The 144,179-nt window shown below is 38.8% G+C and overlaps 2 protein-coding genes and 2 non-coding genes across 8 annotated transcripts in view; all 4 read left to right on the top strand.

The window, feature by feature from the left end:
- The window catches only part of ERCC8 (ERCC excision repair 8, CSA ubiquitin ligase complex subunit), a 59,872-nt gene extending 26,138 nt beyond the window's left edge, over positions 1-33,734 (top strand). For 2 of the 3 annotated variants that reach the window (XM_029218207.1, XM_029218209.1), the window contains 8 exons: positions 6,751-6,832; positions 8,280-8,348; positions 9,537-9,603; positions 12,927-13,027; positions 14,470-14,594; positions 22,518-22,715; positions 26,661-26,741; positions 31,422-33,734. In XM_029218207.1, coding sequence (XP_029074040.1) covers positions 6,751-6,832; positions 8,280-8,348; positions 9,537-9,603; positions 12,927-13,027; positions 14,470-14,594; positions 22,518-22,715; positions 26,661-26,741; positions 31,422-31,490 — 792 coding nt within the window. In that variant the 3' untranslated portion in view covers positions 31,491-33,734. The remainder of the gene's footprint in view (positions 1-6,750; positions 6,833-8,279; positions 8,349-9,536; positions 9,604-12,926; positions 13,028-14,469; positions 14,595-22,517; positions 22,716-26,660; positions 26,742-31,421) is intronic. The other variant, XM_029218208.1, reaches the window with a different exon arrangement.
- Positions 33,735-45,664: 11,930 nt separating this feature from the next.
- Positions 45,665-45,774, top strand: LOC114893491. The gene has a single exon (XR_003792912.1). It is a non-coding gene; the product is annotated as a U6 spliceosomal RNA (small nuclear RNA).
- A 19,168-nt stretch (positions 45,775-64,942) lies between these two features.
- On the top strand, positions 64,943-136,576 carry ELOVL7 (ELOVL fatty acid elongase 7). Of its 3 annotated transcripts, XM_029216416.1 has the most exons (9): positions 65,051-65,154; positions 65,783-65,921; positions 112,453-112,550; positions 119,701-119,891; positions 123,352-123,432; positions 124,329-124,385; positions 126,644-126,749; positions 131,691-131,827; positions 133,860-136,576. In XM_029216416.1, exons 3-9 carry the CDS (start codon positions 112,487-112,489, stop codon positions 134,067-134,069), a joined length of 846 nt encoding a protein of 281 aa, XP_029072249.1. In that variant the 5' UTR covers positions 65,051-65,154; positions 65,783-65,921; positions 112,453-112,486; the 3' UTR covers positions 134,070-136,576. The 3 variants fall into 3 exon arrangements, with proteins under 3 accessions (XP_029072248.1, XP_029072249.1, XP_029072250.1); XM_029216415.1 differs by lacking the exon at positions 65,783-65,921 and having other exon boundaries at positions 64,943-65,154; XM_029216417.1 differs by lacking the exons at positions 65,051-65,154; positions 65,783-65,921 and having other exon boundaries at positions 112,452-112,550; positions 119,701-119,845.
- On the top strand, positions 98,964-99,071 carry LOC114893547. Its single transcript, XR_003792964.1, has one exon. It is a non-coding gene; the product is annotated as a U6 spliceosomal RNA (small nuclear RNA).
- Positions 136,577-144,179: the final 7,603 nt, after the last annotated feature.

Below are 144,179 nucleotides of genomic sequence, written 5' to 3'. Positions count from 1 at the left end.
TATGGCCTTTATTATGTTGAGGTACGTTCTCTCTATACCCATTTTATTGAGGAAAATATTTAATACTTCTTAATATAAGTCAATACCCATTCGTGATTTTTTTAAAATTCCTAACATAGTAGGAATAAACGGGAAATTCCTTAAACTGGCATTTACAGATTACATGATTACAAACATGGAAAATCCAAAGGAAACTTTAGCCAAATTATAATATAAGAAAATTCAGCAAAATTGCTGAATATAAGGTCAGTTGTATCTGCATTCCAGGCACAAAGAATTATAAAATGAAATTTCAAGAGTAATATAGTTTATAATTGCAGCACAAGTCATCATATACCTAGTAAGAAATTGAAAAGTGTACAGGACCACTCAACACTACACAGAAAACTATAGAATATTATTGAGAGAAATTAAGACCTAAATAAATGGTGGGATATGTCACATTCACACTCTCTCCACTTTTATTCAACATAGTTTTGGAAGTCCTAGGCATGGCAATCAGAGAAGAAAAAGAAATAGAAGGAATCCAAATTGGAAAAGAAGAAGTAAAACTGTCACTGTTTGCAGATGACACGATACTATACATTAGAAAATCCTAAAGACACCACCAGAAAACTACTAGAGCTCATCAGTGAATTCCAGTAAAGTTGCCAGAAACAAAATTAATATACAGAAACCTGTTGCATTTCTGTACACTAACAATGAATTTTCGGAAAGAGTAATTAAGGAACAATTCCATTTATAATCCCATCAAAAATTAAAATACCTGGGAATAAACCTACTTAAGTTAAAGAACTGTACTCAGAAAACTATAAGACACTGATGAAAGAAATTGGAGAACACACAAACAGATGGAAATATATACCGTGTATATGGATTGGAAGAATTAACATTGTTAAAATGAACATACAACCAAAAGCAATCTACAGATTCATTGCAATCCCTGTCAAAATACCGAGGGCATTTTTCACAGAACTAGAACAAATAATTTTAAAATTTGTATGGAAACGTGAAAGACCCTGAATAGCCAAAACAATCTTCAGAAAGAACAGAATTAGACGAATCACGCTCGCTGACTTCAGAATATACTACAAAGCTACAGTAATCAAAACAGTATGGTACTGGCATAAAAACAGATACATAGATCAGTGAAACAGAATGGAGAGCCCAGAAATAAACCCATGCACTTATGGTCAATTAATCTACGACAAAGGAGGCAAGAGTATACAATGCAGGAAAGACAGTATTGGCAATTCCCTGGTGATCCAGTGATTAGGACTCTGCACTCTCACTGCCGAGGGCCCAGGTTCAATTCCTGCTCGGGAAACTAAGATCACACAAGCCCTGTGGCATGGCCAAATAACGGAAAAGAAAGGAGAGTCTCTTCAATAGCTGGTGCTGGGAAAACTGTACAGCCACATGTAAAGGAATGAAATTAAAACATTCTCTAACACCATATACAAAAAAAAACTCAAAATGGATCAAAGACCTTAACGTAAGGCTGGAAACCATTAAACTAAAAGAAAGCAGAACATTCAGCACATTCTTGATATAAATCATACTAAATTTTTTTTTGCATCTATCTCCTAAAGCAAAGCAATAAGAGCAAATATAAACAAATGGGACTTAATTAAACTTAAAGCTTTTGCACAGCAAAGAAAGCCATAAACAAAACAAAAAGGAAAACTACAGAATGGGAGAAAATGTTTGCAAATGATATAACTGATAAGGGGTTAATATTCGCATATATAGACAATTCATACACCTGAACATCAAAAAAACAAGCCTAATTAAAAGATGGTTAGAAGACCTGAATAGACATTTTTCCAAAGAAGACATACATCTGGCCAACAGGCACATGAAAAGATGCTCAACATCATTAATCATCAGAGAAATGCAAATTAAAACCACAATGAGATATCACCTCACACCTGTCAGAATGGTTATCATCAAAAAGACCACAAATAACAAATGTTGGTGAGGATGTGGAGAAAAGAGAACCCTTGGGTGCTGTTGGTGGGAAGGTAAATTGGTACAACTACTGAGGAAAACATTATGGAGGTTTCTCAAAAAACTGAAAATAGAACTACCATATGACCCAGCATTTCCACTCGTGGGTATTTATCTGAAAAAAACAAAAGCACTAATTCAGAATGATACTTGTATCCCAGTGTTCATAGCAGCATTATTTATAATTGCCAAGATATGGAAGCAACCCAACTGCCCATCAACAGATGAATGGATAATGGAGATGCGGTGTATACAATGGAATACTACCCAGTCATAAAAAAGAATGAAATGTTGCCATTTGCATCAAATGCATGGACATGGAGGGTATTATACTAAGTGAAATGTCATACAGAGAAGACAAACACTGTATGATATCGCTTATATGTGGAATCTAAAAAGTACAACAAGCTAGTGAATATAACAAAAAAGAAACAGACTCACAGTTATAGAGAACAAACTAATGGTTACCACAGTGAGGAGAGGGAAAGAGGGAGGGGCAAGATAGGCATAGGGGATTAAGAGGTACAAACTACTATGTATAAAATAAGAAAGGTACAAGAATATATATTACAACACAGGAAATATGACAAATATTTTATAATAACTATAAATGGAATGTAGCCTTTAAAAACTGTGGATCACTTTGTTATTGTATCAACTATACCTCAATTCTAAAAAGAAGAAGAAAGAAAAGAATTAGAAGGCTTAATATTATAAAGATAATGATTTTACCCAGTATGATCTATAGAATCAATGCATTTCTGATCAAAATCTTTGCAGAATTCTTTTGTGGAAATTGGCTAGGTAATTCTAATGTATAATACATATGGAAATGCAGAGGGACAAGGCGCTCTTGAAGAAGAATGAAGCTTGAGGACTTCACTACCTGTAACCAAGACTTTACCATAAATTAATTATACTAATCAAGGCAGTGTGATATTGGTACAAGTGAAAACAAACACACACAGGGGAACAGGATAGAGAATCATGAAACACACCCATAGCTGTATAATGATGTGGTTTATGATAAAAATAACACTGCAGTGAATTGGGGAAAAGATAACCTTTTCCATAAATGGTCCTGGATGAACTAGGTATCCATATTTAAAAACTAGTTTTGACCCTTACCTCACACCAGACACAAAAGTCAATTTCAGGTGGATTACAAGTATAAATGTGAAAGATAAAATGATACAGCTTAAAGATGAAAAAAGAAAATGTGTTTGTGGCTTATGGCAGTTAAAGACACAAAAACTACAAACCAAAAAGGCAGAGATAGATAAATTGAGCTACATTAGAATTAGGAATCTCTAGTCATCAAAAAACACTATTACAAAAGTGTAAAGGTAAGCCATGGAATGGGATGATATATCTGACATATGCATATGTTTGAAAAAGGACTGATGTACAGATTATATAGTCAACAAAAATTAAAACAGTCCTATAGAAAAATAGGCAAAACACTTGAATAGGCACTTCAAGAAAGAGGATATCCAAATAGCCAATAAATAAAAGTGTTCAACTTTATTAATTGTGCACCTGGATGTGTTATTTAAATACATAATGAGATACCTCTCTGTACCCTCCAGAATGGCCAAACTTAAAAGAGGTTGATGACAACATCATCACACATTACATATGTTGCTGATGAGATCACAAATTGGTACAGATATTTGGTATTGACTGAAGCCAAATATGTGCATATCCTCTGACCCAGCAGTTACACTTTTGGGTATATAAATGCATGCATATGTGTACTAAAGGATATTTGTAAGAATGTTCATAGCAGCACTGTTGATGATAACCAAAAACTGGAAACAACTCAAATGTCCATTAGCAGCCAAATGAAATCTGGCAAATTTTACATCGGAGTACTCTCCTACAATGACAAGGGAACACTTCTGTATTAACAAAATGTATGAATCTTATATAATATTAGATAAAATAACCAAAGACTAGAGTGCTTAATATATAATTCCCCATATAGGAGGTTCAAAAATAGACAAAACTAATCTAATGATGATAGAGGCCTGTATGATGGTTATCTTTCTTGGTGAGATTTGTAAGGGGGGGTTCTAAGGAGCCTTCTGGGGTATTTGTAATGTTTGTAATGTTCTATTTTTCAATAAAGGTGGCCATTACTTTGTGAAAATTCACTTTGTGAAAATTAATTGAGCTGTACACTTATGATTTTTGTGTACTTTTCTGTATGTTACACTTCATTTAAAAGTATGGCTTTTAATTAAAATTTTTTAATTTAATTAATTAAAAATTAATAAGCCATACATTTACATTTTCTTTCCTTAACATTGACTTCTATTAAAACTCTGACATCTTGGATTTAAATTTTCTTTAAAACATAAATGTTTTGCTAACTTAAAACAGTATTCCATGAGTTCATAATTCTGTTTGAAATAAAGGTATGACAGTATTTTATTTATTTTATTTACTTATTTATTTATTTATTTTTGCGGTACGCGGGCCTCTCACTGTTGTGGCCTCTCCCGTTGCGGAGCACAGGCTCCGGACGCTCAGGCTCAGCGGCCATGGCTCACGGGCCCAGCCGCTCCACGGTATGTGGGATCCTCCCGGACTGGGGCACGAACTCGTGTCCCCTGCATCGGCAGGCAGACTCTCAACCACTGTGCCACCAGGGAAGCCTGACAGTATTTTATTAATAATAAATTTGAAAGCATTCAGTAAGAAACAATTGTGCCTCTGCTATGTATAAAGAAAAATAAGGAAGGCAAGATACTGTCCTTTTCTCCATTCTCCACTCCCATCATTAGTTTTTCCTATTAATGTATGTATTAGGTACTTTTCATACCTTCATCTCAGTTTTCCATGAGCATGTTTTAATAGCTTGAGCATATGATGTGGCTTAGAGGAATGTCTTCTCTAGAGTCTTCTCTATTTAACTTTAAGGTGTAGAGCCAAGTGGAGATAATCCAGGAATTGAGCTATACCTAGGTGGAATTTGGGAGCGTGGTCTAAACTGAAAATATAGATTTGTGAGTCACTAGGATATAGGTGGCAGTTGAAGAGAGGGGTCTAAACCTTGAGGAGGATTATAAGGACAGGAGAAGGAACAACAAAGCCTGCAGAAGACAATGAAAAGGCCTAGCCAGAGAGAATAAGAGGGAAATCAGGAGTATGTGATATAATGGAAGCCAGTGGAAGAGATTGTCTTAACGAAGGTAGAATAGTCAGCTGTGTTGAATGCTACTGACCGATTAGGTAAGATAAAGACTACATTTGGTGATAGAAGGTTATCAGTGGTATTAGCAGGGTGGTGAGAGCGGGAGTAGTGGAGATAAAAAATAAGTTTGCAGTGAGTTGAGAAATATATAAGAGATAAGAAATTAGAGACAGCCAAAATTTGGATTTAAAGGGGGAGGAAGATTAATTAGGAGGAATTTGGGTGAAAAGGATTTTGTTTTTTTGTCTTGGGGAGGGGAGTGCTGTTACAATGAAAGAGACTTGAACATGTTTTAGTGCTGATGGGAACGAGCCAGTAGGGAGAGAGCAGTTATACATACTCGGGAGATAGAGGCAATAATGTATAGGGTGAGATTTCTGACAGCACTGAAAGTGATCTGAACATAGGTGGGGAAATTAAATAAGAGGAAGGATCATTTTTTTCATGATAACAGGAATGAAGAAGGAAAAAAGATAAGCGGAAGCAAATGTGTTTATAAGTTTGTTGTTAAGACAATAAGGAAATTCTCATTGAATGGCTCCTATTTTCTCTCTGGAATGAAAGATCAGATCACCTGTAGTGATGAAGTGGCGATTTTTGTGGAGAGTGGCGAAGCTTTGAAGTAGCTGCAAATATTGTAGACAATGCTATTGAAATTGTAGGACCGGCAGTCAGAACTAAAGCCCAGTTGAGATGAATGATCTTTTATGGTGATACTAGTCTTCTCTATTATAAGATTTTCTTCACCTGGATAGGGCAGAGGTCAACTAACTGCGGCCCATAGGCCAAGTCTAGGCTCTGGGCCAAGGCTTCTCATGGACTCTTTTTGTAAAAAAAAAAAAAAAGTGTTACTATAACACAGACATGCTCATTTATTGTCTATGGCCACTTTGACACTACAGTGACAGAAATGAGTAGTTGGTTCTCAGAGCCTGCAATCTGACCCTTTACAGAAGAAATTTGCTGACCTCTGGTGTAGTTAAACCTGGATATAGGTACACGGAAGGCAGACATTTGGAGTCAGGTTGAGGTCTTGACAAATGCAATGATAACATCAAAGATATTGGCAGTTGAAGCATTGAAACTTGGAATCCAAGCTGAAGAAGGAAAAGAAGTGAAGAAAGGAACTGATAGGACTTCTGGGCTTTATTGGGGTGTCTTGTAGGTAGCTGGGCGGGGGGGACCTGGAATGATATAAAATTTGGTCATATATAACTGAAATAGGTGATTTCAAAGGAGAAGCAGTTCTAGGTGATGAGAATGTTCTGGGTGTGGTAGCTGAGGTTGTATGGCACTGAGAGGCAGAGTACTGGCTAGATCACCTGTGTAGATGCTGAAGTCCCTCAGAATGGAGCAGAAGGGAAGATGGTGAACCAAGTGGTTGTCTTGTTTTGATCTCTGTGATTTATTAAAGAAAAATAAATAAATTGCTAACAGTCAATTAAAAATTGCTAACTGTGAAAATAAGTAAATAGAAAATTTGTTGCTTTTGTGATTGTAATTAGAACTTACACTTATTTTAAATGTCTTTTGATTATCAGATTGCAGATGTATTTAATTTTGAAGAAACAGTTTATAGTCATCATATGTCTCCAGTTGCCACCAAGCACTGTTTGGTAGCAGGTTTGTACATATGTTGTTTTTAACATATTGAAAACTTTCTCCCTTTTAATATCTAGTTAGTTTTGATATAAACATTTTAACCCTGATGAAGATCACAATTCTTTAAAAAAAAAAAGTGTGTATTACTCTTTGTATTCAGTTTAATGGATATTGTACAAGTTGGGCACTGTGCTAGGTTTCAAAGTGGCTAGGATTCAAAGATTAAGAAAGCACATTTCTGTTCCCTTAAGAGTTACTTTTTTTTTTATTTTTAACATCTTTATTGGAGTATAATTGCTTTACAATGGTGTGTTAGTTTCTGCTTTATAACAAAGTGAATCAGCTATACATATATCCCAATATCCCCTCCCTCTTGCGTCTCCCTCCCACCCTCCCTATCCCACCTCTCTAGGTGGTCACAAAGCACGGAGCTGATCTCCCTGTGCTATGTGGCTGCTTCCCACTAGCTATCTATTTTACATTTGGTAGTGTATATAAGTCCACGCCACTCTCTAACTTCATCCCAGCTTACCCTTCCCATCCCCATGTCCTCAAGTCCATTCTCTACATCTGTGTCTTTATTCCTGTCCTCCCCTTACGTTCTTCAGAACCTTTTTTTTTCTTTTTTTAGATTACATATATATGTGTTAACATACGGTATTTGTTTCTCTCTTTCTGACTTACTTCACTCTGTATGACAGACTCTAGGTCCATCCACCTCACTACAAATAACTCAATTTCGTTTCTTTTTATGGCTGAGTGATATTCCATTGTATATATGTGCCACATCTTCTTTATCCATTCATCTGTCGATGGACACTTAGATTGCTTTCATGTCCTGACTATTGTAAATAGAGCTGCAATGAACATTGTGGTACATGAAAGAGTTACTTTTAAATCACCAAAGTTTCAAAGATTTTACGTGAACAAAATTTGGCAGCTTTTTCATTTTGACACAGTAAAACAAGGAAATGATTTCCTTTTCTCTAGAATGTGTGATTCAAATTAAACATCCATTTTTATGAAAGCACCTGCAACAAAAATTTTCATGTGTGAAGAAGAAAAAATGTTTTTCTGGTATCAGGTATCAGGTCCCTGTGATATTATTTCTGTGGCACTTCATGAATCTCTTCACCTCCAGACATCAGTCAGCTGCTTCATCTTTAAAGAGTTTGGGCACTAACTTGTCTTTGAGGTCCACTCAGTCTGTGTCCAGAGTTTCTGTGAATCTGTTACTAGTGATTAGAAGTATATCATTACCATGGAAAAGCTAAGCTATTAAAATAAAATGAATTTTTCTAGTTATAAACATTAATAACTATTTAAAGTATATTATTAGCATACATTTTTATATTTCTGCATGGATACAGTGAGTATGTCATGACTCATAGGGTAGTTTCTTGTTTCCTTTTGGTGATGATTTATAGTAAAATTATCTTAAACTATTTTTTTTGTTTTGTTTTTACAGTTGGTACTAGAGGGCCCAAAGTACAACTTTGTGACTTAAAGTCTGGATCCTGTTCCCACATTCTACAGGGTATTTGAAACAACAACTACTTTGAGTAAACCATTCAACAAAGTGAAACATTATTAACAATGTATTCTTTATAAGTGACATGACTGATGTATTTTGTGCTAGTTGTTAGAAGTCAGCAGGGAATTAAAGATCCTTTTGTGCATTATTGTTATAAAACTAAACTATTGAGGAGACATTTTTATGTACAGTAGCCAAGGGGAAGCTCAAAGAATATAGAAAGTCTAACTCAAAAACCGTGTGTTATTTCTACATTGAAAAAAATGAACTACTTATGAAACTTACATCAGTACATTTGTCTCCATGAGCATGTTTTAATATTGTTCTGGCTGAGTAAACATTCTTAATATTTAGGTGCTTCTTTTCTCAATAAAAATATTTTAGAAAAAGGTATTGAAATAATACTTCGGTAAAGTTTTAAAAGCTTAAATTATTTTTGCTACTTTTTTATTAGTATTAGATCATCTAATTCTAAACAGTGAAAAAATAGGATGTAATTCAGATATACTATTTTTATTCATCTCTGAGAAACACATAATAAATATATCAGGAAAACTTGGTGAGATGGATAACATTTGTTTTACATTATCATGAATTTCTATGAATATAAGCTAGGTAGATGAAAATATATGATTTGAATAGTTTAGTTAGGTAGAAGTGAATTAAAATGCTGAAATCACTTATCCTATGAACTTATCACTTGTGCTTTCTAGATAAAAATTTTTATATAAATGCCTTTTACAATCATGATTTAAAATAATTTTTTTCTGTTATAACTTTCTGAAAACTTAGAGAACATTTTTATTCTTTAGAATGTTTATCTTGTATGGTGGTTTGTTGCAGGGATTTTGTTGTAGATATAAGTAAGTAAGCTTGAGCTATATCACTTATTAATGGAGAGACTTGCTAGGCTAACACCTGTATTTAAAAAGACAGACTCACTTGCTCTGAATGTTTTTTGCAAAGCAAACCCAGACCTTTTATAATAAAATAGCATTGTGAGAAATGCCCCATAGACTTCACATTAATATTTAAATATAGATTATTATAAATGTGAAAAAATCATGATTGTATCAATTTATTTTTAAGATTTAGTCTATGCTTTCTTCATAATCTGACAAAATTAATTGTACTGTATCTTTTGATTTTTTTCAAATATTTTGCAAGTCATTTTATACAGTTGTTTTGCAGGTCACAGACAAGAAATATTGGCGGTTTCCTGGTCACCGCGTTATGAGTATATCTTGGCAACTGCAAGGTAAAATGCAAATTATTTGGTTTTGAAGTTAATAATTGATGATAAGCATTTTGGAAAGACTGTTTTTATGTTAGACGCATATTTAGTTGCTAAGTAGGTCCTGGAAAATAAGATAATTGAGTTACAGATTTTAATTCATATCACCAAAAGAAATCTTCCTTTGCATCATAATCTTAATCCTGACTATCTATCTTTTTTTTTTTTTTTTTCTGACTATCTATCTTGAAGGTGCTCACTTTGTAAAACAGAGCAAACAACAGAATCTATGTAGCAATGCAAATCTACTAGTACTACCCATGAAACAACTGTGTTGTGTCATTTTTGCTTACAAAAGTGTAACACTGTCAACTTAAGAATAGTAGCATTTTAATTCATTTTCTTTAACCCAAAATTATTTTGAATCTGATTCAGCACATTCATCCACTCATTGATTCAGTTTACTAACATTTAATGACTCCTATCATGTGCCATGCATTGTGCTAGGGACACAGAGGTAACACAGGCGTAGTCCTTTCAAGAAGGTAATAGTGTAATGAGGGGGTATAGTCAGAAAAATCAGTGATTTCAGAACATCCTGAAAAATGCTTTAATAGAGATATGTCTCTGGTAGGTATAATATGGGAAAAAAGAACAAGAGCACTTAACTCTTTTTCTTTTCTTTTTTTTTTTTTTAATTGGGGTATAGTTGTTTTCCAGTGTTGTGTTAAAAGCACTTAACTCTTGAGGATCAAGGGGGTTGGGGGTTTTGTTTGCTGAAAGGAAGAGTCTTACATATTTAAATGCTGACAGAAAAGTATCGCTGCAGAGAAATTAGTGAAGATAAGAAATGAAGGGGTGACTTCCCCAGTGGCGCAATGGTTAAGAATCTGCCTGCCAATGCAGGGGACACAGGTTTGAGCCCTGGTCTGGGAAGATCCCACATGCTGCAGAGCAACTAAGCCCATGCTCCACAGCTACTGAGCCTGCACTCTAGAGCCCATGAGCCACAATTCCTGAAGCCCGCACGCCACAACTGCTGAAACCCACGCACGCTAGGGCCCACGTGCCGCAACTGCTGAGTCTGCGTGCTGCAACTACTGAAGCCCGTGTGCCTAGAGCCTGTGCTCCACAGCAAGAGAAGCCACCACAATGAGAAGCCCATGCACCATAACGAAGAGTAGACCCTGCTCGCCGCATCTAGAGAAGGCCCACGTGCAGCAGAAAGGACCCTACGCAGTCATAAATAAATAAATAAACAAATTAATTATTTTTTTAAAGGAAGAAATGGAGGGAATAATTGGTATATCAGAACCTTGACTAGACAAGAGAGGGTAATATCAAGGGTCCCAATAGAAGGGGACACTGATTTGACACATGAAGGGCATCATGAGACTACATGGAAGGAGGAAAAAGGCATGAATACAATTAAATTTGTAACTTTGGCAGAGAAGCTCAAGAAATGTGAACCCAGTGGCCTCTGTTGTTTTTTAGTGAGTAGAACTTGATGTCATCTATTGAAAATACTGGAATGGGATGCAATTTTCAGGGAAGGTAGTTAAAGATTTGGAATAACAGTTTTAATGAATGGAAGAGGGAGCTGATTAAGGGCACATAGGATTGCTGGTCAGTATTTTGTGCTCTATGGAAGGTGTAGCCCACAGCTGTACTAAGCCACAGAAATCAAAACATTGAATGACACAGACTTAACAATTGTCCAAAAATCGTTCAAGTCACAGGTATAAGGAAGGAAATAAAATCACCAAAAGCCTTATAGGAAGGATCAAGGACCTAATGAGATAGAAGCATGAGTGTTGATAAGAAAATTTAAAAACTGAAGGGACAGGAAGTAGCAATCAAATTTTGATATAGACATTTTAATAAAACTTTTTCCAGAAGAATTATTACAAAAACTACCTTTATTAGTCTTATAAAGAAATGTTTCAGTATTTGTAAAGCAGCCAGCCCTCCCTCTCTGTCACAGTTTATTCCTCAAAGAAGCTTCTGTTAGTAGTTTGCAGAATGTGACATTGAAATTTATGATTTCTGAAGTAGAACAAAGTCTAGAATGTAGCCATAAGAAGGCTGGCCAAAGAGGTGTGAAGGTGAGGAGCTAGGCACTACTTGTGGGTCCATGCTAGACTGGATTTACATTGTTTGCTTCTAATTTGGTTTTCCTCAAATCAGGAGGGAAACTGAGGCTTTCAATTCTCAGAGTACCCCAGGAATTTGAATCAGTACCAGAATGGACCTAGTAATCAATGTTAGGAGTTAGTTATGTGCATATTTAATCTGTTTCAGAAGAGACTTAAGTCCTTAGACTCCTCCCATTGCAGACCTATTCCCCAGCTGGAAAGAAAGAAAACCAAATTGAGAATGGGAAATACTAACTTTTTGCCGACTATTCTAATTGGCTACGTTTGATGGTGATCTGTGAAAATAACCAAAGTTATGGGAAGAGATAAACCCTGTATAGACATTTTTTAAAAAGGTTTATAAATGAGAAATAAGCTTATAAAATGCAGCATAATACTCTTTCTAATTAAAATGACCTGGATAAACCCAACAGGTTAGAATATTATTGAGGGCTTTGTGAGGATATGATAGCATCAGTTGAACTGATTTATATTTTCTTTAGTAGTAGTTGAGAAGCTGAAATTGATATATGATCATGGTTTTACCTTTTTTCGTTTCACTTGAAATAAAATGAAAATAAGTGTCGAATTTCTAGGAGACATTAAATTTATTTCTTGTATATCTGGCAGATTGATTTGAGTACAGGAAACCAAATAAAAATATTTTGTCCTTATGATTCACCTTATTCTTAATTTTTTTCATAAAAAAAGAAAAACCATATTCCTACCAAATGGATTCTTCAGCAAAGTGAAATTAGTTCACTGCTTGATCATCTAGGCAACATTTGAATAACAAACAGTAGAACAGATATAGTAACAAATTTTCCAAGGAACAAAGCTCTAAGCCTGTCTAGTCTTTGGAGAGGAGGATGCTCATGTCATTAAAAACAGCAGAAGAAACAACAGAATTCCATCCTTGTGATTTACTTTTTTTTTTTTTTTTTTTCTATTTTTTCACTTCTTTGTGCTACTATTGACTATTGAATATTTGCTGGAAAGGCAAAAGTACAAAAGTACAAATCCAAATGTACAAATACATTTGTGCTAATATACTGAGACCTAGTATACTGAGTATACTGTGCTAGTATACTGTGCTAGTATATGTGCTAGTATATGTGCTAGTATACTGAGACCATAATACTGGAAAGGTGGGTGAGGAGTACAGTTATTATCCTAGCTATACACGTTAATGTAACATTTATGTCTTCTCAGTGCTGACAGTAAAGCAAAATTATGGGATGTGAGGAGAGCGTCAGGATGTTTGATTACTCTTGATCAGCATAATGGGGAAAAGTCACAAGCGGTTGAATCAGGTAATGAAAAACACATTAATATAGAAATATGGCATTGATAGTATTTTTATATTGAAATTTTTGAATTGAAACCAAATAATAAATGTATGTTGACAAATTGTAAATTTTATGTTTTTTTTAAAAAGGCATTCACAACAAATCAGTTTCTAAATTTACATCAACTAAATTATGGTTGTCTTTTTTTTTCTTTTTTTTTTTACTAAGGATTCCAGTGAGCTTCTTTTTTCTTTTTAAAAATTTTTTTAAAATTTTTAACATCTTTATTGGAGTATAATTGCTTTACAATGGTGTGTTAGTTTTTTCTTTATAACAAAGTGAATCAGCTATACATACATCCCCATATCTCCTCCCTCTTGCGTCTCCCTCTCACCCTCCCTACTCCACCCCTCTAGGTGGTCACAAAACACCGAGCTGATCTCCCTGTGCTATGCGGCTGCTTCCCACTAGCTATCTATTTTACATTTGGTAGTATATATAAGTTATGGTTGTCTTTCTTTAAGATACAAGTAAGGGGACTTCCCTGGTGGTCCAGTGGGTAAGAGTCTGTGCTCACAATGCAGGGGGTCCAGGTTTGATCCCTGGTCAGGGAACTAGATCCTGCCTGCTGTGTGGCGTGGCCTTTAAAAAAAAAAAAAAAGAAAGAAACTAAAAGATACAAGTAAGTATGGCATTTCTTCTGCCCCTGAATTTTTGAACGTAGAAACTTTTCTGGATTAACTTGTTATTTTATTTTTTTCCTCACATGAGGCCAACTAATACAAATTCAGTGCCATTTAAGGTGACAAAGTACCTCGATTGCATTTTTATAATAGAATTTAATTTCTGTGTAGGTTAAAATTCTGATTCAGAATTAAATTTGGACCAGAAATACATTAGGTTGAACTATATAAAACCTATGATTGTTTTAATAATCTTTTAAATTAAATTAATCAGGTTATTGAGAACTACGCTTTCTCAAACCTGTTCATTTTAAAAGTAATATAAATTTTGACTGAGACTATAACACTTCTTCAAGTGGCAAATACTAGTATTATTGATTTTTTTCTTTTTTTTAGTATTATTGATTTTTAATAGTCCATGGAATGATTTTTAGATTGCAAATGGAAATAATATATAAGAAGTTTAATTTTCAATTTAAAATTTTAGTGGTAAGTTTATGCAGTTAATTGAGTTTGATAACACAGCTTACTCTCTGAAGAAAAATTATATTTGGCAGGATTTTCTCCCTTTGCTTTTCCTATTTTCCTCTGCTTTTATGGTTCTAATTTATATAGCTTATGTTCAAGTAATCCAAAGGGATGATTAGTTTTAAATATAATCAACTTATATTTAGATAATTCAGATAGTTTTCCTTTAATATGTTTATATAACTATATCATCAAGCATTAAGTGTGTGTTGAATTTATAAGAACAGATAAACTGAATTGTGTTTTTCATTGCAGCAAACACTGCTCATAATGGGAAAGTTAATGGCTTATGTTTTACAAGTGATGGGCTTCACCTCCTCACTGTTGGTACAGATAATCGAATGAGGCTCTGGAATAGTTCCAATGGAGAAAACACACTAGTAAGACATTTTAAGTACCTTGAATGTTTTGGATCTACATTAAAGAAATGAACCTGTGACTTAACACTTGGTGTTTTTCTGTAGATTTGACTTTGTTTCTTGCCTCTAAATCACAGCTTTCTTTATATAATATTTTTCCATTATGTGAACTAGTAATTCTCAACTCAGGACAACCCGCCCCACCTCAGCCCACCACATTCTCCCCACTTAGTGTAGAATCATTGCTCTACTGAGCCACTGTGTATAATGGGAGCGTGCCATCTCTCTCAAGTATATTGTAGAAGAATAAAAGATTGAGAACAACTGATATAAATTAAAGCTATAAAGTTAGTCAAATTTTATACTATATCTGACTTTTAAACAAAATCCAAAATGAGGGACTTCCCTGGTGGCGCAGTGGTTAAGAATCCACCTGCCAATGCAGGGGACACGTGTCGATCCCTGGTCCAGGAAGACCCCACATGCCGCAGAGTAACTAAGCCCGTGCACCACAACTACTGAGCCTGTGCTCTAGAACCCGCGCACCACAGCAACTGAGCCTGCGTGCTGCAACTACTGAAGCCCATGTGCCTAGAGCCCATGCTCCGCAACAAGAGAAGCCACCACAGTGAGAAGCCCGCGCACCACAATGAAGAGTAGCCCCCACTCAGTGCAACTAAGAAAGCCCGCACGCAGCAATGAAGACCAAACGCAGCCATCCATAAATAAATAAATAAATAAAAATCCAAAATGAATGTTATAGTATGAAAACATATGATAATTGGAATAGATGTGTTCTAAAAGTGCTAGATTCTTTTTTTTTTAATAGAAGTATAGTTGATTTACAGTATTGTGTTACTTTCAGGTGTACAGCAAAGTGATTCAGTTATACCTATGTATATGTATATATCTTTTTTTTCGATTCTCTTTATAGGTTATTACAAGATACTGAATATTGTTTCCTGGCTATACAGTAAATCCTGTTTATATATTTTATATATGGTAATGTGTATCTGTTAATACCATACAACTAATTTATCCCCTCACCTTCCCCTTAGGTAACCATGGGTTTGTTTCTATGTCTGTGAGTCTGTTTCTGTTTTGTAAATAAGTTCATTTGTACTAGCTTTTAGATTCTGCCTATAAATGATATCATATAATATTTGTCTTTCTCTGACTCACTTCACTTAGTATGATAATCTCTAGGTCCATCCATGTTGCTGCAAATGGCATTATTTCATTCTTTTTTATGGCTGAGTAATATTCCATTGTATATATACACTACATCTTTATCCATTCATCTGTCGATGGACATTTAGGTTGCTTCTGTGTCTTGGCTATTGTAAATAGTGCCACCATGAACATTGTGTTGCATGTTTCTTTTCTTTTTTTAATTCTTTTTTATTTTTTTTTAATTTTTATTTATTTTATCTTTGGCTGCGTTGGCCCTTCATTGCTGCGTGGTCTTTCTCTAGTTGCAGCGAGCCGGGGCTACTCTTCGTTGCGGTGTGTGGGCTTCATATTGCAGTGGCTTCTCTTGTTGTGGAGCGTGGGCTCTAGGCACACAGGCTTCAGTAGTTGCAGCATGCAGGCTCAGTAGTTGTGGCTCACAGGCTCTAGAGCGCAGGCTCCGTAGATGTGGCGCACAGGCTTAGTTGCTCCACAGCATGTAGGATCTTCCTGGCCAGAGCTCAAACCCATGTCCCCTGCATTAGCAGGCAGATTCTTAACCACTGCGCCACCAGGGAAGCCTGCATGTATCTTTTCTAATTAGAGTTTTCATCTTTTCCCATTATATGCCCAGGAGTGGGATTGCTGGATCATATGGTAACTCTATTTTCAGTTTTTTAAGGAACCTCCATACTGTTTTCCATAGTGGCTGCACCAATTTACATTTCCACCAACAGTGTGGAAGGGTTCCCTTTTCTCCACACCCTCTCCATACAAGAGCTAGATTCTTATGTGGTAATTAATTTTTAGTCTTTTTAAAAATTTATGTTATAGTCCTTACCAGATGTACCTCTGGTTTAGTCACTTTCAGAATAAGCTACCAAAAGTTTATAATTTGGCAATAATACTAATAGTTAATATTTATTGAGAGCTTATGTGCCAGTTACTACGCTAATAAAAATTAACATTTAATATATGTGCCAGAGTACACATGGTGTTGTTTAATCACCACATCAACACTATGAAGGGTGTTACTCTTATAACACCCATTTTACAGATGAGGAAAATAAGACATAAAATTAGGTAACTTGCCTGAATTTACATAGCTAGAAAGCAACAGAGTTTGACTCTAGATTCTACTCTTGCCATAATGCTGATTATACCCAAACCCCTTAAAGCATTTATTAACTACCTTAAGGTTCATATTAATATTAATCATATTCCTTTCTTTAATCATCCTTTCTAGCTAATTCTCTCTTAGATATTCTAGGTATCACTTTTATTATTAAAAACTAACTTTAAGGTCAGAATTGTTTGTGCCAGATTACTTTAGGGTTTGCTAATCCCTCTTATTCTTTATGAAATGCTTTTCCATCGTGTCTCAGGCTAAAAACTCAGACATTGCAAATTTTAATTTAGAATCTCCCACTCATTATATTGTACCATGTCCCTAATCAGGTCACACCTTCCTTTTTCTCATTTTATTCATTTGTTTAATAAGAATTTATTGAGTACTTCCTATTTTCCAGGCAGTATTATACAGGAATAGACAAAACATAGAAAAGTTTTATCCTTGTGGAGCTTACGTTCCAGGGAGAGAAAGAAAGACATTCATCAATCAATGAATGGATGGATGGATGAATGGGTAAAATATGTATTCGGTGCAGTAAGTACTATAAAGAAAAGCAAAGCAAGGAAGGGAGCATAAAAAATATTAAAAGCTGGAGTTGATGTTTTACCTAGGGCAGTCAGGCTAGGTCTGACTCAGAAGATGACATTTGGCCTTAAGGAAATGAAGGAGTGAGCCATCCAACATCTGGGAGGGAGAGCATTCCAGGAAGAGGAAGGAAGAAAGTACAAAGACCCTGAGGCAGGAGCATGCTTGGGATACCCAAGGAGCATGTATGTGGCTCTTGTGTTAGACTAGAGTAAGCAAAGGGGAGAGTAATAGGAGATAAGCAACAGAAGGAACAGGATACCAGAGCTTACAGGCTTGTAGCCCTTGGTAAGGGCTTCGGCTTTTTCTATGCGTGAGATAGAAAGCCACTCAAGGCTTTTGAGTGGAGAAGTGACAGGGTCATTTTGGAAAAGTAGATTACATGTGCATCAAAGGTGAATGTGATAGAAATAAATGGTATTGAGTACATACATAAATTGTTAATGTGATTTTATTCCATTTTTCTCTCCATCTTGAAGGTGGTGATACTCATACTCTATGGATTTTTGCAAGTAAGCCCATATTTTGAATAGTGTGTTTAGAATGGATAATACATTTTAAAAAGGACTTGATCAAAGGAAAAGTCATTCATGCAAAAATACTAAAGTGGCCCAGAAACTCACCTACAAAGAACACTTAAAGGAATTGGGACATTGATCCCAGAAAAAGTAACTCTCAGGGGAAGCACACTGTATTCAAACACTTAAAGTGCTGTCAGACAGAATAGTAAGCAAATTTCAGCCCTGCCATATAGTAATTTGGGTAGTAGGCAATTTATTTAAGGTGAGATCATGAAGGACTATGGTCAGAGTTTCAGTGTCTCCATCTTGTAAATCAGGATTATTAGGTACCTAAACAGTAATTGTAAGGGCAAAATGGAAGTATGTTAAGAGTAGTACTGTACCTGCTAAATAATAGGCATATCATAAATGATAACTTTTTATTGTATGGTGTTGCCTTATTGGTAGTACCCTTATAATTTAAGAAAAATGTATAAGTACATGCTTCCAATATATGTATAATTATTTATAAATTATATACACGTACTGTTGTGTGTCTATATATTTTATTAAAGCTTAATTTCTTATTTTTTAGTTAAAAATGAAATAGAAATTCTCATATTTTCCCCTCATACCTTAATGGATCATCTTACAGACTCCTTGAGGTGTCAACTGCACTCTGGAAACCATTCCCTTAGAGTACAGAAAACTCTACCTACAGGGAAAATTCACAGAGAGACAGCTTTTGGCACAGCAACAAAATTTTAAAATAGCTCTTCTGGTGTTTACTGTTTTAGTTATTGGTGTTATCATTCACCCAGTCACCAGTGGCTAGAAAGTGGGCGTCTATTCTTTACTCTTCCCTTCCCTTATCCCAGCTATTAAATCATTTACAAGTCCTCTTAATTGTTTCTTCATAATTTATTTCTTAGCTCTCTTCCCTTCCAGCCTCACTTTGGGCCCTCATGGTCTCTCTTTAATTACTCTAATGTCCGTCTAACTTTTCCCAAACTCATCTCCCAGTGAAAGTGTTTCCTCAGTAAACTTTCAGGTTATGAAAACTGAATATTTTTGCCTGTTGTGCACAAGGTCTTCATAAGCTGTCCCTTCTAGCTCACTAGCTTTATATCTTGCCACTTCCCCATTTTTTCCCGTGTCCTTAGCCATACTGAGCTACTTAAAGGTCTTTAAATATATGCTCTCTCACCCTTCCATTCTTTGCATCGACTGCTGCCTTTGCTTTGGAATACCGTCTCCTCCTTCCTGTCCTAGCTGCTTCTCAGCTTTCAAGATTCATTTCAGGCACAATCTCTTTTTAACTCCTCTAGTCTAGCTTCCCTGCTTCCAGAGTACCCAGTGCTCACTTGTATTACAGTAGACTGTGATCATCACTTAGTGGAATTAAAGAAAAATAATTTACCACAGTGTCGCACAGTGCTTTTTGGTTAGTGTAGTCTAGATTTCAGTTTCTGATTCTGTCACTTACTAGCCAAGAGACCTTGATCGAAGTACTTAACCTTTCTAAGTGTTTTCTTTTTGTTTAATAATGCTACCTATCTCATAGTATTGTTTTGCATATTATATGAAATAATGCATGTAAAATATTTAACACATTGTCTGATACTTACAGCAAATGTTAACACTTAGTAAACATTACCTGTCATTATTATTAATTACGCTGATAGTTGTTTGACAGTGAAATGGGCTGCCTTATGACGGAATCTCGGCATCACTGTAGGTATTTATTCAGTGACTAGATGTATATATTTCCTGGGACAATAAAAGGGATTCATAAGATAGGGAACTGTGTTTGCCATCATCCTATCCCACATCTATGAAATTTTCCTCCCCTATCAGAATCTTTTCAAAGACTGTACATACCACCTTTAAGACATCATAACCAAAAGTAGCCTGTTCTTCTTCAATACTTTCATAATATATAGCATGATATTTGTCACATACTGCTTTTTATGGTAAGTGTTTATAGTCATAAAACGGGGAGCTTAGATAATCACCTAGCACAGTGTGTGACACTAAGCACTTAGTAATTGGTAGATCTCTCCTTTCCTTCACCTGTTACTAGAACTTCATTCCATAGGCATTGAAAATATATTGATAGTTTTGAGCCCACAGCTGATTTGATCACAGCAGTGATTTACCAAGATTAATAGGACAGTAAGTTGCAAGATGGATTGCAGGGGGAACGCCTAAGGACAAAGACAAAAGTTAATTAGCTGGTTCAGTATTTATACCTCATTGAACACTTTCCAGTTCACATTTGGGAAGGAATGTGGTATAGTGGAAAGAAAATAGGTTTCGTAGGTAGGTGTTCTGATGTGTGAATAAGACCATCACATTCTAGCAGTTCATAATTTTTCCAGGAGGAACAGAGAATTGCTAGTTGAGATTTGTGTTTTTTCTCCACCCCACCTCCCCACCCCACAGTGTTATTCTACAAATTGTTGTGCATGGAGGATCAAAAGACACAAATGAGGGAATGTTATTCTTTTAAATATATAGGAATTAATAAATCTAAGGACTCACTGAATACTTCTATATCCTAAGTGTTTTCTTATGCAATATTTCATTTTTTAAAAAATATTTATTTATTTATTTGGTTGCACTGGGTCTTAGTTGCGGCAGGCGGACTCCTTAGTTGTGGCATGCAAACTCTTAGTTGCGGCATGCCTGTGGGATCTAGTTCCCTGACCAGGGATTGAACCCGGGCCCCCTGCATTGAGAGTGTGGAGTCTTAACCACTGCGCCACCAGGCAAGCCCCTGCATTATTTCATTTTATTTTTCACAATAACTCTGGTAAATGATGTTATTTCCTTTTAACAGATTAGAAGAATGAAACTCAGAGGTTAAATCATTCATTACTCATAAGAGGCAAAAAAAAAAAAAAAAGGAGGGGTGGAGTGGCTTTCAAAAACCAAAGTCTACTGATTATAAGTTTAATGTTTTAACATTTCGCTGTACCGCTGCTGCATTGAGATAGTTGAACACACATGCTCATTTCTGTCACATGTTAACCTCGAGGGTGGGTAAGCCAAATGTAGTATCCACAATTATCAGCATATATCCATTTGAGCCTCAGTGTTTGTTTATACACAGAAACACACACACACACACACACACACACACACACACACACACACACACACACTCTCCCACCCAACCTTTAGAAAAAGAAGAAGGCAAATCACTCACTGTTTAAACTCCATTATTAGCCATAGTGAAGGGAGATATTGGTGATCTGCTTGCTCATAATTCCTAAATGATTAGATACTGGTTTTACACTTACCCTAAGCTTCTTATCTAAATTATCACCAGGAAGTAAACCTTTATCCCCAAGCTTCTCAGACTTTGATGAACCTACAGAACATCTAGGGATCTTGTTAAAATGAAGATTCTAGTTCAGTAGATTGCGATGGGGCCTAGAATTTGTTTCTAACTGCTCGGGTGATGCTGATGTTGTTGGTCTTGCATCTTTGACTTACAGGTGTAGAATTTTTGGTTTTGTCCCCAATATATAATTATTTATAAGAAGCTGCAATTGTAGTATACACAGTATTTGTGTTCTTTGCTTTTTTATACTTAGCTTTTATCCCTATTTTCTGCATAATTTTCATATTTATGATTTTTTAAATTTCTATATAAACTGTAGAGTTAATATAACACTATTAGGAATTTACATCTATTCTCAGTTACTTTGCCATTCTAGATAGTGTGGAATTGAATTCCTCTCGGCATGTACCTTTTTGCTGTTTAATTATTTCCCTAAGATAAATTCCCAGTAGTAGTTACTAGGTCAAGGAATAATGTCTTTGTTGTTTAAAGGGTACAGAGTTTCAGTTTTGCAAGATGGAAAATGGATAGTGGTGACGGTTGCACAACAATGTGAATATACTTAATGTCACTGAACTGTACACTTAAATTGTGGTTAAGATGGCACATTTTATGTTATGTGTATTTTATCATAATTTAAAATGTTATAAATAAAAAGAAAGTTATCCTCCCTCCAAAAATATATATATATTATATATGTATGTGTGTATATATTTAATTTTTTTTTCTGGAGGGAGCATATACATATACGTGTGTGTGTGTGTATATATATATACATAAAGTATACTTTTATATTTTGTTGCATAATAAACCATTTGGTCTTTTAGAAAGAATGATCAAATTGTGGTGCCACCTACACGTTTACCTCACTGGTACTAGTATTGAATGTCTCAATGGTTTATTAAAATTTTTGCTAAATGGTCTAAAATGATTCTTCAAGGTTGCCTTAATTTGCATTTTTATTTCTATCACAGTTTAAATGTGAACATTTGTTTTTGTGGGTCTTTTTACTATTTGTGTTTCCCTCGTATATGAAATGTACATTTATGTCATTGGCCCTTATTCCTATTAGGACATTGATCTTTTTATTTTTAGACTTACTAGAGTCATTTCTATAGTAGAATATTTTAAGTAAATATTTTTTCCTATCTTTGTTGTCTTTTTAATTCAGATTTAAATAAGTAACTTTATGCTTTTACATCCTACAGGTGAACTATGGAAAAGTATGTAATGACAGTAGAAAAGGATTAAAATTCACTGTCTCCTGTGGCTGCAGTTCAGAATTTGTTTTTGTACCATATGGTAGCACCATTGCTGTTTATACAGTTTACTCAGGAGAACAGATAACTATGCTTAAGGGACATTATAAAAGTGTTGACTGCTGTGTATTTCAGTCTAATTTCCAGGTAAGAATGATATTTAGGGGAATTTAGAATGTTTGGGTAGCTAGCTTGCCAGAGTAGTTGTATATAAAAGAGTAAATTGCAATTTCATTCTAAGGAATTATACTTTTTATCCACATCTGAGCTAGAGTTTATTAAATAGAGGATAGATTTTTTTTAGGTGGCATAGGATGTCTCTGTGAATCAATATAATACTGTGCAACTTGACTGGGATAAATTCTTTCTTTTGTATATGGGCTCCATTTATTTGGCAGTTGAAAATCTCTGGCAAATTAAAATAATTTCTTGCAAACGAGCTTTTGGGAAAAAAATGGAACATATGTGTCTCATCTCAAAATATAGTTTGTGTATCTTGATTTACGTATGTGTGAATGTCTGAAATTTTATTTTTTTCTTATTTTCTGCCAATAGCTAATAAGTTTACTTTAGTGTTGATGCAACATACATAATTTCTTAAATACCTATGGTTTTTGTTTGTTTAACATCCTAACCTTTCTCTTTCATCTCACCAATGGAGCAGATTAGTTTTTTCATAGAACATTTGCATAGATTACCTCATATGCTCCTTTAAATGAGTCCCTAATGTAGCAAGATTGTTGGTATTTTCCCTGCATCGTATATAACGAAAATGAGGCTCATGAAAATTAAATACTGAAAGAATGAATATTACGGGTTATCAGAGCTAGGAGGGACTTTATCACCTTATTCATTCATTCATTAATACTCATTACTTAATTTGTGTCTGACGCTGTGAAGTAAGATATACAGGGCTGGTTTTTCAGCCAGCACACGTCAGCATGGCAGTATCCATTATTAAAATACTCAAATTCATATCCTGCTGTTTGTTACATAGCTGTTGTACTAAGCCCCCTAAGTGACTTCCAGCTTCACCCCCTTCCCTGGGGCCTCCTAGACCCAGTAACTAAGAGGGACCTTCAGACCCTGCTCCCTCTCTGTGTCCAGTATCTCTTCGGATTGGCCAGTGTCCTGATGTACCAATTATTAAATATTTTTAGTGTTACTTCTGGGAAAAGGCTACTAAGGCAACCAGAGGGGTGATGTGACTTGCCTCAAATCTGCAAGTAGATTGACAAAGCATGATTATCCATTCAAAGAAATTCTTAGAATACAGTACCTCTTTTCTTATCCAGAGTCACTTAGAGACACAGCCAAGATTTTAACACAGGTATTCTGACTACCAGTTGTTGCTTTCCACCAAATCAGAGCTTCCTAGAATGTATTGAAAGTATGTCCAGATATTTGATTCCCTTCAGTCCCTGGAATAGCTGGGACAAGCCTAGGATAGCCAGAGAGCTGGGACCAGTTGCCTCCTGGCAAATACCATTCCTTTTATTTATTTATTTATTTATTATTTATTTATTTATTTAGCTGCATTGGAGCTTCGTTGCTGTGCGCAGACTTTCCCTAGTTGTGGCGAGCAGGGGCTGCTCTCTGTTGTGGTGCACAGGTTTCTCATTGCGCTGGCTTGTCTTGTTGCAAAGGACGGGCTCTAGGCGCATGGGCTTCAGTAGTTGTGCTGCGTGGGCTTAGTAGTTGTGGTGTCCAGGCTTAGTTGCTCCGCAGCATGTGGGATCTTCCCGGACCAGGGCTCGAACCCATGTCCCCTGCATTGGTAGGTGGATTCTTAACCACTACACCACCAAGGAAGTGTGACAAATACCATTTCTATATGTGCTGTGCCCTAAGAAAGATTTGAATCACTGCATTACATCAGAAAGCTTCCAACTCTTATCCCTATTATGATTTCTGAAAAGGAAAATAATTATAAATCTAAATTATAAAAGTAAAAGAGTAGTATTTTTGCCTCCATTCAGCATCAGAACCCTTTTAACCAATTACATGTTACACACAGCCCACTATCTGAAAATAAAATTGATATTTATAGTAATTCTATCATAAATGTAAAAATTTGAAAATATATACCCAACATCAAAATAAATAATAATAACTGATTATTTCCCTTTGACTAAAATAGGGATCCATGAGTCCATTCTGCTATTAGTAAGTAATAAATTGAAAGTCTGATGAGGAAAAGGTAGCACCCTACAAAATATTAATTACAAAGGTAAAATGAGTAATTTTACCTTGAAGAAGACTGGCATACATCAGCTTAATCAAATTATCAAAGTGTGTGATATTCCTGGCAAAGATATATCACCTGAATTTAATCATGAGGAAACATAAGACAAAGTTATCTGACCTTAGTGTATCTTGGGTATATATCTTCTCAGGAAACTAAATTGCTCTAGGGCACTGAGCATATGAAAATATCTTTGCATCATCCATAGTTAGTGTAACCATACATTCTAGATTTAACAGTGCAGTCTGTAGAATTTTGTTCCATTTAGGAAATCTGATAATGTGTAACTAAATGTAATTTACTTAATTCTCTTTATATCTATATTTCCTATAAATCACTTCATAATCTTATTTTCCCTTTACCCAGAACCTTTACATATTTTTTTAGAAAAATACTAATTGTACCATGCCTCAAATAGCTTTTGAGATGAGTAACAGTAAAACTAAATAATTTCATACCAGAACAGGAAAAAAAAGTTATAGTGTTAGAAATATTTGTGTAGAAATATATTTGTGAGAAAAATAAACATTTAGTCAGTCAGAGGTTTATAACCACTTAACATTTTGCTGTTTTTTCTTTTTAGCCCTTCCTCTTTGCTTAGTAGCTTTTTAAAAAATTGACCTAGTATTTTACATCCTGTTTTTTTCTTTTCACACTATGACTATTTGGTTTACATCCTGCTCCTTTCTCTTGACAATATGAATATTTTCCACTGTCATTAAATATTCTTCAAAAATAAATTTAGTGATTATGTAATATCACATTATATTAATGCAGCATAAATTTAGAAATCATTACCCTGGACAATAATTTTTGGAAAATTATTATTATTTTTGTTATTATAAATATAATATTGATGATAATATCCTTGAATTTCATGTGTGTCTTTGGCATGACTTCCTAGAAATGCATACAGAAACTTCTGACACATGTTGAGATTTCATTCTCTGAAAAAATTATAGCAATTTATACCCTCTGTATGGGAGCGTATCTGTTTCACTGCCGCATAGGAATATTTTCAGTACTAGCCAATATAACATTTCTGAAGTTTTGTGGGGAGGTGAATGAACATTGTTCAGCATGTGCAGGCAGCATATCCATAAAGACATTGACACTGACTGTGCATCAGCCCAAGCTGCTTATAAAATAAGCTTCTCAGCAAGCATGGCATATATGTCTTAATGCTCTTTAGTTGAGTTCTTTTTTTGAACTTTTGGTCTATTTTAGCTAGAAACTCGTATGGTTTCTTCATTGAAGTCTTTATTAAAGCTCAGTTATTGACAGAAAAGGACGAAATTTATTTCTTCCATTTTTTTCTCATTCTCAGACACTTGAAATAAATGGATACTATGGGGCTTCCCTAGTGGTGCAGTGGTTGAGAGTCCACCCGCCGATGCAGGGGACACGGGTTCGTGCCCCAGTCCGGGAAGATCCCACATGCCGCGGAGCGGCTGGGCCCGTGAGCCATGGCCACTGAGCCTACGCGTCCGGAGCCTGTGCTCCGCAATGGGAGAGGCCACAGCACAGAAAGGCCCGCATACTGCAAAAAAAAAAAAAAAAAAAGGATACTATGATTGATTAAAAATTACAGTGATTATTTTTGTGAATTTTAACATGTTAGCAACATGTTAATATATCCTAATACTATTTTTAAATACAAAACAAGTCTTTACTACATCTTAAACAAACAGAAAAAAACATCAGCCCAGTTTCTTTGGGGAGTAGAAATAGAATTAATCTTAATTAATCTAACCTAAGAAATAATCATTTAAAAATTGATGACATTTATTTCAGATTGGCACCAGCTTTAAAGTGACCTACAATTACATCTTTGCTTTGTGTTATAGGAACTTTATAGCGGTAGCAGAGACTGCAATATTCTTGCTTGGATACCATCCTTACATGAATCAGTTCCTGATGATGAGGAGGTAAATATTATTTATACAAATTGAACAGTGACTTCTAAATCATAAAAACAGTTTTTATTAATTTACTTTATATGAGAGAAACTTTTAAAGCATTTCTTGCTATTTTGTGATTGTAAAAATAATTTGCCTCTATAATATATTTGGAAAATTCAAAAAAATATTAAGAGAAGAACATAAATTTCTGAAGTTTATTAATTACTATTAACATTTTGATTTAATTCATTCTTGTTTTTTCCTGTGCATACTTTTTAGCATGGTTAATATTATGCTTGAACATACAGCTTAGCATCCTGCTTAAGACTTTTTCCATGTCATTAATAAGTATTTGTAAATATTGTTTTTAATAATATAGCATTCTGTCATTTATTTACCATAATTTACTCAAATATTTTCCTATTGGAAGACATTTCTTTTGATCATTATAAACACATCAAGGTAAATATCTGTTCAAAAATTATTTACATTTCTGATTACTTCTTTGGTTAGTTTCCTAGAAGTAGTGTTACCTCTTGAGTTATCATGTATGACATAATATTTAAGGTTCTTTATTCACACTATCAAATTTTATCAGTTTACACTTCTACCAGCAGTCTGTTAGTGCCTATCTCAGAGCATAAACTGGTACAAATATGACAGTGTGAATAAAGAACCTGAAAAATGTGGTGGGAAAACAAAGATAAATAAGACATGATTTCTGGTCTTAGGTAGTAGCCTCTGAATTTTTTTACTTTTTTGTCAAGCTATCTAAAGGTGAAATCTTCCAGATTTCATCATGTGTCTAATTTGATTTATTATGGCTTTGATTAGTTTTAGTGTACACCTGCTTTAAATACTGAATTTTTTTTTGTACAAAGCTTAATATGTTCAAATAATTTGGTTCAGCCATTGATTTTGCATTATTATTTAATTACTGTGTCCTGCTGTTTGGGAATTACTATATACATTAAATCCAACTCATAGTACTATAGGCCATGTTAGAAAGTTTAACAGTCATTCACCAAATGAAAACTATAAAAAAAAAGTTAGAAATAAATCATCTTTGGGCTTCCCTGGTGGCGCAGTGGTTGAGATTCCGCCTGCCGATGCAGGGGACACAGGTTCGTGCCCCGGTCCAGGAAGGTCCCACATGCCGCGGAGCGGCTAGGCCCATGAGCCATGGCCGCTGAGCCTGCGCATCCGGAGCCTGTGCTCCGCAACGGGAGAGGCCACAACAATGAGAGGCCAGCGCCAAAAAAAAAAAGAAAAAAAATCATCTTTGACTTATGTATGAAAAAAGGATATTATTTAGAAGAAAACTAAATTGCTTATTTTATAAAGAGAGTATGTGACTCTGATGGTTTATTTCCTCATTATATAGTTATAGTGATAGTTTGAACTCCCCATCTAGAAGAATTTTTGTATATGGGAAGTTAAGCTGAACAAGTAGAAATCAAACAGAGGTACACAAAAAATAGGTTAGCTTTATAGTTAAGCTTTAGAGCTATGAAACCTTACCTTTTAAAATGCACTGTATATATTCTTTAAGATAGGCACCATTCTCAAATTAATATAAAATGGTAAGTGCTAAGATTATTTCCACAAAATTTTAGTTTGAAAGATTTCTGTGAATGTAGGTAGAACATGAATATGATCACGATGCAGATCCCAATAGAGAAGTCTGTCTACACTAGACCCTGTTCCTTACATGTATATTTACTATTTAACTCATATTTAAAAGTATTTTCATCTCACCTATCAAATGAAGGACTGCTGCAGTTCCCCAGACAGGCAACTTAACACAAAACAAAGCATACACATGCACATACTCACACACTCACTTCGTCTGTAGTTTCAGGTAAACTAAATAATAGTAATACTGGTAACTGGGTTCGAATCCCAGTTCTGCCATTCATTAGTGATCTGAGACAAGTTTATGATATCTTCAAACATCAGAATCATCAAAGCAAAATTGTTCTTAGGTTTCCTTTCAAATCCACCCTTGAGATGAGATTTACTTCTCCATCAACCAAGATACAATCCCTTAGGGGTGTTTTCTTCTGATATCCAAGATAGAGGAGGAGCTTAGTCCTACCATAAGAAATTGAAGGGCATTGGGCAATAGGGGCAGGTTTTATGGTCTTTAAGCATAAATCCTATTATTTAATTGGCAGGCTGTTTTGTTATATTCTGAGGAATCTACCTTCCTTTTGCCCCCTCTTCCTAACATTTGGTCACAATCAAAGCAAGCTTATGTAACTCCTACTCACTTTTTCCTGTCTGAGATCTCTAGGGTGACTATATTACAGTTTAAATCTGACCTCTCATCAAAAATCTTACTTTATTTTGACAGTTACACAATATGTAGCTGTTTTATTTACCACTTGTGTAGATGTATAATCACTTGCTATATTGAGACAACCCTATATTCTACCTATAAAGATTTTCCACTAATTACCAGTAAGAAATTTAGAATTTATCAAGATGCATGTGTGGAAGATGGTCCAGTTTGGTTTTGTTCTTCCTTCCTGTTACATGGACCTGAACTAGATCCCCTTTAAACTCATGCTTCCCTGTCTCCATAACATTGACAACTTCACAACTATCTGTCAGTAGAACAGGCAGGCTGGATGGGTATGTTCAAGCATAGAAAGAATGTCCACTAGGAGGAGATGTTGTAGAGAAAACTGAAGTAATAGATGGTAGTTAACTTGATCAGTAGGTCTCAAACAGTATATGTGTACCACATCATATATAATATTTTTACTGAAGCTTTCAATTACAAGTAAGATGTTTTATTTGTGTTTTTTAACAATAAAATGTACTTCTAATAATACTGTAATATATTCATATTGTTATCCTTTAATGCTATAAACAGTAAAATTTATATGCAACTGCCTTTCCAATTTTCACTTATTTTTGTTTGCTTACCATAGCAACAATAATTTACATTAAAATATAATTTTGCTTCTCTGTTGATTTTTAAAATGAAATTTAAATTGTTTAATAGGTTACATATTTGGCTTCCATAGTGAAACTAGAAGGCATGGCCTTTGTGTGGTTCATCTACCCAGGGACATTTTGGGGTAGATATCTAAGGCAGAGTTAAAGGCTTTTACAGCTAGAGTAGGGAAGAATAATCACCTAACCCCTAAGGATAATACATCTTTAAATAAACTGTCACTAAATAACCTAACTTGGTAGTTAAATTATAAACCCAGAAAGGTAGGAAATTCATTAAACACTTGGATGAAAGAATAAATGAACAGTCTTCAGTATGCTACTCTTGCAAATCAGTGGACTGCTACTAGAAATAAGTGAATAGTTTGCTGAGGTTTGGTAATAGTTTTGGATCTGGACACCAGGTATAATGGAATTTTGTTTGTGCAACTAAGTGACAATAGCCAATATTAGGTTTAGTAATGGTGACAATACCACCATTAGATTAAGTAATGGACTCAGATCTAAGCTTTAACAACTATAAAGAATACCTAAATTCACATATTGTTTTCTGACTGTCCTGGCTGATACTTGGGGAATTTACTGCAAACACCCACTTTTTCTACTGTTATCATTGTTTGAATTTTAAGAGTCTAAATCATCATGTTCATCAAAAGGAAATGAACATTCTCAGACATACAGTAGGGGCTACCCTTAACATAAAATACTGCTATGTGTTGTAAAAGGTAATATATCTAAGATAATTTAAGAATAATCTAAGAACTAATACATTATTGGATTTGGAGTCTGAACAAACTGGCAGCAGACATAAAAGCTGCAAAGTAGGAAGCACACGTGGCTCATAATGCCCAGATACTCAAAAAAGAGATCATTTTAAAGTCCTTTAATCATTTGCCAAAGAATAAGAAGGTTAGCCATTCAAAAAATTTCCCCAGACAAGTGAATTGATTTGAAATACCACAGGTAATTAAAATTCCTCTGTTGCTGATTACGTTTATTAGGCACAGCTTTAAAGTTGTGAGAGTACTGTGATGTTTTGTTATTTTAGATAAATACCATCTAATGCATGTTCTCTTTCACAGAAATCTCCCAGGGAAACCTATATGCTAATGACAAAATGTTACCGTTTCCAATACATTTTACCTGTCTTTTTCAACTGCTTTCCTAGCTACATACATACATACATACATAAACCTCGCCACTTAATACCAAAAATGATATTACTCTGTTTGATGAACACCTTATTCCCCACATGTGGATATTTGCTTATTTATAAAAATCAGGTCCATCCAAGCAGTAAAAAGTTGCTCACATTAATAATTTGGACTCTCAAGTCAGACTGTAGACCTGAGTCCAGGCTTAGCCACATGGATATTAATGTGCCCTCTTCTCCAGGTAACTCCAAAGAGATGTAAAAATGCCTTAAGTAATAGCAGTAGCAACGTGTGTGTGTCTCTGTGTCTGTGTGTCTGTGCATGTCTGTGTGTGTGTATGAGGTAACTACTTTGAAGGAAACAGATAATTTAGATAAAGTCTGATATGTCTATTTAAAATGAAGTTACATTATTTTATATTGTATGCGGGGTGTTTCTTTTGTTAACTTTTGGTTTGAAATTAACAATTATATAGTTTCTTCAAAAATAATCTAGTTGCTTTTTATCTGATATATTTCATAACTATATTGTGAGCCTAAAATTATGAGGTAGAATAATTGAGTCTTTCTTTTTTGCCCCTATTTTTTAGACTTCAACCAGAGCACAGTTAAATCCAGCATTTGAAGATGCCTGGAGCAGCAGTGATGAGGAAGGATGACTATCATTCTTAGTACCTTTTTGTCTCTATTGATGAAACTTTTAAAACAGGACTGTTTTATTTTTTTAACTGTCCAGTGACAGCTAAATTAGCCCTGAATTTGGGTGGTTTTTTTCCTTTTATTTTAAAATGAAGTTAATAGTTGCATGAAATCCTGCAACAGAGTTCCATATAGTTTATTTAATCAGAACATGTCTCCTTGATCCCAGTTGCTGTTGTCTGCGGCAGCCCGTGTAGCTATAGTAGAAGGAGACAGGTCATGGTAGCCCCTTTGTGGGAACTTGAGCAGATTGTGTGAACAATAAGATGCAGTCTTAGAGGATGAGCACGTAGAGGTTATCAGCACTGACTTTCTTCTGCTGGTTGTACCATCACCTTGCTCATTTTCACTTTCAAGAATGATTTTACTGAGGATTACATCAAAAAGTATAGTTGAGAAGTTAACATCAAAATTTGTTTATTATTATTTATGTATTCCGTTTTTGCAATGATTTCATTTACTTAACCGTTATCTAACTTTATGTTAAATTTTCTTGAACTCATTGCCTTCCACAATCTAAAAAGTGCATCACAGGAGGTATTTAACTTAGGGAAGATACCATATTTCCTTTATTTTAATGCATCAGATGGCAGCTTAAACTACTCTTCTATGAATCTGTGTAAGATGTGACCAAGTCCTACTTCATTCATCAAAGCAGAAAATATCCTGGCAGGGAATTTGGCTTAAACATGAAATGTCATAAAATTTCCATTTTATTTTCCACTCTTCTTGTGTCATAACCCACAAGTGATTATCATGAACCTAATCTTATATTCCCTTTCTTTCTGATTCTATCAATAGGAGGCTAAAGAGGTTTTTGTGAGCTTGAATACCAAGTATACAGTTGTTGAGTTTTTAAGTGTGTGTTAGGCCTCATATCAGACCTTTCTGGCCAAACGTTTTCCATACGTTTACTTTGTAGTTGATCTTCTTAAGCCCTGACCATTTTACTCTCACTTTTTCTCACTTGGTGAGGATTCTTAACAATCTTTGAGAATGCTATTGAAATTGGAATTTTTTTTTAATTTTAAGAAAAAAGGAGTCTTTCTCCAAACTTCAAATACACATAGGTAACTGGTACATTTCGAAAAGGTCCATCTGCTGGGGATGTGGAATGACTACCCTCCTAGAGCCATGGGATGAGTCTAATCCACTGACTGGGCAGCATCAACAACCAGTGAGGCCTTATCAGTACCTCGTGTCTGCGACGATACATGTTCCTGTAGGCATCCATAAACCATTTTCCTTTTCCCCTCTGAGCTTTTCTGAGTCAAATCTCAGCCTATTCCTCAAAGTAGTCGGAGATGGCTCCACCTGAGCACTCACCTGTGTGCTGTGGGCCATTTGTGGGTTTGGTGTGAGGACCTTCTCAGGAGATCATGGCTCCCCACAAGCATTGTTCAGGTCACAAGCTTCTCTGCTATGTCTGCTTCCTGATGTCGCAAGCAATCCGTTCCCCACACTAGTAGGGTATAAGAGGTCCCATCCCTGGAGACCGTGGCTCAGTGTTTAATGAAGAAGGAGAGGAGAGGAAAGGAGCACCAGGTTCCAACATGTCCCCCACCAAGAGCTGAAGAGTTGATCCAATTAATTTTAAACATACAAAGCCCTGGTCCATGCATATGGGCCCTCATAAGAGCTGCTGCTTATCAACATGCAAAGAGTCTCATGCTCAAAACAAAAAATGTAAAAGGTGAAGTTGATGCCACCGTTGCTTTCCTAGATGTAGACCCTAGCCCCTCTGAGGTTGATTAGGACACCCTAGAGAAGGGGGGGCGCTGCTTACAGAGAGGCCACTAGCGACCAATAGGAGCTTATCAGGTAAACACCCAACAGAAAAAAAAAAGGAAAAGTTTTAGTCATCTAGAGGTACAAGCCATTCTGTAAGTTTTAAAAAAAAAGGTGGCAGTGTGAGGAAGGGACTGATGATTCCATGGACAGGGGCAGTCCCAGGGGTAAGTTGCCCAGAAGCACCTGGCCCCTTCAGCCTCCCTTTTTTCCTCTTATTAGCCAGAAAAAGAAAGTAAAGGCTGCACCTTCAGGGTGCAAAAGCCTGAAACAGGAAGAGAACAGAAAAACTGACTGCCACTTTAGGTGGATACAAGCTCAAGGGGAGAAAAAACAGGAACTTTAAATCTTAGGTACTAAGCAAACACCAGTCTAGCAAACATAATGCTAATTGTAGATTACTTAATGATTTAAAAGCAAAAACAGAAAATAAAAGGTAATTGAATAATATATACATAAATATAATATTAAAGCAAAGTTTTATAATTTGATGTAATTGTAAATCCAAAATTTATATACTAAATGAATATATTAAAGAATTTATATAGCAATAAGATTAAAATGCCACCTCATGATGGATTACTACAACGTTAATGATGTGGTCCCATCCATTGGGGCCCCCATACTCAATATCCAATGTTATTTCTTTTAAATTTTATTAAAGTATAATTGATTTACAATGTTGTGTTAATTTCTGCTGTACAGCAAAGTGACTCAGTTATACATATATATATTCTTTTTCATATTCTTTTTCATTGTGGTTTATCACAGTATATTGAATACAGTTCCCTGTGCTATACAGTAGGACCTATATTTTATCCATCCTATATATATAATAGTTTGCATCTGCTAATCCCAAATTCCCAATACTTCCCTCCCCCACCCCCCTCGCCCTGGGCAACCACAAGTCTGTTCTCTATGTCTGTGAGTCTGTTTCTATTTTGTAGATATGTTCATTTGTGTTGTATTTTAGATTTTACATATGAGTGACATCATATGGTATTTGCCTATCTCTTTCTGACTTACTTTGCTTAGTATGATAATCTCTAGGTCCATCCATGTTGCTGCAAATGGCATTATTTCATTCTTTTTAATTGTGTATATATATATATATATATATATATATATACATATATATATATTTATATATTTATCCCACATCTTCTTTATCCATTCATCTGTAGATGGACATTTAGGTAAATAGTGTTGCTATGAACATAGGGGTGCATGTATCTTTTCGAATTATAGTTTTGTCTGGGTATATGCCCAGGAGTGGAATTGCTGGATGATATGGCAACACTATTTTTAGTTTTTTGAGGAACCTCCATACTGTTTTCCATAGTGACTGCACCAGTTTACATTCCCACCAACAGTGTGAGACCCTTTTCTCCACACCCTCTCCAGCATTTATTTGTAGACTTTTTAATAATGGTCATTCTGACCAGTGTGAGATGGTACCTCATTGTAGTTTTGAATATCCAATATTATTGAAATTACTGATTCTATTCAGTCAACAACCTGTAAATATTTTGCCCCTGTACACTTGGCTAACATGTTCTGTTCAGTGCCTATTTCACCAGCCTCTAGCTGCTGTTCGCCTTCACTTCAAAGAGACACAATACACCTTTTCCAGACTGTCTGTTGGGTACCTCAGCAGCTTTGCCATCACAATCTAGGCAGACAAGATCTCAACTGCATCCACCTTTTTCCAGGAGCACAGGTGTGATGTTACATTGATGACATCCTCCTCCAAGGAGACTCATTTGATATACATTTAAGGTATACAGGTCCAACATGTTTTAGTACTTTAGGGGTTCTGAAGGCAACATATTCTTTATTTACAAATTTTACTTCCAAATTAAAATCAGTAGGTACTCCCGTTAGTGCCCTGAAGGACTCTTTCACCAAGGAAATTTTGGCAACCTCTTGTCATACCTCCTGGAATCTCTAGACCACGTAGGATGGCCATAAGTTGTCCAAGGGCTTACGATGCAAGAAACTGCCCTCTCAGCCTCATACTATACTCCATTAAAACAACAAATAAAATACATGCTGAGCTCTCTGGAAAATAGAGGCTCTCACATACTCTGAGCCTGTGACCTTTCATACCCAACTGCTTGTTAAGTGTTGGGTCGTAGAAACAATACACCAGAAACTCAGCACAGCTACCAAGGCCTCTTTAGACAGGATGGAGCTGAACCTGAGCTCTCTGGCATATTCCACCTGCAGGAGGAGGTGGCTTCCCCTGTCCTCAGTCCCTTGTTAAGTGCCATGGTGCTGGAGGATGTCACCCCTCCCCCAGATCACTTGGCTGCTCAGAATCCACTTGGGATTAACTGAATAAACAGCAATGGGAGTACATAGACTATGCAAATGGCACTGCTAACCATCATACATGATGGAGCTCAATGAAATGTTGCTGTTTTCCATCTCTTAGCCGGGATGTCCCTAATAATGGATGGGACCCAAGAAACAACACACTCAACCAAACTTCTGGATGCCCTGGCCAACAAGTAGCCTCATTTCACATTTATTATAAACTGTTGGGTCATTGCCTAAAATTGTCCCTTTAAGGGAGAAAAAAACTAGCAAAACTGGGACTCTCTTGCCTCACAGATGTCCAAAATATAAGTCAAAATCACATCTCCATATATATTTAGGCCACAGTACAAGGCCTTTCCAATTGCACGCCATACTACTTTTAGAGTTACAGATGTTATTGTTAATAACTAAGATATACATTTTTCTTCTAAAAATACACAATGCTAATCTCTTGGAAAAGGTATTCAATAGAACTTTCACATCCCTTGTAGGTATCAGATAGCCAGTTTAATTAAGAGACATAATGGTCTCACACAGCTCTTTTTCAAATTCCACTCAGGTAAATGGACCCCTAAATGGGTCTCTATCTTGCTCTAGGCCTTAATCTCTCTTAATTCAAGGGCCCTTGGCCAGTTTACACCTCACACCAACTTTTAAAAGTTTTCTTTCCCCCTTATATTTAAAGGGGATGTGCATTGCCTCCGTGTATATAAAGACTCCTTGTAAATGAGACCCTTTTTATAATGTCTTCCCATATCTTTATAAATGTTTTATCATTCCTTCATCCCAGAAGGGCTGGAGGCCAGATCAAGGGGCGCATTAACCAAATTGTCCATATACTAGACAGCTGTTTACCTGATAGAGGACCCATTTGAGCTGAAACTTCCACCAAAAACAAAAGCCCTCTCAGTGCAGCTGCTCATCTTCCTGTTGACTGTTGGTCTTATTGCTATTGGTCTGTATACTTGCATTAATTTACAGTCTGAAGACCCAAACATGGTAAATGTGAGACCCCACATCACCTCGAGTGGATACCCTCTGGGAAAGGATACCCCAGCCCTGTATCCCAGAGGGCATCTCCTACTCCAAGTGCCCATCATTGGAGATGACTTCACTCTGACACTAAAACCTCGCTTCCAGCAACACACGGGTTGCCTCTCCTAAGGCACAAATTGTACACAGGACATTTTTGCTTTTCTTCCTTTGATATTAGGGATCCCATTACATTTCTGAGCTACTGTCTGCCTAGCCCATGATCCTACTCCTTGTTCTTTGCCAAAAGGCACACCCCTCATACCTGTGCCTAAAGAGAAATCTAGTAGAGGTTACTGCTATCTGTGTTCTAAATTAATGGAGATTATTGCTTTCCCTGGAGGCATTTGCCTCATATTAGTCAAATCCCTCAGCACTTTGGGGAGAGGACCACCTAGTTCCCAAGGCATTTTCCTACTCTCACCTTGTGCCTCCCACCATGATCGCCACAACCACTCTTTCTCCTTGGTTACACACAATCCCACTAATCTTACATACACTTTACTAATGTATCATTTCATACTGTCCAACAGAACAACTGCTGGACCTGCTATCTTGATATATCATACCTTTAGCACACTTTCCAACTCCACTTAGATATTGTTGGAGACCCCAAGAATTTTCTATTTCTTGGTTAATGCCATATAAATAGAAAATCTAGTCATAGGCTGGCCTGCAAGGACTCCTTACACCTCTACTTGTGTTCTTCCTTTCTACTCTCTTAGTAAAATGTTTTCTACAGTGTTAGTGCAACTTATGCCCTGCTCGCTAAAAGTCTCCACTAGTATCACCCCCAGGGATTCCTTAATATGATGCCAGAGCGTCACAGGGCCAATTGTATTGACTACATTTTCTTATTTTCTGTATCCTTGATACTGTGGCATTTGGATCCTTGATCGATCCTGGTGACACTGCCCCTTCCAGAACTAATTCCCAGAGATAGCAAAGGACCCCCCTGGAAGCATGCCTTTAGTGTACAAGACAACCAATCCAGAGTCCACACCCCCAACCATCCCCTTTATCAAATTCTCACACGCGAGCCAGTATTCCCCCTGCCCTAACCCACCCCAGAGCCAGGTACCAGGCAGCTGGGAACCAGCCCTGTAGCCCAGTCTACTGAAATTATTCAAAATATCCAATCCCCAAAAAAAAAAAAATCCAATCCCAAACTTACTCAGTGTACCTGCCCTGCCTCCCCCATTCCTTCCCACAGAAAATGTTAATAAAGACTCTAGGCCATGCTGCACCCTCTCCCTCTCTGCCTCCTGACTGATCCTGGTCCTTCCCCGTGTGGCTCTTCATGGCATGGTGTGCCATGCTTCCTGATTCTAGGGATATTTGAGTATAAACTATCCTTCATTTCCATGTCTGCGTGTCTTAGAAGAAATCCCAGCTACAAACACGAAGTCATTCTTTTTATTAACTTCACAATACTCCATCTTGTGAATGTACCATTTGCTTCCAGCCATTCCCCTGTTTAGGGCCACACGTACAGTGGTAAAGATTGTGAACTGCACTGTATCTTCCTTAGGTAATGTATTTGGGTGATACACTTTAGTTATTGAATATCATCTTTTCCTCTGGCAGAGGAAATGGTAATTTTGCTGGGTAGGATTCTTGGGTTGTAGTCCTTTTCTTTCATTAGCCTGTAACTATTACGTCCATTGTCTTCTAGCTTCTATTATTGCAGACTAGGATTTTATAATAAAACCAGTTTGATTTTTTTCCCCTTTGTGGGGAACTCGTTCTTTATAGCTAAAAGCTTGTCAACTATGAGGGGTTTTTTTTTCCTTTTTATCCTTAGAGTTCCTTAATTTTATCAGATGTCTGATAAGTCTACCCCTCCCCCCTCACTTCCTGGACCTCTTGTGAGCTCTTTCAATCTGAAGCCTCAAGCCTTCTCTCAGCTCAGGAGTATTTTCTTCTAATATTTGTTTAATTGTTGCTTCTCCTCTTTTTTTTTTTTCCTTCTCTGCATGACCTAATAATTGCATGTAAAGTCTACTCTACTCTCTCCTTCATAGTCTTATCTCATCCTTCCTGCTCACCTTTTTTTTTTTTAATCCTAGAACAGTTCCTGCTACTTAGTAGGTGCTCAGTAAATACTTGTTTTGTGGTTTCTGTTCTGTACTTCGAGATTTTGCACTTGACCTGTAAGGTCACTAATTCAGGCCTGACTGATCATCAGGAGAGACTTTAATTATTGTTTTATTCTCCTCCCAGCCCTACACCTTTGTTTTGTTTTTAAACACTTGGAGAAATAGGAACGATCTATAGAGGCTTCTACTTGAAACTTTTTTTTAATTGTTTCATTCAATTGGTATTTGTCCAATCTTACTGACAGTATATATCAATGAACCTATTACAAAGGTAGTAATCACCTGCAATTTCTCTCCATTGCCTTTTACATTTTATAGATTTTCCTTCCATGGTGACTTGGCTAACAGTATGTGTCTTTTAGTCATATAAAGTGCTTGTATCCTGCCATATTTCAAAGGACACATACGCCAGTTGTTTACTGCACCTCAAATTCATCCCAGTTTTAAAGTCATTTATGGTACACCTGTGAAATGCCTAGTTTTTAAAAATATATAGAAAGAATAAACACACATGTTTTATTGACATAGCCCTAAATCTATGTTTTAACAGGAAGTCCAAAAACAGCATCTTAGATAAGCTTTTTATATTTCCTGCCAAGTCTTTTCTTTACAATTAATTGAGGAAATACCTTAATAGAGAAAAAAAAAGATATCTTCAACTGAAGCATGCTTTCTCTTCAGTTTATACTAAAAAGCCCCATTTAAACTAGATAAAAACCTTTAAAGAAAGCTCTGAAGACAAACCCTGAAACTGTAAAAGTTGTATTAACAGATAAAAATAACCTCAAAATGAAGACTCTTCAGTAAAGGACACAAAGGTATAGAGAGCCTGCTATTGGTAAGACACTAGAAAACAAAAACCTTTAGCTCTGTTATTTAAAGTCTCAGTGAGACAATAATAAAACCAGTTTGTCTCAACAAACTCATCTCAATTATCTTTCAAAGAAAAGTCACTAAACCTAATGGCTGCATAGTTCTAACTCATACTTCATTACTGTTCTGTCATATACTAATACTTGGTTGTTTCCATAAAAATGGTTAACTACTGAAGATTAGAAAAGAATTTCTGTAAGTTATAATTTTTATAAACAAACACACTGATAAATTTCCTTTTTTCCAACATAACTTTTTCTCTATATTCAGATCCTATTTACTGAGCCTGAATTTTAAAACTCTTGAGTATCATTAGAACAGTAAACTTAAAATCAGTCAAACCATGCCAGAAATGAAATTGGCAAAAAGCCTAGCATGCTTGAGATTTTTCCTTTCAAAAAGTATAGCAGGGAAAGCTAATTACAGAAAGGAAAATAATCACTTTGCTTTGTATTGTGATGAAGGTTCTAGACATCTGAAGGTTAAATCTAACAGAGTTGTTTCTTCTGTTTTAGCTCTGGAAAAAATATTAAATTTAGGGGACATATCTAACAAAGCTCAATCATGAATATGGCTTTTCTTTGCAAAAAATATGTATAGTCCTTCTGTGCTGCCTTGATCATTGTACTAAACCCTGGTGCCTAGAATTTATTACAAGTCATTTCTGGTAAGGCAAGCTTGTCTATCTTACTAGAATATCAGCAACATCCTTAAATATGGGAGGCATAGTTCTTTTGCTGCCATCTAGTTCTTTATTTTGCTGCTTTTAAAATTGGACAATTAAAAAATAGAAAAAATCTAAGGGAAATAATAAGACAAACAACTGTGTTGTGACCTCTCTAATTCTCTGTGTGTAGGAATCTACAAATGCCCTGTATCCTCCTGACAAACCACTCTTCTTTATCCTTATGAGGATACCCATAAGCTTTGTACTAGTGGGTTAATACAGCTCTCCCAGTCTTTGCTCTCCCTAGGCTTGGAACTAAATAAATGTCACAATCTTAACTTGGTTTGTTATTTTATCACTAAAAACACAAGTCAGTGTTTAATACCAAATTCCTCAAGCTTCTCTTATTTTTTATGCCTTGACAGTCTGTCCAGTGGTTATTGCAGAGAATCTGTAGCCTTGGGCCTAACCAGCGACTTTGTTTCCTAGGCACTGGTGGTCAGCTCTTGAAGGCAACTAATGATTGTCTGACTGTGGCACAAGAGTGATTGGCACAAGCCACTTCTCCTTTGTTCATCTAATCATTACAGCAAGAGTTAGCAACAGTACTAAACTAGGGCCTGCTAACCCACTCCTGTTCAAACACCAGCAGGAACAGGAGAGCTGCTACTTCCCAGGTGGCTCACACTCCACTCTCCAGCTTCTCTTCAGCTGTAGCATTATCCACTGTCCCGTGAAACTGTGTATCATCTATATAAATGTACTGTTAATATTGTGCTAAAATGAGGAAATAGTACTCCTAATAGGTCATTGAGAATTGAGCTATTAACTATTTTTATTGTATGGTTTTAATTTTTTTTATATATTATGTATGAAAAAATTTGAGTTTCAGTAAGTACTGTAGAAAAAAATGTATTAAAAATAACTCAGTGGGCTTCCCTGGTGGCGCAGGGGTTGAGAGTCCGCCTGCCGATGCAGGGGACACGGGTTCGTACCCTGGTCCGGGAAGATCCCACATGCTGCGGAGCGGCTGGGCCTGTGAGCCATGGCCGCTGAGCCTGCATATCCGGAGCCTGTGCTCCGCAACGGGAGAGGCCACAACAGTGAGAGGCCCGCGGACCACAAAAAAAAAAAAAAAAAAAACTCAGTGATGATCACTATGAACATTAAGGAATGGTAAGTTTATTTTTAAAATGTACTGGTTTCATAAAGAAATAAATAATAAAAAATAGACTGGAAATCAGAAGACCTGAGTCTTCATCTTAGTTTTACTACCAAGTAAACATATGAAATTTGAATACTATTTTTTTACTTTATTTTTTTCCATTAGTTAAAAAAAAAAAGAAGGGACAGAAAACTGGAGTAGAAAATTGTCAAATTCATTCCTGTTCCAAAATCACACATTGTAATATTTAGAAAGCATTTTAAAATGGTATTCACTGTGTGAAATACATAAATAAGTAGAGGTTTATATTCAAGGCTAACTGAAGTTTATTGAAGGCAAAGGTAGAGTGTCTTTATAAAAGGCTCATGAATTATCTTATACTGAATAAACACTCAAATTTTAATGGAATTAACATGTATTTTGCCTAAACTGAAACTTGTAAAGTTCCCATCCAAATTATTATGGAACCACCACTTGATTTAGCAAGTTAGCCTCCCTGAGCTAGTTTCATTTGTGGAAAGGGAATAAAATACACCTTACAGAGTTGTAAAGATAAATGAAATAAAGTTCTTACATATAATAATTGTTCAGCTAATAGAACTCTTGTTACTTAAAATCTCATAATTATTGGGTTCTGAGGTCTTGTCAAATTCTCTCAAATTTTACCTCCTCAGGACATGGTCTGTTTATTTATTTTATCCTTCTCTCCCTCTAGAATGTATATTCTATGAGGGCAGGGATTTTGTCTGTTCTAGTTACTGCTATATCCTCAGTACTTAGAACACTGCTTGGCAAATAGAAGATGCCATATATATATGTGTAAGTTATTAGTGAACACCACCATTACCAAGCACTTAAGTGCAGAACAACAATTTCACTCATAATTTGCAAATGATAAAATGCTTAATTGATTATGCTATTTTTAAAATTTACTATGTATGAAATTTTGTTATTAAATATTAGTTAACAACTTGGGTACTGCATTAATCTTGTAGTCTTTCTTCTCACCCAATGGCAAAGTGTCCTATTCTTAAGGTTGCTATTGGTCTGTACACCTATCGTAGATCCTCCCTGAATCCTTTAGAGGGCTGCTGTTCTACCAGAGACTTGCTATGTGAATCTCAATAGCCAAACAAAATTAGGGGATCTTTATGAAACTTTGAGTTCAGATTTCTTTACGTGGTCTTCTCCAACTCTAGCCCATTTCCACCTGCTAATATTATGGTTACACTGAATTTCTCCATTGCCTTTGGCTCTAAAGTTCTGGGCTTTCTTTTCTTGTCTACCCCCTTTATGGAAAAATGACAAATATTTTTGGAAATTTTACCTGCTCAGGGCACTGATTATCTTTGTATCCAGAAGGAATGCAAGAAAGGCAAGACGAGGGCTCACAATCTCAAATGCTTACAAAGGCCAGGAGAACATGGTAAATGAGTGAAGGGGTGGTGTAACAAGAATCAAATATGAGAATTATATCATTTATTTTTATTGCACTTTGCTATAAGCATGTAGCATAAATATATATTAGAGATTAAATTTTGATATAAATTCAAATACTAATACATATTTTAGTTATGCATTTCTTCTATAATTCATTATTTTTTTATCTTGAACCAGAGAAATGTGACTTTTTTCTTCATCTGTGAGCAATATTAATTTTATTCAAATTAATAATGTAAGGTTTTCACAGATACGGTTTTTGCAAAACATAGATTCCTCACTCAGGTTTTTGGCTTTTGGTTTTTTTTTGCATTTTTAAAATATCTGAGTTATTTATAGAATTCAGTTCCTGGTTAGTTTTTGGAACTACGCTTTAGTTTACTAACTTCCATTTTTTTAGCTCTTTATTCACATTATCAATATCAGCTGAGAAAAGGCAAAATGATCTAAGTTTATTTTTATAAATTTCAAAATCAAATAACTTAGAATTCAGTTCTTAGCTCCACAAGGGGTAATCATCACTTAAATTTCTGGAAAATGATTCTGCATATTAAAGCTAGATTTTTTTGTGGATAGTGAGTTTCCCAAAGGCACGGTTTGGCTAGAAATTAGATGAATAAAAGGAATGATTGGTTTGTGTAATTGATTGCGAACACACTTGTAGAGAAATAGAGTGTGAATGTCACCCGGAGTCCCAATCTTTGAATAAATCTTCACTGATGGGTTCAGATGACACTTTCTTTAGATAACACAAACCAATTTATTAGAAACATCCAAAAAAAAAAAAATCCTTTCATTCTCACACCACATCTACTTTGCATACAATTCACCAAGGAAGGAAAGCATTGGCATGTCTCCTGTGGTTCAAACCACGGTAGCACATTCATTTCATAGTATTCATTGCTATATTCATTTTATGTTCTCTTTTTCTAAATTAAATTTTATTCTTATTTAATTATGAAATAAACATATTATTGTATAAGTTGTGCAAACTGCCAGCATGGACTTCAGTTTTGAAAAACAAGTCCAGGATTAGCTCTGACTTGCTGAAGCACCTCCTGCGGCCCTGTTTACCCACTTCACTCAACATGCAAAAATAATGTTCTGATATGCCTATTACTGGCACAAAGTTCAAAAGCAATTCAAACACTTAAGGCCTTCCAGACACCACAAATGACTATAGCTACTTGGGTGGTATTTATATCTTTTATATCTGTACACTCATTGGCTGGAAGGGGAAAAAACTGTAAATGATTTAACCTTTTCATGCTGCTTCATACTGTAAATCCCTTCATTCTAGCTTCAGCATGGTAAGAAATATTACATGACGTTAAACTTATGTTTGCAAATGTTAGTTTCTATTCAGGACACAATTTCTGCTGCAATCAACCTTTTCATAAACCCATCACTGGCAAAAGGTTTTAATGCCAAGAACATTTTTTTTACTTAATACATTTTACACCATTATCATTGCTGTAATTCCAATCCTTGTTTTCAGTCCATTAAGTTATTCATTAAGTTTGTCATTAACATGTCTTTGCTTTTCTGGGTATATTTCTTACTGTGGTTGGTTTCATAATAGCTTCTGAAGTCATATTTGATACAGTGTGCATTAGTAGTTGGTGTGCAGTATTAGTCATGTAGAAATAGTCTCTACTTCCACAATGACATATGCTCTTCAACTTCCTTTGAAACACATGACTATGTCAGTTTTTCATTTTTCCACTTTTAATGGTGAGAAAAAGTGTGATATGACGATAAATGGCAACTCGTGGTCAATATTAGGGAGTTATTACATAGTGGTGGGATTTGTAATAAACCTGAGAATACCTGCTCAAAGGCAGTAGCTTTTATGAATTAGGATTAGATTTGCCTGAAAACTCAAATAACATAGCTTAAATAAAATATAAATTCATTTCTTTTGATAAAAGTCCAGGAAGGCAGTCCTCAGCAGTATGCTGATTCTGAGATCATCAGGAAACTAGGTACTTCCTTATTGCTCTCACATCCTCTATCAGCATCTTCCCCCTTGAGATACAACAAAATTGTTCTAGCCATTATATTCACATTCCACCCAACAAGAAAAAGGAGAACAAAGAAGACGGCATCCTCTCTTTGAGGACAGTTCTTTCTTTCACACACCACTTTCAGTAACATCCTATTGGCCAGAACTCCTGGTCAGACCTAACTGAAAAGGAAGCTGGGTCTTTAAGTGGCCATGTGCTCAGCTAAAAAGTGGGAACTCAATTACTGTTGACAAAAAGGAAAACAAATATAAGAGAACAACTAACAGCCCATGTCATATGACTACTCAGCTCCAGCTAACTTAGACCACGTGTGAATGTGGGCCTATTGAAACTAGAAATGCTAATTATTCAAGAGAAGTGAAAAAATCCATATTTTTATGGGAAAATACAATTTTTAGATGTTGACAATTCAAAAATTTTTATGGCTAGAGAGTCAAAAAGTGGTCTACATCCTACCTGGGTGTACTACTTGTGACCATTTATGTAGATAAAAGAATAGACCATCATGAACAAGAGATCTGCTACATGTCTTCATGTTTCAACATTTATGCAAGAGGAAAAAAAGGATTTATTATGGTAGAGGGAAGTTACAGGTATTAACACATGTATTCTCAGGGGTGACATTCACCTGCTCCTTACCAGGTGATGACACAGGGAAGAAATATATCCATACTAATTTGTGGCATGCTTTTGATGAGGCTATCAGAAATGAATTGACTCAGTGCTTGCTTCACCAGCACATACAATAAAATTGGAGAATTTTATTGTATGTGGAGAAGATTAGCATGGTCCTGTACAAGGATGACACAAAAATTTGTGAAACATTTTATTAAAAAAAGAAGAAGAAGAAATGAAGTGATTCAACATAAACCAACAGCCCATGTTGCTCAGGGAAGTAACATAGGTTGGCAATTAAACCAATCTCGAAACGAATTTGTAGGTATTTGTCATTACAACTTTTATTCATTCAACATATTTATTGAGGACCTTGTAAATGCCAAGCTTATCTACACATTTTTATGACAAAAGATCAGGAGCCAGAGGGCTCCATTCTCAGCCCTGTTTTCTTCAGCACCAGATCTTTAATAAAGATATTAGTGGCAGTGGTGATATTTGCATATGACACTAAGCTATGAGGTATGACAAATATCATGGATGACAGACATAGGATCTAAATTATTTTAACAGCTTGGAACAAATGATATGCCAAATTCAATTAATTGAAAGTGAAAATGTCAAATCCTACTCTGAAGACCTGTGGCAGACACTGTTCTTTGTCTACGAAACCCAAATTCTGCTTGGGGAATCAATGTATCCAGCTAAATACTCACTTTCCCTACATCCCTTGCAATTTAGAATGGCAAGATGACACACTTCTGGAAACACATAAGTAGAAACATACAGGGACTTCTCTGGGGAAACTTTTGCATTTCTAAAGAGGTCAGAGACAACTGGCACCTTTCTTTCTTTCTCTTCCTTCATCCTGCCTTCAGTATCAGAGGTGACATTTGACTTGCAGCCATGGGGGACAAGTACACAAGAAAGGACAAGAGAATGGCAATGATAATAGGGCTTGACACTGTTAGGCCACTGAACTAACAATATACCAGCAATATGTACCTCTGGTCTTCTTAATGTGTGTGAAAAATAAACCCCTAATTATTTAAGCCTCTCTTTAGGCTTTCTGTTACTTGCAGCAGAACGCATTCCTGACACAAGTCCAAAATACCAATTGGAAAAGGAGGTAAACTTCACAACTATGAGGCAAAATCTGGTGGTTAACTAGAAGCCTATTATACCAAGCCAGTGCTCTCTTAATTTACTTTAATAGACATGTAAGATTCATAAACAAGAAAAAATAATATCACATATAAAGTATTGTGGCTCGTTTCTAATTCCTTGCAGTACATTTGCAATTAGGATGAGCAGGAGACATGAAATCAAGTCATATGAAAGTGACCAAAGGGATCAAGAGCCATTTAACCCAGAGAAAACAAAGTCTGCTGTGGACCTGACAACTATCATTCAATGTCTGAAGAACAGTCCTATAGTATAAAGATTTATGTGTGGCTCTAAAGGGCGAATTAAAAACCAAAGGAAAGCACAGAAGCTTTTGTTTCACTGTGCATGGCATGTGGGATCTTCGTTCCCCTACCAGGGATCAATCTGCACCCCCTGCAGTGGAAGGCCTTAACCACTGAACCGCCAGGGAAGTCCCAGGAAAGAGTTTTAAAGCATGTATTTCTCAAGATCCATTTTGATTGACATTTTTTAAAAGCTTGTGTTTTTCTTTAATATTTAATATAAGCACATCTAACCTAGAGCCTGTTGTACTGTTTTGTATTCATATATACTCTCCTTCCTCTTTCCTCCTAACCTCTCTGCTTAGAACTGTCTCAAATGAATGAGTTACTCAGAACAAGCTTCCTTTCAAATTTACATTTTTAAGACATTTTTGCATTTTTAAGACTGGGCTTAAAGTTAATAATAAAGTTACTAAAGTTGCAAATTTAAAACCTTGTTTTATTTAATACAGCAAATTCATCACATAAATCTTGTTATTCTACTTGTAAATCTAGTAAATTTTCAGCACGACATATCAATAAACTGAAGTTAAAGAACTCAACTTCTCTCTTTCTTATTGATATAATTCACACACAATTTAAAAAAATCACCTTTTAAAAATAAACAATTCAGTGGTTTTAGTGTATTGCCAAAGTTGTGCAATCATCACCGCTAATTCCAGAACATTTTCAACACCCCAAAAGGAAATCCCATACCCCTTAGCAGTCACTCCCCATATCCCCTAAAAATCCCTAGCCCTAAGCAACCTCTACAGATTCTGTCTGTATAGATTTTCTTATTCTGGACATTTCATATATATTGATCCTACTATATATGGTCTTTTGTAACAGGCTTCTTTTAATTAGCATAATGTGTTCAATATTCATCCATATTGTAGCATGCATCAGCACTTCATGCTTTATTTATTGCCAAATAATATTCCATTGTATGGATATACCACATTATATCTATCAGCTCATCTGTTGATGGTCATTTGGATTGTTTACACTTTTTGGCTATTATGGATAATGCTGCTATGAACATTGTGTACAAGTTTTTGTGTGGATATGTCTTCAGTTTTCTTGGGTATACATATAGGAGTTTAACTGCTGAGTCATATGTCAACTCTGCATTTTACCTTTTTTTATTGAAGTATAGTTGATTTGCAATATTGTGTTAGTTTCAGGTATACTGCATCTTACTTTATGAAGAACTGTCAGACTGTTTTACAAAGTGCTTACACCATTTTACATTCCTACAAGCAACATATGAAAGTTCCAACTTCAATTTTTCTACATTCTTGCCAACAATTGTTATTGTCTTTTTTATTACAGCTATATTAGTAGGTGTGAGTGGTATCTCACTGTAGAACTCAGCTTCTCTTAAACCGTAAGTCGTATTCACAAACCTATTCAAATTCCCTTAAACTGCATTGATAATTTTAATAATTGATGTTTTTAAGCACTTCAAATACCTTACCAGACAAATGAACATGCAAAGCTTCCAATAATTTCAACATCTCTTATAAATCCAGTAAATTAAACTTACAAATGCAATAAAACAACTTTTCATTTCAGACATTTAATACTGACTATAAAGATTTTAAATGGTTACATCTCTAACCTTTAAATCGTGAGTCTGAATTCAATGAAAAACTCAAAATGGAATCATAAACCTGATCTGTCGAATTCCTTAATATGACTGATTCTCCTGAATACTAAAATTTTAAACCCTAAATACTCATATTATCTATAATTACAAGTATCTATCATAATTATAGATATTTAATATTTACAATATTATATATAATCATTATCAATAATTACTAACTTATTCCTACATTTAACATGAAAGTATCAAACTATGAGTTTGACCCCTTTTACCTGGGTTTGGAAGGACACTTACTCGCTAAGGAAACAGTTTTACTGGATCTAATTAATTCTTGATCCATTCATTATAACGAGTTTAAGCGCAAACTATGTGCCGGTGAACAAAACAGACCAAATCCTTTGCTATGCTCAAACACTTCCATTGCGAGTGAGTGTTACTAGCATGACTTTAAAACTGTGACTGAAGAAATGGAAATGGAAGGAGAGAGATGCATCTTTTAAAAGGCGAGAGTTATGATCTTATACTGAAGTGGAGGAAAAAATAAATAAGGTAAATATGAAAATAAGATACATTATCGAAAAGTGCAAAGGAGGAAAAAAAAGACAAAAGGGAATGAGAAGTGGGGGGCAGGAACCCGCATTAAATTTTTAGATAGGGCAGCCAAGAAAATCCTCACTGGAAAAGATAAATTTTGAGTAATGACTGAAGCAAGTGAGGGAGCTAGCTAAGCAGACATCTGGGGAAAGAACATATTCTAGATAAAGAATATCAAGTGCAAAGGCTCTGAAGCAAGAGCATACATGGAATAGCCAAGGATCAGCAAGACAGCTAAATGGAGAAGAGTAATTAGGGGGATAGTGGTTGGAGATGATGTCAGGTTAAGAAAGGACTTGCAGGTCCCTGAGGGGATATAAGAAGTCATTGGAAGGTTTTGAGCAGAAGAGAGACATGATTTGACTTAGGTTTTAATAGGATCACATGGTGTCAGTGTGGGGATTGGCTGAAGAGGAGCAACAAGCAGAAGCAAAGAGGCTCGTAAAATCCAAGCAGTCCCAGGGTGCTGGCAGTGGGGATGGTGAGAAGTGGTTCTGGTTAAACTGTGAAGGTAGAAATGGCAGAGAGGAAGAGGAGAATCAAAGATAATTCCGAGGCTTTTGGCCTGAGCAACCGAAAGAACAGAGCTGCCATTAAATGACGTCGGGAACACATGGCAAGGGGGAAATATCAGAGGCTCTATTGTGGACATTTAACCTTGCGATACTTAGATATCCAAAAGGCTCTCCCAGTAGGCACCTGATATGCAGATCTGGAGTTCAGGAAAGAGATAGCATTTAGAAATGTATGTTTTGTAGTCATCAGTATACAGATGGCATTTAAAGCCCTGATATTTTTTAAAGTTTTGATCCCCTGAGGAATGAGTGTAGAAAGATGAGAAGAAGACCAGGACTGAACCCTGGGCGCTCCAACATTTAGAGGGGGGAGATGCTGTTGAAGAGCCTGAGAAGGGATGGCCAGGAAAGTGGGAGAACAGCCAGGCAAATGTGGTACCCCGGAAGGCAAGTGAAGACGGCACTTCAGGAAGACAGTCACGACTGTGTCAAATGATGTTGATAGGTCAGTTAAGAGGAGGACTAAAATGTGACCATCGGCTCATATGCTCAGCAACTGCATCAGCTTCCAGTCCTGGAAGAAGAGTAAGTTTCTCTGGAAGACTTTTTCCTGCCAGATCCCAGTGTGAATTAGGAGTTTCCCTTTAGTGCTCCTCTGGCACACGATGCTTATCTATATAAGAGCATTTAGTCATTCAGCAAAAATTTATCATTTATTATTTGCCAAGTACTACTGTAGGCTGGCAATTTAACAAAAAGTCAAAAATCCTTTCTCATGGAGCTTTCGTTTTAAGAGGAGTGTGGAGGGGAACAGACAGTGAACAACGTTAAAAAGAAAATGTGTATAGCATGTTAGAAGGTACTAAGTGCTGCGGAGAAAAATAATAGAGGGAAGGGGATGGGGAGTGTTAAGGAGTTGTCATTTTAAATAGTGTGCCCAGAAAAGGCTCGCTGAGCAAAGACTGGGAGAACAATCCATGGCGGTGTCTGGGAGAAGAGCATTCCAAGCAGAGGGAACAAACACAGAAGCCCTAAGGCAAGAGCATGCCTGCTTTGTTCAAGGAATAGCAAGGAAATCTGCGAGGCTAGATCAGAGTAAAGGGAAAGGGAGAGTGTTAGGAGAGAAGGACAGAGAGGGTATGAGGAGAGGTGGCAGATCAGAAATGGTCTTATAGGTCATTGAAAAGTAGCTTCTTGAAATGTAGACAGTCAAATGGAGGTGTGCTTTAAGTGTTAATACACATATTGAATTTTGAAGACAGTATAAAAAATGTAAAATAGCTTGCTAATAATTTTTATAGTGATTGCATGTTGAAATGAAAATTTTTGATATATTGAGTTAAATAAAATATACTATTAAAATTATTTTAAAAAGACTTTAGCTTTGGGCTTCCCTGGTGGCGCAGTGGTTGAGAGTCCGCCTGTCGATGCAAGGGACACGGGTTCGTGCCCCGGTCCGGGAAGATCCCACATGCCGCGGAGCGGCTGGGCCCATGAGCCATGGCCGCTGAGCCTGCGCGTCCGGAGCCTGTGCTCCGCAACGGGAGAGGCCACGACAGTGAGAGGCCCGCGTACCACAAAAAAAAAAAAAAAAAAAAAGACTTTAGCTTTTTCTCGGAAACAAATGGAGAGCTTGGAGGGGGTTGAAAAGAATGACATGAGGTCACTCTGGTTTCTGTTTTGATAATAAACTGTAGAGGAGGGCACCAGCAGAAGCAGAGAGCTAGTTAGGAGGCAATTTCAATAACAAAGGTGGGGTTAGGAAAACTTGTCCCAAGTAGAATGCCAAAGAAGTTGCTAGGTCTTATCCAGCAAATACCAGAGAGGCCAAGGGAAGAGGCAACCATTTCCTGCTTTCTGTAGGCTGAGAGGTAAAATCCTTGACCAACAGTACTATTCTGTTATATCAGTTGGGGCAGGCTAACTGTGGTATCAGATGAACTACAAAATTTCTGAGACAATGCAATATACGTTTGTTTATAGCTCATATAAAATCCCTCTCCTCCAAATGGTAATTTGAGAACTTAGGATCCCACCATCTTGTGGCTCCACCACATTCAACATAAGGCTTCCTTATGCTGCAGCAGAAAGGATCTTACTTGGTAAGTATGAATGAGCCAGACCAGGAAATGCCAAGCCCTTCTGCTCGAATTCCATTGGCCAGAACTCTATCATATGGCCACACCCAAACTGCAAAGAAGGCTGGGGAATAGAGCCCCTCTGTGCACCCAGGAGAAAGAAGAAGCTGACCTAGTGAAGAGCTAGCCATCTTCTGCTCCAGCTGTGAACGGGTATGCTCTTCATCACCACACATTCCAAGACCTCTTTCTTCAATGCACCAAGAGCTAATTCCTTTGCAGATTTTTTAATTACAAGGAGCTGGCTATTTGTGTGCCCACCACTGTTTTCACTTACCTGCCTGCAACTCTTTAAGCTTTCTGAAAAAGTCTAATTTTCCCTCAGCCTAGCCTAGAAGAAAAAAGCTGAAATGAATGAAGTTGTAACAAACCAAAGGACTAAAAAACTGCTTTGAGGAATATAGTCCACAACTGCTCCACATGCATTTCCTAGACTACTTTATCTGCGCAATTGCTTTATCATTTAGAAATAGATAGGGAACTCATTTTACATGCAACAGAATGGATATGTAAAACCAAGAACAAGAGAGATGGAAGATACGCCTTTTAAATTACATTTGTGTGCACAGTCAGCTCTTAATGATCTGTGCAAAAGAAAAAGAAATATGGATAATATAAAGCAATATACATCTTTTCTTCACTTAGAAATTAGCCACTAACACATATATGCCCATCTCCCCTCAGTCTGATTTTCAGAGCTGGCCTGTACTATCATTTATGACAAATGATCAGTAAACGTTGATTAACTGACTACAGGTTACACCCATAGGAAGATATCCTGAAACTGTAAAATAAAAACATTCCAGTAAGAGTTTAAAATGCACATTTCAATTAAAGACAATTTGATTGTTTTGATATTCTTGTAGGCAGCTAAGGTTCACACATGTTGATAGAACATAATCCCTGGTGCCTCTTTCTGCTTACTTATTACAATTTTTAGTAGCAGTTATAGTTTTTTATATAGTAGCAGTTATAGTATTTTATTATAGTAGCAGTCTCCTGGAAAATACTCAAAAAGCAACAAAATTTTTTTTAAACTGTTAGTGTATCACATAGGATTTAAAATGTAATGATGAATCTAGTATTTTTACAAAATCTTATGTGATACCCTATTAATAGAAGTGTCCTTAGTTTCTTCTCTTATCTCAAATTGATAAGCCTTTCACAAAAATTAAATGATTACCCAGTCATCCTGAATGTATAATAAATTATACAAGTTCTCGCTTCAGTAGCAGGTATATCTAGGGGAAAAAAATATATGCAATGTTTAAAGAGAGAGAGAGAGAGAGAGAGAGAGAAAATTGATCAAGATTCTTACCATTGGTTATTTCATAGCTGTCCAAGGTAGGGTTGGACCACTATTTGAGGGACCTAAAAAAATCTGTGTTTTTTAACATTTGTTTCCAGTGATTATGCAAATCAGGTAAGTTTGTGAAACATCAACCAAGTACAAATGTAACTCCTCCAAGAAGACAGAGCTTCCATCTGCTGAACTGTTTTGTAAACCTACAAGGTACGGGACTTCCCGAGTAGTCCAGTGGTTAAGATTGTGCTCCTAGTGCAGGAGGCCCAGGTTCCATCCCTGGTCAGGGAACTAGATCCCGCATGCCACAGCTTAAGATACCGTGTGCTGCAACTGAAGATTCTGCATACAGCAATGAAGATCTGGCAGGCGGCAACAAAGATCCCACGTGCCGCAACTAACACCCGGCACAGCCTAAATAAATAAATAAATAAACAAACCTACAAGGTACACTGAACAGTTACCAATACATAAAATTTAGAGTAACATAGTACAAATATAGTATATGTTAAAAATTCCAAAAGAATCATGACTGCTAAATAGTTTTACTATGTAAAATTTTTTGTTTTCTTAATTGTTGTTTTGTTTCAAGCACATCATTAAAGTATACTTTATCTTGATGGTATATTATTTAGTCATTCAATAAGATATAAATTATGATAGTTCTCCTATCTATTTGAGAAACATTTTATTATGAAATGAAATATATAAGAATTTTAATTAAATATTATTTAGACTTGGCCTTCACAGGAAATTGTGATATCAAGATATTGATTGAGGGACTTCTCTGGTGCTCCAGTAGGTAAGACTCTGTGCTCCCAATGCAGGAGGCCCCGGTTTGATCCCTGGTCGGGGAACTAGATCCCGCATGCATGTTACAGCTAAAAGTTCACATGCCTTAACTAAAGATCCCATGTGCCACAACTAAGACCCAGTGCAGCCAAAATAAATAAATAAATATTTAAAAAAAAAAGATATTCGTCGAATACACAAAATAAACCACTGCACTTTAGTTTCAGATAATACAGTTGATTCAGAGATCAGTTCCAGGGCTTACCTCGTGGTGCAGTTGTTAAGAATCCGCTGGCCAATGCAGGGGACACGGGTTCAAGCCCTGGTCTGAGAAGATCCCACATGCCATGGAGCAACTAAGCCCGTGTGCCACAACTACTGAGCCCGAGTGCTGCAACTACTGAAGCCCACACGCCTAGAGCCCGTGCTCAGCAACTAGAGAAGCCAACACAATGAGAAGCCTGTGCACCACAATGAAGAGTAGCTCCTGCTTGCTGCAACTAGAGAAAGCCCTCGTGCATAAATGAAGACCCAATGCAGCCAAAAATAAATAAAATTTATTTAAAAAACAAAAGAAATCAATTCCATAACATTTAAAATCAAATTAATCATAGCTAATGTCATAATCACAGTAAGTGACAATCCTTCACGGTGGAAAACCATTTGTATTAATATTTTCAAATGATTGGGGTTTATAGGAAGATAATTATAATACTGATTTTTATGATAGTTTAAGGGATATTTGCATTCCATATCTCACTTATATCCTGTCCTGGGGATATAAATTTTATAGACGTCTTAGATATCTGCACAGAAGGATACCAAAAAGAAAATGATTTGTCTGAAACTCATAGTTTGCATTTTCAGTGCCAAAAAGAAATTATGTCATTAAGCTTGGCAAGATATAGACACATTGGGGTAAGGGTTGGTAGTCACCTAGTCAATGTACCTATCACATTGCAATCATTGTTCTTCCTCTGATGATAGCAAAGTTACCTTTAATTTATTTTTTTATAAATCTTTGTTATTTTTATTTATTTAATTTATTTATTTGGTTGCGCCGGGTCTTAGTTGTTGCAGGCAGGCTCCTTAGTTGTGGTTTGCAGCCTCCTTAGTTGCAGCTCTTCAGCTCCTTAGTTGTGGCATGTGAACTCTTAGTTGCGGCATGCACGTGAGATCTAGTTCCCTTACCAGGGATTGAACCTGGGGCACCAGCATTGGGAGTGCGGAGTCTTAATCACTGCGCCACCAGGGAAGTCCCAAAGATATCTTTTACTGTTTTATTTTTTTAAATTAATTAATTTATTTATTTATTTATTTTTGGCTGTGTTGGGTCTTCATTGCTGCACCTGGGCTTTCTTCAGTTGCATCGAATGGGGGTTACTCTTTGTTGTGGTGTGCGGGCTTCTCATTGCGGTGGCTTCTCTTGTCGTAGAGCATGGGCTGTAGGCACGCGGGCTTCAGTAGTTGCAGCACACAGGCTCAGTAGTTGTGGTGCACCGGCTTAGTTGCTCCACGGCATGTGGGATCTTCCCAGACCAGGGCTCGAACCAGTGTCCCCTGCATTGGCAGGCAGATTCTTAACCACTGCGCCACCAGGGAAGCCCCAAAGATATCTTTTAAATGTATATAAAATGCACATGAGAAAACATTTTTAAAGCATTTAAATAGCAGCTTCACACAAAGTACTTCCAATGACTTTTCTAAAATTCCTTTTTACCTTCTGCACACTTATTTAGCATCTACTGTTGGAAGGCTACTATTCTAGGCGCAAAGGATACAAGAGAGATTAGATAAAATCTCTGCCATTTCATTGGGGAGGCAATAATAAATATCAGAAGAGATAGGTTATATGTAAGAAGTTTCCCAAACTGCAGCTCTCTGGGCAACTATAGCCGAATCATATACGGTGTGTGTTAAAATGCAGATTATGTATCCCACTATCTAGACCTACTAAATCAGCATCTCTGGAGACACATTTCCAGGAATCTTCATTTTAACAACATCCTGATAATCCTCGGTCTCAGGAAAGTTTGTGAATCACTGGTAAAAGTTAAATCCGTAACAGAGTGACATAGAGTAAGAAGTTGCAGGGTAAGGATTCAGTAAATATAATTATTCACAGGAGATATTATTGTCTCAGTTAAAAAATCATAGAAATTCTACAAATTACAGAGTTTAATAAAGACGAAGTATACACAATAATTACAGAAAAATTAATAACATTCCTATATTTACAATTAGAAAATGTAACTTAGAAACACATATACTATTTATAATAGCCACAATAATTATAGGGTTCCTAGGAATAAATCTAACAAAATATGTGAAAAACCAAAACAGAGAAAAATCAAAACTTTATTAAAAAACAAAGAAGATTTACATAAATAGAGAAATAATATCATGTTCATAAATGGGTCACTTCAATATTCTAAAGATGGCAATTCTCTCTAAATAAATGTTTAAGCTTTAAGGCAATGCAAATCAAAATCCTAACATAACTTTTCGTTCAAAAAAAAAAAAAAAGAAAGCTGTTCTTAAAATTTACGCAGAAGAGTAGAAGACAAAATCCAAGGCAAGACAAATAGACAGTGGAATAGAACAGAGAGCTTACACAGAAAGACATGTGTGTGAGATCTTAACAAATGTGGAGGGAGGGGGGAAGATACCTACCACTCATATCACAGCAAAGGGCTAATCTTCCTACATATATATTAAAAGACTCCTAGAAATTGATAAGGGGAAAAAAAAAAGGCCACAACCTGATAGAAAACTAGAGAATAGAAACAGTCTACAGAAATGGAAATGACTTTTAAACATATGAAACAGATGCTCAATCTCACTCACCTTAAGGGAAACACAAATGGAAACTACAGCAATCTCCTGTATTTCATTTATCAAATTGACAAACATCCGAACATTTGATAACAAATGTTACCTTAACTGTGGTAAGGCTATGGGGGGGAAAGATACTTTTATAGATTGCTGTCAGGAGTGTACATTAGTGCAAGACTATATAGAGGTAATAGCTAGCACAATTACATATGTACTTACTCTCTGAACCAGCAGGTCCACTTCTAGGAACTTACATAGTGTATGCAAGGGTACTCACTGTAGCACTGTATGTGATGATGAGTCTGAAGGCTAGAGCATGGTTTTAAATTCTAGCTCTACCACTTACTAACATTATGTTCTTCGGTAAGTTACTAAATCTCCCTGTGCCTTGGTTCCTTCATCTGTAAAATGGAGGTAATGATAGTATGTATTCTTTGGGTTGGCGTGAGGATTAAATGATTTAATCTATATAAACAGTACTTACAACAGTACCTGGCACATACTATACATGTGTTAGCTGTTGATAGTAACATCACAAGACTACAAACAACCTACATATTTATCAATAGGAAACTTGTTAAATAAATCATGGTAGAGTCATACAACACAGAGAGGAATAAGGTTTTTATGGAAGTATCTCAATATATATTGTTTAGTGAAAAAAATAGGTGCAGCAATGTATATAGTATTTACTATTTGTGTAAAAAAAAAGACAGAAACAGGAAGAATATGCTGTGTTTAAAAAATTATTTTTAATCTCTCAAAGTATATCAGAAAAGCATAATGAGAGATGAGATACAGGGAGATTTTTCACTGTATGACTTTTTGATATGCAAGGCATGTGAATGTATTACCTGTTCAAACATACCAGTTTAAAAACAATTCCAGATGGATTACAGATCTAAATTTAATAAGAAAAAAAATAGATTTTAGAAAACAAAAATGAGTATATTTATAACCTCAGAAAAAGAAACCATTTTTTGTTTGAGAGGCAAAAAGCACAAAGCATAAGACAAATATTGATAAATTTAACTATATTTAATTTTTTAAGACTTAAGAATAACAAGACTCCTCGTAAAATTAAAATATAAGTCCTATATTGAGAAAAGATATTATAAAACATACAATGGGCAAGTCAACAAAAAAATATAAAATAAGTACATATGACTAAGCCAGTGCTTATTTTTCTAAGCAAATGATATGAAAAAGGAATTCAAGGAAACTATCTCAATGACTAAAAAAATATATTAAAAGATGTTCAGTATCACTAGGAATCCTGAAAATGTATACTAAAACAACAGTGAGGGGACTTCCCTGGCGGTCCAGTGGTTAAGGCTTCACCTTCTAATGTAGGGGGTGCGGGTTCGATCCCTGGTTGGGGAGCTAAGATCCCACATGCCTCGTGGCCAAAAAACCACAACATAAAACAGAAGCAATATTGTAACAGATTCAATAAAGACTTTAAAAGTGGTCCACATCAAAAAAAAAGAAGAAAGGGGAAACAATAGGACCCCAAGCCCTTCCTCCACATCCTTGCTGTTTAATTGGAACTTCAGTGTGGCTTTTGCAGTTCTGATTCTGAGTGAGTGCTGTCTTTGATTCCCGCCTCAACAGGATGAGCATTTCTGCAAAGGTATATACGGCGGGAGAGGAGAGGGGTTGGGGGAGAGTGAGAAAGAAGAAGGAGGAGGAGGAAGAGGAGGAGGGGGAGGGGAGGCGAGGCGAGGGGGAGGGGAGGCAAGGGAGGCCGGGTGACCAGGGTGAAGATAGGGAGGAGAAGGAAAAAACCAACAAGGTTTACAAATATGCACAGATTAGGAAACAGTAAGTAAAATTTGAGGTGAAAATGGTCTAATGTTTTTAATATGACTTTATATTAATTAAAATTTAATATTACTTCTTTTTTTTTTTTTTTTTTGCGGTACGCGGGCCTCTCACTGTTGTGGCCTCTCCCGTTGCGGAGCACGGGCTCCGAACGCGCAGGCTCAGCGGCCATAGCTCACGGGCCCAGCCGCTCCGCGGCATGTGGGATCTTCCCGGACCGGGGCATGAACCCGCGTCCCCTGCATCGGCAGGCGGACTCTCAGCCACTGCACCACCAGGGAAGCCCATTAATATTACTTTAATAAATACTTGATTTGTCTTTAGTTGATGATGGATTGGTTGGTATTATGTGTGTGTGACTATAACTACAAGGAAGCACGTGAGTGGCTGTGTTTGAGGTTCAGTCCTACCTCCCAAACCAAGGAATAACCACACTCCCTTATTTGTGCCTTGATCTTGAAGCATGCTAAATGGCTTGTTAATAACCTTTAAAGATGTGGTTTATTCTGGTTTTTTGTTGATGTGTTGTTTGTTGCTGGGACGAAGAGTCTGCATTTCATAATCACGGGTTGAATTTACGGACTTTCAGTGAGTGTGAAGAGCATTAAACTTTAACTGGAGAATAGTTTAAGTGACTCATTTGAGCTCCTGATTTTTAGAGCCTGCTTCACTTTCTTATCCACTCCAAGAAGCTTTTATCTAACTCTTAGAATCTGACTATAAGTATGGTGATTCACATTCAATTTTTTTTACATTGTATAAAGAAGTCGAAAGCAAGAAGAATTGGTCAATACAGAAATTATGTGGCATCCTTTTGTATTTTATAATAATATTAATGGAGAAATTCTAACCAGGGCCTATAATAATTTCATTTCAAAATTAGCAATAAAACAAACTAATAAAATGTATCCAAACTGAAATATAGATTAGAGAAATCAATGACAGAGATATGCATTCTCTTAGGTTCTCTTTATAACGTACTGGTTTCCACTTTTATAATAGTTTAGTGATGAAGCATCTCTCCCTTGCCTTGGATCACATTTCTGTTTTTGACATTTACGAACTTAAATTTTGTTATGCTCTTTCCACATAATTCTTCTATTTCTACTTACAACAGCACTAAAACTTCTGTTTACTGGTTGACTATATCTCTCCACATTGATGATTTTTCTGCATCAGTACAACAGCTTGATTAAACAGATTATTTTAAAAGGAACATTCACTTCTTTAGACTCTGATGGGATGCTTCAGTATATGCTAATCACATTTGTTAAACTTTCTTTGATACCGTTCGTTATTATAAATTTGTACCTACTTTGTTTTTATTTCTATCAGCCACAAGTTTCTTTGTAAGGTAGTCATGAAGAAAATATTTTCCAGCTATTAGAAATCAGTGTTCAGGTGTTTCTCCATATATATATCCAAAATAGCATTAAGAAGTGTGAACATTGTTTGGTTATTTCATTGTGGATCTCTTTTTATTGTCTGTTTGTGTTCTCTGGGTGTTCATATCATCACCCAATTTAGTATCATCTGTGATTTGAATTAATGTGCAGTGTACCTCTATGTCCAGACCAAAAATAAAAGAGTTAACATTCTTCCGAGATACTTTAAACTGAATGCAATTTAATATCCAAAAACAAACAAACAAACAAACAAAAAATGTGATGGGACTTCCCTGGCAGTCCAACGGTTAAGACTTCGCCAATGCAGGGAGTTTGGGTTCAATCCCTGGTCAGGGAGCTAAGATCCCACATATCTCGTGGCCAAAAAACCAAAACATAAAACAGAAGCAATATTGTAACAAATTCAATAAAGACTTTAAAAATGTTCCACATCAAAAAAAAAAAAAAGGAACAACAACAAAAAAGAAAAAACAGTGAGAAATCATTTCACACCCATCTGACTGGGAAAAATATAAGGTCTGAAAACATCAAATGTTGGCAAGGATTTAGGGAAACGGGAACTATTAATACAATGTGGTGCTAGTGTAAATTGGCACCACTTAGCAAAGTCTATCAGTCAAGGAGAGTCTGTCAGTCAGGGTCCTCAGCTGCAAGAAATAGAAACAAAGTAAGTTAAACATAAAAGGTGTTTATTGAAAAATATTGAGAGCTTACAGAATCTCCACAAACGCTGGATAATAGGCTTGGAAAATGTAGGAACAAAGTCAAGCTTTGCCGACAAACTAGAGCTAAATTTATGCCAGTGAATCAGTCTGGGAAGCCACCCATGCCACTAGCAAACACAACTTCTTGTGTCTCTAGCTTCAATTTCAGAATCCTGGGAGGAGGGTTGTCAGGGAGTTGCGGCAACTGTGAGCTCTAGCTGCCCAAGCGGGTGGCAAAGTGAGTATCATGCGTTTTCAGCTTCTTTAACGGGAGGTGAGCTCTGCCTCTATGAAGTCATAATAGGAACTTCCTCAAATATAGACAGAGGATTCAGATACAGGGCAGCCAAAAAACAGCAAATGTCCGTAGAAGAGAACAATCTATTCCATGACCAGCAGTTCCATTTGTAAGTATAAACCCTAGAACTTTTTCTCCATGTGTACAAGAAAATAGTTGCTTGTATATTCCTTGACACATTGTCTCCAGAGGGAAAAATTAGAACTAACCCAATTTTGTTCATTAGAAGGCAAATGAATAAATGGTTTAGTTATACAATAGAATACTCTATAGTATTTAAATGAGTGAGCTACATGAATCAACATGAGTAAAAAACAAAGTTGTAGAAGAATACATACAGTATGATACTATTTCCATAAAATTTAACCGTATACAAAATTACAGTATATATTGAGATAGATATACTAATGAAAGTATAAACACATGCATGGAAATGATACATAGCTACTTCAGGATACCTTTGGGAGAAAGAAAAGGATTAGGATAGGGTGGCGCTTTAACTGTAACATTTTATTGCTTTAAAAAAAAACATCAGGGCTTCTCTGGTGGCACAGTGGTTGAGAGTCCGCCTGCTGATGCAGGGGACACGGGTTCGTGCCCCGGTCCGGGAAGATCCCACATGCTGCGGAGCGGCTGGGCCCGTGAGCCATGGCTGCTGGGCCTGCGCGTCCGGAGCCTGTGCTCCGCAATGGGAGAGGCCACAGTAGTGAGAGGCCCGCGTACCGCAAAAAAAAAAATAAAATAAAAATAAGCTAAATTTGGAAAATATTAACATTTGCATAGTGAACAATATTATTATTTCACCCAGATCCCTTTGGATCCCTACTGACCTCAATAAATCACTTGCACACAACTTTCTGCCTCAGGTCTGCTTCTGGGAAATCTGACCTAAAACAATCTATCAACACAAGCTCCTACTTCCCCCCAATCTTTGCCCATAACTCTACCTTCCCTCTGTTGCCTATTGGTGAATGTGCATGTTCAGATCTGAAAACCCAAATGGGGTGGTTTTCATTCCTTCTGTTTCTCCAAACCTGTTCTGTCATGATCAACCAAAGACTTCCATATTGCTAAATCAAGGGCCAATTTTGGTTCCCAGCTTATTGGGCGATCACTTCCCTCACCTTGAAACACTTTCTTCCCTTGCTATGATAAAAGTTTGGATTCTTGTTCAGCAAATACTCATTCTCCTCACCCTTCCACTGTAGGTTGAATATGCTTCCCACTCCCCTCTGATGTTGGATTTGGCTATGTGACCCACTCTAGCCAATGAAATATTGGCCAACCCGATGTGAGCAGAGGCCTTAAACATGCTTCAATAATGTGAGCAGAGGCCCACAAATCATGTGGATTTTGGACTGCCTCTTGTACCCCAGTTGATCTTCTCCAGGTGGCTGCTGACTCTTCAATCTGGGTTCCAGAAATAACACACATGGGACAGACTTAAGCTAAATCTGCAACCTAAAGCAGAGCCACCCAGCTGAGCACAGCCTAGATCTACTGAACTGCAACCAATCTGCTGACTCGTGGGCATGAGAACAGGTATACTGCTATAAGCCACCGACCATGGAGTGATTTGTTATACAGAACTATCGTGGCAATAGCTGACTAACACACTTGCCTTCCAGGAAACCACACTCTCCTGATTTTACTCAAATCTCAGGACTATTCCTCCTCATTCCCTGATGGCTTAATAGCGGGGTGCCCCAGGACGAAGTTCTGAAACGTCTTCTCTAGTCTCACTCATGGTGCTCTTAGCCATTTTCAGACCAGAGAATAAATAAATATCATGTGGAAGCTCCCAAATTTATATCACCAGGCCAGACCTCTCTCTTGAACTCCAGACTGGTATAACCAACTTCCTACTTGACATTCCCACTTGGATATCTAATAGGCATCTTAAATTAAATCAGTCCCACAAACAACTCCTGATGAACCCCCACCCAACTGTCTTCTCTCAGTCTTCCTTTTCTTAGTAAATGGCAGCTCTCTCCTTCCAGCTGATAGAGGAAAACACCCTGGAGTCATCCTTGACCTTTTATGTCCGCCTTTCACACCCCACATCAGATCCTTGTGAAATCTTGTTGCTATTACCTTCCACTCCACTCCAACAGCTCTGGCCTCCTTGCCATGCTGTGAACGTGATCATCTGGGGCACGCTCATGCCCTGGGCCGTTAGCCTTACAGTTCCCGATGACTGGAATGCTGTTACCCAGATAGACACACAGGCTTGCCACCTCATCTCTGTACAATTTTGGCTCAAATGCCTCCTTCACCTGAGGACTTCCCTAGCTACTTTAACAGTGCAACTCGTCACCTCCCCACCTCCAGAAGTCCCTATCCCCATTCCTTCTTTACTTTTCTTCACAGCACTTATCACTACATGAACACTCATACTTTACTTGCTTATTCATCTGGGGTCTGTCATCTCCAACTAGAACGAAGGTAAATGAAAGTATGTTCCACAAGAACAGAGGGTTTTTTTTTTTTTTGGTCTGTTTTGTTAGCTGTTGAATCTTCAGAGCCTGGAACATAAAAGCACTGAATATATATTTGTTAAATGAATGAATCCATTTGATCTTTTGCATACTTGAAATTTCATAATTGTATATCGATGGGCAGAGAGTGACAAATGCAAAGACAAATATTGTTAAGCAATTGTCTCTAGTTCCCAGTAGCCAAGACTACTAAATGACATGGTTTTATTATGAAAGCAAAGTTTATCTAAAAGGAAGGAGAAATCTTTAGTTTCACTGAAGCTGGGATTCTCTTAAATTTGAGATTTCATGTTGTTTGCTTTTTCTTTTTTTTCCTGAATGGCTACTATGGGGGCTCTCAACATTTTGTATAAAACATTTAAAATCTCTCGTTGATGCAGTAGGATTAGGTGATGGTAGGCAACTACCTGTATGTGAGGAAAACATGCTTGTGGCCCACTGAGTGTTCTTCCTACCCTCCCTCCCCGGTAGTCTGGACCCTCTTGTTGTGATTTCATGCTTAAAACTCACAGCACAAACTCACAGGCCAGGTTTGTGAGGTGCATGGGCCAGGACTGCAATCCCTGAGGTTATTTTTCCAGTTTCTAGAAGACAACTCAATTCTAGTTCTTGGTTTTTGCCTCCTGAACAAGTAACTTCTTTTGTAAGTAACAAGTAACTCTTATTTTGCCCTCCAGCTATTGATGCCAGGATTCCAAAACATGAGAGCGGTTAGGAGGCTCATGATCAAACACAAAGCCAGGTAAGGTAAAAAATAATGGAGCGCTCGTACACACGCCTGACGTTCATCCTCACCCCACCACTCAAGCCAGCCGTGGACGAGGAAAAGTCAGTGTGCCAGAGTGTGTTGGCTGCAGCAGCAGCTGTTACTAACCAGGGCAGAAAAGTTAACTTAGATTATAGACAACTTCCTCTTCATTGCTCTAAAAGCCCCCTTCACTCCCCAATATTTGCGGCAATTCTCCAGTTTTTAATAAGCAGGGGATGGAGCTGACCCAAATTGGGCCTCTCGCCGCCGTTGGGTCTGGCCTCCATTTCAGATAATGAATTAACCCTCCGAATAGCCTTTTCAGGAGCAAGAACTCCCCTTTTTTCTCCCTCTCCGCCGCCAGCCTCACCCTGGGCCAGGTTTTCCTCATTTCAGATTTTTCTGCAACTCAATCCTGAGTCATGCATGACGACAGTTTTCACACTATTTATGTTAAGCCTCGAGATGACCTCAGGTGATGACATTTGTGCTCAGAAAGAAATGTAATTAGTCTGGATCTCCCCGAGCGGTCCTCGGTCCCCCGTCCCGGCCGCGCTTCGAGCTGCGGGGCGCCGAGCCAGGCGGAGGTGGGGCGACCGAGGCCGCGCGCCCTTCCCGGTCGATCCCTCCCGGGAGGGAGGCTCCTCCCCGCGGTCCCTCGCGAGTACCTGGCGGCGGCGGCGGCGGCAGGCGGTCAGGGGGCGGCGCTCCGCGGCGTCACGCGGCGGGGTGGGAGAGCGGGCAGGTGACACCCGGCGGCCTCCGCCCCTTTTCCAGCTCGGTCGGCTGCCGGGGCAGCAAGGCCCGCTGCGAGGAGCTCCGCGCTAGCGCCGCCGCCCTCTGCGCCCGCGCCCGGGCACTTGGGCTCAGCTCCTCGCCGGGTGAGTGTGGGGCTCCCAGCCGGTGGGCCGGGGCCAAACTTTTCCGAGGCGCTGAGGAGAAGAGATGGGGGGAGGGAGAGAGACGCCGGGGGCAGGGGTCGAGAGCAGCCCAGTGGAAAGAACTTGGGCGCGGCGCGCGGGGAGTGGGATACGGGTCCCGGAGACTCGGGAGCCCGGCCAGGCCCTGCCTGGACTCTGGCGGGCGCTTCGGAAGTTGTCGCCGCGCCGTCTTTGGGTGCCCAGGGTCGAAGCCCTTCCCGCCGGAGGGAGGGGCCGCCGCGCTCACCTGCGACTTCTCTGGGAACCCACCGCCGCCCCCAGCATCCCAAAGGGACGGTGGTCCCCGCCGCCCCTGGGCTTTTGAGCCTCTCCCGAGCGCTCCCGCGGGACAGGGCCCAGCTGTTCCGGGCGGGAGGACAAAGGTGCTTGCGGGTGGGACTGGGAGGGAGAGGGACCTGCTCGACCTTGACCTCCGAGGTCACTTTCCCAGCTCCTGGATTTGGGCTCGCTCGCCCCCCCCCCGACCCCACCCCCCAGAATCCCCGAGCCCCTTTCTTTCTGCTTTTTCCCCTCTGGGGCGCTTTTGTGTCCTCGAGGCCGGAATGAACTTGGGGCGTTGCTCTTGCAGCGGGCGCTGCCTCTTTGGCTCCCCGAGCTGCATCCTGTCCCGACGGCAGCTGCTGGCTGAGGAGAGTGATGAGTACACAGCGGTGGAACAGGTCGTGCCGGAGATGGAAATCGGAAAGCCTGTTGTTTCATCTTACAGGGTATCGTTGGCTAGGAAATGGGCCTTGTCCCCTAATCAGCCAGCGCTGATTCAAACTTACCGGATGCCGAGAGAACGCTCTTGGGAAAGCTGCGACAGGAAGGATATGGCCTCTACCCCTGTCCAATCGCTGTGTGGTTGGGAAAACAAGTCGCACAAAGACTGAAGAATAGTTTTAGCGAGCCAAGCCTTTTTCCTCTTGCTGAGCTGTTCCCTCGAAAAGCATTTTCATTTAACCCTGTACTCGCAGGTTACTCTTTATTTCACTTCTCGCTTGTATTGCTTAACTGCTGTGAAAGAGTCTTCGATACTTTGGGGTTGCCTCCAGCTTCTTAGCCATCACTTGTTTGTTAATTCCCTTATTTTGTAGTTTCTGCTTCTACCACTGGCCAGGAATTGTTCTCCTCAAGGTCACCGACGATTAAAAAAATATTTTCCCCCCAATGGCAGACACTTATCGAATGCTTCTCTGCCCGGCACTGTTCTAAGAACTTGTATCAACTCTTTTAATCCTGGCAACAATCCTATGGGGGTAAATAAATGATAACATTATCATTTTACGGATAAGGAAACTGAGACACGGGAACTTGCCCAGGACGCACAAGTAGCAGGAGGAGATTCCAACTCAGGGGCCCTGGTCCAGTGTTGAGGCTATTAACCACTGTGCATACTGCCTCACCTAGAGTCCCTTTCTTCATCCTTACTTTCTTGAAGTCCTGTGCTTTTTCATGTTCACTGACTAGGCTCTCAGTCTCAGGTCCTTCTTTTCCTTCTTGTGTGACTTTGTACTCATTTAGATTTTCTTTTCATAGAATTTTATTACTTAGGTTATCAGTGCTACTTACCCACTTAAAGATTCTGTGCTTTCCATGTATCTGGGGGCTTCCCTGGTGGCGCAGTGGTTGAGAGTCCGCCTGCCGATGCAGGGGACGCAGGTTCGTGCCCCGGTCCGGGAGGATCCCACGTGCTGCGGAGCGGCTGGGCCTGTGAGTCATGGCTGCTGAGCCTGCGCGTCCGGAGCCTGTGCTCCGCAATGGGAGAGGCCACAGCAGTGAGAGGCCTGCGTGCCGCAAAAAAAAAAAAAAGAAAAAAAAGATTCTGTGCTTTCCATGTATCTTATTCAGTTTTAGTGTAGCATATGTCAGTGCATACTGTAATATTCCATTTGGACTTGCCCTGCTTTGCCCCAAAGCATTTCTAGTTAGCGTCATTTATGTCAGCCTCCCTCCCTTTTATTGTAGTCACCCAGGTGCAAAACAGCAGTCAAGTCTCACATCACACTTCTCCCAATCATGAAACCTCTTCTGTCGGCTTTTACCTTGTCTCTTCCTTCTAGCCTTCCTCATTCTCACCCCCGTTCCCTACTCCTCTTCACCAGTCTCCCTCTTCCCTACTCCTGAACATTCGTTTATCACTTATGTCATTTTTCTTTTTACTGTTGGTTAGCTTCTTTCATAAATGTTCATGGTCCACAGAAAGATTGTTAACAACTTAAGACTTTAACTCTTCAAGCCTTACAACTAGTAGTTGCTTGATAAATGTTTGCAGAATATGATGCAAGATGAATTAATGTAGCATATATTGGGTGGGTTGAATAATGGTGGAAACCTTTTTGAAATTTTTAAGCTGGGTTTTACAGGGTGTTAAGGATGCGTTGGTAGACATGGGGGACCTGGCAGGCTTTGTAGAGGACGGGCAGGGAAGCCTCTGCCAACTCCATTGCTGCAGATAGGAACCCAGCTACCCTGGCTAAACATTCCATTTAGAAGGGTAAGGAAGTAGGGCCATATCAGCAGAGAGCCATGAATCCTAACCTCATCCTAGCCAAACAAAATATGAAGCCACACAGAGTTACAAGAAAAACCCAATTTCATTGAAAAATATAACACATACACAAAAATGCATAAAACATAAATGAAGAGATTACCACAGTAGATATATATTTAGCAGTAGAATGACTGTCTTCTTCTGGCAGTAGATATGATAGTTGAATGAGACTGCAGAAAAGCCAAATGGGAATCTTTTCTCAAAACCTCTGTATAAGGTAATGTGGGCCTGGACTAATCCTGAGAGGCATTGTCGAGGAAGAATTGGCTGTGTTTGGGGAGGGTTGAGGAGAGGAGAAAAGAAAACTGGAAGGAGGTACCAAAACGGTGAGATTGGCAAGCCAAGAAGAGAGTCTGGACCCCCTGAGTGTGAGTCGACCAGACTAAATATTTTGCCATTTTACCTTTGTCTCTCTCTATTTATTTATTTATTGGCTGCGTTGGGTCTTCATTGCTGCGCGTGGGCTTTCTCTAGTTGCGGCGAGCGGGGGCTACTCTTTGTGGCGGAACGCGGGCTTATTACTGTGGTGGCTTCCTTGTTGCAGAGCACGGGCTCTAGGCACGCGGCTTCAGTAGTTGCAGCACGCGGGCTCAGCAGTTGTGGCACATGGGCCCTAGAGCGTGCGGGTTTCAGTAGTTGTGGCGCACGGACTTCAGTAGCTGTGGCATGCAGGCTCAATAGTTGTGGCGCACAGGCTTAATTGCTCTGTGGCATGTGGGATCTTCCTGGACCAGGGATCAAACCCATGTCCCCTGCATTGGCAGGCAGATTCTTAACCACTGCGCCACCAGGAAAGTCCCCTCTCTCATTTTTTAAATGCATGTTTTCCTACATCCTACTACATATAGAATTTTAGTATATTGTGTTTTCCTTATAATACATAGTAAGCATTTTTCACCTGTATTTTCCAAAACTCCTATTGTCTGCCTTATATTCTAAAAATTATAATGTAATTTCCTTAACTAATCCTCCGTTTTTGGATAGGTATATTAGCAACAGTTATAAACAACTTAAGTCACAGTAATGCTTACCTTTGCAGTTATGTCATTTTACAAATTGGGATTTGTTTCTTTATGCTGGACAGTGGAATATACTTAAAGCCTCTGACCTCAGGTACTTACTGGTCGAGTTGAAGAAATAAGACTTTTTGGGCTTCCCTGGTGGCGCAGTGGTTGAGAGTCCGCCTGCCGATGCAGGGGACACGGGTTCATGCCCTGGTCCGGGAGGACCCCACATGCCACAGAGCGGCTAAGCCCATGAGCCATGGCCATTGAGCCTGCACATCTGGAGCCTGTGCTCTGCAACGGGAGAGGCCACAACAGTGAGAGGCCCACATACCGCAAAACAAAAACAAAAACAAAAACAAAACAAAAACAAAAAAAAGAAATAAGACTTTTTCTAGTTTGTTTAATTGCTTATTCTCCTTGGTGTGCTACATGTGCAAACATCAGCTTTAGAATATAGAAGAATGCTGTTTACCAAACAATTTTGGAGCCTTTGTATATACAGTATCATGTTAAATTGAGAACTAATCTTGAGTTTCAATAAAACACACCATATAGCATGGAAAGAAGCATGCCATAAACACATTTTTAGAGAGGAATATATCTTATATGTATTTCTGTGACTCATCCAATTTGGACCATTCACATGTTATGAAATAGCTGAACACTAATGCAAATTTAGCACTTTATAAGATTGGTCTTTTTTTTAAAAATTGAGATTTTTAATTATTCCTAATTGATTTAGATATATTAAAAGCACATGTTATTGCCTTGACAAGTAAAATTATCCTTTTTGTTAGTGATAAATATTTCTAAACAGATCATTATTCAGAGGAACTAAGTTACCATATAACATATAACTCATAAATGTGCCATGTTAAAGACAAATCTTCATCCACTTGGAGAAGCATTACAGGCCTTGAGCACCAGCAGCCCAGCTCCTTTGTCCCCTCTAACATAAGGTATAGAGCAAAACCTAGCCAAAATCGGGGAGTTTCAGAAGTTGCATACTCAACAAACATTTGAGTGTCAGCTTTGCATCAGGCAAAGTAGTCGGCAGGGTGCTGAAGCCTGTCCAGATCTATGTGGGTTCAAGGGAGGTAAACACTTAGAGTACAGTGTGGAAAACTGTGATTAACACAGAGTGTTGGGGAAGCCGAGCAGAGAAAGGCAGACAAAGTTGTCCTCCTGAGCCAAAAGAAGGAAGACTGGGAGTTGGGGCAGCGGAGAAATGGGACGAGGGTGGGAAATCAAATTCAGGCTGAGAGCACGCAGGTGCATTCAGAGAATTGGAAACACTGTAAAATCACTGCAGAGGAGGGTGTGAGAAGAGGTTGCCTAGGTATGCACAGCTGGCTTACTGAGAGCCTTGATTCACCTAGTAAAGATTTTGGATTTTATCCTACAGACAATGGGGAGCCAGTGGAGCCCTTTAAGAAGGGAAGGGACCTGTTAAGATTTGTATTTTTTGTTGTTGTTTTTTTGGCTGCATTGGATCTTTGTTGCTGCGTTGGGTCTTCGTTGCAGCGTGCGGGCTTTCTCTAGTTGCGGCGAGCAGGGGCTACTCTTTGTGGCAGTGCGCGGGCTTCTCATCACGGTGGCTTCTCTTGTTGCGGAGCTCGGGCTCTAGGCGCACGGGCTTCAGTAGTTGTGGCACACGGGCTCAGTAGTTGTGGCTTGCGGGCTCTAGAGCGCAGGTTCAATAGTTGTGGTGCACGGGCTTAGTTGCTCTGCAGCATGTGGGATCTTCCCGGACCAGGACCCGAACCTGTGTCCCCTGCACTGGCAGGCGATTTCTTAACCACTGCGCCACCAGGGAAGCCCAAGATTTGTATTTTGAAAGCACCTGTCTACATGTGCAACTTAACCTTTCTGGAACCTCCCTTTCTGCCGTGGAGGCTTTATCTCCTTTATCTGATCTGGAAAGGACAGCTACCTTCACTATTTACATGAGATATCTTGATTATGCTCAGTGTACATAACAATTTGGGAATAAAACGATCTTGTGCCACATGTTTATACAAAACTCAAGCCTGCATTTAAGTTTTTACCTGCTTGCTGAAAATCATGAGGTGAAACGTTTGGGCATCTTTTAGACATCAGTCCTAGTTGCAGTCAGGCACTTTCTGTGCATTTTCTCAGGAATTGTCTAAAGCCAGCAAGCTCTGCACCAGAATCCTCACAGCACACATGGGTGCAGAAAAGTGAAGAAAGGTGCTCAGGTGAAGAAGCAGAAAGGGTGCTCAGCTAGGGTACACGGTTACAAGTGCGAAGCTAGGATTTAAACCCAGCTATGGTTACAATGTTCAGGTTCTTCCCCCTCTGCATACTAACTCAGTGGGTTGATGATTTAAAGGGTATGAGAGACACTAGGGCTCTGATATCCAACGATAGTTTTGTGAGGGCATAAGGACAACCATAAACGTAAGATTTAGACTTTTTAGGGTCAGTGGTAGAAATGTGAGAACTAGAAAAAGAGGGTTTGGCTAGTTGTCCCTCAACTAAATACAGCCCCTGCATTTTTCTGCTCCTTCCTTTCCATCCCCAATTGTGGGATTTTGTCTTAATAGCACATTTGTGATGTATTTGTCTGCTTATCATAACTCAGTGACATAACATGGACAGAGCAAAAGGAAAGGCTGCTTGTATTTAAGGGGGACTTATCCTAAGTCTGTATGGGGCTTCCCTGCCCTTTCCTCTTCTTTCCTTTTTCCTGCCTTCTCTAGGCAGAGAGTGCTGTGTTGGATCCCGTGAGCCAAAATGTTTTATGTCTGAGAAGCAAACAAACAAACTAATGAATGCTGACCTCACATTTTCATCCCTCTGCTCTTTACCCTTCAGTTCACTAGAAGGCACACGCTTATACCTTCAGTCTTTGAAGAATTTCTTTGAAATTCTAACAGGTGTGACTTTAACCTGAAGAAAGAAAGAAGGTAGAAGTCACATTCTTAGGAAACCAGAGTTTAATGACTGATTATTTAATAGCTTATTCCTGAGCAAACATGGAATTTAAAAAATGAAGTTGTGGGGCTTCCCTGGTGGCACAGTGGTTGGGAGTCCGCCTGCCGATGCAGGGGACACGGGTTCGTGCCCCGGTCCGGGAATATCCCACACGCCGCGGAGCGGCTGGGCCCGTGAGCCATGGCTGCTGAGCCTGCGTGTCCAGAGCCTGTGCTCCGCAACGGGAGAGGCCACACCAGTGAGAGGCCCGCGTACGGCAAAAAAAAAAAAAAAAAAAATGAAGTTGTGAGAACCACTATTCATTGTTCAAAGGGAGGGGGAAAAAAGGATAATAGATGTGATATTAAACATTAAATATAGTTAATATTTTTAAAATTAAAAACTAGAAATATTAGGTTGAACACATGCAATTGCCGTTTCTCTAGGAGAAATATTTGTATATTGGCAATTGCATATGGTTCATCCTAATATAAAGACAATCCTCTTGACACCTAACCAGTCGACCCTACGAGCCCATGCTTCTCATTTCCCCAAAAAGCAGACCAAATGCTGCCCAGGCATGATGAACACCAGTTCCTAGCAGCCTGTTCCCTGCTCTGATGGCTGGCTCGGTGGCTGTATTTATTGCAAACTTGTTGGTGCCAGTTATGCTTGTTATTGTGATTAGATAATTTAAATGTGTGTAAATCTATAAAGTGCAAAAGGGAAAAGGTATTATTGCTTCTGTGAAAGGAATGTTGAATTCTCTGAAAAGATTCCATAAAAGTGAGTGCCTTAAAAAGTGGGCAGGAGAACGAACTGTAAAGAATTGGAGAGAAAATTGTGAAAACTTGAAAGATAATATCCTGAGCTTGCTTTACAAGTTTTGTTTTTTAGTTTTCAATCCACTTAGAACATTAAAAGTGGAAATTGTAGAAAACAAATTCTGAGTATGGTTTACATGAGAAAAATATCGGGGAGGAATTCTTCCTCAAAGAAAATCTTGAAACTGCTTTGGAAAGTTGGCAGTGAATGCATACTTATATGTCTCAAGGTAAAGTACGTATTTATGGGGTGTACATAATTTTTTAAAAAATATTTTATTTTTTTGGCTGCTTTGGGTCTTTGTTGCTGTGTGCGGGCTTTCACTAGTTGCGGCAAGAGGGGGCCACTCTGTTGTGGTGCACGGGCTTCTCATTGAAGTGGCTTCTCTTGTTGCGGAGCACGGGCTCTAGGCATGCGGGCTCAGTAGTTGTGGCTTGTGGGCTCTAGAGCGCAGGCTCAGTAGTTGTGGCGCACGGGCTTAGTTCCTCCGCGGCATGTGGGATCTTCCTGGACCAGGGTTCGAACCAGTGTCCCCTGCATTGTCAGGCGGATTCTTAACCACTGTACCACCAGGGAAGCCCAGAACATCAATTTTCAAGGTAGTATTTTTTTCCCCTAGAAATGAATTGTAAAAGGGATTTATTTATGAGGTAGGTTCTTATTAAAGAGGATCTTGAATCACTTCATGTATAATACTTTCAATAATAGTTTTGGTAAAGATGGAAAGATATTCTTTAAATTAACATTGGTTCTTTTTAAAAAAAATCTTTTAATTAAATTAAATTTTTATTTGGCTGCACCACACAGCATTTGGAATCTTAGTTCCCTGACCAGGGATCAAACCCGTGCTCCCTCCAGGGGAAGCATGGAATCTTAACCACTGGACTGCCAGGGAAGTCCCGTAAATTAATGTTGGTTCTTGGTAACTCATTTATTATGGACATGAATGAAGGTAAACCCTTTGAAAGCATTTCTCCAAAGGTGCCAGGGCTAGGCTAATAAAGTTTAGGTTCTTATAACGATATACAATAACAACTCACATTAGGTAGATCAGGGTATTTTTAGACCTGAGATTGGTCTATGGATGGACATTAGAGGGTCCATAAACTCTCCAAAACATCAGATTTATGTATACACATCATCTCTAGGGAGGTAGCACATAGCACCATAGTCTCAAAGGTTAAAAGCTATTGATTTAGGAAAGACATGAAATAAAATATATAAAATGCTTAATGAAGTTTAACTTATTGTATACATGTACAAGGATTAGCTTTTAATGTTAAGGTTGGAATTAGACATATAATGTTGACATGAACCAACTGTGCAGACTTTATCCATGTTATAAGGACACAGTACCGATAGTGAGGCCCTAGAAAAGAGAGATCTCCTTCATCCATGGTAGTTTTCATTTCTGTTTTCCTGGTTCTCTGGGAAGAAAGGTTTCTACTTATTAAGTGTTAAATCAATATTCACTCATTTATGAAATAAACATTGGCAATTTTCTGTGTGCTAGACCCTGGAGAAATAGAAATCTAGAAGTCAACTCCTCTTCTCATTTATTTCTTTATCTCATGCCCACATCCAAATTAGCAGCGGTCATGTCAGCTCCGTCCCCGAAGTGTATCCTGAATCCATCTATTCAGTAAACTCCTAATCCTGCTGCCTCCCTACCATCAATTCTCTACCAAGCAAGTAACTTAATTTTTAAATCATAAGTCAGATCATGTCACTGCTTTGCTTAAAAGCCTCTGATGAGAGTTTCAGTTTTATAAGATGTAAAGAGTTCTAGGATGGATGGAGGTGATGATTGCACAACAATATGAATGTACTTAATACCACTGAACAGGGCACTTGAAAATGGTTAAGTTGGTAAATTTTATGTGTATTTTACCATAATTTAAAAAATAGTCATACACACGAGTTAGACAAGGTTCTCAGAAGAAACACATTTCGTGTATATAGGCTTTAAGTGAATTCAAAGCAATGGATTTCTTCTAGGACAATAGGCTTTAACAAGAAAGCTTTTTCTTCCTTTTAATTCCATTTTTGTATGCATACTTGCTGACTCATATGCTTCTGGCATGGATAAATTAAGGGAGCAGTGTCTGCATGTAAGATGAGATGTGATCAATATTACTGATCCATGTGTAGCCTGGCGAGAGGACGGGGAATTCCCATCCTGAGGTGGCACAGAGCTGTCCTTTGCAACATTCTCATAAAATTGGGCAAAGAGTTCGCACCGCAATGTTTACGGAAGCAGGAGGGATGGGGAAAATACACGTAACTACAAAAGCAAACTCTAATGCATGCAAGGATCATTAGGTTGGCAGGTATATTAATAAGTGAAAAATCTGGAAGTGTAATGGTAGAACATAAGGCTTGTACTGCTTCTGTTTTAGTGCAAAAATGTACTAGCCCATACGCTTAAGTGTATGGCCCACAAATTGAACAATTTAATGTTGACATCATATCCATGATATTATGTGAAGTTTTTGCTAAGGGGAAACTAACTCGTCCAGCCTAAAATGTTTCTTTTAATCTGTATTCTGTTCTTCTAGTCATGCCATTAATAGTGCTCATGTTATCAATTTCCCCCTTTATTGAAAACAATAAACATTTATTTAAAACAATTATAATCCTTCTGGGGGCACTGGAAGCACAATGTGGTGATCATCTTGCTTTTACTTTTTTAAAACATTTGAACTATGATTTTGCTAGAAGTAGGAGGCCCAGTGATGGAATATTAGAGGAATGGAAACTGACAACGTGTGAAGGTTTAGAGGCAAATACATACTTGTAGCTTGGAGCGCTGATATCTAATATACCATTGATTCCACTAACTGGAAATAAACACATTTAATCTTGAAAAAAATAGTTATACAACAACAACAACAAAGAGTCTTTGATGGTTTCCCCTTGTACGTAGAATAAAACCCTGGCTCTTTCACTGAGGCCTCAAGGCCCTGCATGCCCACTTCTCCGAGTTAGCTAGCATCCACGTCCTCTTTGTGCTCTGCTCGCCGTTCCTCTGACATACTGTTTGTCCCTGCCTCTGGGCCTTTGCCCTTGCTGTTGTCTCCTGCAGGACTGTTTGCCCTTAGATCTTCTCAAATGTTCTAGAGCTTTCTGGCTACCCTTCTAGTGTTGCTGCCCTCTGCCTCTGGTGACCCTATCACATCAGTCTGTCATGTTTCCTTTCTTCATAACTTTTGCCACATTTGTCTGATGTTTGTGTTTATCTTTGTTTACTTACGTGTCTTCCCACAAGAAAGTAAACTGTATGAGAATAGGGATTTTGCTGTATCCCTCATGTCAAGAAGGGTGCTTGGCACATAGTGGGTAACCCAGATATTTATTGAATAAGTGAATGGAGATGTGGTCCCTTCCCCCAAGGACCTTACAGTTTCTGATACTGAGTCTCAGGATCCCTGAATTGTGCTTGTGAGCGAGGTCTCACATGGCGAATAGGCAACTTGTTCTGCCCCAAATAAAGTGATGTGGGGAAGGAGAAGGAGAGAATGATGTTGGGGCCAAAAGAGTCAAAAACACATCAGCTGTTACCTCTCATTCAAGGATGGAGAGAAACTTTTCCTCTCTTCTATCTCCCTCCCCATCTAAAAGAAAAATATGAGAAAACAACATTATAGCTACGTATCAATATTCAGGCATGAACCCTGCCCAAGCCAAGCTTAAAATGAAAATCACGTAAGATATCTTTTATCACATTCCCAGAAACACCTGACTCCCCTGGACCATTTGCTCTTAGAGGATCCATTATGAGCACTCAGTTGTATTCGTCAATCAGATTGTCTTGCGAAAATGAGACAAAAATCTTCCCAATCTTTCTATCACTCCAATATTACCTTCTTTAGCACACATTTCCCCAGTGACAGTCAAAACTCACCCTTTCCATCCTGCTGTCATACCAAGGTCGTTTTGTGCATGGATAACTGGACTTTTGTGTTCATGTTTTTCATTAATATTTTTCATGGTAAATATAGGAAAAAGGTTTATGATATAGATAGATTCTCTATGCTTGACATGGAAAATCATACTTTCACATAATCAGAAAAGTTAGACTACTTTCTGACTACGATAATAGATTGTATGCTGATTTTAGAAATATAGAAGACTTGTAACAAAAAAACAAAACAAAACAAACTTGTAACAAAAAGAAAACAGACATCACCCATAATCCCACCAACCAGAAATTACCATTGCTAACATTTTGGTAAATTACTTTGCAGCCTCTTGTAGGCATTTTTTCAAAGGTTGTCAGAGTTTTTCTTGGGGAAAAAAATTGGGAACTACTTAGTTGAAGAACAAACCATTTCCTAGTATACTTAAAAAACAACCACCATCACCACCTTAAAAGCATTTTTAACATGGAAATTTTCTTTCTTTCTTGTTTTAAAAACTCATATTATGGAAATTTCCAAACATTTATAAAAGCAGAGAGAATACTATAATGAACTAGATGTACACATCACCCAGGATCATGGCTAATCTTATTTCATCTGTAAATATTTTGGTGTATCTCCAAAGGATAAGGACTTTAAAAAAATTACCACAGTACCATTATCACACCTAAAAAGTTAAAAATAATCCATTAATGCCATCAAATATCCAATCAGCAGGAAGTTTAAAAAATACTTATAAATCAGGTTATGACTAAAAGGGCAATAGTTTAGAAATTCTTGGCTAATAGGATGATATACAGTCCACTTAACAAACTATACAAACAGTTATAAGAAAAGATTAAAAACAACAGAAACTTACTTAGCAGTGCTTATTTCATGTAGGTAAGTATTAATATGTTATTAAATAATCTGACAATATATTTCCATAACTTTGCTATTTCTACATTCTCGGTGTTCAATTTAAAATGCAGTGTCCACCTGTACCAAATGAATTTTTTAAACTCGTCTATTTTGGGGGCTAGTACAGGGCAAAAGTGTGAACTGGGTACATAAAAGTCAGCAGTTTGTTTCATTTGTTTATTTTTAAAAATATTTCGCTGCGTTGGGCCTTCATTGCTGCGTGCGGGCTTTCTCTAGTTGCGGCGAGCAGGGGCTACTCTTCGTTGCGGCGCACCAGCTTCTCATTGTGGTGGCTTCTTTTGTTGTGGAACACGGGCCTAGAGTGTGTGGGCTTCAGAAGTTGTGGCACAAGGGATCAGTAGTTGTGGCGCACAGGCTCTAGAGCGTGGGCTCAGTAGTTGTGTGTATGGGTTCAGTTGCTCCACAGCATGTGGGATCTTCCCAGACCAGGGATCGAACCCGTGTCCCCTGGCATTGGCAGGTGGAGTCTTAACCACTTCACCACCAGGGAAGTTCCAAGTCAGCATTTTAAAATGTTCTCATAAGGTCCCATACTATGTACATTTAATATATTTTCCTAAAGCTATAAATACTTTATCTGAAGTAGAATAAAAACAAGACAATTTTAGGCATAAACTCTGTTACATTAATAAAGCAGAGGGTTTTTATGAGTAGTAGAAATAATCTACTACTGGGTTTATTTATCTGGGTTTTTATGAGTAGTAGAAATAATCTTTATGCTCTTAAGAATACATGATAACTTTTTTTAAAAAAAGCAAAATCCTAAAAGTCTCTGATGAATGTATTCCTATTTCAGTTATTGTGAGGGTGTAATAGAGAGAATTTAGAGAATAGCAAGAAAATTTACTTGGCCAAGAGAATTGCTGGACGATTCAGGTTGCTGGCTTGTCACTGTCAGTGGAGAGGAAACTAGGGTGTGAATCAGGGAAGATTGATCCCTTGGTCCAGCACAGAGCCTGGACAGGTGTCTGCTGTATGGATGGAAAGGAATGAGAAAGGCAGAGAAAGTAAAGGAAAAGTGAACAAAAGGAAGATCTAGAAGAAGGAAGGGTAGGAGGCCAAGGTTTGGAGCCTGGAAACATGGGTAGATTGTGGTGTCAAAATTGGTCTTAGAGAAACTGGATCAGAGGAAGGTTTTGACTGAGATACTGGTAATTCCTTTGTTTTTATTCCTTGGTAATCATTGCAGGTTAAGTGAACAAATTACATGCTCATTTGTAGAGTTTGAGACTTTTAATCAGTGGCTTTTTCTGGGCAATTCCTTCATGATGGGGTATTTAGAGATTTAGCAATTGTTGATATATTTCAAAGATCAGATGGTTGAAACTCATAATGGTAGATAAAGCCAGAATCATTAGAATTTCTCCCTCGCCTCTCCTCCCCGACCAAGGGAAAAATCCTTGGAAATCATTTAAGTATTTCCTGTAAAACTAACTGGAAAGGAAAAGTCTTTCTTTGTTTATTTAGAAAGACATTTGTAAATATTTGCTGTGACCACTTTTATAGGGCAGTCATTGTTTTAATCTTGCATTGGTTTGCAATTTCTCTTTGATGTTGAGCTATTGTTTGAAAGGGCCATAGCTGGAGGTGCCCACACTGAGATAATATTGAACTAAACTCTATTTTTCTATCCAGATAAATAGTGGGGGGATATGTTTGTCTTTCTAAGTTGTTAATTCTAGAATCATTCATATCAAAATTATTTAACTTAAAAATTAAGTAATGCTATTTAGCAATACTATACTTTATTATAAATGTATTGTATTTTACATACATTATGCATTAAATCTATTTGTATCCTAGCTTAGGAATGTAACTGTATTTTTCCCTGGGAAAACCTTTTCTTCAGCTAAAATAATCAAATTATAAATTTTGTTCTCAATTGGCGATGTCTTTTGCAGACATGGAATTAATGCAGATCCTCTGTTGTTCTCAATCTGTGTTACTTTTTAATTTGTGAAACAGCACTGAGACACCTTAATAACATTTTATTAGAACTGAATGAAGAATATGGTGTAGATACAGGAACAAGTCTGCTAACCCGGGGGCCGTTTATTATGAAGTTTCATTTGCAAAATGCTATTGAAAATCAGTAAGAAAGCAGGGAGATCATCCCTGAGCAGAGAAGACAGTGTCCTGAAGTCCATTGAGTAAATCTGTACTTGACCCATAGGGAGATCCTCTGGTTTTTAATCACAGCCCATATAGCATTATTTTATTTTATTTATTTATTTTTCCATATAGCATTATTTTAAACATTCCAGCATCATTGTTTATCTAGTTTCTCATCCCGTAGCAGATTAAGGGCAGCAAGTTAGAAAGAATGGGGTCTTATAGAACCAGGAATGCTGTTAACAGACAATGTAGTGGCTAACAAGCTAATAGGGAGGAGACAGGAAATACATCAGAAGCAGACACGGGTTTTGGAACTTTTTAGTGTAGGGCAAAGGTCCATAGCTGTAGACATGGATAGGCCCAGAGAGCAGTGCTGTGATACTGCTGGTCTTACTAATATCCCTGAATCATCCAGAAAGTTTCAGTGTATAAGATGGTTGAAATCTTTTAAAAAATGTTTTACATTTTTCTATCAGAAGCACTTTTTGAAGTGATTACACCTACAGATAAGCATTTCCGTATCTGAAACATTCACTTCTATGGAACGCTGCAGTCCTGGATGAGGCTGGATAAATGAATTGTATCCAGAAATAGAAAGCGGGATGAATTAATTTAGTCTTTACTGTTGGTTACTTTTCTTATCCACACTTCTTTTTGAGGACCATTTGTTTTTCTCCCTTTTATGGGCTTCCCTGTATATTTTAGGGATGTGTGCTATTATACACATGTGTGTTATAATACTTTCCCTATGTTCAGATTTTTTGTTCTCTCTAGGAGTCATCAATCCACATGGCCTACCCATCTACTCTGGGTACCATCTCCCTCCCCTGATGAGGCTCCATTCCCTATTCCCATCCCCACCCAGAATGAACCTGTTACTGCCAATTCTGGCTTGTCTCAAAGGCGAAGTATTTGAGGTCAGTTGATTTCCACCCTTCCTCTCGTGATTCTTGGTTACTGCCTATAAGAGATACACCTTACTAGGTATTGCAGCCTTTCTGTTGTCTCCTCCTACTGTTAACCACACCTTCAGCTCTGTCTTTTATCCTTTGAAACCCTGTTCCACTGTGTTCAAACTATCATATCTTCAGTGCTATCACCTGCCAAAAATAACTGAATCATGGCTCTTCCCCTTACCCCATGCCCACACGCTCCTTATGAAAATGTTCATCCATCCATCCACTCAACAAATATTTGCATGTCTGACACATCCCAGGCACCATCTCAGGTGCTAGAGAGGCAGCAATGCACAGAACAGAAAAATATCCCTGCCCCCGAGGAGCTCATATTCCAGAGTGTTACTGGGGAGTGGAGGGAATCAGACAATAAACAAATAAATATAGAATGTTGGTGAAATATATAAAAATAATGATGAAAAGTGCTATGGGGAAAAATAAAGCAATAAAGACAGGGAAGTGCATGTTGATGGGGTGATGAAGGTGACATTTTAGCAGAGATCCGAAAAAAGTGAAGGAGCATGCAGGTATCTGCAAGAAGAGAATTCCACATTGTCGGGACAGTGGTTTCAGATGCTTTGAGGCAGGGTTGTTCTTGGCGTGTTCAAGAAAGGACAAGGAGCCCAGTGTGGCTGACACTAGCTAAGTAAGAGAAGAGGTGAGAGGAGGAAAGGTCAGAGAGGTAGTCAGGGCCACTTATAGGAACTTTGACTTTTAGTGTGAGTGAGGTGGGAAGACATTGGTGCATTTTAAGCAGAGAAGTGACATGAGTTGGGTGTTTTTATTTTGTTTTGTTTTTTTCTTCAGCGTGATGAATACATTGGAGATGGACAAAGGTGAAATCGGGGAGACCAGTTGAGAGGCTATTGCAGTAATTCAGATAAGGGAGGACCACCGGTAGAATGAAAAGTGACTTGGACCACCAGTAGAGTGAAGAGTGCTTGGATTCTAAAAATATATTTAGGAGACAGTGTTGTCAGGATTTGCTGATGGGTTTGATGTTGGGGGTGAGAGAAATGGAGGATTTTTCTCATATTCAAAGGTACTACACATTTGGATGGACTGGCCAGAATTCCCTTATCTTCCCATTGCCACATCTGAATCAAACTGTTACTTTTTCACTTCCGTGGGCAAGTAAAACAAAACTCTCCTTTTCTGGATGCCTCCCTCTCCAGATTTGCTCTCTGCTTTTCTTAAACCTCTTTGCCCATCATTTCCCTCTTCAGTCCCACACACATTGTGGACTTTGGCACCTGACTTGATTTGGCATCTCCCCATCCTTTCTGTCTCTGGGAGACTTCAAAACCCTTTCAGAGACCAACTACGAGTAGCCTCATCAGACAAAGTTTGTTGTCTGACCCAAGTGTGATAAGCTCTACTAGACTGTAATTGCCTGCTTTCATAGCACATCTCTGGGCCTCTTCACCTGGAAATGTGCCAAGAAAAAATCATCAATTCTAATATCCCTGCTTCGAACCACAGCCTCTGGTTTATCAGCTCTCTTACACCTCCCTTTTTTTTTTTTCCCCTTCCAGTTTTATTGAGATATAATTGACATACATAAGCTCTAAGCTGACAGTATAATTATTTGACTTATATACATCCTGAAATGAGGACCACAATAAGTTTAGTGAACATCCATTGTCTTATATAGATTCAGAGTTAAAGAAATAAAAACATTTTTCTACCTTGTGTTGAGAGCTCTTAGGGTTTACTCTCGTGACAACTTTCATATGGAATGTAGAGCAGTGTTAATTATATTTATCACATTGTATATTACATCCCTGGTACTTATTTATTTTCTTTACTCTCACAAAGTTTATATGCAACCATGGGGGAGATGCTCAACAAATGAAGGAATACACATGAGGGGAAAAAAAAGGATGAAACACAGATGGTGCGATGTTAAGAATTCAGGGTGATGTTTCTGTCAGGTTTGTTTTACATCTTTATTGGAGTATAATTGCTTTACAATGCTGTGTTTCTGCTGTATAACAAAGTGAATCAACTATACATATACATATATCCCCATATCCCCTCCCTCTTGCTTGTCTCTCCCACCCTCCCTATCCCACCCCTCTAGGTGGACACAAAGCACCGAGCTGATCTCCCTGTGCTATGCGGCTGCTTCCCACTAGCTATCTGTTTTACATTTGGTAGTGTATATATGTCCATGCCACTCTCTCACTTCGTCCCAGCTTACCCTTCCCCCTCCCTGTGTCCTCAAGTCCATTATTCTCTACGTCTGCGTCTTTATTCCTGTCCTGCCCCTAGGTTCTTCAGAACCATTTTTTTTTTTTTAGATTCCATATATATGCGTTAGCATATGGTATTTGTTTTTCTCTTTCTGAGTTACCTTACTCTGTGACAGACTCTAGGTCCATCCACCTCACTACAAATAACTCAATTTCGTTTCTTTTTATGGCTGAGTAACATTCCATTGTATATATGTGCCACATTTTCTTTATCCATTCATCTCTCAGTGGACACTTAGGTTGCTTCCATGTCCTGGCTATTGTAAATAGAGCCACAGTGAACACTGTGGTACATGACTCTTTTGTTTTTTTTTTTTTTTCGGTACGCGGGCCTCTCACTGATGTGGCCTCTCCCGTTGCGGAGCACAGGCTCCGGACGCGCAGGCCCAGCGGCCATGGCTCACGGGCCCGGCCGCTCTGCAGCATGTGGGATCCTCCCGGACCGGGGCACGAACCTGCGTCCCCCGCATCGGCAGGCGGACTCTCAACCACTGCGCCACCAGGGAAACCCCATGACTCTTTTTGAATTATGGTTTTCTCAGGGTATATGCCCAGTAGTGGGATTGCTGGGTCATATGGCCGTTCTATTTTTAGTTTTTTAAGGAACCTCCATACTCTTCTCCATAGTGGCTGTATCAATTTACATTCCCAGAGGTTGCAAGAGGGTTCCCTTTTCTCCACACCCTCTCCATCATTTATTGTTTGTAGATTTTTTGATGATGGCCATTCTGACTGATGTGAGATGACACCTCATTGTAGTTTTGACTTGCATTTCTCTAACGATTGGTGATGTTGAGCATCCTTTCATGTGTTTGTTGGCCAGCTGTATATCTTCTTTGGAGAAATGCTTAGACCACTATTCTTCTCATTCATCCACAACTGGTTTTAATCACCATCTAGATGTGAAAGCTTCCCAAATCTGTATCTGCAGCCTTGACCTTTCTCCCAAGTGCCTGCTGGCCATCTCCACCTGAATGTCCCACAGGCTTGTAACACTGGAATTTATGAATTCCCTGCCTCTTAAACCTGTTCCTCTTTCTGTGATCCTTATCTCCTCTGGTGACACCACCACGCACATACTCACTCCACCAAACCAGAAACTTTAGTCACGCTACCCTGTGTCTTTATCCTGTCTAGCGAATCACCAAGCCCTTCCTGTATTGCCTCACAAATATTTCTGGACTTTGTGTCTACCACCACTGCACGTCACTAAATTATCTCTGCCTTTATTGAGGGCTTTCAGCATTTCTCATTGGGATGATTGCAGTTAAATCCTAGTTGGTCTCCCTGCCTTTCTCACTCCCTGACATTCATCCTTCGTGAGGTAGGTCACAACACTGGTTTAAAACCCTTCAGGGACTCCCTCTGCCTTTGCTAAGGCTTGCACACGCTTACTGAGAGGGTGCTGCTGGGGTAAGCTTGAGGGAGGGGGTCAGGGTGGTTGGACTCTGGCAGAACCATCTGGTTGAGCTCTTCGACATCATTATGCTTCGGCATAATATTTCACCTTTTGAAAACTTTCCATTGCCTATGCACCATCTTTTCTTTGTTTAAAAAGTTAATTAATTAATTAATTAATTAATCTTTGGCTGCATTGGGTCTTCATTGCTGCATGGGCTACTCTTCGTTGTGGTGTGTGGGCTTCTCAATGCGTGGCTTCTCTTGTTGCGGAGCATGGGCTCTAGGCACATGGGCTTCCATAGTTGTGGCACGTAGTCTCAGTAGTTGTGGCTTGCGGGCTCTAGAGCACAGGCTCAGTAGTTGTGGTGCACGGGCTTAGTTGCTCCATGGCATGTGGGATCTTCCTGGACCAGGGGTCAAACCCGTGTCCCCAGACAGATTCTTAACCACTGTGCCACCAGGGAAGTCCTGCCATCTTTTCTTGCTATTCCTCATTTGCACTTCTTCTTCAGTGCATTTGCCCATGCTGTTACCCCTAAGTGCCCAATTCCTGCCAATCACTAAGAAGTAGCTCAGATCTCATGTCCTCTAGGAAGTCTTCTTATCAGTCACATATTTATCAATTTATTCACTGAGATTTATGGGACATCTGCATTGTCTCAGGCAGCCAACCACATCCCAAAAGGTGGAAGATGGGAACGTACCTGAGTGAGTTAGAGCAGTGCTCCTTAGACTTTCTGTGATGGTGGACCAGTTGAGTTGTTCTTGGTTTTTGCTCTATCACGGACCAATAAGTGGTCCTGTTGCACATGATTAAGACACAGTTTGCACCACGTGTGACTCACCACACTAATTCAACAACATCCAAACTGGTGTATACCTTGTTCAACAAGCATCACATACTTGGATGTCCCTGCAATGTCAAATTGCCATAAACATTTCTAAGTACTTACACCTGATTTCTGGACTTACCTTGGACCAGAATGGTAATAAACCATTTGGACACCAGCACCAGTCCACAGGCCAGCTTTGAGGAGCGTTGTACTAGAGGGTTTGCCACAGATGCTGTGGTAGAAGAGGAGACAGTTATATCAGGGGCTCAGAAGAGACTAGACAGAGCTGTAAGATGAGCATAACCCTGCTAGAGGAGGGCAAAATTTAACAAAAATGAGATCTGCTTACCAGCCAGGTGAACGAGGCTTTTTAGCCATGAGGGGAAGGTGGAGCATAAAGAGAGAGGGAAGGTGGAGTAGGCTGGGACTACGAAGGCTAGGGTAGTAGGAGCATAGTGAACAGGGGCTGCTGAAAGGGAAGCAGTGAGGCTGCAGCGTCAGCAGGGGTTGATTTTATTTACTCAGCAAATACTTTCCAAGAAACATCTATGTGCCAGACCCTTCCTAGGCACTGGAATTAGAAGCCAAGTAGAGACAGTTTTGGCTCTAGTAGAGCTTAGAGGGGTTGCTAAGAGTAGCCAAGGAGTTAGACTTTAACTGCAGGCAGTCTTTGAAGGATTTTGAGGTGGAACATGGCATGCTCAATTTAATCCTTGGAAAAATGACCCTGGTGGATTGGGGGAAATGGATTTGGGGAAATGGATGGCTATTGAGTCAGGAAAGTTAATCGAGAGGTCATTATAGTAATCTAGGTAAGAGATGATAAAGGTCAGAAAGTAGCAGTCAGAGGTTGGGGGAAGAAATGGGGGTGAGGGAAAGAGAAGGGACTTTTAGGAGAAGCATTATTAGGATGATATAAATCACAGGTCTGGAGGGGTCAGTGGAGTTTAGGATGGCTTTCCATTTCTGACTTGTAAGAAGGTTGGTGGTCCAGTTCATTGGAGGAGGGAGAGATTGGAGGAGTAGTAAGTAAAGCATCTGAGGACGTCACACAGTTAGGTACCCTTCTCTGTACTCCTGCAGTGCGCTGTGCTAAACTGTATCGTAGCATTGTTTAATGGTTTCTGAGCTTGCGAGCTCCTTGAGAACGTGTGCCCACTTTTCTACCCTAAACACTTGGCCCAGGGCCTCACATGGAACAGGCTCCACAAATGATTCTTAAGCTGAACAGGAAGTCTTCATTTTTTATTACTGCCATAACAAATTGTCACACGCTTAGTGGATTAAAACAGCACAAATTTATTATCTCATAGTTCTGTAGGTCAGAAGTCCAGGTTGGCAAGGGTGATCACTCTGCTCTGTGTTTCAAAGGTGCTGGCCATCTTGGCTCTTATCAGAGGCCTCTAGAAAGAATCCATTTCCAAGCTCATTCAGGTTGCTGGCAGAATTCAGTTCCTTGTGGTTTCAGGACTGAGGTCCGTGTGTCCTTGCTGGCTGTCAGCAAGAGCTGCCTAAGCTCTTAGGGGAGTTCTTTCCAGTCCTTGAATGTGGGCTGCTACATCTGAGAGCCACCAACAGTGCACTGAATCCTTCTGCGTCCAATCTCTCTGTCTTCCTCTCTTCTTCCAACCAGAGACAGTTGTCTGCTTGAAACGGCTCGTGTGATTACATTGTGCCCACCTGGATAATCCACGATAATCTCCCTACTTTAAGGTCTGTAACCTTAATTAGATCTGTAGAGTCCCTTAGAGATTCCAAGGATTAAGGCATGGACATTTCGGAGGGGTGGGGAAAGGTGGGAGCATTGTTTTGCCAACCCTATTAGTAATTATCCACCGAGTTGTGTGGAGGTTACCATCATGTTTCTTAATTATTTGTAAATTCCAGCACCTCCCATTTGTATAGGGGAGCATAAGGAGACTAAGGCTGGCCCAGTGTCAGAAGGAAACAGGAGCAGAGAGAGATCACAGTCCTTCAATATCTACTCTTTCTTCCAATCATCCATCTTTTTATCTATCCCATCCATCCATCTATCCATCTATCCCATCCATCCCATCCAGTCATCCTTTCAATCTGTTAGTTATTAATGAACATTTGAATACCTGCTTTGTTTTAAGAGTGTATGCTAGGTTGGGAAATGAGGAAGTGAGTGAGCTACAAAGATAAATGACACCTGATTTCTGTCAGCTGGTTTTCAGTATATTGATGTCTACATCAAATTTTTATAAATCTATACCATCTTCTGGTGAGTTTGACTTGTTTTGATAATGTGCTCTTCCCTGCTTAGTGAATCTTTTTTTAGCATGCTTTAGCTTCAAACCCTATTCCAAGGACTCAGTAAATGCACGTGATTATGGTCATTACTGCTTGGCTCACTCCCTTTTATGTGTGGCCATAAAGTTTGGGAAACATTAATAAATATAGATGATTGTTGTGTTAATTTTTAACTTTATTAAGATAAGTAACCATTGTTACCAATATCTTACCAACCTTTCCAGAGATAAGGAAGTATTTATCTTGTACCTGGCATTAATTATGGTTTTTAGTGATTATTCCATAGCAGCTTTGAAAAAGCTACTTCATTCCTTTTTATATCTACATAGTGTTTCCTGGTATGAATATGGCAGTTTTTTAACAGGTCTCACATTGGTGGACATTGGTTAGTTTCCACTTCTTTTGCTATTAAAAATTGTAAAAACTGTTCTATGTGTACCTTTCACACAAGTGTTCAGTATATACCTAGAATATTTGCATAGCAACAGATATTGCCAAATCACTCCGACAGAGGTTGTACCAGTCTAAATTCCCACCGGCAATGTACAAGGGTGCCTGTTTTGCTGTACCTTGGCCAGCAAAGTATGTTATCAGACTTTATTTAATAAAGTAAAAATGGTATTTCACTCTAACTTTGAACTTGTTACATTGCTGAGTGAGGTTGGATATCTCTTTTAGAGTTATTTCTATTTCCTTTTCTATAAACTATTCATATATTTTATCCATTTCTCTGTCAAGTTGTTGGCTTTTTTCTTATTAATTTGCTGGCATAAGCTGGGACAAAGTGAGAGACTGGCATGGACATATATACACTACCAAATGTAAAATTGATAGCTAGTGGGAAGCAGCCACATAGCACAGGGAAATCAACTCGGTGCTTTGTGACCACCTAGAGGGGTGGGATAGGGAGGGTGGGAGGAAGAGAGACGCAAGAGGAAAGAGATGTGGGGATATATGTATATGTATAGCTGATTCACTTTGTTATAAAGCAGAAACTAACACACTATTGTAAAGCAATTATACTCCAATAAAGATGTTAAAAAAAATTGCTGGCAGTCTTCATATATTGAGGAAATTAGCCCTTTGGGAGATGAGATGCATCTATTTTTCTTTCTGTTTGACTTGTTTTTTGTTTTGTTTTGTTTTGTTTTTGTGGTACGCGGGCCTCTCACTGTTGTGGCCTCTCCCGTTGCGGAGCACAGGCTCTGGAGGCACAGGCTCAGCGGCCATGGCTCACGGGCCCAGCTGCTCCGCGGCATGTGGGATCTTCCCGGACTGGGGCACGAGCCCGTGTCCCCTGCATCGGCAGGCGGACTCTCAACCACTGCGCCACCAGGGAAGCCCTTGACTTGTTTTTTGATTTTGTATATAATTAGGCTTTTGACATGCACAAATATTTAATTTTAGGTGGGTTTTACATCTTTACAAACTTCCAGCTGTCACGGTTGGAAAGGTCTTCCTCATTTCAGTATTATAAAATAATTATCTCAGGTTCACCAAGTATTTTTTTAACTTTTTATTTTGAAATAACTGTAGATTCACAGAATTAGTGCAGAGATCTTGTGTACCCTTTACTGAGTTTTCCCTCAGTCAGAAGGTATTTTTATAGTTTCATTTTTTTATGTTTCAATTTTTGATGCATCTGAGATTTATTTTGGTATGAGCTGTGGATTCCAATTTATTTCTTTCCAATTGGTTACCCATTTGTCTAACTTCATTTACTGAATCATCTTATATTTTCTCCAGTAATTGAAAATGCATACCTATCAATCATGTGCTAAGAAGTTCCTGCATATACTGGTTAATCTTTCAAATTTTTAAAGTATCACAACTTGAAGAGAAGCTGAACTGTCACTGTATATTTTTCCAAGAGCTACATGTTGAGATGACCAGAGCTGGCCTTGTTTCAGAATCCTGTTATGGTATGATTTGGCCTGTTTGTCTAGAATTAACTTTGTAGTGCTGTGGGTTGTGCTGGGATTCACGTGAATAACATTCACTCCATGGCCTCCAGGAGTTCATCTTAGCTTATTGATCCCAATCTGTTGAAGTAAGGCCTTTAGACTGTGTAGTGCTTAAGGTTAATCATGCAGTTAACTTCACAAAACCTTTCTGAGGGGCGTATATTACCTCCATTTTGTAGATAGGAAATAGCGACTCAGATTAAAATTGCCCAGACCTCAGGTCTAGAGCAAGTTGTCAGAGCTCAGACAGCTTCTGGCCTTATGATTATTATTATCCCACACTGTTCCAGGACATGCCTCAGACCTGCCCGAGGTGTCTCTTTACTCCATGGATCTGAGATAAAAACCGACATAACTTCTAGGCTGCAACATAACTCCATTTTTCCATCTCTGCCTTAGCAAACCTAAATCACCGTTTTTAGTTCTTGCTTTCCAATGAAAAGACTAAGCAAAGACAGATAACTTTTCCAGGGTTTTTCTGATTTCACTCTGAGCGATGCTAAAGGAAAAATAAAATACTTATCTGCTTATTTAGTTATCTGAATTTAAGGAGTAGATTTAGATAATTCTTAAATTCTTTCTCAGCTCTGTGATTCTAGATATATGTTTTTTATCTGGCTAGTATTTTCCATAGTTTTATGTGCCTATATAGGAGGGAGTGAACAAAAGCATTTAAAGAATGACAAGTATTTTCATGTGGGTTGTTTAGAGGGAAATTCTTTAATCCAATTAAAATCACAACTGTTAGGGGAAGTCCTGTAGGCTGGTTATTGTATAATATAATAGGAGTCTTGATTTCAGTTCATTACAGTAGCTTGCTAGCATATATTTAAAGGCCACCCTTTAAAACTGTCTATGTGCTTTGAGTTTAAGGTTATCAATTCACACACCCTGTACGGTCCACTTACAATTTCTGTTAGCTGCAGTGTTGTCCATGTGATGCTTTTCATGGGATAGGGATTTTAGGAGAAGTAAAGCAGGTGAGTCTCCAGCGCTGAATTTTCCACTTAATGTTAAGAATGATCATTGTAGGGCTTCCCTGGTGGCGCAGTGGTTGAGAGTCTGCCTGCCAATGCAGGGGACGTGGGTTCGTGCCCTGGTCCGGGAAGATCCCACATGCTGCGGAGCGGCTGGGCCTGTGAGCCATGGCCGCTGAGCCTGCGCGTCTGGAGCCTGTGCTCCGCAATGGGAGAGGCCACAACAGTGAGAGGCCCACATACCGCAAAAAAAATAAAAATAAAAATAAATAAAAATTATGATCACTGTAGCAAAGTAAGGTCTTCCAGATGATTTTGCCCACTTCTCTTGGAAGCCGTGTCTGTATGTGGTTGCTATGGACAGTCCTCACACTGGCCAATTTGGATATCTAGATACATAAATCATTTCACGTGTTTGGTGGGGAGGAGTATATTCTTAGGGTCTAGTGAGCTAATACAAGGCCAGCCACACCCAAGAAACTGGCTCATAAACTAGAATCCCAAGTCATTCATTTAAAATTGGTCATATATGTAGACAAAGCCAAGATGGAGTAAATGTACAAGTGGATAATCCTGCTCAGGAGATCCAGGTCTAGGTGAGAAGATTGTTTGGTAAAATTAAAGCAAAAATGTCTAATTCTGTTCTCCTCTCTAGAGATGATTCTTTCTTTTAAAACCTTCATTCACAACACCCTTCTATGCAGGGCTGGAAAACCTAGTAAGTGCTTTGCCAACTGTGTTTTTGAGACTTTGAGGGGACCTCTGTTGTTCAGTTTGCATTCAGTTTTACATTACCTTCACTAATTTAAACAGAACTGTCACAACCTACAGGCGTACATACCTCAGAGATATCACAGGTTCAGATCCAGACCACCACAATAAAGCGAATATGGAAGTAAAGGGAGTCATATTTTCATTTCCCAGTGCATATTGAAATTATGTTTACACTATACTGTAGTCTGTTAAGTGTGTAGCAGCATTATGTCTAAAAAATGGACGTATCTTAGTTATCAAATACTTCATGGCTAAAAATGCTAACCATCATCTGAGCCTTCCGTGAGTCATAGTCTTTTTGCTGGTGGGGGTTCTTGCCTCAGTGTTGATGGCTGCTGACTGGTCAGGGTGGTGGTTGCTGAAGGTTGGGTGGCAGTGGCACTTTCTTGAAATAAGACAACGATAAAGTTTGCCCCATCAATTGACTCTTTCACGAACGATTTCTCTGTAGCACACAATTCTGGTTGATTGCATTTTATCCGCAGTAGAACTTCTTTCAAAATTGGAGTCAATTCTCTCAAACCCTGCTGCTTTATCAACTAAGTTTATGTAATTCTAAATCCTTTGTTGTCATTTCAGCAATCTTCACAGCATCATCACCAGGAGTAGATGCCATCTCAACAAACCACTTTCTTTGCTCATCTATAAGAAGCGACTCTTCAACATGAAAGTTTTATCATGAGATTGCAGCAATTCAGTCAGATCTTCAGGCTCCACTTTTAATTCTAGTTCTCTTGCTTCTTCTACCACATCTGCAGGGACTTCTCCGCTCAAGTCTTGAACGCTTTCTTGTCATCTGTGAGAACTGGAATCAACTTCTTTCAAACTCCTGTTAATGTTGATATTTTGACCTCTTCCCATGAATCACAAATGCTCTTAATGGCATATAGAATGGTGAATCCTTTTCAGAAGGTTTTCTACTTAGTTTACCCAGATCCATTAGAGGAATCACTATGACAGTTATAGCCTTATGGCATGTATTTCTTAAATACTAAGACTTGAAAGTCAAAATTACTCGCTGGTCCATGAGCTGCAGAATGGATGTTGTGTTAGGAAGCATGAAAACAACATGAATTTCATCTTACATCTCCATCAGAGCCCTTGGGTGACCAGGTGCATTGTCAATGAGCATTAATACTTTGAAAGGAATCTTTTTTTCTGAGCAGTAGGTCTTAATGGTGGGCTTAAAATATTCAGTAAATCCTGTTTTCAACAGATGGGCTGTCATCCAGGCTTTGTTTTTCCACTTATAGAACACAGGAAGAGAAGATTTAGCATAATTCTTAACAATTTTCAGAATGGTAAATGAACCGTGGGTTGAATTTAAAATCCCCAGATGCATTAAGCCCTAACAAGAGAGTCACCCTGTTCTTTGTAGCTTTGAAGCCAGGTATTGACTTCTCCTCTGTAGCTGTGAAAGTCCTAGATGGCATCATCTTCTTATATAAGGCTATTTTGTCTCCATTGAAAACCTGTTTAGTGTAGCCACCTTCATTAATGATCTTAGCTAGATCTTGAGAACTTGCTGCAGCTTCTGTATGAGCACTTGCTGCTTCACCTGGTGCTTTTACAATGTGTTACGGATATGGCTTCTTTCCTTAAACCTCATGAACCAGACTCTGCTAGCTTCAGACTTTTCTTCTGCAGCTTTCTCACCTCTCTCAGCCTTCACAGAATTAAAAAGAGTTAGAGACTTACTTTGGATTAGGCTTTGGTTTAAAGGAATGTTGTGATGGTTTGATGTTCTATCCAGACGACTAAAACTTTCTACATATATACAATAAGGCTGTTTGGCTTTCTTAACATTTATGTGTTCACTGGAGTAGCACTTTTAATTTTTTTCAGGAACTTTCCTTTGCATTCACAACTTTTGGCCAACTGGCCCAAGAGGCCCAGCTTTCAGCCTGTCTTGGCTTTCAACATGTCTTTCTTACTGAGCTTAATCACTTCTAGCTTTAAAGTGAGAGATGTGCAATTCTTCCTTTCACTTGAACACTTAGTGGCCATTGTAGGGTCATTGTATTGATAGGTTCACAATATTGCAGGGTTATAAATGGGCATAATTTCAATATTGTTGTGTCTCAGGGAATAGGGAGGCCTGAGGAGAGGGAGAGAGATGAGGGAATGGCTGGTTGGTGAAGTAGTCAAAACGCACACAACATTTATCGATTAAGTTTGCCATCTTGGTGGGGTTCATGGCACCCCCAAATGATTACATAGTAACATCAAAGATCACTGATCACAGATCATCATAAAAAATACAGTAATAAAGAAAATGTTTGAAATATTGCAAGAATTAACCAAAATGTGGCACAGAGACACGAAGTGAGCAAGTGCTGTTGGAAAAGTGGCGCTGATAGGACTTGCTCAACGCAGGGTTGTCACAAAACCTCATTTTGTAAAAAGCACAATATCTGTGAAGCAAAATAGAATATAGACTGATGAAACAAGGCATGCCTGTATTTTGATGAACTGCTAAACTGTCTTCTACAGTGGCGGCACCATTTTACAGTTCCAACAGCAACGTATGATTGTTCCAAATTCTCCACATCCTTGCCAACGCTGGTTATTGTCTGTTTTTTTTTTTAAATAAATTTATTTATTTTATTTATTCATTTTTGGCTGCGTTGGGTCCTCGTTGCTGCGCGTGGGCTTTCTCCAGTTGCGATGAGCGGGGGCTACTCTTCGTTGCGGTGCGGGGGCTTCTTATTGCAGTGGCTTCTCTTATTGCGGAGCACGGGCGCTAGGCGCGCAGGCTTCAGTAGTTGTGGCACACAGGCTCAGTAGTTGTAGCTCACGGGCTCCAGAGCGCAGGCTCAGTAGTTGTGACGCACGGGCTTAGCTGCTCTGCAGCATGTGGGATCTTCCCGGACCAGGGATCAAACCCGTGTCCCCTGCATTGGCAGGCGGATTCTCAACCACTGCGCCACCAGGGAAGTCCTTGTCTGTCTTTTTGATGATAGCCATCCTAGTGGGTGCTTGTCTGGTCTGCTTCGGAATCCCAGCACAGGGCCTGCTATGGTGTTGATAAATGTTGGTTGATTCCCTAAGTATGTTTTGCCATCTTGCTCGTCTTAGGACCCTCCATATTGGAAAGCTGTGTGCTGCAGTAAACAAGCATAGACTAGGGTCCTGTTGAACTCTGAATACCTGCTCTGCAACATAGTAACTGTGTGATCAGGAACAAATTACTTAACATCTCTCCAGCTTCAGTTTCCTTATCTGTGACCTGAAGATTATGATACCTTTTGCCTAGGGTTGGTATGAGGATTAAGTAGATAATGTGAGTGAAACTTCTAGCACAGGACCTGACCCAGAGCCCTTGATAAGTGGACACTGTTGTTATTCTGTTGTTATTCTCTTGGATAACTTGGGTAGCAGCTTGCCCTACTCCCTTGCCTCAGGACGAGGCAACAGTTGATTTCAGATGTGCCTAGTTGCACTGCCTGTGGTATGCCGGGTCAGCTCCCTTTTCTTTCTTCAAGAAAACTCCCTGCAAATCTCCTCACAGGATCTGTTAATACCTCTTCAGTTTTTGAGTAAAACTACTGAGGTCTAATGAGATAGCTGACTGTCATTTGTGGTTTTGCTTCTTCCTTGGGAATTTCTGCTTAAGGTTTAACCAACCCATTTCATAGATTTGCTCGCTTCTATTAACTCATTATTAAAAGGGCATTCCTTTCAGAGGTACCAGTTTTTAAAACTTTAATAAAAGCAGCTTTTTAACTGCAAAAATCCCTGATAATGAGCATTCCAGGTTGGCACGGGTTGATTTGGGCAACTGAGAAAAGTCTTTCCGACCTTTGTCAGAGAAGTTGCTTAGCAGAACTTGTTGCCATCTTGCTTTTGAACCTCTTGGTTAATTTATGAAAGCAAAGGAACTGCTTTCATCTGAGACACACAGTGGCTGAGTTCCCGTGGCAGGAAGTGTTTGTCCTTACAAATCTCATACACAGTGGTCACAAGGGAGACCTTGGTATTTTGTTTTACTTGTTCATGCTTTATGGTGATTTCACAATTGTTTCAGTGTTTTTACCTGAGAGCTATAATAAATAAATAAGACACACTTGCCCTTAGGGATAGTCATTATTCAGCCTCAGTCTAACTGTCCGGTTTTATCTGCCTCTTCCCCTCTTTACAAATCCTTGTGTACTATACAACTAGACTAATGGTTTTTTAACAAGCAGCCTCTGAAATTTCTAAGTCCCCATTTCTGTTAGTAGAAAAAATGTGATAGGAGCAAAACCAAACAGCTGATAACTTTTGAGGTTAAGAGGGGAGGGGAGAGGACAGGTGGGAAATAGCTTACTGGAAAGAGAGAGAGAGAGAGGGAATAAGGGAGGGAGAGAAGAAGAGAGAGGGAGAGAAAGATTTTAACGTTAGAGGAGTAGGGAGTGGTGGGAAGTAAACTGGAATCAGATAACGGAGCTGAGAACTTGGGACTTGATGTGATTTATAATGGGGTGTCACTGTAGGTTCTTGAGGAGGGAGAAAATATAATAAAAGTGGTATTTGAGGCTGATTTTTTTTCTGGTAATAATATCAACCCTAAGCATGAACCTAAAGGAAATAAGCATGGAGGCAGGTGTTGTCCCAGCCTGGGTGCAGTAATACAGGGTGAAGTGGAGTTTTGGTTGTTAGCATGAAAATGGTGGAGAAAGGTTTCATCTAAAAAAAAAAAAATCAAATTAATTTGTAGCAGTTTGCAAGTTAGAGATGAAAGAGCAGAGTCAAAGATGAGTCTGGTGTTTTATATTGGAAGAAAAGTCAAGCCATTAACATTGGTGTAGGTATTGGATAAAGAAGCCAACTGGTGGAAAGTAGAAGTTGGGCAAGATGAGTTCCTTTGGGGATTAGTTAGGTTTTCTGTGACAGTGGTATGTCCAGGTTATAATGTTTATGGGCAGTTGCAAATAGCGGCCTCTGGCATACATGAAAGGTTAGCTCAGAGTGTAGATTTGAAAGTCATTACCATAGTAGTAAGAGCAGGCAGATAACAGGAAAATCCCACAGATTGAGAAAGAAAGCCCCAGTGCAGGAGCATGAAGAAAGGAACCAGCAGAACAAAATGATAAAGAGCTGACCGATGGAAAGGCATGAGGCCAGTTAGAAAAGTGCTATGTTCTGACAGCCAAGGTTAGGGTTTCAGGAAGGAAGGAAGAAGTCAGAATTGTGGGATGGCAGGGAAATCAGCATAGATAAGAACTCAGGAAAAGCCTTTGGGTATAGCAAAAGGGGGGGTCTCTAACCTTTGCGTGTGGCTCCTGTGAGCAAGGACACCTTTAACCAAGAGGGGTGGTTGTTTGAGAACAGTCACACCCTCCATCAAGCACCCTTTAGAGACAGTAGGGTCCAGAATCTCCACCGTGATGAATCACAGTGTGTCAGATCTACTCAAGAACAGTCCCTCTCTCTTATTTCATTATCATAGGCCTAGCCCTTATTTTTTCCATTTGGATTGTGTCCCAGCATGGCCAGGGGCTTGTCGCTGTTGTTATTGATTTACCAACGCAGGCCACAACAGTTAAACTTTCTCCTATCACAACACATGTCTTATGATGAAAATTAAATATATACCAAACAATAAGTTTGGCTCTCTGTTGTCAAACGTATTGGCAAGGCTCCTTTTGCTACTTTATGCTCTTTCCTTTTAAGTTTTTGTTATTTATGTTTCTCATTTTTCCTTTTTTCCTAGAACTTGTCTTGGATTAAGATTGAGATTAGATAAATAGAGAAGCATTCTTAGAAGAGAATAAAGAAGAGCTAGGGTCATTAGAAGGGTAGGTTGACAGTTGTGGCTGGGAAAGGATTTTACAGAGTAATGAAAAGAGGCTTCATTGTTACTATCCTCAGCATTACGAGAATTCTGTGAATGATGTTTGACTGAGAGGTGTAAGATCACACACTTAATAAAAGCATGAGTCAAGGTTATATTCCTAAATTTTATTTGGAGGGATCACAGACTCTACAGCTCAGAATTAGCTAAAGCTAATTTAACTATACTAGCTTCTATACTATATAATACATAATATTTCCAAACACAACTCATGAGCTTAAATGCTATTTCTCCCCAACCAGCAATTCTCAATTCTGCATTTCAGTGTCTTCCCTCAGAAGTGAATTTCAAGTTTTTAAGTCTGTCAGAACTGGTGGTAGCACCTGGTACCCCAAAGGTGGAGCCTGGCCTCCTTCCATGTGACACTGAGACACCAGTAGGCACGTTGAGGTTTCTGTTTAATTTCACATCGCAACAGGGTGCGGTGGACACCACGACGCCCACAGACACGGCACTTTACTCAGACATTCATCAAACACTACACGTCTCACAGGATCAAGAATTTGGCAACTGACAGTCGTCTGTATTAACTTTCATAAAAACAGGCTTATCTTTTCTTATTCCTGGACACATGGCAGTTCTAGAAGATGGTGCTGCACACGCTGTGGTTTATTTGTCAAGGGAATTCCTTCAAGCCACGAGGATTTCATTAAAAGGTCACAATTCAAATGAGTGAAATGCAAGTAATCTTATTTCTAGAGTTAAAAAGAAAAAAAAATGTATAGCTGACCTTTAATGAAAACACATTCCTCAAGTTTTTCAGAATCAAATCCCATTAAAGGAAATCTTTTGAGATGATCAAGTACAGCCTCTCAGTAAAAGGCAAAACGCATAAATAAATCCAATTAAACTGTAAGTAATTGAGAAGTTGACCTTGTCATGTGAGATATTTACAGATAAATATGGCTTATTTCCTTACGCTTTAACTTAATTTGAAGCTGAGAAAATTGGATCTTCCTGCTAGCCAGTGCAACAAAATGTAAACATCAGCTCTGATCATTTACTTGATTGATTGATTGATTAATACCATGGATTTTTTTTTTTGCCTCCCCTCCCCTGGTTTAGTTCTGTATGAGATATAAATTTGCATAAGACACCCCTCCCACCCTACTCCACAAGAACTTACAAGAGTTTTAAGTGATGCAAAACATGTCTACAGGGCTTCCCTGATGATGCAGTGGTTGAGAGCCCGCTTGCCGATGCAGGGGACACGGGTTCGTGCCCCCGGTCCGGGAAGATCGGCCCGTGAGCCCTGGCCGCTGAGCCTGCGTGTCCAGAGCCTCTGCAACGGGAGAGGCCACAACAGTGAGAGGCGCGCGTACCGCAAAAAACAAAACAAAACAAAACAAAAACATGACTACAAATAAAATTAAATGCAGTGTGATGACTACCAAATATAGAGTGTCAAAATAATTGACAACCAGTTTGGCGTGAATGTCCAGCCCACCAGATAGAACGCCACCCGTGAAAAACTGACCTGGACATCCCAATGCACAAGAGCGAAACACTAGTACTGGTTATATATACTGTGCTGTAGGATTGCATATAATTTGGATAATTCCATAATTGATTCAGCTGAATAGTAGTATATGATAATGGGCTAATCTATCGTCAGTTTTGGACAGAACAATATTTCTAACATCATTAATTCCTTACAGAATCTCTTTAAGCAGATTTTTTTTTTTTTTTTTTGCTTTTTTTTTTTTTTTTAAACATCTTTATTGGGGTATAATTGCTTTACAATGTAAGCAGATGTTTAGATACGCAGTAGGCAATAGCTAAGAAGTAGGCTTAGAAAAACTCATATGTGTGAAAAGCCTGGAATGAATGAATGAATTCATCTTCTCTCTTCCCCTTCAGAAGGGGTTCTAATGTCACTGTCTTCACCCATGAGTGTGAAATGAAGGCGTGTATTAAGTATTAATACATAGCAGAGCGAAAATCCTAGGGGCACTGCCCCAGACTGGACCATCCTGCTTCTGTTGTTCTGCCCGAAAACATTTTCCTTCATACTGTAAGAAATGCTTTATTTCATTTTCTTAAGTACCTAAAACACTCACTTAAAAATCCATTTGTGTTAACAAGCGGTGTTTCCCTACCTGTAATTGAAGGACCCCTGGAATGATATGATCACCTTCTGGGGAGGCCCTAGAAATAGGCCTTTTCAACAAGTATCTCAGGAAAAGTCTAATGCACATTAGAGTTTAAGAATTACTCTCTTGTGCTTGCTTCGGCAGCACATATACTAAAAATTGGAACAATACAGAGAAGATTAGCACGGCCCCTGTGCAAGGATGACACGCAAATTTGTGAAGCATTCCATATTTTTTAATTGCAATCATTGTTGCTTTTGTTGTGGTCATCCATTTACAATGCTTGGTGTCAGTTGATTTATCTCTTGTAAAAATAAAATACAGTGTGTGTGTGTGAAAAAAAATTACTCTTGTTCTGAATAGTGATGAAATTCTTTTCTTTCCTGTATCTAGCCAATATGAGTTGCAATTTAATGAATTGACTTTTTGTCTGTTTGTTTGGGGGACTAGGTAGTTGTGTACTTGGAACATTTTTGGTGGGGTTGAGGCCTTGGTAGATAGGGGATTTAGGGCTGAATGAGATCTCTGGGTATAAGGTATACCCAAATACATCTCATATACTCAGGTTGTATTCTCACTTTTAAAGTGTTGTTAAGTATCTATACCAAGATTCACTCCACCTTAAAGGTGTATGCCATTCCCAAGGGACACCTTTAAGGCGCCTTGCTCCGCTCACCAGTTGAGTGTGGGGCCCCCATCATCAGAGTCTCTCTATTGTTCCCTTCTCGAGCTGGAGAAGGGAAAGACTAGGATTAGTCCATTTGCTTCTCTTCAGACTTGGGGGTGCTTGTGCAAGTTCTCAGGCTCTTTTGCAACAGCAGTACAGCTGGGGAAGAGGCTGTGTTGGGTTAGGAGCTCTGCCGTCCTATGGATGCTACTCTGCTCCAGAGCCTTTCCTGGGCCACAAATTTTTTGAAATTTAGAACATTTGTCTGTGTCCCTTCCTTATTTGGTTCCTTCTGTGAAGTTTTGTGGCTATTTATTTATTTACGATTCATATTACTTTTTTTTTCATTATTTGGAGGGAGGTTCTACCAGGCAACTTTATTCTGCAGGTTTCTGACTGTTGCTTCTTTATGTTTTTCCCTGGCTTCTCTTTCTGTTTTATAAATATGGGTGTTCACTGAGAAGGTGCCCTTTGCCATGTTTCCTCCTGCATTATTTATCACAGAAATGTATTCTGCTCCCATGTTATCAGCTCTCTTTATTTATATTTAATGATGACCTTAATCCTGAGCTCTGATTCTGGGTGGTTCTCCAAGTTGGCTGAACATTTTCACTTATTGTATTAGTTTGCTAGTGCTGCTGTAACAAAGTTCCACAAACTGGGTGGTTTAAATAACAGAAATTTATTGTCACACAATTCTGAAGCCTAGAAATTCAAAAGCAATGGGTTGGCAGGGTTAGTCCCTGCTGAGGTTGTGACAGAAGGGTCTGTTCCAGGCCTTTCTCCTTCATTGGTAGATGGTCATCTTCATGTTCATATTAGGTTCTTATATGCATGTCTATGTCCAAATTTCCCCTTTTTATAAGGACACCAGTCATATTGGGTTAGGGCCTACCCTAATGATATCGTTTTAACTTGATTACCTCTACAAAGACCCTATTTCCAAATAAGGTCACATCTGAGTATTGGAGGTTAGGATTTCAACATATGAATTTTCAGGGTCACAGTTCAACCCATAACACTTGATTATTCACTTCATGCCACAAATATTTTCTGCTACATGCCAGGCAGTGGTCTAGGCGCTTGGGAACACAAAGATAATTAGGCCTAATCTCTTCCTCTTGATGAGCGAAAAGATAAAAATTAATAAACAGGCATTTTCAATACTGTGCAGTAAGTGTTATCATAGATGAGATGAATTGTTATGAGGACACCTTAGTGGTACACCTGAGCCTGACTGATTGAATCAGGGGTGGCATCTCAGAGGAAGCAATGCTTATGCTGGATTCTTCCCAACAGAATGCAATCGCTGCATTGTCTTTCTCCCTGCTTCCAAACCACACCCTCAGTCACCCAGCCCTGGACTCTGCTACCCAGATAATCTTTTCAAGCACCACTTTGATTAAGATATTTCTCGGTTGAGAAACCTGTAATGACTCTTACTTTGTCAACAGAGTTAAGTCTAAAAACTTCTTTCGCTTGGCTTTTGGGTCGTCCACAGTCAAGTACCAACCCTGGAATCTACCTTTCCTGTGTTGACCTTTCTATTGTTCCCCTCTTTCACTCTGTGCATTATCAAAACAGACTAACAAACATTCTGGAAACGCAGTTGGAGATTTTCTATAATTTTGTGAAGGCAAGGTTTTGATTTTGTTTCCTACTATATCACTGGCACCTAAAGCAGTGCTTGACCTATAACAGATACTTAAGAATATTGGTTGAATAAGCAAATGAAAGAACTTTCCCCTGGAGGTCCCTCTGCTTGTGATGTGCGCCTCTCCTCTGTCCCAGGTGCACACATTTTTGCCTATTGAAATATTATACTCAAGGTTCAGCTCATATGCTCTCCTCCATTATGCATTTCTTCTGGGTCACATGTCCCAGATGTGAACCTTCATTCCGAGAGGCTGTAGTTGTCTGTGTGAACTGTTCACGTGACCCTGCATTCTGCTTTGCATTTTGGGTATCTGTTTAGGTGTTTATTTTTTCTTCCAAACTGAAGGTTGTTTGAATTCAGGAACCGTATTTTAAAAGTATCCTGTTCAGCACTTCCTTGCACAACAACAGATGCTCAAAAAATACTTTTTGTTTGAAGAGAAAATGAACGAGAGGGGTATCTCATTCATTTGAAACAAAGTAGGGAAGAAGGCCTAAGGGATGGAGTATTTGGTCTGGCCCCCTTGCCTTGCCTTGTTTTTCTGAGTTTATACTTCAAAATTAATTCAGCAGATATTTATTGAGCACCTACCCATTTTACTCAAGGAATTGTACTAGGACTTAGATTACAAATAGGAATTAAACTGCCCTTGAGGTACTTATCACTTCTTCTAACAGAAAAATGAGTCCTATTGGTCCTGGTGGTCTCTTTAGTCTATTAGTCTAGTGGGTCATATATATATAGTGTTATAGTTTCCAGAGGCATCTAATTTGTACAGTTTTTCAGATGCTTTTCTCTTCTCAGATTTATCGAATTTTCTAGAATTCTCCCACATGTTGAGGCTGCCTGAGGGCAGGGCCCTATTTTCATCCTCCTATTCCCTACTGCCTAGCACTGAGTTTACAGCTGCTGGTGATTTAAGCAGGTCCTTTATTTACCCTAAATGTTCTCTGACTCTTCTCTGAGTCGGCCTTGTCTCTCCAATTACAGAATGCTGTCCTGGGACCTGAGATGCGGCAAAGACACTGATTACTCTGTTTAGCCTGGGAAGCCCTCTGTTTTCATAAGAGTAATAGTAAGCACAATAAATAGTGTGTTCAGCATTTTGCTAAAGGTTTTACATGAATTGTATCTCCTAGTGGGGCCTTCTGCTAATATCATTGGTTTCTAGGATGCTTTCATTTCTAACAAGTTGTCATATTAACATGTTGAGGTTGTTAAATGAATATCTAAACTAAAGTCTGTCTGCCTCGTACATACTCATGAGTCAGGATTATGTTTCAGAGCCAAAACAGGAATGTAATCTAATGTATATAATAATGTATATAATGTGTGTGTGCATAAATAAATATATATATACATATACATATATATATATATATATATATATATATATATAATGTAAACCAGTCTGGTGGGTCATGCATATATAGTGTTATATTATCCGGAGGCATCTAATTTTAATAGGTCCCTCTTTCAAGGGAAAGTGAAGATGTGAAAATCAAGATGAAATAATAGAATTGTAAGGAAAGGAGGGGATGGTAAGGATATTTGTTTTGAGGTCCTGCTTGACATGGAAAGTAGAGCTCTTAAACCTGATTGAAGGGCAGATCTGAGTCTATTCATACAGAGAGAGTGTTAATATGTACTCCTATGTCATTGTTGTTGGGAGTGGGAAACACCCATTTTACTCAAACATGCTGTATACCCGTGAGAACAACATTAAGTTTGTGGAAGTGGTAATAGCAATTGCAAGTGTGAGTCCAACTCTATGCTGTCTGTGTTTATGGACTTACAGCATATTATCTGTATCATCAAAGAGGCTGTGGCACAAGGTAATTCCAAATAGCAGACATGTAAAAGTCACTAGAAAGTCTTATACGGTGTTGCAAAACATGCTTAACTTATTAATCAGGTTTTGTTTAAACAAACAAAACAATCAAGATTAGTCTATCCTGAACACACATCACCAGGGTGAGCAGAGAGCACTTAGATGGATGGGTTCCCTGTCAGACCTTCGTTCATATCTGAACTATCACTCCAGAGTAATCACCTAAAGTCACAATTTAAGCGAACATTGTTTCTCAAAGCTAACCTCCCTTTCCTCCTCGTGGGTTAATCAGTCTTCTGCCTTTTTCAGGCTCCTGCTTCCTCCCTGAAGCCATGTGCTTTCCCACACGTGCGGGGTGGGAGCCGGCACAATACCAATTACCCTGTAGAAACCACTGCAGGCCCAATCCTTTTTCAGTGCATGGTTTAAATATGGGCACTTGATACAATCCTGGGAGGAGGTGTTTAAGGGGCCTCTGGGAGCATTGGGAAAGGTTTTAAACCTCCTAAAAAGAGACACAAAGAAAAGACCCTTTTACTACGCTGGAAGAAGGTGTATGAGAATGTGATATTTTGGAATGACTGTCACCATCTTTTTCCACAAAAATGACAAAACAGAAATTTCAGAAGAAATTTTCCTACCTTTGGACTCCTTTTTCTATGAGATAACACGTCCTCTTACTGCTTAAGCCATTTGAGTTGTGTTCTGTTATTTGCAAATGAAAGCATCGTCCCTGATACTATAACATTCCCATTTGAAAAACAGAAAGTTAGGCGTTTAGTATCTTTATTTGATGTTTGAGTTGATCAATTTTGTTTGCCTAAAAGACAAGGCTTATATTCTAATTTTCTGTAACTTCCTAAGACCTCAGATGTAGCAGTAATTTCCTCTTTTCACAAATACTTGAGAACTTCAAGCTTATTTCACCCTTGAAATAGGAGTTTAGTTTCCCTACATTCTGGGTGTGTATGCTGACTCAAAGATCTCCCAGATTTCATATCTGTTGAAATTATTTTGAATCACCAGAGAAATCTTTTCCAATATTGATTGCACCTCCTGTTCCTGCCCTTCTTGACCCAGATACCTTATCATATCCTAGTGACATTCATTTTGAACCCCTTGTCATGAATCATGCCTATTCCTCATATTGTGGGTGTTGTCATGTCAGAGAATGGTTTATGCAGTATTAAGAAGTTCCCAAACCTGGCCCATCATCAGAGTCTCCGCAGACATACTAACTGAATCCAAATCTCTGTCTAGGTAATTATGACAATCAACCAGGTCTGACAGCCACTTGTATTAGGGGTATAGAAGAGAGAAAATTTGTACTGACCTGATCCCATGCCTGAAGTAAATGGTTTCAAACCTCCCTTGACAAAGTCAGCATATAAGAACAAAATTTTATTTTGTTATAGCTTAATTTTAATTTTAATAAAGCTTTCTTTATTCTTTGGGCATGGTAGGAACCTATTTCGGTCAACTCTAAATGTGACCACCCCTCTCTCCATCACCTCTCAGCAAGTTAGAAAAAGCTTATGTATAAGTTAGAAGGAGGGGTCCTTTAGTTTCCATGGCCTCTGTCCACACTGCCATCCCCTGAGATGTCCAGGGTCCTATCAGGTCTTTGACCACTAGTCCATACAGGTCTGTGTTGTTGCTAAGCTACATGATTCCTTCATTTTTTACAGCTCTTCTGCAACACTTCCACATCTATTGAGTGTACTCAGAAGACTTTCTGCTGCCCTTGCACCACGCTGGAGCAAGAGTAACTCTCTATGGATGCCTAAGGCCCCATCAGCCACCTGTTCCCGCTCTACCCATGCAGCAGAGCCTGACCCCTTCTCCTCTGTTTCCATAATACTACTTGGCACCTCACCAGGGCTTATTGCCCTTTTCTCTGAGATCTGCACTAATTGCTTTCCCTCTGACTTGCTCCCTTCCCAAGCCTGAAGCATGCTCTTCTGTGCTAGGAGGCATGGAAACCTCAGAGGTTTCCTCCTAGATCTCTTGTCTATGCCCTTGAGTTCTTCTGTATGGCTAAGTACCTAAGCTTTTATAACTCAGAATCTAGGATTAAACTTTCTGGGTTTTTGCCTTCTATGTTGTGTTTCATTCCCAAGGCGATTTGCATTAACCTAGCTGATAAAGGAAATACCAAAGAGAAACACAAGTTCATATATGTATGTGAAGCATTAAAATAAAACACAAAATCCTGTATGGTAAGTGTAAGGAACATGACATGTTTTTTGTTTCTGCTGTGTGTGTGTGTGTGTGTGTGTGTGTGTACGTGTAATTGCAGTACACACATGTATATAGTAATTAATAAAATTGAAAATCTGTACGAAATAATTTTTCACCGAGTCTGTTCATGTTCTAGATTTACTTTCTTTAATTTGCGTTCATAATAAATGAAAAAGGGAAAAAGGATTTAGGATAATATGCTGGAAAGTACACTTCCCACATAGTTACCTCAGGCTACTCTACATTTATTCCAGTAATATTGCCATAGCCCTAAACATTTCTGGATTTGTTCCTTTGCAATTTACAAACCATAAGTTGAAAATCTTAGTAAATTATGATAATCCCACCTCCACTTCCCCTATTCCCACCCCCACTTATCAATATGTAGCTCAGCTTGATCCGTTTACCTTCAAAACCATTCTTATGATTAGTTATGAGCTTGATTTTTAGAAGCAGTAGACAAAGATTTTTCTTCCTTAAAGCCTATTAAATGAAATTCTGAAAAACTCTGATGTTGATTTGTAAAGAAAAGCTCAAAAACTGCTTTGAACAACAGTATCACTGAAATAAATATATAATTGCCAAAGTGATTACCCTGAAGCAAACTACTTTTATTTAGATGAAAAAATGTCAGTAGTTTACTTTAAACCAGTGCTTCTCAACTAGGGATGACTTTGCCCCCCAGGGGACATTCACCAATTTCTGGACACCTTTTTGGTTGTCTCAGCTGGGGAAGGGGTGTTCCTGGTATCTGGTGGGTGGAGGCCAGGGTTGATGCTAAGAGTCCTGCACTGCTCAGGGCAGCTCCCCACAACTAAGCATTGTTTGGCCAAAATGTGGAGAAAGATGAGGTTGAAAAACCCTGGTTTAAACAAACAAATGATCACTTTATAGTCATTGCTCACATTTTAATACATTTAAAAGTTTCTGATCCCCTTCCCCCAGACTTAGGCAGGTCAGCTGTTTTGTTCTTACCCTGCTGCCCTATTTCCATTACAGACCTCCATCCCTCTGCTGGTACCTGCCTTAGCTCATTTCAGTTTATGTGTCCCCGAGCAGCATCTGGGGCTAGCCAGAAGTGTTCTTGCAGCTTTGTCCCTGATGTCTGATTTAAAAAGCAGAGATCAGTGGGGAGCCCAGAACCTCCCAAACATCAAAAGAGAAAGGGAAAATCATAGGGCCCTGCTAGGAAAGCCATACGCTGCCTCTATCCTCCTTTCCCTCAGGGAGAATGTCCCAGCGTAGTTTGCAGGGTTTGGACAAATCTTTTTACATGAGGGTTCACCTGTAAATGGTTGGCCATGGTTTTTGATTTCTGGATTCCTGCCAGGTCCTTCCCACCACAGGCAACCCTAAGGTCATGTCCCCATCTGAGTAAATTCCAGCAAGAAGTCCTCCCAGCTAAGTGCTGCCTTGTAAGTCCTGTTGAGATAGATCTCAAAGTGATCAGATTCCTCAAGCTCACTCTGTGTCCTGGTGTTAGCATTTATGTGGCTTTGAAGAGTTTCCAGGTAAGCTGTAGGTGTCAGGCACATTTCTCAACTTGACATCTTTAATATAGGTCTAAAGAAGCTAGTCTGGGCAGATTAAGTCCCTTTTTAAAAAAAAATTAATTAGTTTATTTATTTTTGGCTGCGTTGGGTCTTCAGTTGCTGCACGTGGGCTTTCTCTAGTTGTGGCAAGCCGGAGCTACTCTTCGTTGTGGTGAGTGGGCTTCTCATTGTGGCGGCTTCTCTTGTTGCAGAGCACAGGCTCTAGGTGCGTGAGCTTCAGTAGTTGTGGCTCGCGGGCTCTAGAGCACAGGTTCAGTAGTTGCGGCACACGGGCTTAGTTGCTCCGCAGCATGTGGGATCTTCCAGGACCAGGGCTCGAACCCGTTTCTCCTGCATTGGCAGGTGGATTCTTAACCACTGCACCACCAGGGAAGTCCCTAAGTCCCTTCTTTACCAAGTGGTCCAGTTGCCATGTGATACTGTCCAAAACAAGGAGTGGAATTCATGGGTTAGCAGCACCAGTTCCCCGTCAGTGAGCTCCTGTTTACTCTAATCCTGCCCCATGCATTTGACGCCTTTGGAAATGGGCTGAGCTCTGGCAGGGAGCCTTTTTCTCTTCCCCTGTAGCACCTGCCTGTCTCTTCCACCCATAGTGAAGGTTTGGTCATTTGTCTACTGTTTTTGAGTTTTAAGTCTCTGCTTCACATTCATGGAGCCCTGACTATTCTGGCATCTCCAGATCTGAAATTTTATGCCATTGAGTATTTAAAATCAGTTATTAAGGTCCTAGTTCTGCTGTCAGCTAGAAGATATCTCTGTACCTTCACCACATAGAATAAGTTTCTCCCCATATCTATGTACCGTTGCCTAGCAATCAAGGGTCCCTGTTAAGGGGGGAGGTCTGGGTTGGGACGGGGGAGATATGCCTGGCTCTAGCCCGGGGGTAGCACTGTATTTATAGGACAACTCAGGTTGCCCCCAATTTATTTATCAACAGTTTTCTAGTCTAGTCCCTATAATGTAATATTGGCGTCCAGTCCATCACTGTCCCAGCTTATAAGGAAATTCTCAGCAGTTTGTTTAGTTCCAACAAGCTAAATGGATCAGGTTTCTTTTCATGCCCCATCCCTACACAATTACGCAGGTTCCTTCTCTTCTGGTGGGCCCACAAGGGTTAAGGACTGTTGGATGGCAGGTTATTTACGAGGAAAGGATCTGTGAGAGAGTTCCACTCCAGTAAGCCTGAGACAACAGATCCCTTTCCTGCCTCTCCAGTCCGCCCTTTCACCTGCTTGAAGGGCATCTACTTCTGTCTCTCCCTCCTCTCTCTCCCCCACCCCCATGTGAGTTACTCCTCTGACGACATTCTCCCTCTTCCTGCATCTCAGTCTTGTATAGTCTTTTGGATTAGAAAAGCCAGCTCTCTTTGCTGCCTGTGAATATTACTGAACTGCATTAGACTGTGGTTTCTTTGAGGCTTCGTGCTTTAGTGAGGGCTGGCGAGAGGAAATGGCCTATGTGGAATGAGTGGAGGGAAAAGAGGAGGCAGGGCTTGCACAGAAAACAGTTTAATACTTTGAAATGTAAGCCCACCATATGCCCTATAAAGTAGAATCTTTCACTCTGATTCTGAATAATTTAAACAGCATTATTTTGGCAGTTTAATTATGAGAATAATGGCTCGAGGTCTGTTGCATCAGTAGTTAAGGTGAGCTGGAAAGTAGCTTTTATCGTGGTCTAAAGCACTCCTACCAAAACCACTGGAAAACATCAAGGGAAGAATCATTTATAATTTGTGACATACCAGCTCTTATAATGAAAGTAGTAGACTTTTCTCTAGATTTGTGCCATATACTGCCATTCAACTGAGTTTGGCTGGATGTTTTCCATTTAAATTGGTACAGCTTATCTCTACAAATGATAATGTCTGACTTTGATTGAATATTCATTCTTTATCAGATTCTGTGCTCTAAACTTTATACATATATGTTATCTCACAGAGTCTTCCAAACAACTCTGTGAGTTTATTTTATCTTGGTAGGTTGTAGAATTGCCATTTTACAGATAAGGAAATTGAACTTTAATTTTGCCCAGGGTCACACAGCTAGTCAGTGGTGGGATTCAAACCAAGGTCTTTGCAATCCCAGAGCTTCTGCTCCTACCCCCATATCACACCTTCACTACAGAAATCATCCCCAGGAAAACCAGAGTCCAGGCTGACTCTGGCAAGTTCCTGGCATCACCGTAGCTAATTTGAGTCTGAACTCAGCTTGAGGACACTGGATGTATCAGATCAGAGGCCATGCTGAGATACCACCCTGGACTTGGAGAGGTCCTCTGGAGTAGACAGATCCTTGAGGCATTAAGATTAAAATCCCTCTTTTGTGTTTATGTGCAAGTGTGTATGGGTGTTCAAGCAACAATGTCCCAGCAAAAGTGCAGCTGATTCCATTCTTTTTTGTTTGTTTATTTAAAATACTTTAACTCTTTATTTTTGTATAGGTAATATAGTCACATGAGTCAAGACCCAAACAGTATAAGGTCTTCCTTCCATCCTTTCGGCCCAGTTTGTACCCCGATCCCTTCCCCATGGATATCTTTTCAGAGTTCCTTGTATGATAATATATATAAATGGAAATTTATATTCTTATTCCTTTCTACCTTTTCTGTATAAAAGGTAGTCATTTAAAAATTCTGTCCTGGGCTTCCCTGGTGGCTCAGTGGTTAAGAATCCACCTGCCAATGCAGGGGACACAGGTTCGACCCCTGGTCCAGGAAGATCCCACATGCCGCGGAGCAACTAAGCCTGTGTGCCACAACTACTGAGCCTGCACTCTAGAGCCCGCAAGCCACAACTACTGAAGCCTGCGCACCTAGAGCCCGTGCTCCGCAACAAGAGAAGCCACTGCAATGAGAAGCCTGCGCACTGCAATGAAGAGTAGCCCCCGCTCGCCGCAAATAGAGAAATCCTGTGGGCAGCAACGAAGACCCAACACAGCCAAAAATAATAAATAAATAAAATAAATTTATATATATATAAAAGAATCTGTCCCTTCCTTTGCTTTTTTCACATAGACATTTATCTTGGATATTTTTCCATGTTAGCACACAGAAAGCTTCCTCATTCTTATTTACAATGGCATGGTATTTCCTGGTGTTAGACATATCATCATTAACCAATCAGTCCATTTTTAATAGACATTTGGCTTGTTTCCAGTCTTTTGCTCTTACTGACTGATGCAATGATTAAGCTTGAATATATGTCATTGAGCATATGTGCATATATCTCTATAGGAGAAGTTTCTAGAAATAGGATTGCTGGTTTAAAATTATGCGTTTATAATTTTTTTACTGATAATGCCAAATTGCACCAAGGGTTATACTAATTTGCACTCCCACCAACAAGGTATGAGTTTCCCACAGTCCTTCCAACAGAGTGAACACATTTTTGGATTTTGGCCCATCTGATTGATAAAAATTTTTGGACTTTAGTCCATCCAATGCAATAAAATATTGTAGATTTCTTTTTTTAAAACTTTTTAAATAATTAATTAATTAATTAATTGTAATTTTGGCTGCGTTGAGTCTGTTGCTGCACGTGGGTTTTCTCTAGTTGTGGCGAGCGGGGGCTACTCTTTGTTGTGGTGCCCGGGCTTCTCATTGCGGTGGCTTCTCCTGTTGCAGAGCATGGCCTCTAGGCACATAGGCTTCAGTAGTTGCAGCACGCAGGCTCAGTAGTTGTGGCTCACGGGCTGTAGAGCGCAGGCTCAGTAGTTGTGGCGCATGGGCCCAGGGCTCGAACCCGTGTCCCCTGCATTGGCAGGTGGATTCTCAACCACTGCGCCACCAGGGAAGCCCCGTATATTTCTTACTATGGTTAAAGTTAAGCAACTTTTCGTATGTTTAATAGCCATTTGTATTTCCTTTTCTGTGAAATTTGCCCATTTTTTTCTTGGCTTATAGGTCTTTTTCTCATCAGTTTCTAGGAACTCTTAATATATGGGGGAGAGTAGCACTTGTCTGTATTTTAAATTGAACATATATTTTTTTTCTGTTTGTCATTTGGTTTTTTTCCTTTCTTCTTCTTGATTTTCATATGGTTAAATTTGTTAGTCTTCTCTTATGTTTTATGGATTTTAATTCAAAGTTAAAAAAGAGTTTTTCTACTCCAAGGTTATAAAAGTGTTCTCCCTGTTGTCATCTAGTACTTTCATGGTTCTTTGAAATTTTTACTTAAATCTTTGATATATTGGAGTTTATCTTGGTTTTTAGTATAATTTTTGGATCCAACTTGTTTTTTGCAGTTGACTATCTAGTTGTACCATACCATTTACTCAGTAATTGCTGGTAATTCAGTGCCTACTGGTTTGAATTGTCACCTTTATCATATACGATATGTCTTTAAAAAATACATATATACTTTATATATGTATATTCTAAAATGTCTTTATCTTAGAATGCTAGAATAAAGTCTGAATTTTTCTGTTGCAGACCTAGAGGGTTTATTTTGTATTGTGGTAAAATATACATAATGTAAAATTTAACATTTTAACCATTTTTAAGTGTAAAGTTCAATGGCATTAAGTATATTTGCATTTTTGTGCAACTGTCACCACAGCTATCTCTAGAACTTTTCATCTTCCCACCATATGACTTGAAATCAAACCTACTATTCATTTTATGATGCACCATTCCTTTGTAAGGTGTGTGCTGTTTTCAGAGATGTTAAAATTTGGGAAAGTGTACATCTTAGAATTTATGAAATATGGTACTAAAATCCCCAAAGTTTTTGGTGTGTTTCTGGATGTTCTGTTCTATTCCATTGGTTTGCCTCTTCATGTGCTAGTGTCACACTGTTTTAATTACTGAATATTTAGAATATCTTTTAATACATGATAGAGCTAGTTTTCCCTCATTGGCCTTCTTTTTCAAAAGACTTCTTTTTCCAGCTGTTTTTGTCATCAGTCCAGATAAACTAGGCAACTTCTCCTTGGCTCTTGTAGATCTTTTCCTCCCTCTCTCTACCTCTATTTCAATTAAATTATAAACACTTGAATATAGAAGATCTTCTTACGCCTGAAGGTCAGCTAGAATTCTGGATCAGGTCTTCCCTGGTGGCGCAGTGGTTGAGAGTCCGCCTGCCGATGCAGGGGACGCGGGCTCGTGCCCCGGTCGGGGAAGATCCCACATGCTGCTGAGCAGCTGGGCCCGTGAGCCATGGCCGCTGAGCCTGCGCGTTCGGAGCCTGTGCTCCGCAACGGGAGAGGCCGCAACAGTGAGAGGTCCGCGTACAGCAAAAAAAAAAAAAAAAAAAAAAAAGTCTGGATCAGAGTATCTTTTCTGAAAGTTTGTCATCTTGACTTTCTAATGGGTTTTTACTTCAACATTGCCATGGGAGGTACAGTCCATTCCTGACCTATATTGTTTTCATAAAGGGAGATAGATGCTCCTACGACAGTTCTTAGAATCACCTACTCCTTTTGCATCTCGTACATAGAACATCAGCTTTTTGAGTGAATTAAGCATTGTCCTTATGATGAAAAGTCTTAAATGTTTGCAACTGCTTCAGGGTTTAATGTGGTTCACTAATGCATTTACCCTCAGTAAGTTTGTTGTTTTGCCAGTTATTCCTATTAAATTTTTAACATTTTTAATATTGTATTAGTAGAAACTTGGCTTTATTTGCATCCATAGATCATAAACACATCTCTTTTTTGTTTTACTGAAGAACCCATTGTAAGGGCGAGTAAATCCTGTGGAAAATGGCCTTCAGCGATCTTACATCGAGGACCGTGCGTCTTTATGGTAATTGGATCAAAGATGCTGGTAAGTAACCAAATTTCTTAACTATGGCTCATACTTCTTTTTCCTGTCAGATTCCCATATTTAATAGGATTTCATTGAAACAGAACGAGAGACTTTGCAACTTAACACTCCCTCACTGACACCCCACATATTGATTTTTATTACTAGTTAATGAAGTGTCAAAGATTTCACTGAAGATATGTACAAAGATAGAGGTACACAGATGATGTTCATTACGATGTTTATAATAGTGAAGATAGCTTTAATATCCAAGGAAGGGAACTGGTTTATAAATGATGGTACGTTCCAACCCAGTAGCCATTAGAAGTGATTTTGGAGGCACAGGGCTCTTAGGCTTGATTCTGCCCTAATGCTCCTAAGGGAAATAACAGTTACTGCCAATAATGACTCTGTCCAGGATGACTCTTGAGTGGGAAGGGCCGCAGCCCCCAGGGGCGTATCAGAAAGGATGGGGAACGTTTCCTAGGGTAACCCCTGAGTAATTCTAGAAGGACCAGAGTAATTCTCCCCTTGCCCATTAGAAAAGTAAAAATCAATGTTGTTGAAGAACATTTAATGCCATAGCAAGAAGTTTAAAATAGATTAAATGAAAGCAGCTTATAAAACACCACATGTATTTTTTTTGTGAGGGTTAGCAGTTATCTCTGTGTGGTAGGATTATGGGTAATTTCTATTTCCTTATCTATGTCTGTCTAGATGTTTTTTGTTTTTTTTTTTTGCGGTATGCGGGCCTCCCACTGCTGTGGCTTCTCCCGTTGTGGAGCACAGGCCCCGGACGCGCAGGCCCAGCGGCTCATGGCTCACGGGCCCAGCCGTTCCCACGGCATGTGGGATCTTCCCGGACTGGGGCACGAACCCGCGTCCCCTGCATCGGCAGGCGGACTCTCAACCAGTGCGCCACCATGGAAGCCCTGTCTGGATGTTTTTAAACCACACAAATGTATGTTGCTTTTATAACTACTACGAAATGTGTTAATAATATAACAAAGGTAATTTTTTTTTTTTAAATAGATAGGAATCAGCACATTTTAGAGCTGAGATGGACTTAGGTATCATGAAAGCTACCTCCTCATGTTAGAGTTGGAGGAACTGAGGCCCAGAGATGTGACCTTCCCAACGTCATGGTCAGTTGTTAGCAGAAAAGATTAGAACCTATGTTTCCTGATTAGGATTAGGATTCTGACATTTCACATTTGACTTACTTTCCACATATTCACCACCATCACCACTTCAGATTAGTTCTTAGAACTAATTAGAAATCACATGTTCACCAGATCCAGGAGGAAAAGTGTCACCTCTTGATACCTACCACAATTGAAATTATATTCCAATTTACACTGATTTCAGGAAAGATACACTGTTTCATGATTGCTGTCTTTCTCAGTAGACTACCGAAGACTAATCTTATTTCACTGAAAAAGGTCCTAACAGTTTTGCCCCTGAAGAATGCCAAGGACCTGAAAGAGATCCCGTAAATAAAGAAGCTTCACTCTGGTGAATGGAGAGTTAAGGGAGTTTTTATATTTTCTCATTTTTTTTCTTAGTTTTTCAACTTATGTATGGTGCAGAGAATTGTAGGTTTCTTTAGAGGTCATCTTTCTCTGAAGGTTTACAGTAGTTCTCATAAATTCAGTAATTTAAAAACTAATTTTTTTGTTTTGTTCTAATGGTTTTTATTTTTATTTATTTAAAAAAATATGAATATTTTAATTTCTTTTCAAAGTAGAGGTGTAACTTGCTACCTGAACTCTCACGATTTAACCTTGAAAACCAAGTAGATTTGGGTACATTTTTAAAAATAGACCCATTTGGAAGAATAGATCCCTTACTATCCAACTCTTGCTATTAACAATCCCAGTTGCAGGAACCCAAGAGATTCAGGTAATCCATATCCTAACTCAGACGATGATGAGTATCTATATAGTGCTAGAAGTATAAAATGTTTTAAGATGAACTACTTCTGAATTCCACTTCCACTTTTATTCATGGGTCAACACTTTATTTTTATTAGGAATACTTACATTGGAAAGCCCAGTAATATTAGGTCAGAAAAAGGAACGACAAAGGGGTGGAGGTGGTTAGGGAGAGGCAAGGAGAACCCTGGAAGCAGTGTTGCAAACAGTGCAGGGAGGAGGAGAGAAAGAGGCAGGTGATGGTACCTATCTGAAGCTAAGCTAATTTAAAGTCTTGAGAGAAGAGGAAGGGTAGGAGTGTGTAGTGAGAAGACCTAGATTTAAGTTCTGACACTACTGTGAACCAGCTAGGTGATCTTGAACAAAGTATTTATTGTCTGTGGGTTTCAGTTTCTTTGTTAGCAAAACAGAGATGAGAATGGTATCCACCAGCTACCAGACAATACGCATGAAAATGCTCTGTTGTTTGGGAAATATCCCTACACAACCGGTGGTGGTGGTTGATGACTGATAGAGCATTTCCATCTTCAAACACTTTTAATATAGCATATCATTTTTTTAAAAAGTTTCTCCACATTTTCTTTTCCTGTCAAAATCCAGAAGGGTTAAAATGTTTTGTGTTGAGATTTATAACTTTATGAGAACACTATCGCGTGTAACCGGAGAGGTTTTTTCCTTCTGCTTAGTGTGGTATCGATCTCTGAGAGCCATTAGGAATCATTTCTGGCCATCTTAGTCCAGTTTTACTTTGCCTACCCTCTGAAGGTCTGAGCCCATGATCAAGTGCCAAGAATTTCAAGCGTATTCTTGGCTTTGGCCCTAATCCTGAGTAGACTTTGGAAAACTTAATGATATTCTTTGGTTTTCTGATTGCTAGAGAAGTGGGGGTCATGCATAGTTATTTCATGTGGAAAATTCCACAGCTACAGAATTTAAAAACAGTTTAATTAATACTTAAGCCATAAGAGGGTTTATTGTGATTCTTAGATATGAGATGTCAAACCTTGAAACAATGCTATAACATTTTTGTGTGTGTGTGTGTGGTACACAGGCCTCTCACTGTTGTGGCCTCTCTGTTGCAGAGCACAGGCTCCGGACGCGCAGGCTCAGCAGCCATAGCTCATGAGCCCAGCCGCTCCGCGGCATGTGGGATCTTCCAGACCGGGGCACGAACCCGTGTCTCCTGCATCGGCAGGTGGACTCTCAACCACTGCGCCACCAGGGAAGCCCTATAACATTTTTAATGTTTGAAAAGCAACTTTCCTTGCATTTGGATAATAATGATGATGACTTTTCAGACATAGTTGTGATTTTTTTGCAAGAAGACAATGTCTGAGTAAGATTTGCTGCCACTCTGAACCTTTAGTACTTCACAAAGTATGAGAGGTACATGTTTGCTTTTCCTTCCAGCTTCTTCATCTTATTGGTGCTTATACCTTTAAAAGGCTTTACTCTTTGAGCTAGTACATGCTACTTAAGAAGTGAACACACTCTTACAATAGTTGGTGGAAAAGTTCATTAATATTCTATGTATGTGGCCCTTGTACTCTCCTGTACTCTCTCTCTTTAGAACGCTCTTAGAAAAGCATTATCGGGCTAGTAATAAGTCAGAACTTTGGTAATCACTGGGTCATGGGCTCTCAGACAGCCTGCCCTCCCATCCTCTGCCTTTATCTTGGTTCTGCTCATAACACTTAAGCCCAACTCCGATGCTAAATACAAGGTACATGAAACCCTCCCTCCCTCTCTAGGGAAAACAGAGCTCACTTGACCCCTGATTCTTTTGTAATTTGTGGGATCACAGACTGAGGCAGAATTAACTTTAAACATTGTCGAGCAGCCCCCTCTACAACCTCCTTATGGAGTCACCAGCCACACCTGGCTTGTAGACGTCTCATCACCAGGAACCTCCTGCCTCACATAGAAGTGGGCTCCCTATTCAGAAAGGTATCACTGTTGCCAAGAGAGAAGGCAGGAACAGTGAGCAGTCATCAAAGTCGTGGACATATTAGGACTTTGAATTTTATTCGCTCAGCAGGGAGAGCTAATTTAAGCAGAGGAATAATCTGAGCAAAGCTTTACTTCTAGAAAGTGAATTTGGCAGTTGTATAGAGACAAGACATAGCAGATTGGGTCAGGAGGCAGGGAAATCACATAAAAGATTATTGCAGAGCACCTAGTGAGGAGTACTGAGGACCTCAGTGTAGGTGAAGGAAGCACTGAAGCCCTGGTTTAAAACGTTGATGGCAGCTTTTTTCAACATACAGATGCCTGGGACCCATGCCGAGTTTTTTTTTTTTTTTTTTTTTTGCTATCTGGTTTATAGATATTCCAGAGGTGATTCTGCTGTGCTGACAAAACTGAGATCTGCTGAAATAATAGTAGCCGTGCTTACTGAGCAATTTGAGGTTGTGCCAGGCTCTTTACTCAAAATAACTCACTAAATCCTCTCTCAGCTACCTGCTGTTTTATGCCCAATTCACAGATGAGGAAACTAAGCACAGAGAAGTTAAGTCGGTGGCCTCAGGTCACATAACAAGTCAGTTATGTGAGAGCCAGGATCAGAGCGCAGACTGAAATAGGATGAAAAAGCTTGGTGTTTTGTTCTGTTATTTGCTTTGAAAATAATATGAAATTAAATTAGCTAGCTTTTCCTAAAAGATAAGATTTTTTAAAAAATCTGTAGAACTGGAAAGTCACACTCAGGATTCTTAAAAAAAGGTGTGTGCTTAAAATGTTAAATTACAGGAAAAATGATTTATTTAAATCATTTTTAAATAAAATGAGCCAGCCCAGCATGCGTTTCCTGGCTTTTTGTTTCTCCTACTGCTACCAGCAGAAGAACAGAAATATGATGTCATTTGATACCCGCGTACCACCCCTTCCCCCCTCCCCTGCCACCACTGAGCTAATGAAAGAGTACAATAAAATATTTCTGATTCAGGAATTCCTTTGCTGACAAAAACAAAAGCCCAAAAAACTAGTTTTCCATCATGCCCGTGATGTCCATTAATAACAGAAACATTTAAAATTCCTTATAAAGAAAAAGAAAAAAATAAAAATCACCCATATTGTCCCCATCTGAAGGTGATATTGTTAACATTCTTCCAGAAGCCTTCTTTTAGTATTGGTTTTAAGTCTTTATTTCATTAGAGATAAAAACTTGACCTATTAATATGGTTTATGATGTTCATATATTTAAGGTTTGGATTACCCACTGATGGAAAAAAATCCGTCATTTATAAATTTATTTTGGCGAAGGGCTATCTTTCCTAAACGGTGCTCCACAGAATGTTAGTTCCACAAGGTGTTAAATAGTATTCTACAAAAAAACAGGGCTACATGGCCAAGTAAGTTTGGGGAATGCTGCATACCACCATTCTCATCTTGGCAATTCACAACAAACATGAAGCACTAAGAAATCATGCAGAAAGGCACTTGTTTGTTTAACCTAGCATTTCTGGTAGCCTTTCCCCACTTTTTGTGGAAAGACTTTAAATAGCTTTCTTATATTGCATAGTTTGGGACATGCTTGGATAGGATACAAGGTAAGGCACAAACTCATTTTTCTCCCAGGTAGTCAGTTTTCCTATTTACTGAATCGTCTCTCCCTTCCTGCTTGCTTATGAGGCTTTCTTTATCGTACATTAAATTCCTAAATATCTTGGGGTCCCTCCTAGAGCTGACTTTTGGCTTATGTATTATTTCAAGATAGGGCATCTGTCAGTATTTTTGAGGGAAGCACATTTGAGTATAGAATAAATCACCTTTAATAGCTACAGCCATGCCCTGGTATATCTGAGTATCAAATGTGAACTTTCCAGTAATAAAGTTGAGGCCAAGTGAGTCATCAGGTGTGGAGTCTACTGAAGAAATTTTTGCATTGGGTAGGAAGTCAGACTTGAAGGGATATACAACGTTTTTTTGGTAATTGGCCACATCATTAGCAGTTTCAGTGGGCAAGGGCTGTATTCCCCCCACCCTTTTTCCCAATTAACAAGAATGATGGTACTTAGCAACCTAAGGTTAGTCAAGACTCAATTTTGAGTCAGATGTATTTGGAAACTTGTCCATACGTATTTTCCTTTACAATATTCTGGCTTCATGAGGCAATTTAGTAAAATTATACCCGAACTACTTAAGATTATAGAATTAATCACATTTCATCTTGAGTTGCAAGTTTTAATTGATCTAATTCTCATGGCCTGGAACTAGCAGGGACCACGTGAATTTCTTTTTTACATGGTTGTGAGGCTAGTACTTTTTTGTTTGTTTTTGTTTAAAATATCAGATTGATTAGCCCACATTTTGGACACCTAGAACCCACATTTTAGATACTTAAATGATGCTAAATCCCCTTTCAATTGTATGATACAGTATACAGAAAACTTTCCCCCAGTTTCCTTGGGGAAAGAAGAAAGTTAAGAAAAAGCAAAACCAAACATATTTATATATATAAAAGCATGTCTGGATGGAGAAACTCTAACATGTTACTGGTGGTTATAGACAGATGATAAAAGTTTGCTGGGGGCTTCCCTGGTGGCGCAGCGGTTGAGAGTCCGCCTGCCGATGCAGGGGACGCGGGTTCATGCCCCGGTCCGGGAAGCTCCCACATGCCGCGGAGCGGCTGGGCCCGTGAGCCATGGCTGCTGAGCCTGCCCTTCCAGAGCCTGTGCTCCGCAACGGGAGAGGCCACAACAGTGAGAGGCCCGCGTATCGCAAAAAAAACACACACACACACAAAAAACAAACAAACAAAAAAGTTTGCTGGGTATCTTCTATTCTTCAGATTCAACTGTGTACCCCTGGTAGAATGACCAGGATGAACTACGTCCATGGGCTTGCTCCCCTGCCCTCTGGTTTCTGGTTGAGTTTGGCGACTGGAGAGAGAGGGAGGAGGGTGAGGCTGGGGTATTGATTTCCCTGGCCCCTTATTTGCAGGATTGCCGTGCTGGCTGAATCCCTCAACTGAAGGTCACGGCTCCTCACCAGAGGGGCTCCTCCATATGGCTCTCTCCTGGGTTCTGGTAACCACTACCTCCTTTTGCCCTTTGAGCCTCACTGTTTCGAGCTCCATCACAATCCCTGGTGATTTCCCTTGGCACATCCTAAAAATAGCAGTGATCACTGACCAAATAGTCCACCGTCAGCATTAAGATCTAGGTGCTCACTTAAATGCTGGTTACTGTCAGTTATCTCTTGGCTAAATGTGCACTTACACCTTGTTTTTCTCTTAGATCCAAGAGTTGAAGACTGGCTCCTCATGTCCTCACCTCTGCCACAAACTGTCATCCTGGGACTCTATGTCTATTTTGTCACATCCCTGGGACCAAAGCTCATGGAGAATCGAAAGCCCTTTGAACTCAAGAAAGCGATGATAACGTACAATTTTTTCATAGTACTCTTTTCTGTGTATATGTGTTATGAGGCAAGTGTCTTCAGTATTCCTAACGGGAGAATTTTGCCTGAGTCTTTATGTCTGTCTGTCATGATGTTTCTTGTTATGACTGTAAGGGTAACTCTCCAAGATTTAAGAAATTTCAGAAACTTAGCTCACTAGAGTAGATGTTTGTCAAAAAATTGTTATATATAGACCAGATATTGAACTCCTTAGAGGATCTCAGCATAGTCTGCCTCACAGGTGGTGAGAAAAATTAAGTCCAGGGACTTGCACGCAGTTAGCCATAAAAGATGATTGAATGAGTCCATAAATGTTAAATTTTAAGGAAACTCAGAGTTGGAGAAATTAGATAACTTACTCAAAGTACTGTAGGTGGTAAGTGGAGGACTGATATTTGAATCCAGGTCGGTCTGACATCAGAGCTCATCCTGACTCTAATGAGTTGACATCATCATGGTAGCAGCTTTGGGTTCTGCATGCCCTGATGACCTGTTAGGTGGTAGACTGTTTGGTTTGATTTAGCTGGGCTTTGTTGGGGACAAAGAACTTAGACTCATACAAAGCAGTAGGTGAGGGAAGCTGTCCCTTAACTGTCAATAAGAGAGGTGGAGAACTTCTAGGACCCAAAAGCAGACTCATGTATGCTCTCTCTCCCCTCTGCTGATTACAAGTCTCAGCCATCCTCCCTTACCTGCTTTTCTGGGATTTCTTCCTTCTCTTCCAATGCTGGCTGGCTTCCTCATCCTATTCTCCTTACTTACTTCCTCTGCAGCATAGCCTATGCTTCCTCACAGCTGGGTCCCAGGAGGGCCTCGCATGACCTCTCCAGCCTCTCTAGACACCATGGCCTCTGCACATGCATCCTTCCAACCTGATTCCTGCCACGGATCCACCTGATCAGATCACCTTAAATCTGCTCTGGCCTCATTTCTCATGGCCTTCCTGAAGTCTGGACTTCCTTTGCTGCCTTCTACTTTATTTCCAAAATTAACTCACAGGTCACCTTACTCTCCTTTCTGGAGCATAAGCAACTGAAAGGGAAGGAGTAATAGAATAGAGCTAGGGAGCAGAAAAAATACATGCTTTGGGCAAGTTATCAGAGATAGGATATTGCCTACTATAGGACAGTGCTAAGAACAGACCTGGAAGCCAGGAGACCAGGGACTAGTTTGTCCCAGTTGCGCTCCTAACTAGCTACCTGATTTTGAACTAGTCATTTAAATACTCTGGGCCTCACTTCTCTCATTTTATAGAGTCAGGATTGACCTTGTCTCTCAGATCCCTTTATGCTCTGTGTCTGGTTGTACCATTGAATGTGATGTCCCCAAATATATTTCTCTGCAAGGAATCCAGTTATAACCAGTAAGTTTTGGTTTCTGTTTTAGCAATTACAACATAAAAGGTTTGAGAATATCTGAATCTGAGAGTTTCTATCTCCCATTAACCAGTAATACTAGAGTAACTTATATGCAGTTTTGGGGATTTTTACCTGCCAAATATAAATTATTACTCTTCCTTTGTGAAAGCCTAAAATATAGACATATATGTCAAAAGCTCTGCAGGCTTTTGGAATGTTCTTAAACTTAATATCAGGAAAGCATTAAGTTCTACTTTGTATTTAAACAAAGACTTTTGACAGCTGAGCAGCACATCACCTCCAGGACACATTCAAACGCATGGTTTATTGGGTGGGGCACAATTACATTTGCTCTACAGAGTGAACCTCTCTACTAGGGATGTTAGGGCAAATATGAATAAGGTGAGAGGAAGTACATCAGACTAAAGGAACCCACATGCCTCATTTTATAGTGATGGTTTGAGTGTGCTAGTCACTTGGCACCAGTCAAGAAATAAAGAGAGACCAGTGAAGACCCTGAAGAAGGCTACATCCCACATCTTCTCCTATTTGGTGCAGCACTTGTTTGGCATAGGGTAGCATGGGGAATCAGTCATCCCCATCTGAGTGGATGGACTTAGAGTGTTACTTGCATCAGTCAGAAGTGAGTCCAAGTGCAAAAGAATAGGAAGATGCTCACTGACAGATCAGGATTTTGTAAAACAGATTTAACTAGTTCTGTACCACATTCCCTTGTTCCTTTGAGAAAATTCATTGACTTGTTTTTGTAAGATACTTTTCTCACCCATGATATATGTCTTATACTTTTCTGAATCTTAATTCTCAAGATTCATAATTTACCAAGTTAATAGTGTGATTAATTTATATTACAAATCAAGCTAGGAGCTAGTATCAATCAAAAAGGATAGTGTTTTTAAATACCACAGTGTAAGTAGTTTTTCTTTCTCCTTCATTTCTTTTCTTTTTACCATTAAAATGTCATTCTGATTATGCCTCATAAACTTTTGCCTTTAGAAGTTAATTTACTGTAAAGTTGTCATTTCAGCTTTAACAGTAATTAAAAGTGCAAACTTGTAATGTAATAGAAAATGATATAATCCTTATGCTGAGAAAGAAGACATCCTAGGGAAGATGTTGGCATTCGTGAGAATAGGACTCCAGAGAAGAACTGGTCATATTGTCAGAACACTAAATTAAGCCAGCCATTTAATATAAATGTTAATTTTAAATTAGAACCCTTAGTTTTTCATTTTCAGGTACTGTTTTAAAAGGAGACCTTCCCACCGTCAGACTGAAAGAACGTCAATGTAATCTTTGAGTTAAGGTCCAGATTTATCAACAATAGGCTTTTTCTTCTCACCACTAGCCTAAGGTCACTTCGTGGGTGTGTTGGAATTAAGGCTTGCCAGACTGCACTTTCTTGTTAGTATTTTCATCTCTTACTTGTCATGTGAATCCAAAGCAAAATTAATACGCGAGTCTTGTATTTGGTCGATCTTGATTTAAAAGCTATGGACTATCACTTCACGTTACATCCACTAGCCGAGATAGGAAAAACCCAGTTGATGCAGCCATCGGATGAGTACATTGAGAAAGCTGCTTTGCTCATTTATTTGTTGACTAATTGCAAAGGCTAGAAATTATCAGAAAAGACTGATTTCAGACTTAGTCACCCCTTTGAGAGTACACAGACATGTGCACAAGCACATAGAGATGTACATAAGGTCAAGCACTTACCAGTATTTGCTGTTCAAACAAAACATTCTTAGTATTTTGTTCTCCACTATATTAGAATAATCATTCCAAGAAATAGGTATTTTAGTTAGTACACAGTTTATATAAATGTGACTTTAAAATTTTGCAAACTCTTTTTTTAACATCTTTATTGGAGTATAATTGCTTTACAATGGTGTGTTAGTTTCTGCTTTATGACAAAGTGAATCGGTTTGAAAACTCTTGATGCTTTGATATCAAGCGAGTTCCTGGTTTGTGATTTTTCTAGCCCGCCTTTCCTTCTGCACTGACTGCTGACTCAGCTGAGAATGTAATGAAGAGACATACTCAAAACTACCTTCATGGTAGCCATTGAGCAAATATTTCCTTCTTTAATATGCATGTGCTCTCTTGCAGTTTGTGATGTCTGGCTGGGGTACAGGTTATTCCTTTCGATGTGAAATTGTTGACTATTCACGCTCGCCTACAGCATTGAGGGTAAGTTTCTTTTTGGAAAAACTTGTAACACAAAATCAACGTTAAAACTTTTTGGACTCTATTTGTAAACACTGAATGTGAAATCAGAATGAGTAAGTGACTCAATTATCAGAATATATGTGTTGAGAGAAAAAGCTAAAAATTACAAGAAAAAAAAATCGAAGAAATTCAGGTGTGTAATTTTCTGTAAAATGAAAACTGGTGCTTTTCTTTGTGAATTTCTTGGATTTAAAAGTAAATTTATGTCTGGTTCTTCAAAAAACAGAATTACCATATGATCCAACAATTCTACTTCTGGGTATATACCTAGAAGAATTGAAAGATGGGATGCAAAGAGATATTTGTACGCCAGTGTTCATAGCATTCTTCACATTAGCCAAAAGATGGAAGCAACCCACGTGTCCATCAGTGGATGAATGGATAAACAAATAGTGGTATATACATACAATGGAATATTTTTCAGCCTTAACAAGGAAGGAAATTCTGACAACTGCTACAATGTGGTTGAGCCTTGAGGACATTATGCTAAGTGAAATAATCTAGGTACGAAGGGGCAAACAAATACTGTATGATTCTGTTACACGAGGTACACAGAGTAATCAGATTCAGAAATAGGAAGTAAAATGGTAGTTGTCAGGGGCTGGATTCACCAATGGGGACTTACTGTTTAATGGATACAGAGTCTCAGTCCTATAAGAGGAAAAGAGTTCTGTGGATAGACGGTGGTGATGGTTGCACAAGAATGTGAATGTACTTAATGCTACCAAACTGTACACTCTAAAATGGTTAAGATCGTAAATTTTATGTAATGTGAATTTTGCCAAAATTAGAAAAAATAAAATTTTCTTCCATGTAAAAATAAATAAATAAATTCATATCTATGTGTGTTTCTGCAGATGGCACGCACCTGCTGGCTTTATTACTTCTCCAAATTTATTGAGCTCTTAGATACTGTGAGTATATAATCACCACATTTGGTAAATGTTTGATGTTTCAATGAAAGCAATAAACTGTGAGTGTACAGTTGTCTTATAACTTTGGTTATCTCTGTTCCTCAGGCAGACCTCATATTATCTTTTACTTTTTATTATCAGTTATTTTAGAGAATAGGATAAACTTATTTTTCAGTCTTTTGCAAATGCCAAAAGATTTTCTTCTATATCAACCACCTGGTTAAGATAAGAATGTAACTAACACATATACTACAAAGCTATGTCTCTATATAGATGGATGACAGCTGTTTTGTGAAGTAAGTTCAAGAAGCAAAGAGCAGAGAATATGTTGCCTTTGGTTCTTTATAACAAAGCACTGTGTCATCCATACTCCTTTAAGAAGATAAATGCTTCAAAATTCATAAACTTACACTAGAATGTTAGCTTATCCCTGGAATATCAGTAATTTTGGTAACATCAAAACTATTTCCATCTGCCTTTCTGAAGTCCATGTTTACTGGTCTTCTCCCTTCCTGAGTATCAACTCTGACTTTGAGTGGCTAGGCCTGGGAGAAGCAAGTACCATGGATTAGGATCCATGATGAGAGGAGAAAGCCATGCGCCTTTATTTCCAGAAACAAAGGAAAGCTGGCTATTTATTTTGTTTTTGTGGCATGTGGATCTCATTTATCTGGAATCAGTTCGGGGCCTAAGACTGACACGTGTTTTCTCTCTTCAGAATATATACCACTACACTTCTGGTAGCAAATTTCAGTATGCTTTACCTTCTCAGCTGGCTACACGTAATGTTAGAATTAGAAAGGAGAATTTAGTGAGTGTAGAATCCAGTGGTTCTCAAACGTTAGCATGCATTAGAATCACCTGGAGGACTCATTAAAAACACGTGTGCTTGGATCCCACCCGCAGAATTTCTGATTCAGTACGTGTTCAATGGGGCTCAAGAACTGGCATTTCTCAAGGTCTCAAGTGCTGTTATTGCTGTTGGTCCAGGGTCCACACTTCAAGAACCCCTGCTGTAGTCCAGTGGTTCTCAACCGCTGTGGTGCTGGAGACCTAACTGCGTTAGAAAACAAAAACCTGGGCCCTGCCCCCAGATATTTGGTATCAGATGGTCTGGAGTTAGAGACCAGGCATGGTTATTTAAAAACAAAAAACAGACCTTCCTGGTCACTGTAATATGCAGACAGGGTTGAGAACCACTGACCTAGCCTGGAGCACTAAATCTGAAGAGAAATGGAAGCCAGAAAGTTACAAGACTTGTCCAGAGGAACACCACTACTGACTAGGACCTAGGACCCCAGATTGCTGGTTTATGGCTTTTTCTGTTGCACCGTGTTGCCTTCCTCTACGTGCATAAGCAAAAGCATTTTGACTTCATTGTTCCTGCTTTGCATGTTCTCAGCTTCAGCTTCCATAAGGAAACTTGCTGCTCTGTGTTCTTCCCTGAACCACATTTCTCAACTACTCTTAGGAACGCTTTTGTTTCTGCTACTCTGTTTAGTCCTGTACTTAGAAGTCTAACTCATCACTGGTCTTCTGCATTTTGAATATTTTTGAACATTTAATTCTGCTTTTGAATATGTTTTTGAACCCCCCCCTCCACAAAGCCTTCCTCTTCTACCTCTTTGTTTGTCGTTTCTGTAAACCACTGGATACATTCAATCTGGATGCTGCCTCTGTTGCCCTTCTCATTTTTCCTAAGCTGCTTCGCTTTCTTTTCCACCCTACTTCCCCAATTAACTCTTCAAGTATTTCCCTCTTCCTCTTTCTTTAATAATAATTTGCTAACTTCAGATTTGCTACAAGTCCTCTTTTAGTTTGCTTAATCCCTTATCTAACTTGGTAGGATGTGTTAGTTAGGGAGCAGTGTAGAAATTCAGTCCTAGGACTTAAAAGTCTCTGCTTCCCCATATATTTCAAAATCCACGTGGGTTTTTTTTTTTAAACCAGTAACATTTTTTCAGTAATTTTTGGTCATATTCTTCACTTTATATCTTTGATTTTTAAATCTTCATTCAATATCTTTTCACCTTTCTATTGATTCTTGCATGACTAGGCATCGTACCCAAGTTCTCTCATACTTATTAGCTTTTGAGCTGCCTCTTGGAGAACCAGCTGCTTCTACAGGCATTCTGTAAGGCAACTCTTTCAAAGCACATTACAACGTGGAATAGTTTGCACTTTGCCAATAGTTTTGTAACACTAGATAAATTATTGCATGATTTTATATGAACTTGATTGTCTTTAAATTATTTCAGATCTTTTTTGTTCTGCGTAAGAAAAATAGTCAAGTGACTTTCCTGCATGTCTTCCATCATACCATCATGCCATGGACCTGGTGGTTTGGAGTCAAATTTGCCGCAGGTAGCCAAGGGAGAGTTGGGATCATGTGTTACAATTGATTACGTTTCTGTATGCTATAAGCATAAATTCTGTCCTTAAATGTGATTTAAAAGAATCTCAGAACATCAAAGAATCACTTTGATCAAACTTCTGACTTTCATTAATTATCTGAAACATAAACATAGGACTCCTAACTAGATCTCCCCTCCACCCCCCAATACTCTTTAATATGTAAGACCTTTGGGTATAGTCTTCTACACATATCCTTTAGTTGTTTTGTTTGGATTTTATTCTTGTCCTATATAGTTCTATAACTATTTTTAAATAAATAATTAACAAACAAATAAAATGGCAAAATCCTTGGTTTTATAGGAATATAGTTAGATAACTTATTCCTTGTGTTTCCAGGAAGTTAGAATGTTTATCTCAAGTTCCATGTCTTCTTTGCTTTCAAATTTCCGAAAACTGATACACATCCCAATCCCTAATAACTCTGTAAAGATGTGTCGAATTGCAGTTTCCCACCTTCCCTAAACATCCTACCATAGTAAAGGATGTTTTGATATTGTTTTTTAGGTCAAAAATAATTTAACTCAAAAGCTTGGCAAACAGGTTCTTTAGTTGGTTTTGATTTTATGCTTCTGAACATCTAGAATATGAGAAAACAGAAAGGTAACTAATTTTACCTATCAAATTTTTAAATAAGTGATATCCTGAAGGATATAGTCTTACTAGCAGAAGTTGTTTGGGGGATTTATGTATGCTAGTTTTTTCAATTTAAGAAGTCTTCATGTAAGCCTGCAGCCCATACTAGACAAAGCTTTAACATTTCTGTGAAGAGCTCACCTCTATTGGGTTTTCTGACTTGGTAAGACTGAAAGGAAAGAGAAATCACAATTGAGGAACTCTTGTTTGAGTTTTAGACTCTCTAGGCATGGGGAAAAATTCTGCATGTCTCAGAGCATGAGGGGACATGGATAAGCTAGTGGCTAGAAGAAGATGGCAGAACCTAGGGGAGCTGGAAGGGCTGTCCCTACCTTGGCCTAAGGGCATCAGATTTTCCAGCATGTAAAGTAGCTCCTTGCCCCAAATTGGCATTTATCTGTTGAGGATTTTTTTTAAAGGAAATGTAGTTGTTTTTCTTATAATGTATATGTGTTAATTTAAAAATTTAACTCACATTATAACAAGATAGTCTCATCTGTGTCCATTTTACAAATTGAAGGTAGTTATATTATTTAATCTCCATTATTTTTCTTTGCTTTCTGTGTTTTTATTTTCTCTCACGTGTATATTGTGCCTCTCAGTTCTTTCTACAGTGGTATTTCTTAACACTATTTTTTTTGGTGAAAATTAGAAAATACCTAAACATCCAGTAATAGAATGGTTATGATGTCTTGTGTTTATAATTGTGAAATGCAAATCATATTGAAAGACATTTAGCTCAAACTTTTGTTAAGAAGCTTGGCTCCTAAATTATCAGAAATAGATGGCTATTCTTACTATTCTGTTTTTAAAGTATGCTAGACAAGGTGTTTTCACACCCTTAGAACTTACTTATTCAGATTTCTTCCCTGAGACCAGATTATTCTATTACAACACTGAAAAATAAATATAGATTAAAAATGTATAGGAAGACAATACCCCAAAAACAGTGATTTAGAGAAATCGACACAAAAGTGGTCTCCCTCTCCTTCTTTATCCATCTCTGCATTTTCTAATTTTTCTAGTTTGAATATCTGTTGGTTCTATAATGGGAAAAAATAAATTTTATTTGAAGAATAGAGTTGAGCATTTTTCTAGTTTCTCTCTTTGAGTCCATTGATAGTCTGGTTTCCATTTAAAAAACAAGCAATGCTTTCAATAATGAACATTTAAACGTATAATATTCCTCAATTTTTCAATGTTACCATGTACATTAAGCACTTCATAGTGGATTCATTGTCCACACCTCAATTCCCCGTCGGCTTTACAAAATGTAAGTGGTAGAAAATAATGTTTTCTTCTCTCTCATATGTTCCATGAGTTGGCACTTCTGCTCATTCTCATGTGTGGAACCTAGTAAACCCTTGTACAGCACACCTGGTATCTATTCAGTGACAAGCACAGCAACAAGAGCTGAGGTATTCCCAGAAGTGTGGTGTGGCATTGGCTTTCATTCCTAGAATAAAACTGTCCAGTTTAAACTGTCCTTTCAAAAACTTGAGCACAGCTGATATCTATCTAGTACTTAATTTCCTGTTTGCCTGTTGTACTCCTCCCTGGGATAATAGCAATCCACCTTTTCTTTTGAACGTGATGAAAATATTTCTGAGGCAGGTTTTTATATTAATTATGTATATACTCCTTCCCAGAGATATGGAGAGTTGTGATAATTACCCAGGTGGTTCCTTTATTTTTTTTCCAAACCAAAGGAGTAAAATGTGATGGTACTAATTATAATTCATCCTGAGATGTTTGCTTTTCAGAACTCTTATGAAGAAGAAAACAAGCTTAGAAAATACTTTATTAGAAAAGCCTTCCAAAGAAGATATGAAAAGCATTACTAATTAAAATGTGATTGTTCTGTGAACAAACATTAAAATAACTTATCAGAAAATCATCATTACTAGAGAAAATAAGCAAGTTAATTTGATTTGATAGCTTATTTTGATCAGTAACCCTTACTGAACACTCTTAGCTACACTAGTGCTTTGTTAAATTCCTGTCCGTAGGAGCCTCATTTTAGGACATTTAAATGGTGAAAGTTTCTGAGTGGAAAATAGAACTCTTCTACCAAAAACTGGGAGAGGTGTCTTAGTGAGAAAGGCTCAGTCGAATGTAGTTCATTATCAAGCATGAAATAGATTTCCTGTGTATATGTAATTGTGAGACAAATGGACTTGAGAGGTATTTGGCTTGTCCCCATGTTAAGCAGCTTGACTCCTAATCTATTCTATTTTTAAATTAGCCTAGAAAAGGTGTTTTCATACCATACTAATTTATTTATTCAAGTTTCTTTTGGGAATTAAGACTAATCCAAATGTAAATAATAAAAGCTGGGAGGTTGTTAATAAGCTTCATTAATTCAGTTTCTTCTGACTTGAAATTTGTGATAATTACAGGATTAGCTGAAATTTGATTTACTTAGGAAAGTTTATGAAGCACAGTATAGCATAAAAGAGACTTTAGGGGAATATTTAAACTACTTAAAAGTAATTATTTAAAACAGGTATTTTAAGGGTGTACTTTGGCAGTGGTAGTATTTAGAAGTATTTAGAAGAATCTAGCACTGCTGCAATTATGAATGATTTTTTTAAAAAATAATTATTTCTTCCATGAAACAATTTTTATGACATTTCTCCTTAGAAGATTGTGGTTGAAGTAATAAATTTGTATTTTGCTTTAAACTTTCTATAACTCATAGTGTTCATGGATTCAGTCCTTCCTCTAACATAGGCAAATCTGTGAGGTTTTGCTTAATTTCTGAAATTAAAGAATATTAGAATAAATAAAATAGCATATTTTGGAGAAAAATTTAAATTCTAGGTCAGTATTACTAAGCTGAATCAGGCTGTGCATAAAGAATGAAGATTCTTCAAGATTGTGCATCTTAGGAAAGAGACACTAGGGAAGAGTTTTGGTTTTTTTCCCTACCATCAACTGAACACTCTGTTACCCCTTCCACTGTACTACTGATCCAAATAAAGACAATTGTAACAATTTTTGCTTATATTCCCCCCAGGGTCCTTTTCTTCTATTCTAAATTGAAAGTGATCAGTGGGAGATATGGTGAGATTAGAAGAGGAAAACCAGGATAGGAAGGCACAATTGATAATAGTCAAATAGAAGCAGTAAGGAAAGATGATTTAACAATTAATAAATGTTTATTTTGGAAAAACAATGATTGATTAAAGCAAACTTAGCACAGCTTGGTAATGAAAGCCAGTGGTTTTACTGCCAAAATTTTGTGGCACTTGGACTTCCCTGGTGGTTCAGTGGTTAAGACTCCATGCTTCCACTGCATACTGCAGGGGAACAGGTTTGATCCTTGGTCAGGGAAGTTCCGCATGCCATGCAGTGCGGCAAAAAAAAAAAAAAAAAATTGTGGCACTAAAAGTATTTATGGAAAACTATTGAGAATGGAAAAAGTTAATTTGATTCCACACAATGTTATGTAAAATAATATTCTTAGTGGCTTTATTCATAATAACCCAAATTGAAGACAACTCAAATGTCTTTTAAATGGGAGGATAGATACATTGTGATGCATTTATATCACGTAATACTACACAGCAATAAAAAGGCAATCACATGGTTGAATCTTAAAAACAGTATGTTGATTGAAAGAAGGTAGCCACAAAGAATACATCCTGTGTAATTCTATTTATATGAAGTTTTGTAACAGGCAAAACTAATAGTTGATGATGGAAGTCAGAATAAAAGTTACATTAGGAGGAGTATGTTCTTGGAAGGGGCACATGGGAACTTTATGTGGCATCAGCAATGTTCTATATCTTGAATTTGGTGGTGGTAACATAGGTGTATACACGTGTAAAAAATCGTCAAGTTAAAAAAAAATCATCAAGTTGTACACTTAAGATTGGTGTACTTTGTGTGCTTTATATATGTTAATTCTCACTAAAAATGAATTTGATTACTATTACTTAGCAATATATTATATTTAAAAGGAAGTCAACTTAGTTTGTTAAAGTAAACCCAAATCATAAGACTATTTTCAGGTTAAGATATCACAGAATAAAGTCATGCTAATTTATTCTACAAGATTTGTATTTTAGTTTTACTAACTGGATGTATTATCCAGCTCCCTCTAATTTTATAGCTATTTAACAATAGTGATATTTCATATATATTTTTCTTCCTACTAAAATTAAAGAAATAATTATATTAAAATTTCCGTTCAGAGAAAAATATGTCTCATTTTAAAGAACAGTGCCCCTATTTTACAATATTTTTTTCCAGGTGGTTTGGGAACATTCCATGCCTTTCTAAATACAGCTGTACATGTAGTCATGTATTCCTACTATGGACTGTGTGCATTGGGACCAGCCTACCAGAAGTATTTGTGGTGGAAAAAGTATTTGACATCATTACAGCTTGTGAGTAATTAATTTTCTTTAAAACCAGATACGAAGCTAAACTGGAGTCCCTTGTCTTCCTTGTAAATGAGGATACTAACTAAAGAGCAAAGTTTATAAAACACAGGGATATAAATTGTCTGGCCTCTTATGGCATCCCATCATTGTCCTTTCTTTGTTATGTGAACTTTTGTCAGGAACTTTATTGAAAGCAAAGCCTATTTGGTAGCCAAGAGGCTCAGACAACTAAACTAGCGTGTGTATCTTTATACTATTTTATGCATTTATATAAAATAAAAATATTTATGTTCAAAATTATGTGAACCTCATTATACATAATATTAAATTAGAAGTTAGACATTCCATATTCTAGGTCTAAATGACCTTGAGGGAATGTAACTTTGAGAGGATTATGAGCCTTCCTGTGTGCCTGCCTATCTAGTCCTAACATTTATAAGTCTATTTTTCCTCCAACTAGTAAAAGTACTGTGGGAATTAAAGGTGTAGAATGGTGGTGTAATATACATATTGACAAAAGTGACAACACCCTAAATTACCAACCATAAGGAAATGAAGTAAATTATTTTAATTCCTGCTTGGGAATATTACAAAGTCATGAAAATTATTCACAAGTCCTTTCTTTTTAAGCAATTTTTATGATTGTAAAGTAATATGTCCTCATTGCAGAGAAATTAGAACATCTATACTGCATATAGAATTTTGTATCAGGCTTTTTTTTCACTTAACATACTCTTAAATGTTGTAGAAACTTTTTAATAATGTGGAAAAATACTTATATAGCAAAAAGAATACATGTTGTTCATTATTTTTTCAAATATGTTGATAATATTGACAAACACACCTGCATAGAATGTTGAGGATGCTGCTTACGCTTTCTAAGGTTTCATTTTCTCGTCTGCAAAATGAGAGGAATAATTGTATCTACTGCACAAGAATGTTCTAAAAGTTCCTTAAGATAATGCAAGGAGGGCTTCCCTGGTGGCGCAGTGGTTGAGAGTCCGCCTGCCGATGCAGGGGACACGGGTTCCTGCCCCGGTCCGGGAAGATCCCACATGCCGCGGAGCGGCTGGGCCCGTGAGCCATGGCCGCTGAGCCTGCGCGTCCGGAGCCTGTGCTCCGCAACGGGAGAGGCCACAGCAGTGAGAGGTCCGCGTACCGAAAAAAAAAAAAAAGAGAATGCAAGGAAAGCTGATGATTATAACAGGAACAATGTGAAAATCTTAACTCTGGTTTTAACAGGATAGATTGTGGGTAATGATTATTTATTTTTATGTATAGATTTTTATTTTCCAAAATTTCCACAGAACGCATGTTGCCTTTTAATCATGAGAAAAAATATATCCAAAAAATCTGGATGTTAGCCCAAAACATGTCCCTTTTAAGACTGTGTAGAACGTTCTAGAACACAGAGCCCTTGGGCATCGCTAGGAGGGTCACCAATGCTCTCTCACTCCTTGCAGATTCTCTGCTGCAGTTGGCAGATAGGATGTATTTTTTATCTATGACGGTGGAGGACCGGTGGCAGATATGAGGACTTAGCGATGCTTTGGCTCCTACAAAATAAGCGGGGCTCTAATTAGAATGTTTTTGTTCCCCTCCCCACCAACGGAAATATCCAGTCTACCAACAGGACAGAATGTTTGAAATCAAACTGCCCTAGAAAATTAGGCCATAAGGTAGTGGTCCTGTATGCATTTCATAGGTCAAGGACTCAAGCCAGAGACTGATGGTTCTCTGAGTGTGAAAGGGCTGCTGCACTGCCCTGCTCCGGGGACATTTACATAGCTCCCCCTGGAGCTGTGCACTTTGGCAGGACTGAATAGTAGTTGCAAATTCCCATCTGCATTTTGACATTGTTCCACCCACTGTCATTCCCATAGAGGCTAGATTGAAAGATAAAATTCCCTGTCCAACAGTAGCCTGGATGTGGTTGGAGAGTGTTTAAACATAAGCAGACAAAGAATGCATTAAATAATTGCTCCATTGTGACTCTTCGTAGCTAAACAATACTTTTCATTCTTCCGTCTGTTAGGTCCAGTTCGTTATTGTCACTATACACATAGGCCAGTTCTTTTTCATGGAGGATTGCAAGTACCAGTTTCCAGTCTTTCTGTACATCATTATGAGTTACGGGTGCATCTTTCTGCTGCTCTTTCTCCATTTTTGGTACCGTGCTTACACCAAAGGTCAGAGGCTGCCCAAAACAGTGAAAAATGGAATCTGCAAAAACAAAGATCACTGAAATTCAAGCACAGCATAAATCTATGAATAAGACTGATATCGTGTCTTCCTTGACAATCAAGAGATATTTCCATGTGCAGTGCATTTTGTATATTTTTCAAAACCAAGAGCTTGTATTTTTATGATAAGTTATTGGGGTTTCTGATATTTGAGAGCCCAAAGCTCCCAGATACCAGTCTTCTGATAATTAGAGCCTAAAGCAGCCAGTTTTTCAGCTGCTTTTAAACCTAATCTAAAGGTTTTATTTAACACATTTTGTTAGGTTGAAAGAAGGATGTGAAACAGTAGAGTACTCTTCAAAGAAGTCCAGTATAGATGAAAAATATCGTTAGATATTTTGAGCACGGACAGAGATCCATGCCGTACAGTAGATTCCTTCTGCCGGGTCTGGAAACCTTTAACTGTGGGCTCTGGCTTTGTTGCTTGTTGACTATATTCAGAAGACACTGTATTTACTCTAAACTTAAATTCGCATTCTAAAGAGCTAATAGGGTGAATGTTAAGTGTATTTTTGATCAGTTATCATTTAAAATCGCTAATGGTAATTTTTAATGGATCTTTCGAGTAGCCGGCACCAGTTTTGCTTGTAAGACTTCCTCACAACGCTTTTGTTGTGTAAACTGTATAAAAGTGACAATCCTTTAGGGTAATACATTGATGCACTTGAAACTAAGGTTAAGTTATTATTTTGAAAACAAGGTGATTTGTTCTGATGGCTTAACGAACACTTTGCTATCACCGTTTTGCAATGAACTTTGTATATTTCGGGAAAGAGGTGAATTTATCAATGGAAAAAATCGTTGTCTGTGGTGTTGTAATGTCACTTTCTCATATCATGGTTTAAAGGATTATCTTGGTTAAATATATATTGGTTAGATGTGTAAATGTTCATGTCACTGGCACACACTAAATGATTTTAGACCACCCAGGGATGGGTTAAGGGTGGCTTGTGAAGCAACTGGAAGCAAATGGTGGCACAGAGATTATCCAGGGAAGATTTGGTGATAAGGGTCTCTCTCATAATGAGAGAGAGCAAGAGAGAGACTGTATAATAGTTATTGTTATAGATTCACTGCTTGGAAAAATATTTTCCAGAATTATGAATTAATTAACAGCCTGGAATTCTTTTTTTCAAACTTATAAACTATATAATGAGGGACTGAAATTCATTTTGCATAGCTCTCATTTCTTTAAAATTGCTACTTTCTAACAGTCATATTTTCTTGTTGGAGAACCCAATTACTGATCAGTAGAGTTTTGCCCAAGAAACAGCAATATTTGGACATTTCTGAATTTTTCCACAGTGTTTTTTTTTCTTGTTCTATTTTACTTGATTTTGAAGGATTGCTTATGCTTGTATGACTGTAAGCAATTAGTACCCCAGTAATTGTGTAACACACAGTGATACTTATTGTACAACAAAGCCTGAGGTTTTACCAACTGTAAACTCCTGGAGTTAGGTGTCTCCCTCCTAATCCATTAATCTGTACCATGGCCTTTTCTCTTCACACTCAGCAAATTAGTAAGGTTATTTGCCTTTAGTGACTTCACTCGCTACAATATGAGAATTTGAGGGTTGATAAAAGGGGAGATTTCATTTTTTTTAATAAATAGTAAAGAACAGGAGAGCAAAGCTAAAAGAAACAGCAGCTCTAATTTATTTCTCTGTGAGAGTCTCAGGGTTCCTTAAGTGTTTTCCTGTTTTTCTCTTCAAATCCAACCAGTGCTAAAAGGAGGAGGTACGGTAGATGCTGTTACACATACACACAATTCCCATAGACCCCAGTAGGGTAAAGACCAAAAGGAAGCAAAAATAAAAGAAGAGAAAACAGGAGAGTTTGTTTCTTCTCTTGCATACTTTCTGCCCTGCTCTGTACAACCCCTCCTTGTCTCCGTGTAGTCTTTAAAATGTTTGCTGTGCCTGTGAACTAACAGCAACATGTGACAGAATCACATTCTACATTATATGAATAGGAATGGAGAGCTAGAATGTTACATGAAAAGAAATCACAGCTGGCAGAGGTAACCTCCGTATGAACAGCAGCAAATTAGAATGGGTATCACTGGATGTAGGATTGGATGGGCATTGTTTTATTAAACAGCTCTGTGGGTCACATAGAGTTTCTGCTGGAGTTTCATCCCACTTTTCAGGACTTCCTTGCCTTTGGGTTTGCTTACCTAACAAATAAAAAGGCCAAAAGGCCAGCTGCAAAATCTGGCTTATGACATAAAGCTCTATGAATCCTTTAGAACCTATATCTATATTACAAATAAATGCAAATGTAAAATTTTAAATATCTGTGGGACATTGCCATTTTACAGTCTTAACTGAGTAGAATTCTTAACTGAGCAGACTAAATTGTTATGTAAATTATAAGATTATGATGTTACATTTCTTCAATTATCCCTTATCTCTGTTAACTACTTTTAACGACTGTGGAAAACTCTGTGGATACTGTCAAAGTTTGGGTTTGGTTTTTGGTGTGTGTATTATAATAAATTTGTGGTATCACATGCACATGTGTGTGTCTTTCATTTTGGAATCTAACTGCATGTGTTTGCATGGATGGATGGTTTTTAATATGAATATTCATTTAACCAGGTCATTTTACACATTTGTTGTACACTTGTTATGTTCGGAGCCCTGTGCTAGACATTAGAGTGATACAAAATACAAAGATGCCTCCCGCATAGTTGGGACCTCCTGGAGCTTGCAGGCTGGCAGAGATTATGTTACAGGGAAGTGTATGATTGGTGCCATATGATTGAAGGTCGTGGCACTTAGCAAGCAGGTAGGCTCCATGAAGGTATTTAAATTTGGGTCATGTATTTAAGATGTACAGTTGTCAAAATGGGGAGTGGGTTAGTGGGCAAGGTGTTCTAAGTGAAAAGAAATAACAACTCAAGGCCCAGGGGAAGGAAAGCATTAGGAAAGTGTAGGGAATGGCCAACAGACCAAATTGAGTGAGGCACCTGTAGGTGTCACAGAGAGATGAGGCCAGTAGGGAGGAGGGCTCTGACACTGGAGATGTGCTGCTGCAGCATCCGCCCTTGATGCCCCAGGCAAATAGGAGCATTCAAGGATTTGGGGGAGAGGAGAGGTATGACTAAAGTGGTACCTTAAGAAGAGTCACCTGGTAGGGTGGGGTGGAGGCATGAGACACTAAAGGCAGAGATAAATTAGTTGATTAGGGTGAAGGGAAGAGAGCTGGAATGTGTGACTGGAAAGAAAGAGGCTGATGTGAGAGAGCTTCTGATGCGAGAGTTGAACCTGGCGACTGATTGACCAAGGATGAGATGTGCTGCACAGTTCAGAGAAGCAGTGTGGGAGTGTGGAAAGGAGGTTTAATCTGAAACTGTGAGGCATGGATATTAGATGCCAAGCGACCTTGAACAAGCCAGTTAACCTCTCTCAGCTTGTTTCTTCATCTGTAAAATGAGAATAATAGTACAAGTTCTCCTTGCTGGATTGTTGTATGATTTAAATGAGATAATGTATTTAAAAGCCTTCTGTAGTAACTGGTGAAAATATGAAATAACATAAGCACAAAGAATACAGATTTACCAGACTTGAGTGGAAGGTGGATCCTTACCCAAGAGAGACCAAGGGTTTTGGTACCTCCACTTCAAGACATAAGTATATGTGTTGATTGGGGAGGAGGTGGGGACAAAAGTATTTCTAGACGTTTCCAGCAGATGCGATCACAATGCAGCAGGCTCACAACAGGTCCTGTTACACCAGCCTGCCCCAGAGAGAAGACCAGAGGGCTCTTACTTTTATGTGGCTACCTGGGTGTGGTCATGGCTTTCACTGACACCTGGTATCAGGTCAGGCTGTACTTGCACATATGGCCCAACAATCTTTACAAACTGCAACACCCTTATCATCTAAAAGAGCATTTGTTCCTATATTTAAGCTGCAGCATTTTGAAAATATTGCTGTACCTTGTGTATATTCTAAAGCCGACAGGATTCAGTTAATTTAGGGGACAGTCTGGTTACTAAGAGAGAAGGCTTGGTACAAAGTAGTATTGGCTTCAAGTGCCCAGGCTGCCCAAGGGCACATTCTGTGCTTAGTACTTACAACTTCAGTAGGCATGATGTAAGCATCTGACTACCTGAATGTGAAGGCCGTGAGCGCAGACCTGCTGCCTTCTATCTTAAAAGCCGCACGAATCTTGGCCAGCGTGTCTTCTGCTTGCTTTGTGTTATCGTGCCCATGAATCCTTTCTTTCTTTTTATTGTGCCAAATATCCTACTTTAGGCCCAAATAGTTTTGCCCAGATGAGAGAATTATCCTTGGTCTTTTTGCCTTTTGACGGACTATAAGAACCTTGTATCCGATTAGGCTGCTTTCATGGAGGGGAGCTTGGTGCAGTGGCTGAGAGCACTGACTCTGGAACCAGCCACCTGGTCAGAACCTGGCTCTGTCACTTATGAACTGTGTGACCCAGACGACCTCTCTATCTTAGTGTCCCCACTGAAAGTAGGAACCCTGGCACTACTTCCCTCATCAGCTCGTTGCGGAGATTAGATGAGTTAATACAGGGAAAACTTAGGGCAGTGCCTTCCTTCTGGTTCAGGCCAAAAACCTGAGTCATCCTCAACTCCTCTTTCTCACTCAACATCAAAGGCTTCCTCTTAAAGTATCACCAGAATTTGACCACTTCTGGGCCCTCATCATGTCGGCCTGGATTTCTGAAATAGCTTCCTCTCTGACTCACTGCTTCTGCCCTTGCCTCTCTACAAGGCATTGTCTACAGAGCACCCAAGGTCATCTCTTAACATAAATTGATCATGTCACACTTATACTCAAAACCCACCAATGGCATGTGATTTCACCCAGAGAAAAAGCCGAAGTCTCTACAATGGTCTACAAGGCCTTCCATGGTCTGTCACCCCTGCCATTGCCCCTCAGTCCTCATCTCCCACTTGGCTCCCTGTGGCCCAGCCACACTGGCCTCTTTGTGTTCACTGGACTGTATGAGGCACATTCCCATCTTAGGCCTCAAGGTTTAGCTTTTGCCTCTGCCTCGGGGGCTCTTGCCCTTGGCTAAACCCCTCATTTCCCTCCAGTCTTTGCTCAGATCTTGCTTTCTCAATGGGGCAGGCCCTGCCTGCCCTGTTTACTATTGCAACTGGCACCTCTCTTTGCCTTGCTCTCTCTTTTTTTCCATACAGCTCTTACTACCTTCTAACATGCTATACAGTGTGCTTAGTTATTATTTATATTATTTATTGACTGTCTTTCTCATTAGAAAATAACCTCCTTGTGGGTAGACATTTTTGTCTGTTTTATTCACTGCAAGTGCCTAAGACAATGGCTGGCATATTACAGGAGCTCAAAAAATTGGTATTGAATGAATGCACGAAACACCAAATAGGTGTTTGCTATTGTTACAGGTTCTCTTCCTCTGCTCACTTTTTACTGACTTATTCATTCATTCAACAACAGGTTTTTTTTTTAAATAAATTTTTTAATTTAATTTTGACTGTGTTTGGTCTTCGTTGCTGCGTGCGGGCTTTCTCTAGCTGTGGCGAGCGGGGGCTACTCTTTGTTGTGGTGTGCGGGCTTCTTGTTGCAGAGCACGGGCTCTAGGCGTGAGGGCTTCAGTAGTTGTGGCATGCGGGCTCAGTAGTTGTGGCTCACGGGCTCTAGAGCACAAGCTCAGTAGTTGTGGCGCATGGGCTTAGTTGCTCCGCGGCATGTGGGATCTTCCCGAACCAGGGCTTGAACCTGTGTCCCCTGCATTGGCAGGCAGATTCTTAACCACTGTGCCAGCAGGGAAGTCCCAACAGTTTGTTAAATACCTAATATGTAACAGGTTTTGTGCTGGACACTGAGCATAAAAAACATAAGCACAAAGAATACAGCAATCCCCACAGAGGTTTACAGTTGGATAGAGGGAGACAAACATGTAAATAAGTCAAGTGTTCCAGCTGCAAAAGTGGTGGTTTTTAATCTGCATAATGTAGGGACACAAAGGAGAGATAGTTCTCCCTGGCTGACGGCAGGACTTCAGAAAAGGCTTGAAAGAAGTGGTAGTATCATATGACTCATGAAAGGTGAGGGCCTGTTTGTTAGACAGAAAATGAAGACAAGAGTGTGCCCAAATGATAATTCCAGGCAAGAAAGGGAAAGAAATGGCCTGCATGAACTTGAAGGAAATGTGTAAGGTGAACCCAGTGTTTCAGCTTCAAGAGTGCAGGCCCAGGACCAGGACTGACTGGGATTCAGGAAGAAGGAACACATGGTGAGTTGTTTTTGGCCATGTTGAGTTTGAGGGATATCCCTCCATCAAATCTTCTCCTTTTCCTCAGGCGGTAGTGTGATGACTGTTTTTTCAAGGAGCTAGGATGAGGAGAGGATAAAGGGTAGTAGGCAAAGAAATGAGGGATTGAGGGAAATTTTTCTTTAAAGAAGAAGATGCATAAACATGTTTATTTCCTCTAGGGATGGCTTGAGGAGAAGAGTGAAAAGTTGCATAAATACAGTGGGGAATGGATGTGCCTAGCCACAGCCACAGATGTCAAATATTTCCCAGCCTCCAGTAGAGCCCTGCTGAGTCTGGAGACCATACATCTGTAGTGGTCTCAATGTGCATAACCGTGTTAGCCCACAATCGTGTGGGCACTGAGAAGACTTGCACTGACCAAGGTGGGGATTTGCAAGAAAGTTGCAGCAGGACAAGGAAGGGAGGATGTTGAGAATGCCAGTAAGAGCAGACAAAGTGATGCATTATGGGAGCTGAAATCAAGATTCTCAAAGGACAGTGGTGCTTACGAAGCTCCTTATGTGTCTCATGCGGTAAAATCCTCACAATATCCCTATAAGATAGGTACAATAAGGAAGATACAGGTAAGGAAATTGATGCTGATAGCATTTAAGTAACTTGCCCAAGATCATGCAGTTATGAAGTGGTAGAGCTGGTGTGAAACCAAATCTGTTAGATTTCAGAGCTCTTACTCTTAACTATTGTGCTGTAGGGCAAGGAGGGGTTGATGGAATAAGGGAGTGAACTGATTTGTAAGTTCAGCTAGGAACGATGAAAACCCAAAATAACAGTTACTTAAACAAGATAGAAATTCTTTCTCATGTAAAGTTCCAGAGCTGAATTGGTTACACTATAGTATCATAGTATCAAAGACCCAAGAACATTCTATCTGATGACTCTGCTATATGTGGCTTCCACTCCATAGTTATCTCATGATCCAAAATGGGTGTTGGAACTCCAGCCGTTATATACACATTTCAGCCAGCATGAGAGAGGAAGAGGATAAGAGAAGAACTTGATCTCTCCATTTAAGGACAAATAACAAAAGTGGTAACTCATTGGCCAGAATTTAGTCATATGGGTCACATGTAGCAGAAAGTAATCTGGGAAGTGTAGTTTTTATTTTAGGTGACTCTACGTCAAGCTAAAACCAGAGATTCTATAACTATGGAAGAAGAAGGTGAATGGGCGAGGGATGTAGGCTGTGGTCAGAAATTCAAAGTGTGGAGGTAACACTGGATGGCTCTGGAAGTGAGAGACTGACATAGAAACTGTATACTGGTTATTGGAATTGAACAGATGAGGAAGTGTTAGGCATGGGCTGGATGGGTTGTCCATGTGAATGTTGAAGAGCCTCACGATGATGAAGAATCTTGGGAGACTTCCCTGGTAGACCAGTGGTGAAGAATCTGCCTTCCAATGCAGGGGACGCAGGTTTGATCCCCCATCAGGGAACTAAGGTCCCACATGCCATGGGGCAATTAAGCCCGCGCCACAACTACTGAGCTTGTGCGCCTCAACGAGAGAGCCCGAGTGCTGCAAACTACAGAGCTCACACGCTCTGGACCCCGCACACCACAACTAGAGAGAAGGCCATGTGCCACAATGAAAGATCCCGTGCGCCTCAAGGAAGACCCTGTGTGCCATGACTAAGACCTGATGCAGCCAAAAAAATAAAAGAAAAATAAATAAATTAAAAAAAAAAGATGATGAAGAATCTTGGAATAAAGATTAGCCAGGTGACAAAGTGCTCTTAATAGGGAGGGGTATATGGCCAAGAAGAAAATAGATGACAGTAATGAGAAAAGCAAAGTGATAAAAGCCTCAAAATCTGGGATGTGCAGGACTTAGGTTCTTTTTTAAAATAAACTTCACAATAGTTTTAGATTTACAGAAAAATTACATAGTACAGAGAATCCCATAAATGCTTACCCAGTTTTCCCTATTATTAACATCCTATAGGGACTTCCCTGGCGGTCCAGTGGTTAAGACTTTGCCTTCCAGTGCAGGGGGTGCGGGTGTGATCCCTGGTCAGGGAGCTAAGATCCCACATACCTGGCGGCCAAAAAACCAAAACATAAAATGAAGCAATATTGTAACAAATTCAATAAAGATTTTAAAAATGGTCCACATCAAAAAAAATCGTATATAAGTACGGTACATTTGTTACAATTAATGAGCCAATACTGATACATTACTATTAACTAAAGTCCATACTTTATTTAGACAGATTTCTTTAGTTTTTAACCTAATGCTCTTTTCTGTTCCAGGATCCCATCCAAGATACCACTGCATTCAGTTGTCATGTCTCCTTAGACTCCTCTTAGCTGTCATAGTTTCTCAGGCTTTCCTTGTTTTTGATGACATTGACAGTTTTGAGGAGTACTGGTCAGGTATTTTGTAGAATGTGCCTCTTTTGGAATTTGTCTTATGTTTTTCTCACGATTACATGTGTTGTTAGGTTTTAGGAGGAAGACAATAGAGGTAAAGTATCATTCTTATATCATATCAAGGATACATACTATCACCATGACTTTTCACTGTTGATGTTAACCCTGATCACCTGGTTGAGGTAATGTTACTCTTTTTTTCTCCTTTTATACTTTATTCTTTGGAAGGGAGTGACTATGTACAGTCATACATACATAAATTATTTGGAATTCTTCTGCTTGAGTCAGTTACCTATTCTGTCCCACTTATTCATTCTCTCATTTATTTACAGTAGTATGGACTCATGAATATCTACTTTATACTCTTGGTTATAATTCTAATACTACCTCATTTATTTTGTTGCTCAAATTCTTCCAGCTTTCACCACTGGGAGCTCTTCCAGGTGGCTCCTGTATCACACTGACATAGCTCTACTTCCTTACTTTCTGGCACTACAAGATGCTCCAGACTTATCTTGCATATTTCCTGCCCCAGTCCTGGAATCAGCCAATTCTCCAAGGGGCCCTGGTTCCTTTGACTGGAGAATGGTATTAGAAACCAAGAGCTGGCACCAGGTTTACTCACTTCTACTGGGATGTCATTGCTTCTAGACCCTATCAGCTGACAGAGCAAGGAAGTATATGTGTGTATACTAACCAGTGCATATGCATATATCTATAAATGTTTCTATAGGTAACCATCTGTATCTATATTAAGATAAGCATAAGTTCATATTAATATCTTCAATTCTAATCCATTACTAAATGGATCACTCTAGCCTTTGCTCCTTGCTTATCTGTAACTGCTTCTGAGAAACCTTGCCCCAACATCTGCCATGTGTTTACTTCATAGTTCAATCCTAGCATACATGGATAGTGGTTTCAGAACTGTTAACCCATACCCCACTTGATCAACTAAAGTTTCTTTTGCCTTTCATTTACAGACTCCACTCATTTCCACAATGACTTAAGTCAGCACCTTCCCCCCTCATCCTCTTCAATGAGGTTGTTTCATATATTTGTAATAGATTATTTTGTCACGTTCTACCTTCTATCCTGGGAACCTTCTAAACAATTAAAAAAAGTTTTTTGCCTCCTTTAAGGTTGACTCTTTGTGCTTTAAAGCTCTTTGAGTTTTGATAAATATGTGGTGCCATGTATCCACCATCACAGTATCACACAGGATAGTTTCACTGTCCTAAAAAATCCTCTGTGTTTCGCCGGTTCAACCCTTCCCCACCCTGAACCCCTGACATCCACTAATCTATTTACCATCTCTATAGTTTTGCCTTTTCCATAATGTCATATGAATGGAATCATGCAGTATGTAGCCTTTTTGGATTAGATAGCTTCACTTAGAAATATTCATTTAAGATACCCCCATGTCTTTGTGTAGTTTGATAGCTC

This window comes from Monodon monoceros, unplaced genomic scaffold (genome assembly GCF_005190385.1).
Source record: "Monodon monoceros isolate NGI ecotype Baffin Bay Population unplaced genomic scaffold, NGI_Narwhal_1 Super_Scaffold_12, whole genome shotgun sequence".
In the NCBI taxonomy this organism is placed as follows: domain Eukaryota; kingdom Metazoa; phylum Chordata; class Mammalia; order Artiodactyla; family Monodontidae; genus Monodon; species Monodon monoceros.
This window is presented reverse-complemented; position numbering and strand designations above follow the sequence as displayed.

Bases quoted from the DNA above. Each gene is read 5' to 3' on its own strand.
- ELOVL7 (XM_029216415.1), top strand. From the start codon at position 112,487: ATGGCCTTCAGCGATCTTACATCGAGGACCGTGCGTCTTTATGGTAAT. The intron at 124,386-126,643 runs GTGAGTATATAA...AAATTATTTCAG, and splicing joins TTATTGAGCTCTTAGATACT to ATCTTTTTTGTTCTGCGTAA. The intron at 131,828-133,859 runs GTGAGTAATTAA...TCCGTCTGTTAG, and splicing joins ATTTGACATCATTACAGCTT to GTCCAGTTCGTTATTGTCAC.